The sequence below is a fragment of the Oncorhynchus tshawytscha genome, linkage group LG17 (assembly GCF_018296145.1).
Source record: "Oncorhynchus tshawytscha isolate Ot180627B linkage group LG17, Otsh_v2.0, whole genome shotgun sequence".
Lineage (NCBI taxonomy): Eukaryota > Metazoa > Chordata > Actinopteri > Salmoniformes > Salmonidae > Oncorhynchus > Oncorhynchus tshawytscha.
This window is the reverse complement of record NC_056445.1, coordinates 2,651,887-2,773,782: the sequence shown is the minus strand read 5'-3', so window position 1 is coordinate 2,773,782 and position 121,896 is coordinate 2,651,887. Positions and strand designations below refer to the sequence as shown.

Sequence of the window (121,896 nt, the reverse complement as noted above, 5' to 3'; positions counted from 1 at the left end):
ATTAGTTATGCCTGGGTTCTTAACATGCCTGGGTTCTTAACATGCCTGGGTTCTTAACATGCCTGGGTTCTTAACATGCCTGGGTTGTTGACATGCCTGCCCCATCTGGGTTGTTGACATGCCTGGGTTCTTAACATGCCTGGATTGTTGACATGCCTGGGTTCTTAACATGCCTGCCCCATCTGGGTTGTTGATATGCCTGGGTTCTTAACATGCCTGGGTTCTTAACATGCCTGCCCATCAGGTGCCGGGGCACTGGAACAACAACTATGTTCCGGGCCAGACTAGGAGATTTCTCTGGACTCCACAAGTAAATTGCAGTCATTGGTTGGCCAGACTTCAGGTGGCCTGGGGATCAAATACAGCTGGTTGAATGGCAGTGGTAAGAACAGGAGAGCAGCCCCCTTTAACTGGGAGCAGCCCTCTTTAACTGGAGACTCTAAAACAGAGAGACAGGGAGAGTTCAGGACCAGACACACTGTAATCTTAGAAATCAAGGCTCTTTACTAAAACTTTACAACTTTTAGTGAGTGAGACGTATTATAGTTTTAGTAAGTGAGACACTACGTCATCCTAATGGGTGGTGCTGTGAGCCACTGACCGGTGTGTTCCTCAGCAGCAGGTGGCTTCTACAGGGGCTGGGTAGGGTGGTCTGGCTGGGAGCATCTTGTACAGGGGCTGTATAGGGTGGTCTTTCTGGGAGCCTCTTCTACAGGGGCTGGGTAGGGTGGTCTGGCTGGGAGCCTCTTCTACAGGGGCTGGGTAGGGTGGTCTTTCTGGGAGCCTCTTCTACAGTAGGTTAGTGTTTTACTGCCCCTAGACAGAGGGGGTCTACAGGTAGTGGGTTAGTGTGTGTTACTGCTCCTAGACAGAGGGGGTCTACAGGTAGTGGGTTAGTGTGTGTTACTGCTCCTAGACAGAGGGGATCTATAGGTAGTGGGTTAGTGTGTGTTACTGCTCCTAGACAGAGGGGGTCTACAAGTAGTGGGTTAGTGTGTTACTGCTCCTAGACAGAGGGGGTCTACAGGTAGTGGGTTAGTGTGTTACTGCTCCTAGACAGAGGAGGTCTACAGGTAGAGGGTAGTGTGTTACTGCTCCTAGACAGAGGGGGTCTACAGGTAGTGGGTTAGTGTGTGTTACTGCTCCTAGACAGAGGGGGTCTACAGGTAGAGGGTTAGTGTGTGTTACTGCTCCTAGACAAAGGGGGTCTACAGGTAGTGGGTTAGTGTGTGTTACTGCTCCTAGACAGATGGAGTCTACAGGTAGTGGGTTAGCGTCTGTTACTGCTCCTAGACGGATGGGGTCTACAGGTAGTGGGTTATTGTGTGTTACTGCTCCTAGACAGAGGGGGTCTACAGATAGTGGGTTAGTGTGTGCTACTGCTCCTAGACAGAGGGAGTCTACAGGTAGTGGGTTAGTGTGTGTTACTGCTCCTAGACAGAGGGGATCTACAGGTAGTGGGTTAGTATGTGTTACTGCTCCTAGACAGAGGTAAGATGTCATTGGTTACACACACACATAAAGTAAGATGTTATTGGTTACATACACACATAAAGTAAGATGTTATTGGTTACATACACACACATAAAGTAAAATGTTATTGGTTACATACACACAAAGTAAGATGTTATTGGTTACATACACACACATAAAGTAAAATGTTATTGGTTACATACACACAAAGTAAGATGTTATTGGTTACATACACACACATAAAGTAAGATGTTATTGGTTACATACACACACATAAAGTAAGATGTTATTGGTTACATACACACACATAAAGTAAGATGTTATTGGTTACATACACACACATAAAGTAAGATGTTATTGGTTACATACACACACATAAAGTAAGATGTTATTGGTTACATACACACACATAAAGTAAGATGTTATTGGTTACATACACACACAAAGTAAAATGTTATTTGTTACATACAAATAAAGTAAAATGTTATTGGTTACATACACGTGATTAGCAGATGTTATTGGTTACATACACACAAATAAAGTAAAATGTTATTGGTTACATACACACACATAAAGTAAGATGTTATTGGTTACATACACACAAATAAAGTAAAATGCTATTGGTTACATACACACAAATAAAGTAAAATGTTATTGGTTACATACACGTGATTAGCAGATGTTATTGGTTACATACACGTAGGAATGAATTAAGACTATATACATATGGAAGAGCGATGTCAGAGCGGAATGGACTAAGTGTACCGGTCTGAGTGTAGTGGGTGAGGAGTCAGGCGCAGGAAGCAGAGAGTTCAGGGGAGTGCTATTTTAATGCACTGAGACAAACGCTGAACATAAGCCAACCCTCACAAAAACACAGGGCGTACTGAACAAACAAATGCCCCAAACAGGGGGACTTAAACCGTCCAGGGAAAACCCACAAAATGGGAAAACACAAAACCCAATAGACGTGCACATAAGTACACCAAACAGACGATCACAATAATGAATCCCGCACAAGGAACCCTGCGGGCCGGCTGACTAATAAAGCCTACTACCTAACTCAAAACAGGTGCACACATAAGGAGGGGGAGGAAATAATCAGTAGCAGCTAGTAGGCCGGCGATGACGACCGCCGAGCACCACCCGAACGGGAAGGGGAGTGTCCTTCGGTCGGAGTCGTGACAGTACCCCCCCCTTGACGCGTGGCTCCCGCAGCGCCGACACCGGCCTCGAGGTCGACCCGGAGGACGAGGCGCAGGGCGATCCGGATGGAGGCGATGGAAATCCCTCAACATTGACGGATCCAAAATGTCCCTGGTGGGTACCCAGCACCTCTCCTCCGGACCGTACCCCTCCCAGTCCACGAGGTACTGCAGGCCCCTCACCCGGCGTCTCGAGTCCAGAATGGCCCGTATCGTATACGCCGGGGACCCCTCGATGTCCAGAGGGGGAGGAGGGACCTCCAGCACCTCACCGTCCTGTAGGGGACCAGCTACCACCGGCATGAGAAGAGAGACACATGAAACGAGGGGTTAATACGATAATAGGAAGGGAGTTGTAATCGATAACACACCTCGTTTATTCTCCTCAGGACTTTGAACGGCCCTACACACTGCGGCCCAAGCTTTCGGCAGGGCACGCGGAGGGGCAGGTTTCGGGTCGAGAGCCAGACCCTGTCCCCTGGTACAAACACGGGGGCCTCACTGCGGTGGCGGTCAGCACTCCTTTTCTGCCATCCACTAGCCTGTTGAAGGGATTCCTGGACGGCCCTCCAGGTTTCTTTGGAGCGCTGCACCCATTCCTCCACCGCAGGAGCCTCGGTCTGGCTCGGATGCCACGGTGCCAGGACCGGCTGGTACCCCAACACACACTGAAAGGGGGACACATTAGTAGAGGAGTGGCGTAATGAGTTCTGGGCCATTTCCGCCCAGGGGATGTATCTCGCCCACTCCGGTCAGGTCGGTCAGGAAATCTACGGATAGATGTGACCATGGCCGTTGTGGAACGGGGAGGGGTTGTAACTTCCCTCTAGGAAGGTGCCTCGGAGCCTTACTCTGGGCGCATACCGAACAGGAGGAGACATAAACCTTAACGTCCCTAGCCAAGGTAGGCCACCAATACCTTCCCCGAAGGCTCCCTACTGTCCTCCTCACCCCAGGGTGACCCGAGGAGGGTAGGACGTGAGCCCACCGAATCAGTTGGTCCCGAACACCAAGCGGCACGTAACCCCGCCCGCCGGACACTGAGGAGGCGCTGGTTCAGCCCGTAACGCCCGCTCGATGTCCGAGTCCACCTCCCATACCACCGGTGCCATCAGCTTTGAGGCCGGAAGGATGGGAGTAGGTTCGGTGGACCTATCCTCCGTGTCGTAAAAGCGGGACAGTGCGTCCGCCTTCACGTTCTGGGAGGCCGGTCTATATGATAAAGTGAACCGGAATCGAGTAAAAAACATGGCCCACCTTGCCTGCCGCGGGTTCAGTCTCCTAGCTGCCCGAATATACTCCAGATTCTGGTGGTCGGTCCAGATGAGAAAGGGGTGCTTAGCCCCCTCAAGCCAGTGTCTCCACACCTTCAGAGCCCTGACCACCGCTAACAACTCCCGGTCCCCCACATCATAGTTACGCTCCGCTGGGCTGAGCTTACTGGAGAAGAAAGCACAGGGGCGGAGTTTTGGTGGCGTACCCGAGCGCTGTGATAGCACGGCACCCACCCCAGCCTCGGACGCGTCCACCTCCACTATGAATGCTAGAGAGGGGTCCGGATGCGCCAACACGGGTGCATCCGTGAACAGCGCCTTCAACCTGTTGAAAGCTCTGTCCGCCTCCGCTGACAACTGCAACCGCACCGGGCCCCCCTTTAGCAGTGAGGTAATTGGAGCCGCTACCTGGCCAAAACCCCGGATAAACCTCCGGTAGTAGTTGGAAGAACCCCAAAACCGCTGCACCTCTTTTACCGTGGTTGGAGTCGGCCAATTACGCACGGCCTTACTGCGGTCACCCTCCATCTCCACCCCCGAGGTGGAAATGCGATAACCCAGGTTTGGAGAACACACACTTCTCAGCCTTGACGTATAGGTCATGCTCCAGCAGTCTACCAAGCACCTTGCGTACCAGAGACACATGCGCGGCGTGAGTGGCTGAGTAGATCAGAATGTCATCGATATAGACAACCACTCCCTGCCCGTGCAGGTCCCTGAGAATATCGTCTACAAAGGATTGAAAAATGGCTGGAGCATTTTTTAACCCATACGGCATGACGCAGTACTCATAGTGGCCCGATGTGGTATTAAATGTGGTTTTCCACTCGTCTCCCTTCCGAATACGCACCAGGCTATACGCGCTCCTGAGATCCAATTTTGTGAAGAACTGCGCTCCCTGAAAGGATTCCACTGCCGTAGCAATGAGAGGTAGTGGGTAGCTGAACCCCACTGTGATGGCATTTAGACCTCTATAATCAATACAAGGACGCAAACCTCCCTCCTTTTTCTTCACAAAAAGAAACTCGAGGAGACGGGTGAAATGGAGGACCGAATGTACCCCTGTCCCAGAGACTCCGTGATATATGTCTCCATAGCCAACGTCTCCTCTTGGGACAATGGGTACACGTGACTCTTGGGAAGCGCAGCGTTTACCTGGAGATCTATCGCACAATCCCTTCCCGGTCGATGTGGTGGTAATTTAGTCGCCTTCTTTTTACTAAAAGCGATTGCCAAATCGGCATACTCGGGGGGAATGCACACTGTGGGACCCTGGTCTGGACTTTCCACCGAGGTGGCACCGACGGAAACTCCCAGACACCTTCCAGAACACTCCTCTGACCACCCCTGGAGAACCCCTGTCTCCACAAATTTTTAGGATTGTGCCGGGCCAGCCAGGGAATCCCCAACACCACTGGAAACGCAGGCGAATCAATAATATAGAGACTGATACGCTCCCTATGATTCCCCTGCGTTACCATGTCCAGTGGGATTGTGGTCTCCCTGACCACCCCTGACCCTAATGACCGGCTATCTAGGGAGTGCACGGGAAAGGGAGAATCTATCGGCACAAGCGGAACACCTAATTTAATAGCAAGTCCGCGATCCATAAAGTTCCCAGCTGCGCCTGAATCGACTAGCGCCCTATGCTGGGAAGAGGGGAAAAATTTAAGAAAAAAACTCAAGACAAACATGTGACCAACAGGGGGTTCTGGGTGAGTTTGGTGCTGACTCACCTGGGGTGATCGAGAAATGTTCCGCCTGCCATCTCGACTCCCAGACGGACCCCCTCAGCACCGATCGGCCGTGTGTCCTCTCCGACCACAGTTGGTGCAGAGGGAGCCTCCTCCTCCGGTACCCCTCGGCAAAGCCCCTCCCAACTCCATCGGAACAGGAGTGGAGGTGCTGGGTGGTGGAACACACAGGACCCTCTCCGAACGCCCGCGGGCCGCCAGCAGATTGTCCAGTCGGATGGACATGTCAATTAGCTCATCCAAGGAAAGAGCGGTGTCCCGACACGCTAGCTCCCTGCGGACGTCCTCCCGGAGACTACACCTGTAGTGGTCGATAAGGGCCCTGTCGTTCCACCCGGATCCTGCTGCCAAGGTACGGAACTCCAACGCGTAATCCTGGGCGCTCCTTTTCTCCTGCCGGAGATGGAATAGTCGTTCTCCCGCCGCTCGGCCATCTGGAGAATGGTCAAACACGGCGCGGAAACGGTGAGAAAACTCGGGGTAGTGCTCCTTCGCTGAGTCTGGGCCATTCCTGCATTTGCCCACTCCAGAGCACGACCCGTGAGGCAGGAAATGAGGACATTCACCCTCTCCGCTCCCGAGGGAGTAGGTCTGACGGTGGCCAGGTACAGTTCTAGCTGGAGTAAGAACCCCTGGCACCCTGCTGCCGTTCCATCATAGACCCTTGGGAGCATAAGACGGAGGGTGCTGGAGTCGGGAGATGGGGAGTCCTGAGGAGGAGGGGCCGAAGGTGGAGAGAGGAGACCGCTTCTCTCCCATCGGTCCATTCTCTCCATCACCAGATCCATCTCCGTTCCGATCCGATGGAGAACGGTGGTGTGATGTAGAACCCTCTCTTCCATCGATGGGAGGGGAGTGGCTGTTGCTCCTGCTGACTCCATTCCAGTGGTGCGGGATTCTGTAACGGTCTGAGTGTAGTGGGTGAGGAGTCAGGCGCAGGAAGCAGAGAGTTCAGGGGAGTGGTATTTTAATGCACTGATACAAACGCTGAACATAAGCCAACCCTCACAAAAACACAGGGCGTACTGAACAAACAAATGCCCCAAACAGGGGGACTTAAACCGTCCAGGGAAAACCCACAAAATGGGAAAACACAAAACCCAATAGACGTGCACATAAGTACACCAAACAGACGATCACAATAATTAATCCCGCACAAGGAACCCTGTGGGCCGGCTGACTAATAAAGCCTACTACCTAACTCAAAACAGGTGCACACAATCAACACATAAGGAGGGGGAGGAAATAATCAGTAGCAGCTAGTAGGCCGGCGATGACGACCGCCGAGCGCCACCCGAACGGGAAGGGGAGTGTCCTTCGGTCGGAGTCGTGACACTAAGATACAGTAGAGTAGTATAGAATACTATATATATACACATGAGATGAGTAATACATAGACTAAGATACAGTAGAATAGTATAGAAAACAGTATATACACATGAGATGAGTAATACCAGATATGTAAACATTATTAGGTGACTAAGATACAGTAGAATAGTATAGAATTTAGTATATACATATGAGATGAGTAATGCTAGATATGTAAACATTAAGTGACTAAGATACAGTAGAATAGTATATAATACAGAATATACACATATGAGATGAGTAATACATAGACTAAGATACAGTAGAATAGTATAGAATACAGTATATACATATGAGATGAGTAATGCCAGATATGTAAACATTATTAAGTGACTAAGATACAGTAGAATAGTATAGAATACAGTATATACATATGAGATGAGTAATGCTAGATATGTAAACATTATTACAGTGACTAGTGTTCCATTCCTTAAAGTGACCAGTGATTTGTAGTCTATGACTATAGGCAGCAGCCTCTAGTATTTTAGTGATGGCTGTTTAGCAGTCTGATGGGTCCCAGCTTTGATGTACCTGTACTGTTGCACCTTCTTCACCACACTGTCTGTGTGGTCCATTTCAGTTTGTCAGTGATGTGTACGCCAAGGAACTTGAAACTTTCCACCTTCTCCACTGTGGTCCCGTCGATGTGGATAGGGGGGTGCACCCTCTGCTGTTTCCTGAAGTCCACGATCATCTCCTTTATTTTGTTAACGTTGAGTGAGAGGTTGTTTTCCAGACACCATACTCCGAGTGGCCTCACCTCCTCCCTGTACGCTGTCTCGTCATCGTTGGTAATCAAGCCTACTACTACTATCAAGCCAACTACGGTTGTGTCGTCTGCAATCTTGATGATTGAGTTGGAGGCTTGCATGGCCACGCAGTCATGGGTGAACAGGGAGTACAGGAGGGGGCTGGGCGCACAACCTTGTGGGGCCCCAGTGTTGAGGATCAGCGGAGTGAAGGTGATGTTTCCTACCTTCACCACCTGGGGGCGACCCGTATGGGAGTCCAGGACCCAGTTGTACAGGGTGGGGTTCAGACCCAGGGCCTCGAGCTTAATGATGAGCTTGGAGATTACTATGGTGTTGAATGCTGAGCTATAGTCAATAAACAGCATTCTTACATAGGTATTCCTCTTCTCCAGATGGGACAGGGCAGTGTGCAGCGTGATGGCGATTGCATTGTCTGTGGATCTATTGGGGCGGGAAAATTGGAGTGGGTCTAGGGTATCAGGTAAGGTAGAGGTGATATGATCCTTGACTAGTCTCTCAAAGCACTTAATGATGACAGAGGTGAGTGCTACAGGGCGATAGTCATTAAATTCAGTTACCTTTGACTTCTTGGGTACAGGAAGACTGGTGGACATCTTGAAGCATGTGGGGACAGCAGACTGGGATAGGGAGACACACACACACAGAAATCAGAACCATGGACAGCCACATCATATTTAGCTTATGCTGATTGGACTAAATAGTTGTTGTTATCTTTTTGGTGTCAATGTATTAGACTAAGCATTGGTGAGTTTATGATGTTGAAGTTGAAATGGTGCTGGAATAGTGGAGGCAGCTCCTGTTTTCTTTGCGTCTTTCGGTAACTCTCCGGTTCTAAATCAATGGTTGTTTAGTGGTCTGAAAATGTCAGAAGCATTAACTTGCTTGACCATGCTGTAGGTCATGTAACTGTTTGTTACATATTAATGCCTATGATTTTGGAACGAGATGTTCGAAGAGCATGTAGTGTATATATCACGGTCACAAGGCATAGGGTTATAGAGCAAACGAGGCAATTATCACAACACATAGGTTGATGTAATATGGCTTTTTGGGGGGGGGGCTTGGCTTCCCCAGTGATTTTACCCACGCATCCCTACTGTTCTATAGTAACTGATCCGTCGTCAGTATTGTGAAATATATATGTTTTATATAGAACGATTTTAATATAGAACATTTATCTGAGAGCAGCGCTGGATTTCTTTCGATCATTTTCAGTATCGACACATGCTCCAAAGACGCACTTAGCAAAGGCTCTCTCTCCGTGGTGTTTTGGGAAACGAACGTTACATCCTCGGCTGTTGTTGGAAGGGTGTGTTTAAAACACTCGTAAGCATGTTCCGTGCTATCGGGCAAGGGCCCTGGTCTGTAATGATGAGAGGGATGCCAACCTAAACTAAGCATTGACACCAAACACATTGCATATGATCTAACAACAGACAGACGAATGGCCGTTACTTGTAGGCTAAGACGTGTTTCCTTATAGTCTACGTGATACAAATCTGTCCGTATTTTCCTACATCTTCCAGAGTTCAAATGAAATGTCTTGTTCATTTCATTCCCAGTCCTCTAGAGGGAGTTTCATTGGAATGTCGATAGGAGGGGCTATTGTCCCACATCGGCGGACAGATGTTACAATGAGCAGGGTGTCGGTGTCCGCCGATGTGGAGCGCAATCCGAGGCTCATGACAGGGGCAAATGAACCCAATTACGTTATTTTGTGATGTGAGACTGCAACGGACAAAAATAATACCACGTTTTTACGTGTTTTATTTGGACACATCTGTCCGCATTTGGCGTCGTGCAGGGTCCGTCTCACGAAGTGGAGCGAAGAGTTGACAACAGCCGGGAAAACAGGCTAGAGGAGACACTGGAATATCCAGCGCCAGGGAGGGAGAACGCGGAAACCCGGCTGGATGTACCCGGATTTACCCTCCCCAGCGGTTCGCCATGGGGGAGACCAAAATTATCTATCATCTGGACGACCAGGAAACTCCCTACCTGGTCAAGTTGCCCATCGCTGCCGACAGGGTTACTCTTGCCGACTTCAAAAATGCCCTCAATAAACCCAACTATACATTTTTCTTTAAATCTATGGACGATGATTTCGGGTAAGACCATTGTGCAAAGTAACTTACTTTGCTGCTCTTCCATATAAATATGGGGTGTAGAAGTGGTGTATTTATTTTTCCTGTTATTGATACTGTTGGATAGACACTGAGATTTTACATTCCCGTACGCATTCTCTGCGCCCCGCCTCTCCTGTCAATGTCACTTGATAGCCTAGGACTTTTAGAGCGCCTTTACGCATTGCTAAAATAGAGTAAATAGCTTTCCCATCAGTGTTTTGAATAGACTACAAATATGTAATCCGATCTGATCAAATGGGATAGATTGTAGTTTATTTCATATATCAAGAGCGTCCATTTTGGAAATGGAGGACTCCGGTTATTGGCATCACTGAGGATACTGGGTGGGGGGTGCGGTTGGAAGTCAGATGTTTTTATGAGGGACGGAGTTGTTCCAAACGCTTGCTTTTCTGTTAATGCCACATAAGAAGTGTTGATGGTTTCCAAGTCTCCCCTCCCACCCCCTAAAAAACACACTATGCTTTGGGGAGGCTAGAGGGAAAAACAGCTTTTAATGGTGAGTTACTAAAGCGCACGGCTTTGCGTCTTCTCAGAAGAGCGGCCGTCCGTTGTGATCATTTTTGAGCGTAAAAAGGATTTGACGAAATAACGAAACTTTGTGCTTGGAATTGTCCTAAATTCGATAGTTTCCATCATGCGCACAAGACAGTAGTCCTCGGTGGTCACTAGTTACCACAGCCACAAAGTCATAAACTCCGCCTATTCTACAATTTTCTTCAAATGTGATTGTAAACCTAACCTTAACCACAGTGCTAACCTTATGCCTAAGCCTAACCTTAATACTAAAAAGCAGATTTTTGTTTTCATTGAGTTTTAAGAATTTTGACCTTGACTGTGCTATCTAGTGGACATCCTAGTTCTCTCCATACTCGTGATTTACTGAGGGTATTGTCTGTGTCTGAGCTGGTAAATTTACTGTTCCGTGCTCTGTAGAGACTGATTTAACAGTTGTCAAAACAAAATGCTTGGAAGAGGATGAACTTGATAATGTCCATTCCCAATGCCTTAGTTATTCTTGAAAATGGAGGCTCCATTCTTGAAAATGGAGACTGGAAAGGGACCATGGAGAAGGTTTCTCTTTTGTGATCAATAGAAAATTAGGTTAATCTCCTTGCTCTCATAAATTCAACCGTCATTACTGTGTGTGTGTGTGTGTGTGTGTGTGTGTGAGAGAGAGAGCTTAGCTTGAATGTGTTGGAGAAAGATAACATACATTTTGTGATCTGTGCTTATGGGTATCTAGAAAGCTGGACTTGGAAATATTGTGGACAGGGATTGGGATTACCCTATTCATGGTTGATACCAAACATACACACAGGCTAGACAAAGTGTGGTCAGCAAGTGGTATGGTTTCATCCTCCTTCTGCCCAGCAGTGTACACTGCATTCGGAAAGTGTTCAGACCCCTTGACTTTTTCCACATTTTGTTACGTTACAGCCTTAATGGATGAAATAAAATGGATGAAATAAAATGGATGAAATAAAATCAAAATCCTCATCAATCTACACACAATACCCCATAATGACAAAGCAAAAACAGGTTTTTAGACTTTTTGGAAATGTATTAAAAATGTAAAACGGATACCTTTCTTACATACGTTTTCCGACCCTTTGCTCTGAGGCTCAAAATTGAGCTCAGGTGCATCCTGTTTCCATTGATCATCATTCAGATGTTTCTACAGCTTGATTGTAGTCCTCTTGTGGTAAATTCATTTGATTGGACATGATTTAGAAAGGCACACACTTGTCTATATAATTTCCCACAGTTGACAGTGCATGTCAGAGCAAAAACCAAGCCATGAGGTCGAAGGAATTGTCCTTAGAGCTCTGAGAACGGATTGTGTCGAGGCACAGATCTGGGGAAGGGTAAACGTTTCTGCAGCATTGAAGGTCCCCAAGAACACAGTGGCCTCCATCATTCTTAAATGGAAGAAGTTTGGAACCACCAAGACTCTTCCTAGAGCTGGCCATCTGGCCAAACTGAGCAACAGGGGTAGAAGGGCCTTGGTCAGGGAGGTGACCGAGAACCCAGTGGTCACTCTGACAGAGCTCCAGAGTGGAGATGGGAGAACCTTCCAGAAGGACAACCATCTCTGCAGCACTCCACCAATCAGGCCTTTATGGTAGAGTGGCCAGACGGAAGCCATTCCTCAGTAAAAGGCACATGACAGCCCGCTTGGAGTTTGCCAAAAGGCACCTAAAGTACTCAGACCATGAGAAACAAGATTGAACTCTTTGACCTGAAATGCCAAGCGTCACGTCTGAAGGAAACCTGGCACCATCCCTACGATGAAGCATGGTGGTGGCAGCATCATGCTGTAGGGATGTTTTTCAGCGGCAGGGACTGGGAGACTAGTCAGGATCGAGGGAAAGATGAATGGAGCAAAGTACAGAGAGATCCTTGATGAAAACCTGCTCCCGAGCGCTCAGGACCTCAGACAGGGGCAAAGGTTCACCTTCAACAGGACAATGACCCAAAGCACACAGCCAAGACAACGCAGGAGTGGCTTCGGGACAAGTCTTTGAATGTCCTTCAGGGGCCCAGCCAGAGCCCGGACTTGAACCTGATCAAACATTTCTGGAGAGACCTGAAAATAGCTGTGCAGCGACACTACCCGTCCAACCTGACAGAGCTTGAGAGGATCTGCAGAGAAGAATGGGAGAAACTCCCCAAATACATGTGTGCCAAGCTTGTAACATCATACCCAAGTAGACTCAAGGCTGTAATCACTGGCAAAGGTGCTTCAGCAAAGAACTGAGTAAAGGGTCTGAATACTTATTTAAGTGTTATATTTCAGTTTTTTTTTTTTTTTTTTTTTTCAATAAATTTGCTTTGTCATTATGGGGTATTGTGTGTAGATTGATGAGGGGTAAAAAAACAATTGAATCAATTTTAGAATAAGGATGTAACATAACAAAATGTGTAAAAAGTCAAAGGGGTCTGAATACTTTCCAAATGCACTGTACATGTATATCAATGTAACACCATGGAGGAATACAATAATAATGAAGTGGCTCAGAAATCAAAATAATGCACTTGAATTATTACTCAGATAACCTTTTTACAGAACGGCATTAAAGAATTGCAGTTCCACATGTGGGAACATTGCTACTGCAACATGTTAACACCACCTTTTCACATGTGAGGGGAATAACACTATTTCACCCCCACATGTGAACATACAATTCCACATTTGAAAGTTAGATTTTCACATGTGAACTTGTGATTTCACATGTCAAACTACAATTCACGTGTGAGGTGAAAACAACATGTTATTCTCCTCACATGAGAAAAGGTGGTGTCAATTCTATTTAATACATGTGAAAATATGGTTTCACGTGAAATTAAAGCTCAACGTGTGAAAACAGCCATTTCACATTTGAAACAACACATTTCAAGTTTGGTGCTGCTTCTGATGCAGACCTGTAGCTGATCAGTCAGAATGATTTGATGTGCTATTCCTCCCTTCCTTGCAGTAATCACTGACCTTACGGGCATGGGCGGATTGGTGGAGGCTATGGAGTGATATCCTTGCGCTCACCTATCCAATCGTGTTAGAATAGCGATGACTTTAAGGAAGGACTGAAGGATGCATTGGAGGATGGTATGTTAAATAAATACAAAAATGTATGTAAACAAAAGCCTGGTGTGGACCACTAGAACCTCACCCTACCGCTCTAGACCCCCAACCGGGTACATCTGTTTCTATAGTAGTGGATACTGTGTGTGTGTGTGTGTAGTGGAGCAGAGTGCTCGCTCTGTCTCTTAGGAAGCTGACCTACTTTCCTCCCTTCTTCCTGTTTTATTTTCCTGTCTTCCCCTCTTCTCTGTCGACTTGAGACTATTTGCATATTAGATGTGTGCGCATGTACTGGGGAATAGATTCGCTGTCTTTGTCTCTGTGTTTGTGTCTGGCCTCCTGTGGTTTTTTAATCGGTCTCTCTGTCCTATTTGTGTTGTTTATGGCTGGGAAGAAAAAAGGATGCCGACTCTGAACCTCAGAGATTATTACCCTCCCTCCCCCCTTTCACCTCTGTCCCTTCCCTCCTGCTCTCTTTTCCATCCCTCCTGTCCCTCTTTTTCATCCTCCCTCTTTTTCATAGCTCTTCCCTCCTCCCTCCCTCCATCCGTGTGTGTCCAGAGCAGCATCCGTCTTATTTGTCCGTAGTAAATCTGATCAGGGAGTGCTTCACTGCTTTTCCACATCAGTGGAGTAGTCTGCACCTGCAGGCCTGGATAGATTAACCAGTCCAACAACCCATATTATGCTGTCCTGTGAGGCTCAGTTGGTAAAACATGGCGCTTGCAAAGCCAGGATCGTATTTTCGATTCCTGCTGGGGCCACCCAATACAAAATAGGATGCATGAGCTACTGTATGTGTCCTTGGAACAAGGATTAATGAGCTACTGTAGGTGTCTTTGGAACAAGGATGCATGAGCTACTGTAGGTGTCTTTGGAACAATGATGAATGAGCTATTGTAGGTATCTTTGGAACAAGCATGCATGAGCTACTGTAGGTGTCTTTGGAACAAGGATGAATGAGCTACTGTAGGTGTCTTTGGAACGAGGATGAATGAGCTACTGTAGGTGTCTTTGGAACAAGAATGCATGAGCTACTGTAGGTGTCTTTGGAACAAGGATGCAAGATCTACTGTAGGTGTCCTTGGAACAAGGATGCATGAGCTACTGTATTTGTCTTTGGAACAAGGATGCATGTACTACTGTAGGTGTCTTTGGAACAAGGATGCATGTACTACTGTATGTGTCTTTGGAACAAGGATGCATGAGTTACTGTAGGTGTCTTTGGAACAAGGATGAATGATCTACTTACTGTAGGTGTCTTTGGAACAAGGATGAATGAGCTACTGTAGGTGTCTTTGGAACAAGGATGCATGAGCTACTGTAGGTGTCCTTGGAACAAGGATGCATGAGCTACTGTAGGTGTCCTTGGAACAAGGATGCATGAGCTACTGTAGGTGTCTTTGGAACAAGGATGAATGAGCTACTGTAGGTGTCTTTGGAACAAGGATGCATGAGCTACTGTAGGTGTCTTTGGAACAAGGATGCATGAGCTACTGTAGGTGTCTTTGGAACAAGGATGAATGAGCTACTGTAGGTGTCTTTGGAACAAGGATGAATGAGCTACTGTAGGTGTCTTTGGAACAAGGATGCATGAGCTACTGTAGGTGTCTTTGGAACAAGGATGCATGAGCTACTGTAGGTGTCTTTGGAACAAGGATGCATGAGCTACTGTAGTTGTCTTTGGAACAAGGATGCATGAGCTACAGTAGATGTCTTTGGAACAAGGATGCATGTAGTACTGTAGGTGTCTTTGGAACAAGGATGCATGAGCTTAAACAGTGGATGCAGAAAGGCATCACATCATTCAGTACAATTATAAGGAATGGGAACCTAGATAACTTCCAGGACCCAAGTAAAAAAACATGGCTTAGATAAACAAGATTTTTACAGATATCTACAAGTTTGACACTATTTCATAAGGGAGATAAAAGTGACTAACCCTCGAGCACCTCTAATATTAATCCAAGTATTCACTAACGCATACAACTTGGGGAGTAACAAAAAAACTATTTCAAATCTCTACTTGGGTTTTCAACCCTCAAAGAAACATTCTACAAACTGTATTAAAAAGAAATGGGAGGAGGAACTTAACATTGAAATAACTGATGAAACATGGTTGAACATATTAGAGACTCAACAAAGCTCCACCAACTCAGGGTCATGGAGAGAATTCTGTTGGAAGAATGTTATACGTTTCTTCATATCACCTAGACTGAAATCAAAACAGACTGGCTCACAACACCCTTGTTGGAGAGAATGCGGTCTATTGAGGGAGGACCACTCAAATATCTTTTGGACTTGCCCCGCAATCGAAACTTACTGGGGTTTTAGGCTGGGTTTCTGTACAGCACTTTGAGATATCAGCTGATGTAAGAAGGGCTGTATAAATACATTTGATTTGATGCTTAGAAGAGTAAGAGAAGTAGAGGGAGGGATGGATTGAGATGCAGAAAGAGAGAGTGAGAGAGATTATTATTGTTTTTAATGTGCTTAATAAAATCAGCCGCAGGGCTTGGGACTGCCACACTATGCATCCTAAATGGCACCGTATTCCTTTCATAGTGCACTACATTTGACCAGAGCCCTCAAAAGTAGTGAACTATGTAGGGAATAGGGTGCCATTTAGGACTCAACCCCTGAGTTTCCGAATTACACACATACACACACACACACACACACACACACACACACACACACACACACACACACACACACACACACAGCGACAGGGAACAGGAGACTCCTCCTCTTCTCTCTGGCTCTTCGTCCGCCAGGACAAATGGTAAAGTCATTATTCAAAGCATCTTTGTGTCTGAATGCATCGCCAGGTGTGTGTGTATGATAGAGGAGAGTTCCTGACAGATTACTAGTGTGTCTTTGTGTGTGCGTGACTTCTCTTACTCATGAAAAGAAAATACAGATGTGCTATCTTCATGTGAACAGGTTCTCACAGCAGGAAAGTAATCCTGCAGCAACAACCAATGTGAATTTGATTACAGTTATTACGCGGATAATAATTAATGGACATTTGTCTAGGGGCTAATACATTTTTCATTAGGGAAAATCAAGTCTGACATTTTTAAGTGGAAATTACAAACTACCAGAATCCTTTTTAAACCTTGAATACAGTAGAAGTTAGCATTTCATGCTGCGCAGGAAAATTTGCTGCGGCACAACAGTCATCAAATTAAAAATCTGTCCAGTATCTTTACACACATCCAAACTTGGCTCAGGAGCAGGACAAAACTAGGTCAGGTATACATAAGGTAAATGTCTACTCACTGCTCATGATTGTCTGCTCGTGTTTGTACTCAAGGGTAAATGTTTGTGTAAAGGAAGACATTTTAAGTGATGTTTTAAACCAGTCATATTTCTTTCTATGCTTATTTTTTATTTTCCATATGTTATGCTCTTCACCTCTAACAACGCTCTAAACGTCTGTCTGTCTGTCTGTCTGTCTGTCTGTCTGTCTCGCTCTCTGTTTCTGTCTGTCTCGCTCTCTGTTTCTGTCTGTCTGTCTGTCTGTCTGTCTGTCTGTCTGTCTGTCTGTCTGTCTGTCTGTCTGTCTGTCTGTCTGTCTGTCTGTCTGTCTGTCCCCTTCCTCTTGGTGGTTTCTATGGCAACATGGTTCACTTGAGGTCAGCACTTTTTCAGGGAGCAGCTGGGGAGGGGCTAGTGGCGTGAGCAACTTTTTGTGTTAATGTTTGAGAGAGACGCACTGAGAAAAATGTGTGATATTGTAGAGCCTGTAGTGTATTGTTTTCATCTGGCTGTTGTCATTTCATGTATTTATTTGCCCCAAACAACCACTTTAAACAAAAAATATTTGCCCCACACATCCACTCTTTACTTTATGCCTTTGTTATTTTATTATTATACAGGCACATTTGTTGGTATTAAAGGTCCAATGCAGATGTTTTTATCTCAATATCAAATCATTTCTCTGTAACAGTTAAGTACCTTACTGTGAAATATTTGTTTTCAATTAAAATGCAAAAAAATTAACAAAAATAGCTTCTTAGCAAAGAGCAATTTCTCAAGCAAGAATTTTGCTAGGAGGGGAAAACTAGTTGAGAGGGGAAAACTATCTGTTATTGACAGAGAGATTTGGAACTCTCTTTCTTATTGGTCTAACATCTGGTGTGTCACCAGGCAGGCCAAAACTCCATCCCATCAAAAGAGGCTGAAATTTCAGTCTTTTCGAAAAGCTCTTACACTAAAAGGGCATTATCATTTTCGCACTACTATTCCAACCTCATAGTGTGGAAATATTGACTGAGGATAAAACATGACAGACTGACCAGGTGAAAGTTATGATCTCATATTGATGTCACTTGTTAAATCCACTTCAGTCAGTGTAGATGAAGGGGAGGAGGCAGATTAAAGAATAATTTTTAAGACTTGAAAGAATTCAGAAATGGATTGTGCAGGTGTGCCATTCAGAGATAAAGCAAAGAAGTTCGACACATATAACAACACAGAGTTACACATGGAATAAACACACATACAGTCAATAATACAGTAGGAAAAGTCTATATACAGTGTGTGAAAATGAGGTAAGATAAGGGAGGTAAGGCAATAAATAGGCCATAGTGGCAAAGTAATTACAATATAGCAATTAAAAACTGCTGATAGATGTGCAGAAGATGAATGTGCAAGTAGAGATACTGGGGTGCAAAGGAGCAAGATAAATAAATAGATACAGTATGGGGATGAGGTAGATAGCCCATCTGTAAACAGCCCATCTATGTACAGGTGCAGTGATCTGTGAGCTGCTCTGACAGTTGGTGCTTAAAGTTAGTGAGGGAGATATGAGTCTCCAGCTTCAGTGATTTTTGCAGTTCATTCCAGTCATTGGCAGCAGAGAACTGGAAGGAAAGGCAGCCAAAAGAGGAATTGGCTTTGGCGGTGACCAGTGAAATATACCTGCTGGAGCGCGTGCTATGGGTGGGTGCTGCTATGGTGACCAGTGAGCTGAGATAAGGTGGGGCTTTACCTAGCAGATACTTGTACATGACCTGGAGCCAGTGGGTTTGACGACGAGTATGAAGCGAGGGCCAGCCAACGAGAGCGTACAGGTCGGAGTGGTGGATAGTATATGGGGCTTTGGTGACGAAACGGATGGCATCCAATTTGTTGAGTAGAGTTTTGGAGGCTATTTTGTAAATGCCATCGCCGAAATCGAGGATCGGTAAGATACCCTCGTAAAACTGACTATGTTTGGCAGCATGAGTGAAGGATGCTTTGTTGCGAAAGAGGAAGCCGATTCTAGATTTAATTTTGGATTGGAGATGCTTAATGTGAGTCTGGAAGGAGAGTTTTACAGTCTAGCCAGACACCTAGGTATTTGTAGTTGTCCACATGTCAGAACCGTCCAGAGTAGTGATGCTGGATGGGCGGGCAGTGATCGGATGAAGAGCATACACTTAGTTTTACTAGCATTTCAGAGCAGTTGGAGGCCACGGAAGGAGAGTTGTATATGGCATTGAAGCTTGTCTGGAGGTTTCTTAGCACAGTGTCCAAAGAAGGACCAGAAGTATACAGAATGGTGTCGTCTGCGTAGAGGTGGATCAGAGAATCAGCAGCAGCAAGAGCGCCATCATTGATACAGAGAAGAGAGTCGGCCCGAGGCTTGAACCCTGTGGCACCCACCTAGGAGACTGCCAGAGGTCCGGACAACAGGCCCTCCGATTTGACACACTGAACTCTGTCTGAGAAGTAGTTGGTGAACCAGGCGAGACAGTCTTTTGAGAAACCAAGGTTGTTGAGTTTGCCGATAAGAATTGATTGTGATTGACAGAGTCAAAAGCCTTGGCCAGGTCAATGAATAGAGCTGCACAGTAATGTCTCTTGTCTCTTGTCGATGGCGGTTATGATATCGTTTAGGACCTTGAGCGTGGCTGAGGTGCACCCATGACCAACTCTGTCTAAATTGTTGACGTCCCTTTTTTCAATACCTTTTTGAATTGTAATTACTTGCTACTATGGCCTATTGCTTTATTGCTTTACCTCCTCACTCCATTTTCACACACTGTATGTTTGTTTACTCCATGTGTAACTCTGTGTTGTTGTTTGTGTCGCACTGCTTTGCTTTATTTTGGCCAGGTCGCAGATGTAAATGAGAACTTGTTCTCAACTAGCCTACCTGGCTAAATAAAGGTAAAATAAAAAAAAATGTATGTATATAAATGTATGTACAATTTAAAAATAAAAAAAACATCTCATTTACCTCACCTTGCGAGGGCAACTGCACTAGTTAGTTTTTTAAATGTTTTTATTTTTATTTTTTAGTTATCAATTAATATTCCTCTCATATAATTTAAATTCATTATTTCACACATTGTGCCTGTTTCATCGGAACGTTGAAAAAACATTTAAGTTTTCTGTGAGTTAGCAGAATTTTCCATCAACATCCCACCAAACATACATAGAACATGTGTACAAAGAAAAATTCATTACACATCACCTCTACTCTTCTCCTCTTACTGTTGCCGAGCCAATCAAGGCCCTGATTGGTGAACCTCTGATACATTCATAGCTCTTTGTCTGTTGGAAAGGTTAGGGATACTCACACACACTTTTTTTAACATTGAGTGCATTCGGAAAATATTCAGACCCCTTGACTTTTTCCAAAAATGTTTACGTTACAGCCATTCTAAAATGGATTAAATAATTCCAGGTTAAGCTGGTTGAGAGAATGCCAAGTGTGTGCAAAGCTGTTATCAAGGCAAAGGGTGGCTATTTGAAGAAATATATTTTGATTTGTTTAACACTTTTTTGCTTACTACATGATTCCATATGTGTTAATAGTTTTGATGTCTTCACTATTATTATACAATGTAGAAAATAGTAAAAATAAAGAAAAACCCTTGAATGAGAAGGTGTTCTAAAACTTTTGACAGGTAGTGTATTTTTTCATCACTCAACCCAATACCCCGTAATGACACAGCAAGAACAGTTTCTTTGCAAATAACTAATTAAATATCACATTTACATAAGTATTCAGACCCTATACTCAGTACTTTGTTGAAGCACATTTAGGGAGAGATTACAGCCTCGAATCTTCTTGGGTATGACACTACAAGCTTGGCAAACCTGTATTTGGGGAGTTTCTCCCATTCTGCTCTGCCGAACCACTCAAGCTCTGTCAGGTTGGGTGAGGAGTGTCGCTGCACAGCTATTTTCAGGTCTCTCCAGAGATGTTCATTCGGATTCAAGTTCGGGCTCTGGCTGGGCTACTCAAGGACATTCAGAGACATGTCCTGAAACCACATTCAAGTTCGGGCTCTGGCTGGGCTACTCAAGGACATTCAGAGACATGTCCTGAAACCACTCCTGCGTTGTCTTGGCTGTGTGCTTAGGGTTGTTGTCCTGTTGGATGGTGAACCTTTGCCCCAGTCTGAGGTCCTTAGCACTCTGGAGCAAGGATCTCTCTGTACTTTGCTCTGTTAATCTTTCCCTTGATCCTGACTAGTCTCCCAATCTCTGCCGCTGAAAACTCTCCACACAGCATAATGCTGCCACCACCATGCTTCACTATAGGGATGATGCCAGGTTTCCTCCAGACGTGACGCTTGGCATTCAGGCCAAAGAGTTCAATCTTGGTTTCATCAGACCAGAGAATCTTGTTTCTCATGGTCTGAGAGTCCTTTAGGTGCCTTTTTAGCAAACTCCAAGCGGGCTGTCATGTGCCTTTTACTGAGGAGTGGCTCCCGTCTGGCCACTCTACCATAAAGGCCTGATTCGTGGAGTATTGCAGAGATGGTTGTCCTTCTGGAAGATTCTTCCATCTCCACAGAGGAACTCTGGAGCTCTGTCAGAGTGACCATCGGGTTCTTGGTCACCTCCCTGACCAAGGCCCTTCTCCCCTGATTGCTCGGTTTGGCCGGGCGGCCAGCTCTAGGAACGGTCTTGGTGGTTCCAAACTTCTTCCATTTAAGAATGATGGAGGCCACTGTGTTCTTGGGGACCTTCAATGCTGTATAAATGTTTTGTACCTTTCCCCAGAGCTGTGCCTTGACACATTCCTGTCTTGGAGCTATATGGACAATTCCTTCGACCTCATGGCTTGGTTTTTGCTCTGACATGCACTTTCAGCTGTGGGACATCATATACAGTTGAAGTCGGTAGTTTACATAAACATTAGCCAAATACATTTAAACTTTTCTTTTTACAATTCCTGACATTTAATCCTAGTAAAAATGTGCTGTCTTAGGTCAGTTAGGATCACCACTTTATTTTAACAATGTGAAATGTCAGAATAATACTAGAGTGATTTTTTCCCCAGCTTTTATTTCTTTCATCATATTCCCAGTGGGTCAGAAGTTTACATACACTCAATTAGTATTTGGTAGCATTGCCTTTTAATTGTTTTGGGTATCCTTCCACAAGCTTCCCACAATAAGTTGGGTGAATTTTGGCCCATTCCTCCTGACAGAGCTGGTGTAACTGAGTCAGGTTTGTAGGCCTCCTTGCTCACACACGCTTTTTCAGTTCTGCCCCCAAATTTTCTATAGGATTGAGGTCAGGGCTTTGTGATGGCCATTCCAATACCTTGACTTTGTTGTCCTTAAGCCATTTTGTCACAACTTTGGAAGTATGCTTGGGGTCATTGTCCATTTGGAAGCCCCATATGCGACCAAGCTTTAACTTCCTGACTGATGTCTTGAGATGTTTCAATATATCCACATAATTTTCCTACCACCTGATGCCATCTATTTTGTGTAGTGCACCAGTCCCTCCTGCAGCAAAGCACCCCCACAACATGATGCTGCCACCCTGTGCTTCACCGTTGGGGATGGTATTCTTCTGCTTGCAGGCCTCCCCCTTTTTTCTCAAAACATAACAATGAAAATTACAGGCCTCTCTCATCTTTTTAAGTGGGAGAACTTGCACAATTGGTGGCTGACTAAATACTTTTTTGCCCCACTGTATATGGGAGATACAATCTTCCCAGCTCTGCAGATTCTGCTGTGAGGAGGCAGAGTCATTAGATCATTTATTTTTCTTTAACCATTTATGTTCTTTAATACAGGGCCGACTTACAAGTTCCTTACTTTTTTTCCCTTCTACTTGCCTCTTCCATTTTTGTGGTAATGCTGCAATTAATTGGTTGTATTTTTGGGTAGAGCAGACATTTCTATATGTCTGTGTTAGCTCCATGTGTGACATAACTCCACCAGTCCTATTTATGATATCATTCACAAAAATGATACCTTTTTTAAAAATGTCTTCAAAAAATAGTTTTTTTTTATCAATAAGTATATTTGAATTTAACCACAATATTTGTTGTATTATTTGTTATGTCTTTCCAGGTGGATTAAACTGAAATTGCAACCAACTTTCTAAGGCTTGTTTAAAACATTTGTTCCTTTTCAAACAATCGAAATTGGGCCGGTGTAATCTGAATAAAGGGAAAAAGGCCCTTCTTGAACATAAGATGAGACATTCCTACCAATTTACTAGAGAAGCAGTTTACTAGAGAACCAGAACTATAGTTTGATAACAAGGAATTTGTGGAGGGGTTGAAATGTTTTAATGACTTTAAAACCTGCTGGGGCTAGGGGGCAGCATTTTCACTTTTGGATGAAAGGCGTGCCCAGAATAAACTGCCTCCTACTCTTTCCCAGATGGGAATATATGCATATTATTATTACTGGTGGATAGAAAACACTCTGAAGTTTCTAAAACTGTTTGAATTATGTCTGTGAGTATAACAGAACTCATATGGCAGACAAAAACCTGAGAAGAAATCCAAACAGGAAGTGTGAACTCAATTTTGAAAACAGTGCCATCTGATGTCCATCTTAGATATGGATGAGCATGCACTTCCTAGGGCTTCCACAAGATGTCACCGTCTTTAGATTCTGGTTGTATGATTCTACTATAAAGGAGGGGCTCAAATAGCTCTTTGAGTCGGTGGTCTCATTGCGCGCGGTCACGAGAGAGTGTTCTTGCATTCAAATGCCTTTCTTCAGACAATGAAATTCTCCGTTTCGGTGGTCTCAATGCGCACGATCACGAGAGAGTGTTCTTGCATTCCAATGCCTTTCTTCAGACAATGAAATTCTCCGGTTGGAACCTTATTGCTGATTAATGTTTAAAACATCCTAAATATGGATTGCATACATCATTTGACTTGTTTCTACGACCTGTAACGGAACTTTTTAAGTTTTTGTCTGGAGGAATTGCTTGTGCTTTTTGAGGATTGAATGCTGGACTGAACAAGCTAACAACAAGTGGCTAAATTATGGGTTTTTTGGAACTTTATGGAACAAATCAGTCATTTATTGTCGAACTGGGATTCTTGGAACTGCTGTCTGATGAAGATATTCAAAGGTAAGTGAATATTTAGTGTTTTTTGTAGCTTCTGTTGACGCCAAAATGGCGGCTATTTCTTTGGGTTCTGAGCGCCATCCTCAGATTATTATTTTTCCAAAAAGTTTTTTTGAAATCTGACACAGCGGTTGCATAGAGGATACGTTTATCTTTAATTCTGTGAAAGACACTTGCATCTTTTAACAATGTTTATTGTGAGTATTTCTGCAAAATCACCGGATGTTTTGGAATCAAAACATTACTGCACTTAACACGCCAATGTAAACTGAGATTTTTAAAATATATATAGATATATGCACATTATCGAACAAAACACACAATCCATGTATAACATGATGTCCTATGAGTGTCATCTGATGGCGATAATCAAAGGTTAGTGATTCATTTTATCTATATTTATGCTTTTGTGACTATGAAATCGCTGTGTGTGTTTTTGAATTTGGTGGTCATCTAACAAATATATGTGGTGTTTTCGCTGTGAAACATTTTAAAAATTGGACATGATGGGTAGATTAACAAGATGTTTATCTTTCATTTGCTGTATTGGACTTGTTAATGTGTGAAAGTTAAATATTTCGAAATAATATTTTTTTCAGCTGAATGGGGGTTGGGGAACTCCTTGTACCCCCTAGCCCCAACAGGTTCTTAATGAGTTTTAATGACTCCAAGAGTATGTAAACTTCTGACTTCAACTATAGATAGGTGTGTGCCTTTCCAAATCATGTCCAATCAATGGATTTTTCCACAGGTGGACTCCAATCAAGTTGTAGAAACATCTCAAGGATGATCAATGGAAACAGGATGCACATGAGCTCAATTGAGAGGCTCATAGCAAAGGGTCTGAATACTGATGTAAATAAGGTATTTGCCATAAAATCTAAAAACATGTTTCTGCTTTGTCATTATGGAGCACTGTGTGTAGATTGATGAGGAGTTTTTAAATTTAATCCATTTTAGAAAAGTCTGTTACGTAACAAAATGTGGAAAAGGGGAAGGGGTCTGAATACTTCCTGTGCATATGTATGTATGTATATAATATATACCCCTTGCCTTGATGACAGCTTTGCACACTCTTGGCATTTTCTCAACCAGCTTCATGAGGTATTCATCTGGATTGCATTTCAATTAACAGGTGTGCCTTGTTAAAAGTACATTTTTGGAATTTCTTTCCTTAATGCATTTGGGCATATCAGTTGTGTTGTGACAAGGTGGGGTGGGGGGGAACAGCAGTCCATCATTACCTTACGACATGAAGGTCAGTCAATACGGAACATTTCAAGAACTTTGAAAGTTTCTTTATGTGCAGTCGCAAATACCATCAAGCGTTATGATGAAACTGTCTGTCATGAGGACCGCCACAGGAAAGGAAGACCCAGAGTTACCTCTGCTGCAGAGGATAAGTTCATTAGAGTTACCAGCCTCAGAAATTGCAGCCCAAATAAATGATTCACAGAGTTCAAGTAAAATATACATCTCAACATCAACTGTTCAGAGGAGACTGCGTGAATCAGGCCTTCATGGTCGAATTGCTGCTAAGAAATCACTACTAAAGGACACCAATAAGAAGAAGAGACTTGCTTGGGCCAAGAAACACGAGCAATGGATATTGAGATTTTTGGTTACAACTGCCGTGTCTCTGCATGTGTGGTTCCCACCATGAAGCACGGAGGAGGAGATGTGATGGTGTTGGGGTGCTTTGCTGGTGACACTGTCTGATTTTATTTCGAATTCAAGGCACACTTAACCAGCATGGCTTCCACAGCATTCTGCAGCGATACGCCATCCCATCTGGTTTGCGCTTAGTGGGACTATCATTTGTTTTTCAACAGGCTGTGTAAGGGCTATTTGACCAAGAATGAGAGTGATGGAGTGCTGCATCAGATGACCTGGCCTCCACAATCACCTGACCTCAACCCAATTGAGATGGTTTGGGATGAGTTGGACCGCAGAGTGAAGGAAAAGCAGCCAACAAGTGCTCAGTATATGTGGGAACTCCTTCAAGACTGTTGGAAAAACATTCCAGTTGAAGCTGGTTGAGAGAATGCCAAGTGTGTGCAAAGCTGTCATCAAGGCGAAGGGTGGCTACTTTGAAGAGTCTAAAATATATTTAGATTTGTTTTATACTTTTTTTGCTTACTACATGATTGAAATATGTGTTATTTCATAGTTTGATGTATTCACTATTATTCTATATAGTAAATATATAGAAAAACCCTTGAATGAGTAGGTGTCTCCAAAATTTTGACTGGTACCTCTCTCTCTCTCTATATATATATATATATATATCTCCTATCTCTCTGTCGCAGGTCTATGATTTTTACATTCTCTCTCTCTTTCTGTAGGACAGTGTGGTGGACTGTCAGCTCTCAGACCTTTGTGAGGAGGACACTGTAGAAGCTGTCCCCACGGTGACAAGGACAGGCAGAGACTGGACAACATGCTGATCCTGAAGAAAGGGCTGAGGGACAATCACACCCTCACAGGACACACCCTCACAGGACACACCCTCACTGCCCAAGTGAGCACAATACAATAAGCCAGGGTAACAGAACACACACACAGGAAAGGACAGAAAGTTGAACATTGACTGGCAGAGAATCAACATTTGGTTAGCCTTGACTAAGATCTGTTTATCCTATTGTATGAATGTTGTCATGCCATGTTACCATCGAAGTTGGCTATACATAGGAGTTGGCTAAATGGCACCACACTAACATTTGGCTGAACAGAAAGAATGAAACTTCAATGTACTGGAGGACTACTTTAGAATATGTTTGTGTTGTTACAGGATAGATAGAAAGGAGAATAGGATGTGGTTTGTTTGAGTAGCACCTGAATGTGAGGGCAAGCGGTTATGCATAGCAGAGGACCAAAATTGTTTTAGGTTGAGGCACTCCAGGTAGTTTGAATCCGGTTACTATTAGAGATGTCTACACTGATGCCCCATCTAAGAAATAGGGTACCATTTGGAACGCATCCCTAGCATTGAAAGATGATCAACTATTGTTCCTCCTGTTCAGGCTGAACCTGGCATTGGCCTACACTGAGCTGACAGAGGAGTGTAGGGCAGCCCCCGAAGGTACTCATCAATATCATGCCAGAATTCCATCTTTGTTGCCTTAGGAATACATCTCTCTACTACAGGAGCTGGGTCGTGGCAGAGGTCTGGCTGTCAAACAGACTGAGAACTTGAGGAAGGCATCCCATGAGCAGATGGCTCAGTATGTCCAGACACATGATGCAAATATTAAAGATTATGCTCCATATTGATGTTGAATAAAATAGATTGACCACTGTGCTCACACTGGTTTAGGGAAGTTATAGAAATGCTTGTTTCCATGCCAACTGATGCCTGTCCCCCTCCCCCACCCTCCAGGTCTAAGATGCTGCCCAGCGTCGCTCCTCGGTCAGATCAATGTTGATTGCAATATCCCTGAGATGAATGTTGTATATACTGTAACGTTATGGCTATGATGGAGATAACTTGTACCTTTTTTTTTACAGGTGTGAATGAAACAATGTATTCCCCTAACCTTATTCTTTCAATAAAGTTAATATTTTATTAATATTATAGTACTTGTTTGTCTTTGTATGTAAGTGTAAATGTAAGACTAATTGCTATTTGTAATTATTTTTGGTGCAGATTTTTGTTTAATATACTATCCAGATAAAGTGTCTGATCAAGGAACATTACATAGAAAATGCGATCGGTCACTAAAACAGCTGTAACGTGTTCACAGTAAAAGGTGATTCTATTCTGATTGCAGATGTTCAATCATTACAAAACAAGGAAGACTCTATCTTCAATATAAAGTTGTGTAAATGGCAGTTGGTTGGGGGGGGAAAAGTATTGATTTTCATATAAGATACATATTTTCACAGGTGTTATTTCTTTGACTGATTACAATGTTACTGATGGGGATGTCATATCATTTGAAAGGGCTGTTTCTCAGCTTTCAAATTATGTATCATGTTTTCATGTATGGTTTTACACCAACAAATTATGCACGCAGAGCTCATTAATGCACGCAGAGCTCATGAATGCACGCAGGGCTCATGATCCAGCAAGAAATGGATCATTTCGCTCAGGCTGTAAAGGGTTAGTTTGTGTTGTTTGCAGGTCATGGAGTCCCCCTCTGTCACATTGGCCGCTGTCTCCAAACTTTCCCCTTTAGTTGAGTCGTTATCCACTTTAGAAGTAAGCAGTGCAAGATATTCATTTACCGGATATAATTGCGAGTCGAGGGCAGAGGTAATTTTCTGATAGTAGCGGCCAACTCTTTCTGTTGTCAGGTGTTGATAGCTGCCATGTTTCCCACAGGTGAACTGTGAATGGATAGATTATGCTACCTGCTGGAGTGAAACAGAGCTACTGTTGCTCCTTGTAATACAGTGAACGTCCCACACCTTAATGTGGTGTTATATGTTGACAATTATTTGAAAATATGTCAGTTAACTCATAGTTATGTTGCATGCCACCAGAACCGGAAGTTCTGTTTTCAATACCTTTCAATATGACACCTTGCGAGGATAATGTCACTGAAAAAGTCTCAGTGCCATTATCCTCGCAAGTTCAGGTATTGACTACAGGTGTCAATAATTTTGACTCCTTCCTTTTTGATAGGAAAAATATTTGTATTACTTGTTAAACAAAGTCTCTTTCTCTGAGCAATAATAGAATTGACCAATATAGCTCAGTATTTGAATAGTTCATTTTATACATTCCTTTTTGCTCATCTTTATCAAATGTGTCAATAATTTCGGGAACCCACTGTATAGTTTATTAAGTAAACCCATCTAGTATTGGGTCGAACCCCCCTTTGACTCCAGAACAGTCTGAATTCTCTGGGCATTCTTCAAGGTGTCGGAAACATTCCACAGCCCGTTCCATTTCATCCCTAAGATGCTCTATTGGGTTGAGGTCTGGGGACTGCGTAGGCCACTCAAGAAAACTGAACTCGTTGTCATGTACCAGGCAATTGTTTTCCACTCCTCAATTGTCCAGTGCTGGTGATCGGGTGCCACTGGAGCCGCTTATTCTTGTTTTTAGCTGATAGGAACCCGGTGTGGTCGTCTGCTGCAACAGCCCGTCTGTAACAAGGACTGACGAGTTGTGTGTTCCGAAATGCTGCTCTACACACCATTGTTGTACTGCACTGTTATTTGTCTGTCTGTGGCCTTCCTGGCAGCTTGCACGATTCTTGCCATTCTCCTTCGACCTCGAGCATCAATGAGCTGTTGTTGCCCATACACTGTCGCTGACTGAATGCTTTTTGTTTGCCGCAGCTTTCTCGGTAAACCATAGACACAGTCGTGCATAAAAATCTCAGCAGGCCGGCCATTTCTGAGATATTGGATCCGGCACGCCTGGCACCGGCGATCATGCCACGCTCAAAGTTGCTTAGGTCACTCGTTTTGCCCATTTGTAACGTTCAATTGAACAGTAACTGAATTCCTCAACGCCTGTCTGCCTGCTTTATATATCAAGCCACGGCCACGTGACTCACTCTCTGTAGGAGTGAACCATTTTTGTGAACAAGGTTGTGTAATAAACTGTGTGTAATAAACTGTGTGTGTGTGTGTGTGTGTGTGTGTGTGTATATACTGCTCAAAAAAATAAAGGAAACACTAAAATAACATATCCTAGATCTGAATGAATGAAATATTCTTATTAAATACCTTTTTCTTTACATAGTTGAATGTGCTGACAACAAAATCACACAAAAATGATCAATGGAAATCAAATTTATCAACCCATGGAGGTCCGGATTTGGAGTCACACTCAAAATTAAAGTGGAAAACCACACTACAGGCTGATCCAACTTTGATGTAATGTCCTTAAAACAAGTCAAAATGAGGCTCAGTAGTGTGTGTGGCCTCCACGTGCCTGTATGACCTCCCTACAACGCCTGGGCATGCTCCTGATGAGGTGGCGGATGGTCTCCTGAGGGATCTCTTCCCAAACCTGGACTAAAGCATCCGCCAACTCCTGGACAGTCTGTGGTGCAATGTGGCGTTGGTGGATGGAGCGAGACATGGTGTCCCAGATGTGCTCAATTGGATTCAGGTCTGGGGAACGGACGGGCCAGTCCATAGCATCAATGCCTTCCTCTTGCAGGAACTGCTGACACACTCCAGCCACATGAGGTCTAGCATTGTCTTGCATTAGGAGGATCCCAGGGCCAACCACACCAGCATATGGTCTCACAAGGGGTCTGAGGATCTCATCTCGGTACCCAATGGCAGTCAGGCTGCCTCTGGCGAGCACATGGAGGGCTGTGCGGCCCCCAAAGAAATGCCACCCCACACCATGACTGACCCACCGCCAAACCGGTCATGCTGGAGGATGTTGCAGGCAGCAGAACGTTCTCCACGGCATCTCTAGACTGTCACGTCTGTCACATGTGCTCAGTGTGAACCTGCTTTCATCTGTGAAGAGCACAGGGCGCCAGTGGCGAATTTGCCAATCTTGGTGTTCTCTGACAAATGCCAAACGTCCTGCACGGTATTGGGCTGTAAGCACAACCCCCACCTGTGGACGTCGGACCCTCATACCACCCTCATGGAGTCTGCTTCTGACCGTTTGAGCAGACACATGCACATTTGTGGCCTGCTGGAGGTAATTTTGCAGGGCTCTGGCAATGCTCCTCCTTGCACAAAGGCGGACATAGCGGTCCTGCTGCTGGGTTGTTGCCCTCCTACGGCCTCCTCCACGTCTCCTGATGTACTGGCCTGTCTCCTGGTAGCGCCTCCATGCTCTGGACACTACGCTGACAGACACAGCAAATCTTCTTGCCACAGCTCGCATTGATGTTCCATCCTGGATGAGCTGCACTACCTGAGCCACTTGTGTGGGTTGTAGACTCCGTCTCATGCTACCACTAGAGTGAAAGCACCGCCAGCATTCAAAAGTGACAAAAACATCAGCCAGGAAGCATAGGAACTGAGAAGTGGTCCGTAGTCACCACATGCAGAACCACTCCTTTATTGGGGGTGTCTTGCTTATTGCCTATCATTTCCACCTGTTGTCTATTCCATTTGCACAACAGCATGTGAAATTTATTGTCAATCAGTGTTGCTTCCTAAGTGGACAGTTTGATTTCACAGAAGTGTGATTGACTTGGAGTTACATTGTGTTGTTTAAGTGTTCCCTTTATTTTTTTGAGCAGTATATATATATATATATATATGTATACACACACACACACACACACACACACACACACACACACACACACACACACACACACTCAGTGGCCAGTTTATTAGGTATACATTCCTTTTTGCTCATCTTTATCAAATGTGTCAATAATTTCGGAACCCACTGTATAGTTTATATATATATATATATATATATATATATATATATATATATATATATATATATATATATATATATATATATAGGTTGCCTTTAATGTTGTGATGTGGATGTTTGACTCCCTCCTTTCTCCCCTCAGGGTGGTGAAGGAGGAGATCTCAGACGACAATGCCAAACTTCCCTGTTTCAACGGCCGGGTCGTGTCATGGGTGAGCAACAGTTCTTCATGTTTATCACCGTCATCACCTATGCCCTCTCTCAATTCCACCGCAGTTCTGTGTTTCTCTCTCACTCATTTCAACCACAGCCCGGTTCTTCGTTCTCTCTCCATCGGTCTCTCGGTCTCTCTTGCTCCCTCTATCTCTCCGTATGTCTGCATGAACCCTCTGTATGCAGGCATCCCTCATCAGGAGGTCTGGAAGAGAGAGGCCTGTGTATGTTAACACTCCTAACACTTTTGAAATGCATCACACCGTGGTGTTACTCTATGTAAAGGTTACATGACGGTATAACTCACAATTATTATCAGAATTCAGCTGTAAAACACTACTTGATAGGATGCATGTGTGGAATTATGGAATGAGATGAGCAATGTGTGTGTGTATATGTGTGTGTATATGTGTGTGTGTGACTATTTACTAGCTAGGCAACGGCTAACACACTTGTTTAATTGGGTTTTGGTGGGATCTGTTTTGGCTTCAGATGGTTCGCTCATTTGGGAGCTGTGTGTCTGTGTGTCTGTCCTGCTGTGTGTTTGCAACTGTGTGTGATGATGCTTTTGTGTGTGCATTTGAGAGCTGTGTGTGTAGTTGGTTGGTTTTTGTCATTCATTTGTGTACTCTCGGTTGTAGAAACCTAGAAACCAAAGTCCATCGCTGTCTGAGATGGAATGACTCAGCCAAGACCAGCTACAGAGCATTCAGAAAGTATTCAGACCTCTTGACTTTTTCCACATTTTGTTACGTTACAGCCTTCTTCTAAAATGGATTAAATACATTTTTCCCTCTTCAGCAATCAATCTGTACACAATACCCCATAATGACAAATCAAAAACAGGTTTTTCGAAATGTTTGCAAATGTATTAAAAATTAAAAAACAGATACCTTCTTTACAGGCTGGAAACTAACTTATGCTCTGCAGCAGAAGAACATTTGAGTCTTCCTTTCCTGTGGCGGTCCTCATGAGAGCCAGTTTCATCATAGTGCTTAATGGTTTTTGCGACTGCACTTTAAGAAACTTTTAAAGTTCTTGACATTTTCCGTATTGACTGACCTTCATGTCTTATTAATGTACTGTCATTTCTCTTTACTTATTTGAGCTGTTCTTGCCATAATATGGACTTGGTCTTTTACCAAATAGGCAATCTCCTGTATACCACCCCTACCTTGTCACAACACAACTGTTTGGCTCAAAGGCATTAAGGAAAGAAATTCCACAAATTAACTTTTAACAAGGTACACCTGTTAATTGAAATGCATTCCAGATGACTACCTCATGAAGCTGGTTGAGAGAATGCAAAGACTGTGCAAAGCAGTCATCAAGACAAAGGGTGTCTACTTTGAAGATTTCAGCAAATTCTAAAAAGCTGTTTTTGCTTTGTCATTATGGGGTAGTGTGTAGATTGATGGGAGAGAAAAAACAATTTAATCAATTTTAGAATAAGGCTGTAAAGTACCAACATGTGGAAAAAGTCAAGTGGTCTGAATACTTTCTGAATTCACTGTAGCCTAGGCAGGCTGGGCTGAAACTCAAGGAACATGATTAAGGGAACACTTACGTAGAAAGAACGTGACAAGCTAAATTCTTTATAAACCGCTAGAATGTATATACTCATCTCACATTCATAAGCACATACACATACAGTGCATTGGGGAAGTATTCAGACCGATTGACCGGCATTGTTTTTTTAACATTACAGCCTTATTCTAAAATGGATTAAATATTTGTCTCTCAAATCTACACACAATACCCCATTATGACAATGCGAAAAGTTTTTTGCAAATGTATTAAAAACAGAAGTACCTTATTTGCATAAGTATTCGGACCCTTTGCTATGAGACATTTGCTATAACATTGCATGTCAGAGCATAAACCAAGCCATTGAGGTCGAAGGAATTTTCCATAGAGCTCCAAGACAGGATTGTGTCAAAGCACAAAACAATTCTGCAGCATTGAAGGTCCCCAAGAACACAGTGGCCTCCATCATTCTTAAATGGAAGAGTGGAACCACCAAGACTCTTCCTAGAGCTGGCCGCCCGGCCAAACCTGAGCAATCGGTGGAGACGGGCCAGATGGCAACTCTGACAGAGCTCCAGAGTTCCTCTGTGGAGATGGGAGAACTTTCCAGAAGGACAACCATCTCTGCAGCACTCCACCAATCAGGCCTTTATGGTAGCGTGGCCAGACGGAAGACACTCCTCAGTAAAAGGCACATGACAGCTCGCTTGGAGGTTGCCAAAAGGCACCTAAAGACTATCAGTCTTTGAGAAACAAGATTCTCTGGTCTGATGAAACCAAGATTGAACTCTTTGACCTGAATGCCAAGCGTCATGTCTGGAGGAAACCTGGCACCATCCCTACGATGAAGCATGGTGGTGGCAGCATCATGCTGTGTAGATGTTTTTCAGTTGCAGGGATTGGGAGACTAGTCAGGATCGAGGGAAAGATGAACGGAGTATAATACAGAAAGATCCTTGATGAAAACCTGCTCCAGAGTGCTCAGGACCTCAGACTGGGACAAAGGTTCACCTTGCAACAGGACAACAACCCTAAGCACACAGCCAATGTGTGAGATGGTCGACGAGCAGCTGTCCACATACTTGTGGCCATGTAGTGTATTTGGCCTGGTCTACTGACTCCTTCCCTCTTTTCTGCACTCTGCCTTTCCCCTGCCTGAAAAATGCAAAACTGACGCAGGATCAGCGTCTAAGAGGGGCTGGACACTGAGGTGAGGCTGAATCAGGCTACATTTTTGATCGAGCTCTGGTCATGACCATCACTGAGCTGGCTAGACTCCCTGTTCAGGATTGAACACAGTATTTTGAGTGTGTGGTTGGATGGACCTCATTAGCTTCCCTTGTTGCAGATGCCACTCCCCTCGCTCTACTTCCCCTCCTCCCTTCCCTTCTCCTCTCTTTTCCCTTCTCCTCTTTTCTATATAAGGCAAGCTGAGGAAGCCGTGAAGCAATATGCATTTCCCAAACTTTAGAACACTGGTCTGTACTCTAGGTCAGTGTTTCCCAACCCTGGTTCTTGAGTACCCCAACAGTACACATTTTCATTGTAGTCCTTGACAAATCAACCTCATTCAGCTCATTGAGGGCTTGATGATTAGTTGACAAGTTGAATCAGGTGTGCTTGTCCAGGGTTACACCAAAAATGTGTACTGTTGGGTGTACTCGAGGACCAGGGTTGGGAAACACTGCTCTAGATAAAGAAAACGATTACACAGTGGTATCGGGAGAGATTTAAGGTTTTGCCTATCACAAAAAGTGGCACTAGGATGAAAGGAAAAAATGTATACATCTGTACTAAAGTGTGGCAGCCAATGCTGGACCATCTGCCAAGAGATTTAGTTGGCCTGTTAGCTAGGCAGAGAGGCTGTAGCTTGGGGCTTGAATGGGCAACCTTAAGGGGATACAGTACTGGTAATGCCGATATGTAAGCTTATTGCATGGTGAAATGTGAGGTGTGTATCTGAACAGAAACTACAGTACCTTCAGAAAATATTCACACCACTTGACTTTTTCCACGTTTTCTTGCTTTACAAAGTGGGATTAAAATGGATGAAATTGTCATTTTTTTGTCAGCGATCTACACAAAATACCCTAATGTCAAAGTCATGGGAGTGGGACAAGGCGGCAGGGTAGCCTAGTGGTTAGAGCGTTGGACTAATAACCGGAAGGTTGCAAGTTCAAACCCCTGAGCTGACAAGGTACAAATCTGTGTGTGCCAACAACTCCAAAAAGTTTTATGAGATTGGAGAACACAGTGGGAGGGATCTTAGACTATTCCTCCATACATAATATTTCCATATCCTTGATATACTTCAACTGCGATAATGGACTGCCCACCTTCAATTCCAACCTGAGGTTTTCAATTATGTTAAGTCCTAAGACTGAGATGGCCATTGAAAAATATTGATGAACCATTTCTTTGTGGATTTTAATATGTGCTTGGGGTTATTGTCTTGCTGAAAGATCCACTTGCGGCCAAGTACATTTTTTAAAACCTGTTAATTGAAATGCATTTCAGGTGACTACCTCATGAAGCTGGTTGAGAGAATGTCAAGAGTGTGCAAATCTGTCATCAAGGCAAAGGGTGGCTACTTTGAAGAATCCAAAATCTAAAATATATTTTTGATTTAACACTTTTTTGGTTACTACAATACATGATTCCATATGTGTTATTTCATAGTTTTGATGTCTTCACTATTATTCTGCAATGAAGAAAATAGTAAAAATGAATGAGTAGGTGTGTCCAAACGTTTGACTGGTAGTGTATATATAACAAATAAAATAATAATTAGCCCCGCACATAGTATAAAGCTGCTCCCCCGGTGCTTTCGTCCTGCACTATGTTGGTGGATGCTTAGGAGGCAGACCAGAACACTTCTCCCTACTTCCCCAGCTGATTAGATTAGCTAACTGGAATCACAGGATGCTCCACAACGCTCCTGAAATATCCTGGGCCTTACTGATTTAATCTGAGAAAAGGGGGGGGTGGCATTCCAAATAAACAAGGGCATGTGTGTGTGTGTGTGTGTTTGTCAATGGAGGACTGTATGTGTGTCTGTCTTGTGTCCACCTAGTCAATAAGCACATTTACAATTCCGACAGACTGTCACGCATACACACTTATACTCAAAATCATGACTGACTTTGTTACTCACTATCTGTATGTGTCTCACTGTGCCTGTGTCTCGAAGGATTCCCCGGTTCCTCTTATAGAGCACTACTTTTCAATAAAGCCCTAGACAGAGAATAAAGTTAGTAGTATAATGACAAACATAGGACTCTGGTATAAAGTAGTGCAATATAAGAGGGAATAGGGTTTTACTTGAGGTTTGTCTAAGCCCCCTTCGCCTCTCTCTCTCGCCATCATTATCTCACTCACTCATTCACGTTCTCTCTCTCAATTCAATATACTTTTTGGGACATGGAAAGTTAAAGCACTTACAGTGCCAAAGTAAGCACAAGCAATAATAATACTTTCTCTGTCATTCTCTCTCTCTCTCCCCCAGTTGGTGTCAGCAGATGGTTCTCATGGGGGTTCCGATGGGGGTTCTGTGTGTGCAGATAGCCAGGCAGAGCTGCCACCCCCTTTGGAGAGGACCGGTGGCATCGGAGACTCAAGACCCCCCTCTTTTCAGTCAGTATCTGCAAAGTGTGTGTCTGTGTATGTATGTGTGTGTGTGACTCTAGTTGACCATCTAACCTAACCAAGTGGCCTTGACTTAGCTATGGTGAGGTGTAGAGCTAAATACTGTGTGTGTGTGTTTCTGTGTCTCTGTGTGTGATTTTTGTATTTTATTGAAATCATATCTATTATCTGTCTGTCTGTGTCTCTCTCTGCCCTGGGAACTCGGGGTCAATATTAAATCAGCCAGCTGGGAAGGTCTTAATCAGACACCCACAACATACACACACACACACACAAAGAGAGAACGCCCGTTTCCCTCTGCTGGTCAGAACTGGTTAATGCCATTTTGCCCACTGCAGCGCTCAAATGTACACACCCATATGCTCATCCTCATGCATAATACACACATATGCGCGTGTGTGTCCGTGTATGCATGTACAAACACACACGTATGCATTCATGTACATAACCACACATACATGGTGTGCACATGCATGCAGCAGTTACAGACAGACAGGCGCTCACGTTCTCTTTGCAGCTAGCTCCTCTCTGGTGAGGCCGACACTAAAACATACAGACATTCTGATAGCAGCACTTGACACTTAAACGGCATGGGTCTGCAACAAAGACTTGCCTTTGTGTGTCTGTCAGACCGTTGTGATATATAATATAATCCCTTCTCTTTGAATTCATTTATTTTCTTTCTCTTTCATCTCTTTTACGCCTCCTTTGACTTTTTATTTAACCTGCCCGTCAGTGCGAACGCTGCCGGCATTCAGGACAACGAGACAGAGACTGAGTCAGTCGTGTTGCTAGAGAGAGAGAGGGAGCGGGAGAGAGACCGGGGCAGGGAGAGGGAGAGGCCGCGAAGGAAAGAGAAAGACACTCATGACCATGGTAAGTCTTAGTGTCTGTCCATCTGCCTTCATGTCACAGCCTATCCCACTTATATGTCCAATTTGGTGTGGCAAAGGTTTGATGGTATTAAATTGTTCTCCACAAGCCCCTGATCAAATTGATATATGATAACCGGTTTCTATGTTTTTAACACCTTTTATATATCTTGTTGTATGGGAGTCGATGCAATAGAATGTTCGCTGCCTGAAAAAAGAATGTTGAGAAAAGTTGGGAAGTTCACATGCTCATTGAAAATGACTGACTCAAACAACAAAAGAACATTCTATTGGGTGAATCTCATCTTAAAAACCATGCAAATTGGTATCACATCTAATGATTTAACTAGGCTGACTCATCAGTGAAACAACAATGTTACAAGTAGCAGAACCACATACAGCTGAAGTCAGAAGTTTACATAAACTGATTTTAAATGTAAAGGTGATTCACAATTCCTGACATTTAATCCTCGTAAAAATTCCCTGTCTTAGGTCAGTTAGGATCACCACTTTATTTAGAGAATGTGAAATGTCAGAATAATAGTAGAGTGATTTATTTCAGCTTTTATTTCTTTCATCACATTCCCAGTGGGCCAGAAGTTTACATACCCTCAATTAGTATTTGGTAGCATTGTCTTTAAATTGTTTAACTTGGGTCAAACGTTATGGGTAGCCTTCCAAAAGCTTCCCACAATAAGTTGGGTGAATTTTGGCCTATTCCTCCTGACAGAGCTGGTGTAACTGAGTCAGGGTTGTAGGCCTCCTTGCTCGCACAGGCTTCTTCAGATCTTCCCACAAATTTTCTGTCGAATTGAGGTCAGGGCTTGTCCACAACTTTGGAAGTATGCTTGGCGTCATTGTCCATTTGGAAGACTCATTTGCGACCAAGCTTTAACTTCCAGACTGATGTCTTGAGATGTTTCTTCAATATATCCACATCATTTTCCTGCCTCATGATGCCATCTATTTTGTGAAGTGCACCAGTCCCTCCTGCAGCAAAGCACCCCCACAACATGATGCTGCCACCCCTGTGCTTCACAGTTGGGATGGTGTTCTTCGGCTTGCAGGCCTCCCCCTTTTTCCTCCAAACATAACGGTCATTATGGCCATTCTATTTTTGTTTCATCAGACCAGGAGGCATTTCTCCAAAAAGTACGATCTTTGTCCCCATGTGCAGTTGCAAACCGTAGTCTGGCTTTTTTATGGTGGTTTTGGAGCAGTGGCTTCTTCCTTGCTGAGTGGCCTTTCAGGTTATGTCGATATAGGACTTGTTTTACTGTGGATATAGATACTTTTGTACCTGTTTCCTCCAGCATCTTCACATGGTTCTTTGCTGTTGTTCTGGGATTGATTTTCACTTTTTGCACCAAAGTACATTAATCTCTAGGAGACAGAACGCGTCTCCTTCCTGAGCGGTATGGCAGCAGCGTGGTCCCACAGTGTTTATACCTGCGCACTATTGTTTGTACAGATGAACGTGGTATCTTCAGGCATTTGGAAATTACTCCCAAAGATGGACCAGACTACACTGTTTTTTCTGAGGTCTTGGCTGATTTCTTTTGATTTTCCCATGATGTCAAGCAAAGAGGCACTGAGTTGGAAGGTAGGCCTTCAAATACATCCACAGGTGCACCTTCAATTGACTCAAATTATGTCAATCAGAAGCTTCTAAAGCCATGACATCATTTTCTGGATTTTCCAAGCTGTTTAAAGGCACAGTCAACTTAGTGTATGTTATAAGTATTATAAGTGAAATTATCTGTCTGTAAACAATTGTTGGAAAAATTACTTGTGTCATGCACAAAGTAGATGTCCTAACCAACTTAGGTGTCCTAACCAACTAAACTATAGTTTGTTAACAAGAAATTTGTGGAGTGGTTGATATACAAGTTTTAATGACTCCAACCTAAGTGTATGTAAACTTCCGACTTCAACTGTATTTGTTTTTGGGATATTGGTCGTACTGGGAAATAATAGAGGAGGGCAAGTCCCACTTAATTAGAATTCAGGACCTTCCTTCTGGGATAAAGCAAAAACTGCCTAATCTTTTTATGGGAAAATATTTATTGACGGTTTGTTTCCAAGTCAATAATTATCTGGGCAAAACCTGTAATTTTCACGAGTTATCTCCTATTTGGAATAACAATTTTATTTTATCTGGCTCTATGTTCTTTACATCCGCTCATTGGTCTATTTTTAAGGATATTTTCAACCTGCAAGGGCTTCGTTCCTTTCAAGATCTGAAAGAGTCGTATTTTCTCCCTGGTTCTTCCCGTTTCTTGTTTTTTTTAAACTCTCAGACCGTAGAAAACCTACAGGGTACCATAAGACACCAAAAGCATGCTCCCACTCTTTGTTTAAATAATGTAATAAATCTACCTGTTATGGAGGTCAGGGAGAATGACCTACAAATCAATCAAATGTATTTATAAAGCCCTTCTTACATCAGCTGAAGTCACAAAGTGCTGTACAGAAACCCAGCCTAAAACCCCAAACAGCAAGCAATGCAGGTGTAGAATTACGGTGGCTAGGAAAAACTCCCTAGAAAGGCCAGAACCTAGGAATAAACCAAGAGAGGAACCAGGCTATGAGGGGTGGTGTCACGACTTCCACGTTCGGCGTTCGACGTCACCGGCCTTCTAGCCATCGCCGCTCCATTTTTCATTGTTCCATTTGTTTTGTCTTGTTCCCTACACACCTGGTTTAAATTCCTTAATTACACTGCTGTATATTCCTCTGTCCCCCCCCATGTCTTTGTGTGGAATTGTTTTGTGTTACGTGTTTTATGTGTTGCGCCAGGCTGGGTTTCCATGATCCGTGTTTATTTCACGAAGTATGTTTATTTGGTAAACTCCAGCTTTTGTGACTGTTTTCTCGCTTTGCACTTTTGCCATTTTTGCTGGAGGTTTTGAATCAGTATCATCCGTCTGCTGTTTGCTCCTGTCTAAATAAAGTGTGCGCCTGTTCACAACTCTCTGCTCTCCTGCACCTGACTTCTCCTCCAGTAGCGCTCACCCGTGACAGGTGGCCAGTCCTCTTCCTGCTGTGCCGGGTGGAGATTATAACAGAACATGGCCAAGATGTTCAAATGTTCATAGATGACCAGCAGGGTCAAATATGAATAATCACACTGGTTGTCGAGGGTGCAACAGCTCAGCACCTCAGGAGGAAATGTCAGTATCTCTACCGCTCCGGCTGTCTCTAGAGAGTTGAAGAAAAGAACAGGTCTGGAACAGGTAGCATGTCCGGTGAACAGGTCAGGGTTCCATAGCCACAGGCAGAACAGTTGAAACTGGAGCAGCAGCACGGCCAGGTGGACTGGGGACAGCAAGGAGTCATCATGAGAGGTAGTCCTGAGGCATGGTCCTAGGGCTCAGGTCCTCCGAGAGAGAGAAAGAAAGAGAGAAAGAGAGAATTAGAGAGAGCATACTTAAATTCACACAGGACACCGGATAGGACAGGAGAAGTACTCCAGATATAACAAACTGACCCCAGCCCCCCGACACATAAACTACTGCAGCATAAATACTGGAGGCTGAGACAGGAGGGGTCGGGAGACAGTCTGGCCCCGTCCGACGATACCCCCGGACAGGGCCAAACAGGCAGGAAATAACCCCACCCACTTTGCCAAAGCACAGCCCCCACACCACTAGAGGGATATCTTCAATCACCAATTTAGCATCCTGAGACAAGGCTGAGTATAGCCCACAAAGATCTCCGGCACGGCACAACCCAAGGGGGGGCGCCAACCCGGACAGGAAGATCACGTCAGTGACTCAACCCACTCAAGTAACGCACCCCTCCTAGGGATGGCATGGAAGAACACCAGTAAGCCAGTGACTCAACCCCATTTTATTGAAATTATGCAATTAGTGATTAGAAAAAATCCAATCTTTTAGCAATTGAGCTATTGCTGATGCCCTCGACAACCCTCACCTCAGCAGCCACTAACCAATACAATTCAGTAGGCCCTATACCAATGTTAAACAACTCTGTTCCTGGAGTACCACAGGTACTGCTGGATTTTGTTCCAACTAGGCACTACACCTGACCAGCTTAGCTAATTGACAGAGAGGAAGAGGAAGAGGCCCAACTCGATAGAAAATCTGTCTCCCTCCAGCATTTGGTGTTTCTTTCAAGGAATTTTTGTGTGGAGGTCAAAATGAATGGCTTATTTGCTATGTGAGGTTTATTTGATCAAATGGAAGTTTTGTAATGCTTAAGTTGATACGAGTGCCCTGATATAAGTAGGACACATGACATCCCAGCAACTTTGAGAAAAAAAAACATTTCATATCGGAGTTGTCTCGAGATGGCTAGGCATATTCATGGCATGAGGCGAGTAGCAAAGCATCTCTCTCCATTGAATACAGGTGGTTGACGTCAACAACCCTCATCAAATATTTTAAAAAGCATTACAATAATGAGATGCAGGGGTGCAACTTTTGTTTAAAAGTGTGTGGTGGGGGGAGGGGCATTTAGTTTTAATCCAGTCAGATAAACACTTCAAACAGCCTACTCGACCGCTCGGAGGCATCCCCGCATGGTCCTAAAGCAAACCGTTGCCTCGTTTTGCATCATATTCCGATGATAAAACTGCAGGAACAAAAAAATGCAAATTCAGACATGTCCTCCCTGTCCCCAGTGAAAGTTGCGTCCCTGATGAGATGTATCCACCAATCCAAAGAAAGGATAAGCGGGAGCTAGACAGACCGCCATGCCGCTTTGTGGACAACGACTCCCATTGTTACAGTGGAGAGACATGAATCTTGTCAGTATATCCATAATGTTTGTAATTGATCAGTTCAGTGATTGCCTAAATTCAACACAACTGGTCTTCCAGGTCGGTTATATCAAAAACATGAAGTGCCAGCGGCACTCCAGGGTCAGGCTTCCCTACCCCTGCCCTATACTACATTATAAACTGGTTGGTTCGAGCCCTGAATGCTGATTGTCTGACAGCCGTGGTATATCAGACTGTATACCACGGGTATGACAAGACATTTATTTTTACTGCTCTATTTAAGTTGGTAATCAATTTCTAATAGCAATAATGCACCTTGGGGGTTTGTGGTATATTGCCAAGTTTCCAGGCATTGCGTTGTGCATAAGAACAGCCCTTAGCTATGGTATATTGGCTATATACCACACCACTTCGGGCCTTATTGCTTAAATATACCATTTCTTCCATAAATAGTGTAACTAGACACAATCTATAATGGTTGTAAACCGAAGGCTTTAATACTTCACCAGCTATGTAAGTTGATGCCCTCATCATAAGGCTGTTTGTTAGAATGTTATGTTGGAATCTAGTGTATATGACAGGATTCAATATTGTATATCATTAAAATCACTTCAAAAGGAGTGAAAGATCCCTTTAGGAATATTATAGATACAGTTTTAATTGTTTTGAAAATAAAATATAGAAATAAGAGATCCAAATACTGATCATAAACAGTTATATGAATAGCGTTTTTGGCATATTTTGGGGGAAAATTATGATCGGAATTTTACAAAGATTATATACAGTATTTTGCAAACCTGGCTGAATTGGTTGCATTATCTCCATAACTATAATATTTTTGGTATTATCATTAGGGAGTATTCCACCTATTGTGAGTTGTGGAAATGTCAGACCAATCCAATTAAAACCAATAGAGCCTGTTGATGGCCATATTGGAAAATGTGTACCCAATGAATAAATAACCAATAGCTAGGCATCATTGTTTAGACATTTCCCAGCTTCATGTAAAGTTTGGTGCACTCATTATGAAGGCATTTTGCAAAAATGTGTTACCTGTACCTCTTTGCTGGGATTTTATATAGGGTGCAATGTACTGGGCAGGTTTTACATCACATTTCTTGATGTTAACACAATTTATAGAATCATATATAATTTTTTTAAATAGACATCAGTGAATGCTTCTAAAACATTTTCTAAGTGTTTTAATGTCAAATATTTGAAATGGCTGCAAAATTCTACAATTCAGACTGCTTTTTTGGCATATTTTTACTACTATTCTGGTAATATTTTGCTAGAAGGTTACATACTTGGGCCGATTTTGTGTTACCCTCATTGTAACAAATATTTGAAGCCATTTTCTGTCTTATTACAGCAATTACTTATTCAGTTATGGTCATGCAAAATCAATACAGTTCCTCCCCATTGAAGTTAATGGGGGCCATCTTGAAAATAGGCTGCTGGGATGACTATATGGCAAAAGAAACTTGCCCAGTGAGTGCCTTGTTCTGTGTGAAATTTGGTGTCGTTAACATGTAGGGTACCATGTGACAAGAGTGCATCCCAATACTGCCTATTTTGTCTCGATGTACCCCAAAATGCATACATGTATTACCTTTGAACCACCAAGGTGGGTCCATAGAGATGTCATTAAGAATTCAATTAATTCATACCTTACTTTGTGTTGTATTATGAAGTTAATGATATATAAATTGACTAACTGCAGAGGAGTCATAACATATAATGCAGCCATTATTGGAGGAATAGGAGGAAGTTGCCCATGGATGCTGATCCAGTCATTTTTTGCATTCTCCCTTAAAGGACGTAGGGGAAGTAACCTGATCCTAGATCTGTGCCTAATGGCAGGGTTTGAATAATGGGTGCCCATGTGTGTTCATTTGATGCCGAAGGTCCAGTCCACTATTTTTAGTGCACCCAAACCCAAAGAGTCAATGGGTGGACCTCAAAATCACCTTGATTCCCTTGCATCCTCTCTCCTCGCCTACTTATCAAAATGTCAGGGGGGTCTTCTCCTCCAATGCCCTGTATGATTCTCTTTGACACTGAGAAGGAGTCGAAGAGAGAGGATGTTAGGAATAAAAAATATGTACACTACAGTGGGAAAGTATTCAGACCCCTTGACCTTTTCCACCTTCTGTTACGTTACAGCTAAAATGAATTCAATTGTTTTTTTCCCTCATCAATTAACACACAATACCTCATAATGACAAAGCAAAAACAGGTTTTTAGAAATGTTTGCAAATGCATTCAAATAAAACACTGAAATATCACATTTACATAAGTATTCAGACCCTTTACTCAGTACTTTGTTGAAGCACCTTTGGCAGCGATTACAGCCTTGAGTCTTCTTGGGTATGATGCTACAAGCTTGGCACACCTGTCGTTGTCCTGTTGGATGGTGAACCTTCACGCCAGGTCTTGAGCGTTCTAGAGCAGGTTTTCATGAAGGATCTCACTGTACTTTGCTCCGTTCATCTTTCCCTCGATTCTGACAAGTCTCCCAGTCCCTGCCGCTGACAAACATCCCCACAGCATGATGCTGCCACCACCATGCTTCACCGTAGGGATGGTGCCAGGTTTCTTCCAGACGTGATGCTTGGCATTCAGACCAAAGAGTTCAATCTTAGTTTCATCACACCAGATAATCTTGTTTCTCATGGTCTGTGTGTCCTTTAGGTGCCTTTTGGCAAACTCAATTTGGGCTCTCATGTGCATTTTACTGAGGAGTGGCTTCCATCTGGCCACTACCATAAAGGCCTGATTGGTGGAGTGCTGCAGAGATGGTTGTCCTTTTTGAAGGTTCTCCCATCTCCACAGAGGAACCCTGGAGCTCTGTCAGAGTGACCATCGGGTTCTTGGTCACCTCCCTGACCAAGGCCCTTCTTCCCTGATTGCTCAGTTTGGCCGGGCGGCCAGCTCTAAGAAGAGTCTTGGTGGTTCCAAACCTCTTCCATTTAAGAATGATGGAGGCTGCTGTGTTCTTGGGGACCTTCAATGCTCCAGAAATGTTTTGGTACCCTTCCCCAGATCTGTGCATCAACACAATCCTGTCTCTGAGCTCTATGGACAATTCCTTCGACCTTGTGGCTTGGTTTTTGCTCTGACATGCATTGTTAACTGTGGGACCTTATATAGACAGGTGTGTACCTTTCCAAATCATGTCCGAACAATTGAATTTTCTCCAGGTGGACTCCAATCAAGTTGTTGAAACATCTCAAGGATGATCAATGGAAACAGGATGCACCGCAGCTCAATTTTGAGTCTCATAGCAAAGGGTCTGAATAATTATGTAAATAAGGAATTTCTAAAAACCTGTTTTCGCTTTGTCATTATGGGGTATTGTGTGTCGATTGATGAGAAAAAATGTTTTTTTTAAAAATCCATTTTAGAATAAGGCTATAACGTAAGAAAATGTGGAAAAAGTCAAGAGGTCTGAATACTTTCTGAATGCACTGTATATTCTGAACCTAGCTGGGCCAAGCGAAGCCAAGCTATACTGAGGTTGCCTGGTTACACCGTAGTTGAACCGCGCTGAAAAGCACAGTGGGAAAATAAAATATCGGAACCAGCACAGTTCGGTTGGCACATAGTATGAAAAGGTAATTATGTAGTATTCATAATGATTAGTATTCATAATCTTATTAGAGCATACCATAGCAAAACATTTTACTTACAAAAAACGGGTGTTTTGAAAATGAAAATTTGCATTCAGGTATTCCCTTCCCATGTCTCTGTTCTTCTGATTTGTTTCTACTGAACACTATTCGGTTGACTTTTCCTCTCTTCCGCTTGCCTGGCGTCCTCCTCAGGTGGCAGGTTGAATGGTCACACGCGTCCAGAGCGGGAGACGCGGCGACTGGAGCTGGCGGGGTACGAGAGCTCATCCACGCTGATGAGTTCTGAGCTGGAGACAACAAGCTTTTTCAACTCTGAAGACGATGATGCATCTAGTCGGTGAGCACCACACACACACACACACACACACACAAACAAACGCACACAAACGGATCAACAGAAAAATGGCTTTTAATTATCTCAGTGAGGGGACTAAATATCCCAAAACAACTACAGCCAGTATGATAAATGGAAAAATCGGGTTAAGTTGTAATTTGAGTGGAACATCCCTTAAATACGAAGAGATCACCTCATTCATTGCTGCCAGTGTTGGTTGTAATAGGCCTTGACGGGTTAGGACCAATTACACTCACACTCACGTACACTGTATATACAAGTATGTGGACACCCCTTCAAATGAGTGGATTTGTCTATTTCAGCCACACCCATTGCTGACAGGTATAAAATTGAGCACACAGCCATGTGATCTCCATAGACAAACATTGGCAGTAGAATGGCCTTACTGAAGAGCTCAGTGACTTTCAACGTGGCACCGTCATAGGATGCCACCTTTCCAACAAGTCAGCTTGTCAAATTTCTGCCTTGCTAGAGCTGCCCCGGTCAAATGTAGGTGCTGTTATTGTGAAATGGAAACGTCTAGGAGCAAAAACGGTTCAGCCGTGAATTGGTAGGCCACACAATGTCACAGAACAGGACCAGCGAGTGCTGAAGCGCGTGGCGTGTAAATAAATCGTCTGTCCTCGGTTGCAACACTCACTACCGAATTCCAAACTGCCTCTGAAAGCAACATCAGCACAATAACTGTTTATCGGGAGCTTCATGAAATGGTTTTCATTGGGAGCTTCATGAAATGGGTTCATTGGGATCACCATGTGCAATGCCAAGCATCGACTGGAGTGGTGTAAAGCTCGCCGCCTTTGGAGCAGTAGAAACACGTTCTCTGGAGTGATGAGTCACGCTTCACCATCTGGCAGTCCGACGGATGAATCTGGGTTTGGCGGATACCAGGAGAACACTACCTGCCTCAATGCATATTGCCAACTGTAAAGTTTGGTAGAGGAGAAATAATGGTTTGGGCTAGGCCCCTTAGTTCCAGTGAAGGGAAATATTAACACTACAGCCTAAACTGACATTCTAGACGATTATGTGCTTTCAACTTTGTGGTCACAATTTGTGGAAAGCCCTTTCGTGTTTCAGCATGACAATGGCCCTGTGCATAAAGCGAGGTCCGTACAGAAATGGTTTGTCGAGATCGGTGTGGAAGAACTTGACTCGCCTGCACAGAACCCTGACCTCAACCCCACCTAACAACTTTGGGATGAAATGCGAACACCGACTGCGAGCCAGGCCTAATCGCCCAACATCAGTGCCTGACCTCACTAAAGCTCTTGTGGCTGAATGGAAGAAAGTCCCCGCAACAATGTTCCAACTTCTAGTGGAAAGCCTTCTTAGAAGAGTGGAGGCTGTTTATAGCAGCAAAGGGGGGACCAACTCCATATTAATGGCCATGATTTTTGGAATGAGATGTTTGATGAGCATGTGGCCGAATACTTTGATCAAGTAGTGTACATTTACCCAAGACACTAAAAAGGTGTCCTATCACATGAAAACATTACATAATCCATTTGATGTATACACTCTACGTGATCGCTATCTACTCTTATTCAAGTGCCCACAAATCATATGCTCTAGAAAAGCCATACAAAAGACTGTTGCTTTTCCCTTTGAGCTCAATGGCCACGTCTAAGATTGGCTCAAATGGATGGAGTCACATGTGGCCAATCAACCACTGGCAGATGAGTGTGCATTGTGTGTCATGACACCACAGTGAGTTGTATCGCCGCTGAGATGTCATCACCCGCAGGTTCAGTGGCTCCACGGAGCAGAGCACTTCGTCGAGGCTCATGAGACGACATCGGCGGCGGCGGCGGAAACCCAAAGCGCCACGGATGGAGAGGGTAAGACACACACAGATGCCAGTTTGCTTTGTGTTCAGTGGTCCTTGTACATGTCCTCACCTCTATCTCTTTCAGTCATTCCTCTACTCCTCCCCCTCTTTCTGTCCAGTCGTCCTCTTTCAGCAGCGTCACAGATTCCACCATGTCACTGAACATCATCACTGTCACTTTAAATATGGGTGAGTAGTACTGTTCATCTATATCTGTGTAATGTATATAACTTTACGTCTATATGATATTTTATATATCATTGGTGATTTATGGATTGACTTCAAGATTCAGAGACCACCCACTGGGCACAGAAGTCAGTTCAACGTCTAATTTGGATTTACATTTGGTTGAGTTGTCAACTAACGTTGATTCAACCAGTAGATCGGAACTTCTCTGAGACGCTTTGTGTATACGAGCCCAGAGGCCAAAGACTCCCTTTTCAAAGAGGGATTCATATGTATCCTTCACTCTGGCTATTGGTTTACATCAGAGGCCAAAGACTCCATTTTCAAAGAGGGATTCATATGTATCCTTCACTCTGGCTATTGGTTTACATCAGAGGCCAAAAACTCCCCTTTCAGAGGGATTCATATGTATCCTTCACTCTGGCTATTGGTTTACATCTGTAGGGAAGGTATCCTTTGTTTTGTTCAACACTCTTTCTTTCTCTTGTCATTACTCTTCCTTCCTCCTCCTCCCTCCCTTCATGCAGAGAAGTATAACTTCCTGGGCATCAGTATTGTGGGTCAGAGTAACGAGAAAGGAGATGGAGGAATCTACATCGGCTCTATCATGAAGGGAGGGGCGGTGGCCGCCGATGGACGCATCGAGCCTGGAGACATGCTGTTGCAGGTGTTTGTTGAGCGTTTGTGTTTAACAGTGGTGGAAAAAGTACCCAATTGTCATACTTGAGTAAAAGTAAAGATACCTTAATAGAAAATGACTTACTTAAAATTGAAAGTGATCCAGTAAAATACTACTTGAGTAAAAGTCTAAAAGTATTTGATTTAAATATACAAGTGTCAAAAGTTAATGTAATTGCTGAAATTATATTTAAATAACATATGGAATCATGTAGTTACCAAAAAAGTCTTAAACAAATCCAAATATATTTTATATTTGATATTCTTCAAATTGCCACCCTTTGTCTTGTTGACAGCTTTGCACACTCTAGGCATTCTCTCAACCAGCTTCACCTGGAATGATTTTCCAACAGTCTTGAAGGAGTTCCTACATAAGCTGAACATTTGTTGGCTACTTTTCCTTCACTCTGCGGTCCGACTCATCCCAAACCATCTCAATTTGCTTGAGCTCGGGGGATTGTGGAGCCAGGTCATCTGATGCAGCACGCCATCACTCATTGTCTTGTTGAAAAACAAATGATAGTCCCAATAAGCCCAAACCAGATGGGATGGCGTATTTCTGCAGAATGCTGTGGTAGCCATGCTGGTTAAGTGTGCCTTGAATTCTAAATAAATCAGACGGTGTCACTAGCAAAGCACCATCACACCTCCTCCTCCATGCTTTATGGTGGGAAATACACATCATCCAAAGGAAGATCATCCATTCACCCACACCGCATCTCAGAAAGACACGGCGGTTGGAACAAAAATTCTCCAATTTGGACTACAGACCAAAGGAAACATTTCCACCGGTCTAATGTCTATTGCTCGTGTTTCTTGGCCCAAGCAAGTCTCTTATTCTTTTTTTGTTGTCTTTTTTTTAAACATTTTTTACTTTTACCCCCTTTTCTCCCCAATTTTGTGGTATCCAATTGGTAGTTACAGTCTTGTCTCATTGCTGCAACTCCCGTATGGACTCAGGAGAGGCGAAGGTCGAGAGCCGTGCGTCCTCCGAAAACACAACCCAACCAAGCTGCACTGCATCTTGACATGATGGCCACTTAATCCGGAAGCCAGCATCACAAATGTGTCGGAGGAAACACCGTGCACCTGGTGACCGTTTCAGCGTGCATCTGCGCCCAGCCAGCCACAGGAGTCACAAGTGCACGATGGGACAAGGACATCACTGTCAGCCAAACCCTCTCCTAACCCAGATGACGCTGGGCCAATTGTGCACCGCTCCATGGGTCTCCCGGTTGCGGCTGGCTGCGATAGAGCCTGGACTCAAACCCAGCATCTCTAGTGCCACAGCTAGCACTGCGCCACTCAGTAGCCCCCAAGTCTCTTCTTCTAATTGGTGTCCTTTAGTAGTGGTTTCTTTGCAGCAATTTGATCATGAAGGCCTGATTCACACAGTCTCCTCTGAACAGTTGATGTTGAGATGTGTCTGTTACTTGAACTCTGTGAAGCATTTATTTGGGCTGGAATTTCTGAGGCACACTCCAGAACTCAGACATAATTTACAAATTAAGTGAGTCTGCCAGATCAGTGGCAGTAGGGATTTTGAGGGATGTTCTCTTGATAAGTGTGTGAATTGTACCATTTTCCTGTCCTGCTAAGAATTCAAAATATTTTGGGTACTTTTGGGTGTCAGGGAAAATGTATGGAGTAAAAAGTAAAATGTTCTAAAAATATAAATAGTGAAGTACAGAAACCCCCCAAAATGACTTAAGTCGTGCTTTAAAGTATTTATAAGTGTCAAGAAAGTGACAATAGGAGGAATGGTTTTGGGGTCTTTAATTGGACTTGGTTGGTAGGATTTCCTGGTTTCTTTCTCTTCCTTTTCTACATCACCCCGTCTCTCATCCCCTCTTCTCCAGGTGAACGACATTAACTTTGAAAACATGAGCAATGATGATGCAGTAAGAGTACTGAGGGAGATTGTGCATAAACCAGGGTAAGGAGCAGTCTCACACACACTGATACCTACACACTGATACGTGCTGAGGATCACACAGTGATGATGCAGTCAGAGTACTGAGGGAGATTGTGAATAAACCAGGATAAGGAGCAGTCTCTCACACACTGAAACCTACACACTGATACCTACACACTGATAGGTGCTGAGGATCACACAGTGATGATGCAGTCAGAGTACTGAGGGAGATTGTGCATAAACCAGGATAAGGAGCAGTCTCACACACACTGAAACCTACACACTGATACCTACACACTGATATGTGCTGAGGATCACACAGTGATGATGCAGTAAGAGTACTGAGGGAGATTGTGCATAAACCAGGGTAAGGAGCAGTCTCTCACACAAACTGATACGTGCTGAGGATCACACAGTGATGATGCAGTCAGAGTACTGAGGGAGATTGTGAATAAACCAGGGTAAGGAGCAGTCTCACACACACTGAAACCTACACACTGATACATACTGAGTATCACACATTGCTGCTGGTTTGTGTGTGTGTAAACTGTGTGTACACTGAGTGTTTGCCGTGTGTAATTGTTGACAGCCCTATTACTCTGACTGTGGCTAAGTGCTGGGATCCTAACCCTCGAGGATGCTTCACACTGCCGAGAAGTGAGTACTCACACACAGCATCATGTAATTAGAAGTAATGACTTTGTAAAAACTTCCTCAGATGGATATATTTTCCTCTTGGGAGGATCAAATGTCACCTCTAAGATTTGACATTTCATTTGCTTTTATGGGGGGAAAATCGATGTAAATGTGTTTTACCATGTTCCACAGAGACAAAACAACTCTTTCTCTGTGTAGGTGAGCCGATCCGTCCCATAGACCCTGCTGCCTGGGTGTCCCACACCGCAGCAATGACGGGGGCGTACCCAGTGTATGGTATGAGCCCTTCTTTGACCACCATCACCTCCACCAGCTCCTCCATCACAAGCTCCATCCCTGAGACTGAGCGTAAGTCACCCCTCCCTTTCCCTCTCCACCATCCCCAGCGGGCAAGAGTTGGCATGGGACAACCCAATGACAAAAGTTTGTGGTCGAAATCTGGTGGTGACGACATCAAGACATCTGGTAGAAAATAACATTTGGATTGTTTTCTGGTCGAAGCAACGTCCCAGATTACAACCAGGCAAACACGTATTTTTCTGGTCTCTAAAAAGACGCGTAGAAAAATGTGTCCTATTTTAGTCCGTATAACCAGACCCTGATGACAGAAAAGTCAATCCTGCCATCTTGTCAATACATTTTCCCTAATGGGTTGCTGCACGACTGCCACTTCTGCTTACTTCATTTCCTGCTTGCTGCTGAATGAATGAATGAATGAATGAATGGCTCCCTTGGTGTTTCCCAGTGGGCAAGACTGGGTGAAATTATTATTACAACTGGTTGAAATAATGTTGTTAGGATGTCATTTCAACCAGTTTTTTACAGTTTTGCCTGCTGGGTTGTTTCACTGCTGCAGCTATCTGACTGTTGCCCTTTCCTTCTTTCCCTCCCAGGGCTCGATGACTTTCATTTATCCATTCACAGCGACATGGCAACAATCGCCAAAGCGATGGCCAATCCAGAGTCTGGCCTGGAGGTGCGAGACAGGATGTGGCTCAAGATCACAATCCACTCCGCCTTCATAGGTATTCTTTCTCTCTTTACTCTGCTCTCTTCACTCTCTCTTCTGTCTGTATTGTCTCGCTTTCATAGGGACTATTGTTAAGGTCTCTCTCACTCTCTCCATCTGTCTGTCTCTGTCCCAGGCTCGGACGTGGTGGACTGGCTCTACCATCACATGGAGGGCTTCACTGACCGCCGTGAGGCCAGGAAGTACGCCAGCAACCTGCTGAAGGCCGGCTACATCCGGCACACCGTCAACAAGATCACCTTCTCTGAGCAGTGCTACTACATCTTCGGAGACCTCTGTGGCAGTGAGTCTTATTTTCTCTTCCACAAGATAGCTTTCTTTATGACTCTTCACCTCTCCATCTTCGGAGACCTCTGTGGCAATGAGTCTTATTATCACTTTGTCTTCCACAAGACAGCTTTCTTTATGACTCTTCACCTCTCCATCTTCGGAGACCTCTGTGGCAGTGGGTCTTATTTTCTCTTCCACAAGATAGCTTTCTTTATGACTCTTCACCTCTCTATCTTCGGAGACCTCTGTGGCAATGAGTCTTATTATCACTTTGTCTTCCACAAGATAGCTTTCTTTATGACTCTTCACCTCTCCATCTCCTCTTTCTCTCTTCCACAAGATCTTCTTTAACACATTTGTCTTATTATCCTTTGTCTTCCACAAGATAGCTTTCTTTATGACTCTTCACCTCTCCTTTTCTCTTTCTTCTTTAACACATTTGTCCCTTTCCACTCCTTCCCCTTCTCCTCCACTCTCTCCCTTCCCCTCCTCCCATTTTCTCTCCTCTCCTCCCCTCTCTCTCAGATATGGCTAACCTCTCACTGGGAGACCACGATTGGTCGAGTGGGGCGTCCGACCAAGACACCCTTGCTCCCCTGCCCCACCCTGGGGCTGCCCCCTGGCCCCTGGCCTTCCCTTACCAGTACCCCATCCCACAGCCCTACAACCCACACCCTCTGCACGAGCCTCCCCAAAGCCAACCTGGAAGGGGGGGGAGTGCAGGCAGCCAGCACAGCGAAGGTGAGATGCTCCGCTACACATACACGCAAACTAACAGAGAGACACACACAGAAAGGCAAACCAAATGACTGGACTGACTTTTTCCACATTTTGTTACATTACAGCCTTATTCTAAAATGGATTCATTGTTTTTCCTCATAAATCTACACACAATAAGGACCCCATAAGTACAAAGAAAAAGGAGGTTTCTCAAATTATTTGCAAATGTATAATAAAAAAATAGAGAAACGGAAACATCACATTTACATAAGTTTTCAGACCCTTTACTCTGTACATTGTAGAAGCACCTTTGGCAGTGATCACAGCCTCGAGTCCTTTTAGATTTGACGCTACAAGCTTGGCACACCTGTATTTGGGAGTTTCCCCCATTTTTCTCTGCAAATCCTCTCAAGCTCTGTCAGGTTGGATGGTCAGCTTGCTGCACAGCTATTTTCAGGTCTCTCCAGAGATGTTCGATCGGGTTCAAGTCTATGCTCTGGCTGGGCCACTCAAGGATATTCAGAGACTTGTCCGGAAGCCACTGGTGCGTTTTCTTGGCTGTGTACTTAGGGTCGTTGTCTTACTAGAAGGTTCACTTTCACCCCAGTCTGAGGTCCTAAGCAGGTTTTCATCAAGGATCTCTCTGTACTTTGCTCAGTTTGCCCAGTCCCTTCCGCTGAAAAATATTCCCACAGCATGATGCTGCCACCACCATGCTTCACCGTAAGGATGGTGCCAGGTTTCCTGGTCTGAGAGTCTTTAGGTGCCTTTTGGCAAACTTCAAGCGGTTTCATGACTCTCTCTCCTTGGTGGGGATCAAAGGTGCCAGATCACCAGGCAGTGGCTGACAGATAGTCAGACCCCCCTCTCTCCCACAAGTTAGGAGAGAGGCAGTTGTTGGGCCGGTTTTATGACTTAACAGCCAGTCATAAATAGTTTGCAGAAACTCTTCAGTATGGGCAGACTGAAACCTCTTTGTTACAGATCTACTTTTTTTATGATGATGTGTATATAGTGGTCGGGAACCTGAACCTGAATAGTAAACCTTGAGACCACTACGGGACCAGCCAATGTACAGCACGGGCTGAACATGACAAATGGTTTAAACTCTACAGACCAGAAAACGTGGGATGTTAGTCCATACATTATTTGTATGAACATAACAAGATTCAGCAACTGAGACATAAACTGAACAAGTTCCACTGACATGTGACTAACAGGAATGGAATGTTTCCCTGAACAAAGGGGGAGGGGGCTGAAAATCAACAGTCAGTATCTGGTGTGGCCACCAGCTGCATTAAGTACTGCAGTGTACCAGATTTGCCAGTTCTTGCTGTGAGATGTTACCCCACTCTTCCACCAAGACACCTGCCATTTCCCGGACATTTCTAAGGGGAATGGCCCTAGCCCTCACCCTCCGATCCAACAGGTCCCAGACGTGCTCAATGGGATTGAGATCCGTGCTCTTCACTGGCCATGGCAGAACACTGACATTCCTGTCTTACAGGAAACCACGCACAGAACGAGCAGTATGGCTGGTGGCATTATCAAATCAAATTTTATTTGTCACATACACATGGTTAGCAGATGTTAATGCGAGTGTAGCGAAATGCTTGTGCTTCTAGTTCCGACAATGCAGTAATAACGAGCAAGTAATCTAACTAACAATTCCAAAAAAACTACTGTCTTATACACAGTGTAAGGGGATAAAGAATATGTACATAAGGATATATGAATGAGTGATGGTACAGAGCAGCATAGGCAAGATACAGTAGATGATATCGAGTACAGTATATACATATGAGATAAGTATGTAAACCAAGTGGCATAGTTAAAGTGGCTAGTGATACATGTATTACATAAGGATGCAGTCGATGATATAGAGTACAGTATCAACGTATGCATATGAGATGAACAATGTAGGGTAAGTAACATTATATAAGGTAGCATTGTTTAAAGTGGCTAGTGATATATTTACATCATTTCCCATCAATTCCCATCATTAAAGTGGCTGGAGTAGAGTCAGTGTCATTGACAGTGTGTTGGCAGTAGCCACTCAATGTTAGTGGTGGCTGTTTAACAGTCTGATGGCCTTGAGATAGAAGCTGTTTTTCAGTCTCTCGGTCCCAGCTTTGATGCACCTGTACTGACCTCGCCTTCTGGATGACAGCGGGGTGAACAGGCAGTGGCTCGGGTGGTTGATGTCCTTGATGATCTTTATGGCCTTCCTGTAGCATCGGGTGGTGTAGGTGTCCTGGAGGGCAGGTAGTTTGCCCCCGGTGATGCGTTGTGCAGACCTCACTACCCTCTGGAGAGCCTTACGGTTGAGGGCGGTGCAGTTGCCATACCAGGCGGTGATACAGCCCGCCAGGATGCTCTCGATTGTGCATCTATAGAAGTTTGTGAGTGCTTTTGGTGACAAGCCGAATTTCTTCAGCCTCCTGAGGTTGAAGAGGCGCTGCTGCGCCTTCCTCACGATGCTGTCTGTGTGAGTGGACCAATTCAGTTTGTCTGTGATGTGTATGCCGAGGAACTTAAAACTTGCTACCCTCTCCACTACTGTTCCATCGATGTGGATGGGGGTGTTCCCTCTGCTGTTTCCTGAAGTCCACAATCATCTCCTTAGTTTTGTTGACGTTGAGTGTGAGGTTATTTTCCTGACACCACACTCCGAGGGCCCTCACCTCCTCCCTGTAGGCCGTCTCGTCGTTGTTGGTAATCAAGCCTACCACTGTTGTGTCGTCCGCAAACTTGATGATTGAGTTGGAGGCGTGCATGGCCACGCAGTCGTGGGTGAACAGGGAGTACAGGAGAGGGCTCAGAACGCACCCTTGTGGGGCCCCAGTGTTGAGGATCAGCGGGGAGGAGATGTTGTTGCCTACCCTCACCACCTGGGGGCGGCCCGTCAGGAAGTCCAGTACCCAGTTGCACAGGGCGGGGTCGAGACCCAGGGTCTCGAGCTTGATGACGAGCTTGGAGGGTACTATGGTGTTGAATGCCGAGCTGTAGTCGATGAACAGCATTCTCACATAGGTATTCCTCCCGTCCAGATGGGTTAGGGCAGTGTGCAGTGTGGTTGAGATTGCATCGTCTGTGGACCTATTTGGGCGGTAAGCAAATTGGAGTGGGTCAAGGGTGTCAGGTAGGGTGGAGGTGATATGGTCCTTGACTAGTCTCTCAAAGCACTTCATGATGACGGATGTGAGTGCTACAGGGCGGTAGTCGTTTAGCTCAGTTACCTTAGCTTTCTTGGGAACAGGAACAATGGTGGCCCTCTTGAAGCATGTGGGAACAGCAGACTGGTATAGGGATTGATTGAATATGTCCGTAAACACACCGGCCAGCTGGTCTGCGCATGCTCTGAGGCGCGGCTGGGGATGCCGTCTGGGCCTGCAGCCTTGCGAGGGTTAACACGTTTAAATGTCTTACTCACTTCGGCTGCAGTGAAGGAGAGACCGCATGTTTCCGTTGCAGGCTGTGTCAGTGGCACTGTATTGTCCTCAAAGCGGGCAAAAAGTTATTTAGTCTGCCTGAGAGCAAGACATCCTGGTCCGTGACTGGGCTGGGTTTCTTCCTGTAGTCCGTGATTGACTGTAGACCCTGCCACATGCCTCTTGTGTCTGAGCCGTTGAATTGAGATTCTACTTTGTCTCTGTACTGGCGCTTAGCTTGTTTGATAGCCTTGCGGAGGGAATAGCTGCACTGTTTGTATTCAGTCATGTTACCAGACACCTTGCCCTGATTAAAAGCAGTGGTTCGTGCCTTCAGTTTCACACGAATGCTGCCATCAATCCACGGTTTCTGGTTAGGGAATGTTTTAATCGTTGCTATGGGAACGACATCTTCAACGCACGTTCTAATGAACTCGCACACCGTATCAGCATATTCGTCAATGTTGTTGTCTGACGCAATACGAAACATCTCCCAGTCCACGTGATGGAAGCAGTCTTGGAGTGTGGAGTCAGCTTGGTCGGACCAGCGTTGGACAGACCTCAGCGTGGGAGCTTCTTGTTTTAGTTTCTGTCTGTAGGCAGGGATCAACAAAATGGAGTCGTGGTCAGCTTTTCCGAAAGGGGGGCGGGGCAGGGCCTTATATGCATCGCGGAAGTTAGAGTAACAATGATCCAGGGTCTTTCCACCCCTGGTTGCGCAATCGATCTGCTGATAAAATTTAGGGAGTCTTGTTTTCAGATTAGCCTTGTTAAAATCCCCAGCTACAATGAATGCAGCCTCCGGATAAATCGTTTCCAGTTTGCAGAGAGTTAAATAAAGTTCGTTCAGAGCCATCGATGTGTCTGCTTGGGGGATATATACGGCTGTGATTATAATCGAAGAGAATTCTCTTGGTAGATAATGCGGTCTACATTTGATTGTGAGGAATTCTAAATCGGGTGAACAGAAGGATTTGAGTTCCTGTATGTTTCTTTCATCACACCATGTCACGTTGGCCATAAGGCATACGCCCCCGCCCCTCTTCTTACCAGAAAGATGTTTGTTTCTGTCGGCGCGATGCGTGGAGAAACCCGCTGGCTGCACCGCTTCGGATTGCGTCTCTCCAGTTAGCCATGTTTCCGTGAAGCAGAGAACGTTACAGTCTCTGATGTCCCTCTGGAATGCTACCCTTGCTCGGATTTCATCAACCTTGTTGTCAAGAGACTGGACATTGGCAAGAAGAATGCTAGGGAGTGGTGCACGATGTGCCCGTCTCCGGAGTCTGACCAGAAGACCGCTTCGTTTCCCTCTTTTTCTGAGTCGTTTTTTTTTTTTGGTCGCTGCATGTGATCCACTCGGTTACACTGGTTGTAAGGCAGAACACAGGATCCGCATCGCGAAAAACATATTCTTGGTCGTACTGATGGTGAGTTGACGCTGATCTTATATTCAGTAGTTCTTCTCGGCTGTATGTAATGAAACCTAAGATGACCTGGGGTACTAGTGTAAGAAATAACACGTAAAAAAACAAAAAACTGCATAGTTTCCTAGGAACGCGAAGCGAGGCGGCCATCTCTGTTGGCGCCGGAAGTAGAGGGCTGCGCCGGAAGTAGAGGGCTACTATCATGCTGGGAGTTCATGTCAGGATGAGCCTGCAGGAAGGGTACCACACGAGGGAAGAGGATGCCTTCCCCGTAACGCACAGAGTTGAGATTGCCTGCAATGACGACAAGCTCAGTCCGATGATGCTGACACACCGCCCCAGACCATGACGGACCCTCCACCTCCAAATCGATCCCGCTCCAGAGTACAGGCCTCAGTGTAACACTCATTCCTTGGAGTCAGACCCATTGTAATTTATTACATAAATGCCTTGTATCATAGGATGCTGTACTTACTATAAAGTCAGACCCCTGTTAATGAATTACATATATGTCAATATCTTAAATATATGTAAATGTCAATTACTGCTTCACATACAAGCCAGTGAATTATATGCATTACAGCTGGATGAGTCACCAGACAGGGCGGGCCTGGCACAGCTCCTGGTAAATGTCCGTTAGGTTTAGCATCTCGGTCCGTTAGTGTAGCATCTCGGTGGATGCTACACTGCAGCATCCACCGAGAGGCTCTTGCTGCCAAGGGAATGCCTGACAGCTTAAAAGACGTTTTGGACACTACAGTGAAAATGGTTAACTTTGTTAAAACCTCTTAGTGATCCCTTCACGCGCCAATCCCTTTAGCGGGATCGATTTGACAACATCCAGTGAAATTGCAGAGCACCAAATTCAAACAACAAGAATATTAATATTCAACATTCACGAAAATATCTGTGTAATACAACAAAATAAAGCTTAACTTCTTGTTAATCCAGCCGCTGTGTTAGATTTCAAAAAGGCTTTATGGCAAAAGCAGACCATGCGATTATCTGAGGACAGCGCCCCACATTGAAACACATGAAAATCATTTTTCAACCAGGCAGGTGCGACACAATAGTCAGAAATAACGATATAATAAATGCCTTACCTTTGAAGATCTTCTTCTTTTTGCAATCCCAAATGTCTCGTTGACACAATGAATGGTCGTTTTGTTCGATAAATTCCTTCTTTATATCCCCAAAATGTCCATTTATTTGGCGCGTTTGATTCAGAAATACACTGGTTCCAACTCGCCCAACATGACTACAAATGATCTAATAAGTTACCTGTAAACTTGGTCCAAACATTTCAAACAACGTTCCTAATCCAACCTCAGGTATCCTAAAATGTAAATAATCAATACAATTTAAGACGGGATAATCTGTTTCCAATTCCTGTTCACGCGAACCAAAATAGTAGGGACCTTCAGAGTGACACATGGAATGAATAGCACTACTTCTTCATTTCTCAAAAGAAAAACATTGACCAATTTCTAAAGATTGTTGACATCTAGTGGAAGCCATAGGAACTGCAACCAGGTTCCTCATAAATAGGGCTTCCCATAGAAAACAATTGGGAAATCCTATGACCTCAAATTTCATTTTCCCTGGCTGGTTTGTCCTCGGGGTTTCGCCTGCCAAATCAGTTCTGTTATACTCACAGACATTATCTTCACAGTTTTAGAAACTTGTGTGTTGTCAATCCAAATATACCAATTATATCCCATATCCTAGCTTCTGGGCCTAAGTAACAGGCAGTTTACTTTGGGCGTGCTTTTCATCCGGACATCAAAATACTGCTACCTAGCCTTAAGAAGTACAGAAGCCACTGCTAGATATTTGGATAGGGCTGTGCTCAGAGTATCTTTGCCTTGGCAAATCGCGCTGTTAAGACACTGATGCACTTTGCATCCACATACCTATGTGTGAGAGTGGATTCTCGGCCCTCACTAGCATGAAAACTAAATACAGGCACAGACTGTGTGTGGGAAATTATTTAAGACAGACTCTCTCCAATATAACCCAACATTACAGAGTTATGTGCATCCTATTAAGCACACCCTTCTCATAACCTGTGGTGAGTTATTCATAATTTTCGATGAACAAATAAGATTTTATATATAAGATGGTTAAATAAAGAGCAAAATTATTCATTATTATTATTATTATTATTATTATTTGTGCCCTGGTCCTATAAGAGCTCTTTGTCACTTCCCACGAGCTGGGTTGTGACAAAAAAATCACACTCATTCTTATGTTTAATAACTGTATCGTATAGTGTGTGTGTGTGGCAGGTTTACACTGATGGCAAACTGTGTGTGTGGCTGACCCTGGTGAATGTTTGGGTACGGGACTATAAAAAGTTTGGGAACCACGGCTCTATGACAACCATTGGTACATCTGATGTATCTGTCTAAAAAAACACTCCACTACCAGAGAAGCTCTACAAAGGACATTGTGACCTCTAGTGGATAAATCAGAGTCTACATCCCTCGACAACTTCACCATAGGACCCATCTAGTTAAACAGAGATAGACAGCTACGCATAAATATATATTGCATTTCGAAATCCGAATGAGCGGTGGTTAGGGTGCTAAAGTATTCATATTTCCGTGAGCGTAGCTTCCAAATGTAACAACGATTGTTGACTCTCTTTTATAACCAAACGGCCATGCTTTTGTTGGTCCACTAAGGACCTGTTTTCATTGTATTACGTTAGTAATCAATAACCGATACCGTGTGTGTGTTTATGTATTCTCTGTTATTATTGAGTTAGTTAGTAAATAAATCATTTGTGTATTGCTGATTCATCGAGAAGGTTAGAGTTCTTGCAGATATCAAGGACTATGCTACGTTCAAAATGAGACTGATATGAGGTAATAATGATGAATAAGTGACTGTTATTGATGTAAGAGATATCTGTATATCTTTAGAGTTTAAGTCGGGAGATAGTAACTCATTAAACAACTTTTCCCGTGGTGCCCCAAACTCATAAGGAATAAATTGTTACATGATTAATTTAATCAGATAACAATTAAACATAGTTAGTTGATAAAATAAATAACAGTCATCCGATTAATCACTTTCGCTGAGGAGTTGCTCCCGGCTGGCCACTCGACCATAAAGTACTGCAGAGATGGTTGTCCTTCTGGAAGGTTCTCCCATCTCCACAGAGGAACTCTGGAGCTCTGTCAGAGTGACCATTGGTTTTTTGGTCACCTCCCATACCAAGGCCCTTCGCCCCTGACTGCTCAGTTTGGCCAGGCGGCCAGCTGTAGGAAGAGTCTTGGTGGCTCCAAACTTCTTCCATTTAAGAATGATGGAGACCACTGAGTTCTTAGGGACCTTCAATGCTGCAGAGATTTGTTGGTACCCTTCCCCAGATCTGTGCCTCGACACAATCCTGTCTTGGAGCTCTACGGACAATTCCTTCGACCTCATGGCTTGTTTTTTTTCCAACTGTGGGACCTTATATAGACAGGTTTATGCCTTTCCAAATCATGTCCAATCAATTGAATTTACCACAGGTGGACTCCAAGTTGTAGAAACATCTCAAGGATGATCAATGGAAAGCACATGCATCTGAGCTCAATATCGAGTCTCATAGCAAAGGGTCTGAATACTTGTGTAAATAAGGTATCTGTTTTTTTAAATTGGCAAACACGTTAAATTTTCTAAAAAACGTTTTTCGCTTTGTCATTATGGGGTACTGTGTGTACATTGATGAAGAAAAAGTTACCAGGTCTGAATACTTTCTGAATGCAGGGTACACACCTTAATACTCTGTGTAGACTATACACCTTTAACTCTCAACCTTTCTCTCTCTCCTTTGCAGAGAGTCGTAGCAGCGGGTCCAACTGCAGTGGCAGTAAGAAGGAAGAGGCTGCTGGGGGGGCAGGCGCTGGTGCTGGTGGTGGCGAGTCCAAGTCCACAGGCCACACAGGGAGTGGCAGCGAATCAGAGCTGAGGAAGGAAAATGCCCCCAGTGATCGCTCAGTGGCGGTGCCCCCTAACGAGCACAGCATGCACAGCCTGATCAGCTTGGCCCACAGTGTCCAGAGCACCCATTCCCACAGCGGTAGCCTGGTGTACAGACCCCCCGGCCTGCCAGCCCAGCCGCCGCCCTCCCTCCCCATCACGGCCCCCCCTGGGTCGCCCCCGGGCCGAGACCTAGCCTCCGTGCCCCCTGAACTCACCGCCTCACGACAATCATTCTGCATGGCCATGGGCAACCCCAGTGAGTTTTTCGTTGATGTCATGTGATGTGTTATCCAGAGGGCGGATCCTCACTGCAGGTGTTCTGGACGTCCTGGTACGGAGAGGAAGGAGGTGGTGGAGTATGAGGAAATGAGGTAGAGGCTAAGAGAAAGACCGGTGGTGCTGAGAGGGATATGGTTGTAACTGCATAGCTCTCCTTCTGTCTGTCTGTCGCCAGTGTTGTGGCGCCTGTACTTTCTTCAGTGAAGAAAATCGGTGTGGATGCAGCTCTCTCTCCTCTTGATCCCCATTAAATAGACAATTTTGTTCATATGTTCTTTTCCACATCAGTTGTGTGTGTGCCTGTGTGTGTATATGAGTGAGTGAATATGTTGTTGGAATTGAATGTTTTCTTTTTGTCATTTTCTCCCTTTTCCTCTACATGTGTCCCATTCAACTGTGTTCAAATCTCTGTGGACCCTCCATTGCAAACCCTCTTTAAAAATCAACACAGTCCATACTAGATGGGAGAAGGCTCAGAAAGAGAGAGAGCGATAGAGAGAGACTGTGGACCATAGAGATTCTATTAAATTACTATTCTGAAAAAAATGGTCCTAATTTTATACTGTGGACAGGGTTGTGTTCATTAGGGCATGCAACGGTTAAAAAACATTTAGCAACAGAAAACAAAAATTTGCCTTTCTTATTGGAGAAATAGGTTCAGGTAGTCCCTCCCTGTTTGTCTATTTTCTTCCATTTGGTGCCTAATGAACATGTCCCAGGTCCCATGAATGTGTTAAGGATGTTGGTGTTACTCTTTCTGAGTGTTCTCTGAGCTGACTCAAATTAACGTCCGAAATAAAACATAGAAAATGAAACTGTCTCAGGTATTTTTGTATCTTTCTATGTTGAGTTTCTCCACAAAAGTTATGTAGACAGGGAGAGAGATGGAGAAGGTTAGAGAGCATAGATGAAAAGGTATTAAGAGGGTGTAAATTACTTCTCATTGCTTTACACTCAGTAGCAGTCATGGTAATTGTGATCATAATCTCAGATAACGCTCTAACCAATCAGTGCAATTAATACTGGAAGATGAAGAGTATACGAGCTGAACCTTGCACCAATATATTACACGACACCAGGGTTGGTGTCAATTCCTTTTCAATTCTGAAAGTAAACTGAAATCAAAGCTCCTCTGAGGAAAAAATGGGAATGGGAATTTCAATTTACTTCCTGACTTGACCCCATCACCCCAACCCTGCATGACACAGGGGCATTTTGTGACATCCAGCATTTTAGTAAAGGAAATTTGAGAAGCATGTTGCCCCAATCTCTTTCCATCTCTTTCTCCATATCTCTCTTGGTACATTGCGATATGTTATTGTCTTTTTCATCATCAACATCCATTTCGAGCCCTATTCTTACATGCTGACTAGACCAGGCACGCGCGTGCGTGCACCATCGTACGCATGTTGATTTTGTCCCCCCACACCAGATGTGATCAGGACACGCAGGTTGAAATATCAAAACAAACTCTGACCCAACTATATTAATTTGGGGACAGGTCGAAATACTTGAAACGTTGATGGCCATTTAGCTAGCTAGCCTTCTGTTGCTAGCTAATTTGTCCTGAGATATAAACATTGGGTTATTTTAACTGAAATATACAATGTCCTTTTTCCTGGATCTTTGTAGAATTTTGACCCATTTTGAGTCACAAAATCGTGTGTTCTCAAGTAATCCACAGATGAAAGGGGAATCCTAGTTAGTTTCTAGTAATTATTATTATTATTATTATTATTATTATTATTATTATTATTTTATCTTGATCACTCCTCCTTCAGTTTTCTTCTGTGGACTTTATATGGCGAAACTTTAAGGTGCATACCACCACCAACTGGACTGGAGTGTGGATCTCAGTTCATCTTTCAATCACCCACGTGGGTATATGCAACTAAAAACCAATGAGGAGATGGGAGAGACGGGACTAGCAGCACGTTACGCTTCAAAAATAGAACTAATGCCTTGTGTCAAAATATAACACCTAGGTCACACCAACACTGTCTTTGCATTTTGGTACACCAGAAGTACATTATGCGTTTGCCTTGCAGCATTGCATTGCCCAGGCAGTCGCAGTGCATTCTGTGTGGTGCATATGTTGGATTTATATAACATATCCATCAAACTATGCATAGACAGCTTGACAGAAATGGTAGCAGAAGATGAATGTTTAACTTTTGTTGCATACATAACCAGGATAGTAACACTTGCTTATGGAAATTGGATAATTTAAGGGGAATTTTATTCATTTTGGGAGAAATTCAATGGCACCAACCTTTTAAAAAACAATATTCCTATCCTGAATTTGGATGTAATTACCTATCCATGCATTTGGCACTGAATAAAGCCAATTTATCATCTGATCATATCCTGTGATAACTTTATTTTGTATCAGCAAAAAAAAAAAGTTTTATCACTTATTGTCACGTTCTGACCATAGTTCTGTTGTGTTTTCCTTGTTTTAGTGTTGGTCAGGACGTGAGCTGGGTGGGCATTCTATGTTGTGTGTCTAGTTTGTCTGTTTCAATCAGAGGCAGGTGTTAGTCATGGTCTCTGATTGGGAACCATATTTAGGTAGCTTGTTTTGTGTTGGGGTTTGTGGGTGATTGTTTCTGTGTCTGTGGTTTTCACCACACGGTACTGTTTCGGTTTTTGTAATTCACGTCATCATTTATTGTTTTTGTTCTAGTGTTCATTTTGTCTTCATTAAATACATTATGGATACTTACCACGCTGCATCTTGATCCGATCCTTGCTACACCTCCTCTTCAGACGAAGAGGAGGAAAACCCTTACACTTATACAGTGTCATGTTACGCTCGTCGTTTGAATGAGGAGACCAAGGTGCAGCGTGGTAAGCGTACATCTTTCTTTATTAGATGAACACCAAAAAAATAAATGAACGTAACGTTCTGCAGGCTACACAGTAACTATACAAAATCAAGATCCCACAAACTAAGGTGGGAAAGAGGCTGCCTAAGTAAGATCCCCAATAAGAGACAACGATAGACAGCTGCCTCTGATTGGGAACCATACCAGGCCAAACAAAGAAATAGGAAAACTAGATTGCCCACCCGAGTCACACCCTGACCTAACCAAAATGTCCTAATAATTGCTCCCACAGTTGATTTCTTCAAACCAAGCTGCTTACCTATTGCAGATTCAGTCTTCCCAGCCTGGTGCAGGTCTACAATTTTGTTTCTGGTGTCCTTTGACAGCTCTTTGGTCTTGGCCATAGTGGAGTTTGGAGTGTGACTGTTTGAGGTTGTGGACAGGTGTCTTTTATACTGATAACAAGTTCAAACAGGTGCCATTAATACAGGTAACGAGTGGAGGACAGAGGAGTCTCTTAAAGAAGTTACAAGTCTGTGAGAGCCAGAAATCTTGCTTGTTTGTAGGTGACCAAATACTTACTGTCCACCATAATTTGCAAATAAATTCATTAAAAATCCTACAATGTGATTTTCTGGATTTTTTTTCTAATTTTGTCTGTCATAGTTGAAGTGTACCTATTATGAAATTAGCCCTACTAATCAGGTCCTCCAGCTCTCCATGTCATGCTTAGCCCTACCAATCAGGTGCTCCAACTGTCCATGTCATGCTTAGCCCTACCAATCAGGTGCTTCCGCTGTCCATGTCATGCTTAGCCCTACCAAACAGGTGCTCCAGCTGTCCATGTCATGCTTAGCCATACCAATCAGGTGCTCCAGCTGTCCATGTCATGCTGAGCCCTACCAATCAGGTGCTCCAGCTGTCCATGTCATGCTTAGCCCTACCAATCAGGTGCTCCAGCTGTCCATGTCATGCTTAGCTCCAGCTGTCCACGTCATGCTTAGCCCTACCAATCAGGTGCTCCAGCTGTCCATGTCATGCTTAGCCCTACCAATCAGGTGCTCCAACTGTCCATGTCATGCTTAGCCCTACCAATCAGGTGCTCCAGCTGTCCATGTCATGCTTAGCTCCAGCTGTCCATGTCATGCTTAGCCCTACCAATCAGGTGCTCCAGCTGTCCATGTCATGCTTAGCCCTACCAAGCAGGTGCTCCAGCTGTCCATGTCATGCTTAGCCCTACCAAGCAGGTGCTCCAGCTGTCCATGTCATGCTTAGCCCTACCAAGCAGGTGCTCCAGCTGTCCATGTCATGCTTAGCCCTACCAATCAGGTGCTCCAGCTGTCCATGTCATGCTTAACCCTACCAATCAGGTGCTCCAGCTGTCCATGTCATGCTTAGCCCTACCAAACAGGTGCTCCAGCTGTCCATGTCATGCTTAGCCCTACCAATCAGGTGCTCCAGCTGTCCATGTCATGCTTAGCCCTACCAATCAGGTGCTCCAGCTGTCCATGTCATGCTTAGCCCTACCAATCAGGTGCTTCAGCTGTCCATGTCATGCTTAGCCCTAACAAACAGGTGCTCCAGCTGTCCATGTCATGCTTAGCCCTACCAATCAGGTGCTCCAGCTGTCCATTTCATGCTTAGCCCTACCAAGCAGGTGCTCCAGCTGTCCATTTCATGCTTAGCCCTACCAATCAGGTGCTCCAGCTGTCCATGTCATGCTTAGCCCTACCAAGCAGGTGCTCCAGCTGTCCATGTCATGCTTAGCCCTACCAAGCAGGTGCTCCAGCTGTCCATGTCATGCTTAGCCCTACCAATCAGGTGCTCCAGCTGTCCATGTCATGCTTAGCCCTACCAATCAGGTGCTCCAGCTCTCCATGTCAGGCTTAGCCCTACCAATCAGGTGCTCCAGCTGTCCATGTCATGCTTAGCCCTACCAATCAGGTGCTCCAGCTGTACATGTCATGCTTAGCTCCAGCTGTCCACGTCATGCTTAGCCCTACCAATCAGGTGCTCCAGCTGTCCATGTCATGCTTAGCCCTACCAATCAGGTGCTTCCGCTGTCCATGTCATGCTTAGCCCTACCAATCAGGTGCTCCAGCTCTCCATTTCATGCTTAGCCCTACCAATCAGGTGCTCCAGCTGTCCATGTCATGCTTAGCCCTACCAAGCAGGTGCTCCAGCTGTCCATGTCATGCTTAGCCCTACCAAGCAGGTGCTCCAGCTGTCCATGTCATGCTTAGCCCTACCAAGCAGGTGCTCCAGCTGTCCATGTCATGCTTAGCCCTACCAATCAGGTGCTCCAGCTGTCCATGTCATGCTTAGCCCTACCAATCAGGTGCTCCAGCTCTCCATGTCAGGATTAGCCCTACCAATCAGGTGCTCCAGCTGTCCATGTCATGCTTAGCCCTACCAATCAGGTGCTCCAGCTGTACATGTCATGCTTAGCTCCAGCTGTCCACGTCATGCTTAGCCCTACCAATCAGGTGCTCCAGCTGTCCATGTCATGCTTAGCCCTACCAATCAGGTGCTTCCACTGTCCATGTCATGCTTAGCCCTACCAAACAGGTGCTCCAGCTGTCCATGTCATGCTTAGCCCTACCAAGCAGGTGTTCCAGCTGTCCATGTCATGCTTAGCCCTACCAAGCAGGTGCTCCAGCTGTCCATGTCATGCTTAGCCCTACCAAGCAGGTGCTCCAGCTGTCCATGTCATGCTTAGCCCTACCAAGCAGGTGCTCCAGCTGTCCATGTCATGCTTAGCCCTACCAAGCAGGTGCTCCAGCTGTCCATGTCATGCTTAGCCCTACCAAACAGGTGCTCCAGCTGTCCATGTCATGCTTAGCCCTACCAATCAGGTGCTCCAGCTCTCCATTTCATGCTTAGCCCTACCAATCAGGTGCTCCAGCTGTCCATGTCATGCTTAGCCCTACCAAGCAGGTGCTCCAGCTGTCCATGTCATGCTTAGCCCTACCAAGCAGGTGCTCCAGCTGTCCATGTCATGCTTAGCCCTACCAAGCAGGTGCTCCAGCTGTCCATGTCATGCTTAGCCCTACCAAGCAGGTGCTCCAGCTGTCCATGTCATGCTTAGCCCTACCAATCAGGTGCTCCAGCTGTCCATGTCATGCTTAGCCCTACCAATCAGGTGCTCCAGCTGTCCATGTCATGCTTAGCCCTACCAAACAGGTGCTCCAGCTGTCCATGTCATGCTTAGCCCTACCAATCAGGTGCTCCAGCTGTCCATGTCATGCTTAGCCCTACCAATCAGGTGCTCCAGCTGTCCATGTCATGCTTAGCCCTACCAATCAGGTGCTCCAGCTGTCCATGTCATGCTTAGCCCTACCAAGCAGGTGCTCCAGCTGTCCATGTCATGCTTAGCCCTACCAATCAGGTGCTCCAGCTGTCCATGTCATGCTTAGCCCTACCAAGCAGGTGCTCCAGCTGTCCATGTCATGCTTAGCCCTACCAATCAGGTGCTCCAGCTGTCCATGTCATGCTTAGCCCTACCAATCAGGTGCTCTAGCTGTCCATGTCATGCTTAGCCCTACCAATCAGGTGCTCCAGCTGTCCATGTCATGCTTAGCCCTACCAATCAGGTGCTCCAGCTGTCCATGTCATGCATTAGCCCTACCAATCAGGTGCTCCAGCTGTCCATGTCATGCTTAGCCCTACCAATCAGGTGCTCCAGCTGTCCATGTCATGCTTAGCCCTACCAATCAGGTGCTCCAGCTGTCCATGTCATGCTTAGCTCCAGCAGGTGCTCCAGCTGTCCATGTCATGCTTAGCCCTACCAATCAGGTGCTCCAGCTGTCCATGTCATGCTTAGCCCTACCAATCAGGTGCTCCAGCTGTCCATGTCATGCTTAGCCCTACCAATCAGGTGCTCCAGCTGTCCATGTCATGCTTAGCCCTACCAATCAGGTGCTCCAGCTGTCCATGTCATGCTTAGCCCTACCAATCAGGTGCTCCAGCTGTCCATGTCATGCTTAGCCCTACCAATCAGGTGCTCCAGCTGTCCATGTCATGCTTAGCCCTACCAAGCAGGTGCTCCAGCTGTCCATGTCATGCTTAGCCCTACCAATCAGGTGCTCCAGCTGTCCATGTCATGCTTAGCCCTACCAATCAGGTGCTCCAGCTGTCCATGTCATGCTTAGCCCTACCAATCAGGTGCTCCAGCTGTCCATGTCATGCTTAGCCCTACCAATCAGGTGCTCCAGCTGTCCATGTCATGCTTAGCCCTACCAAACAGGTGCTCCAGCTGTCCATGTCATGCTTAGCCCTACCAATCAGGTGCTCCAGCTGTCCATGTCATGCTTAGCCCTACCAATCAGGTGCTCCAGCTGTCCATGTCATGCTTAGCCCTACCAATCAGGTGCTCCAGCTGTCCATGTCATGCTTAGCCCTACCAAACAGGTGCTCCAGCTGTCCATGTCATGCTTAGCCCTACCAATCTGGTGCTCCAGCTGTCCATTTCATGCTTAGCCCTACCAATCAGGTGCTCCAGCTGTCCATGTCATGCTTAGCCCTACCAATCAGGTGCTCCAGCTGTCCATGTCATGCTTAGCCCTACCAATCAGGTGCTCCAGCTGTCCATGTCATGCTTAGCCCTAACAAACAGGTGCTCCAGCTGTCCATGTCATGCTTAGCCCTACCAATCAGGTGCTCCAGCTGTCCATGTCATGCTTAGCCCTACCAATCAGGTGCTTCCAGCTGTCCATGTCATGCTTAGCCCTACCAATCAGGTGCTCCAGCTGTCCATGTCATGCTTAACCCTACCAATCAGGTGCTCCAGCTGTCCATTTCATGCTTAGCCCTACCAATCAGGTGCTCCAGCTGTCCATGTCATGCTTAGCCCTACCAAGCAGGTGCTCCAGCTGTCCATTTCATGCTTAGCCCTACCAATCAGGTGCTCCAGCTGTCCATGTCATGCTTAGCCCTACCAAGCAGGTGCTCCAGCTGTCCATGTCATGCTTAGCCCTACCAAGCAGGTGCTCCAGCTGTCCATGTCATGCTTAGCCCTACCAATCAGGTGCTCCAGCTGTCCATGTCATGCTTAGCCCTACCAATCAGGTGCTCCAGCTGTCCATGTCATGCTTAGCCCTACCAATCAGGTGCTCCAGCTCTCCATGTCAGGCTTAGCCCTACCAATCAGGTGCTCCAGCTGTCCATGTCATGCTTAGCCCTACCAATCAGGTGCTCCAGCTGTACATGTCATGCTTAGCTCCAGCTGTCCACGTCATGCTTAGCCCTACCAATCAGGTGCTCCAGCTGTCCATGTCATGCTTAGCCCTACCAATCAGGTGCTTCCAGCTGTCCATGTCATGCTTAGCCCTACCAATCAGGTGCTCCAGCTCCATTTCATGCTTAGCCCTACCAATCAGGTGCTCCAGCTGTCCATGTCATGCTTAGCCCTACCAAGCAGGTGCTCCAGCTGTCCATGTCATGCTTAGCCCTACCAAGCAGGTGCTCCAGCTGTCCATGTCATGCTTAGCCCTACCAAGCAGGTGCTCCAGCTGTCCATGTCATGCTTAGCCCTACCAATCAGGTGCTCCAGCTGTCCATGTCATGCTTAGCCCTACCAATCAGGTGCTCCAGCTCTCCATGTCAGGATTAGCCCTACCAATCAGGTGCTCCAGCTGTCCATGTCATGCTTAGCCCTACCAATCAGGTGCTCCAGCTGTCCATGTCATGCTTAGCTCCAGCTGTCCACGTCATGCTTAGCCCTACCAATCAGGTGCTCCAGCTGTCCATGTCATGCTTAGCCCTACCAATCAGGTGCTTCCAGCTGTCCATGTCATGCTTAGCCCTACCAAACAGGTGCTCCAGCTGTCCATGTCATGCTTAGCCCTACCAAGCAGGTGTTCCAGCTGTCCATGTCATGCTTAGCCCTACCAAGCAGGTGCTCCAGCTGTCCATGTCATGCTTAGCCCTACCAATCAGGTGCTCCAGCTGTCCATGTCATGCTTAGCCCTACCAAGCAGGTGCTCCAGCTGTCCATGTCATGCTTAGCCCTACCAAGCAGGTGCTCCAGCTGTCCATGTCATGCTTAGCCCTACCAATCAGGTGCTCCAGCTGTCCATGTCATGCTTAGCCCTACCAATCAGGTGCTCCAGCTGTCCATGTCATGCTTAGCCCTACCAATCAGGTGCTCCAGCTGTCCATGTCATGCTTAGCCCTACCAATCAGGTGCTCCAGCTGTCCATGTCATGCTTAGCCCTACCAATCAGGTGCTCCAGCTGTCCATGTCATGCTTAGCCCTACCAATCAGGTGCTCCAGCTGTCCATGTCATGCTTAGCCCTACCAATCAGGTGCTCCAGCTGTCCATGTCATGCTTAGCCCTACCAATCAGGTGCTCCAGCTGTCCATGTCATGCTTAGCCCTACCAATCAGGTGCTCCAGCTGTCCATGTCATGCTTAGCCCTACCAATCAGGTGCTCCAGCTGTCCATGTCATGCTTAGCCCTACCAATCAGGTGCTCCAGCTGTCCATGTCATGCTTAGCCCTACCAATCAGGTGCTCCAGCTGTCCATGTCATGCTTAGCCCTACCAATCAGGTGCTCCAGCTGTCCATGTCATGCTTAGCCCTACCAATCAGGTGCTTCCAGCTGTCCATGTCATGCTTAGCCCTACCAATCAGGTGCTCCAGCTGTCCATGTCATGCTTAGCCCTACCAATCAGGTGCTCCAGCTGTCCATGTCATGCTTAGCCCTACCAATCAGGTGCTCCAGCTGTCCATGTCATGCTACCAATCAGGTGCTCCAGCTGTCCATGTCATGCTTAGCCCTACCAATCAGGTGCTCCAGCTGTCCATGTCATGCTTAGCCCTACCAATCAGGTGCTCCAGCTGTCCATGTCATGCTTAGCCCTACCAATCAGGTGCTCCAGCTGTCCATTTCATGCTTAGCCCTACCAATCAGGTGCTCCAGCTGTCCATGTCATGCTTAGCCCTACCAATCAGGTGCTCCAGCTGTCCATGTCATGCTTAGCCCTACCAATCAGGTGCTCCAGCTGTCCATGTCATGCTTAGCCCTAACAAACAGGTGCTCCAGCTGTCCATGTCATGCTTAGCCCTACCAATCAGGTGCTCCAGCTGTCCATGTCATGCTTAGCCCTACCAATCAGGTGCTCCAGCTGTCCATGTCATGCTTAGCCCTACCAATCAGGTGCTCCAGCTGTCCATGTCATGCTTAACCCTACCAATCAGGTGCTCCAGCTGTCCATTTCATGCTTAGCCCTACCAATCAGGTGCTCCAGCTGTCCATGTCATGCTTAGCCCTACCAATCAGGTGCTCCAGCTCTCCATTTCATGCTTAGCCCTACCAATCAGGTGCTCCAGCTGTCCATGTCATGCTTAGCCCTACCAATCAGGTGCTCCAGCTGTCCATGTCATGCTTAGCCCTACCAAGCAGGTGCTCCAGCTGTCCATGTCATGCTTAGCCCTACCAAGCAGGTGCTCCAGCTGTCCATGTCATGCTTAGCCCTACCAATCAGGTGCTCCAGCTGTCCATGTCATGCTTAGCCCTACCAATCAGGTGCTCCAGCTCTCCATGTCAGGCTTAGCCCTACCAATCAGGTGCTCCAGCTGTCCATGTCATGCTTAGCCCTACCAATCAGGTGCTCCAGCTGTCCATGTCATGCTTAGCTCCAGCTGTCCACGTCATGCTTAGCCCACCAATCAGGTGCTCCAGCTGTCCATGTCATGCTTAGCCCTACCAATCAGGTGCTTCCGCTGTCCATGTCATGCTTAGCCCTACCAATCAGGTGCTCCAGCTCTCCATTTCATGCTTAGCCCTACCAATCAGGTGCTCCAGCTGTCCATGTCATGCTTAGCCCTACCAAGCAGGTGCTCCAGCTGTCCATGTCATGCTTAGCCCTACCAAGGTGCTCCAGGTGCTCCAGCTGTCCATGTCATGCTTAGCCCTACCAAGCAGGTGCTCCAGCTGTCCATGTCATGCTTAGCCCTACCAATCAGGTGCTCCAGCTGTCCATGTCATGCTTAGCCCTACCAATCAGGTGCTCCAGCTCTCCATGTCAGGATTAGCCCTACCAATCAGGTGCTCCAGCTGTCCATGTCATGCTTAGCCCTACCAATCAGGTGCTCCAGCTGTCCATGTCATGCTTAGCTCCAGCTGTCCACGTCATGCTTAGCCCTACCAATCAGGTGCTCCAGCTGTCCATGTCATGCTTAGCCCTACCAATCAGGTGCTTCCATGCTGTCCATGTCATGCTTAGCCCTACCAAACAGGTGCTCCAGCTGTCCATGTCATGCTTAGCCCTACCAAGCAGGTGTTCCAGCTGTCCATGTCATGCTTAGCCCTACCAAGCAGGTGCTCCAGCTGTCCATGTCATGCTTAGCCCTACCAAGCAGGTGCTCCAGCTGTCCATGTCATGCTTAGCCCTACCAAGCAGGTGCTCCAGCTGTCCAGCTGTCCATGTCAGCTGTCCATGTCATGCTTAGCCCTACCAAGCAGGTGCTCCAGCTGTCCATGTCATGCTTAGCCCTACCAATCAGGTGCTCCAGCTGTCCATGTCATGCTTAGCCCTACCAATCAGGTGCTCCAGCTGTCCATGTCATGCTTAGCCCTACCAATCAGGTGCTCCAGCTGTCCATGTCATGCTTAGCCCTACCAATCAGGTGCTCCAGCTGTCCATGTCATGCTTAGCCCTACCCAGGTGCTCCAGCTGTCCATGTCATGCTTAGCCCTACCAATCAGGTGCTCCAGCTGTCCATGTCATGCTTAGCCCTACCAATCAGGTGCTCCAGCTGTCCATGTCATGCTTAGCCCTACCAAACAGGTGCTCCAGCTGTCCATGTCATGCTTAGCCCTACCAATCAGGTGCTCCAGCTGTCCATGTCATGCTTAGCCCTACCAAGCAGGTGCTCCAGCTGTCCATGTCATGCTTAGCCCTACCAAGCAGGTGCTCCAGCTGTCCATGTCATGCTTAGCCCTACCAAGCAGGTGCTCCAGCTGTCCATGTCATGCTTAGCCCTACCAATCAGGTGCTCCAGCTGTCCATGTCATGCTTAGCCCTACCAATCAGGTGCTCCAGCTGTCCATGTCATGCTTAGCCCTACCAATCAGGTGCTCCAGCTGTCCATGTCATGCTTAGCCCTACCAATCAGGTGCTCCAGCTGTCCATGTCATGCTTAGCCCTACCAAACAGGTGCTCCAGCTGTCCATGTCATGCTTAGCCCTACCAATCAGGTGCTCCAGCTGTCCATGTCATGCTTAGCCCTACCAATCAGGTGCTCCAGCTGTCCATGTCATGCTTAGCCCTACCAATCAGGTGCTCCAGCTGTCCATGTCATGCTTAGCCCTACCAATCAGGTGCTCCAGCTGTCCATGTCATGCTTAGCCCTACCAATCAGGTGCTCCAGCTGTCCATGTCATGCTTAGCCCTACCAATCAGGTGCTCCAGCTGTCCATGTCATGCTTAGCCCTACCAATCAGGTGCTCCAGCTGTCCATGTCATGCTTAGCCCTACCAATCAGGTGCTTCCAGCTGTCCATGTCATGCTTAGCCCTACCAAACAGGTGCTCCAGCTGTCCATGTCATGCTTAGCCCTACCAATCAGGTGCTCCAGCTGTCCATGTCATGCTTAGCCCTACCAATCAGGTGCTCCAGCTGTCCATGTCATGCTTAGCCCTACCAATCAGGTGCTCCAGCTGTCCATGTCATGCTTAGCCCTACCAATCAGGTGCTCCAGCTGTCCATTTCATGCTTAGCCCTACCAATCAGGTGCTCCAGCTGTCCATGTCATGCTTAGCCCTACCAAGCAGGTGCTCCAGCTCTCCATTTCATGCTTAGCCCTACCAATCAGGTGCTCCAGCTGTCCATGTCATGCTTAGCCCTACCAAGCAGGTGCTCCAGCTGTCCATGTCATGCTTAGCCCTACCAAGCAGGTGCTCCAGCTGTCCATGTCATGCTTAGCCCTACCAAGCAGGTGCTCCAGCTGTCCATGTCATGCTTAGCCCTACCAATCAGGTGCTCCAGCTGTCCATGTCATGCTTAGCCCTACCAATCAGGTGCTCCAGCTCTCCATGTCAGGCTTAGCCCTACCAATCAGGTGCTCCAGCTGTCCATGTCATGCTTAGCCCTACCAATCAGGTGCTCCAGATGTACATGTCATAGCCCTACCAAGCAGGTGCCAGCTGTCCATGTCATGCTTAGCCCTACCAATCAGGTGCTCCAGCTGTCCATGTCATGCTTAGCCCTACCAATCAGGTGCTTCCGCTGTCCATGTCATGCTTAGCCCTACCAATCAGGTGCTCCAGCTCTCCATTTCATGCTTAGCCCTACCAATCAGGTGCTCCAGCTGTCCATGTCATGCTTAGCCCTACCAAGCAGGTGCTCCAGCTGTCCATGTCATGCTTAGCCCTACCAATCAGGTGCTCCAGCTGTCCATGTCATGCTTAGCCCTACCAATCAGGTGCTCCAGCTGTCCATGTCATGCTTAGCCCTACCAATCAGGTGCTCCAGCTGTCCATTTCATGCTTAGCCCTACCAATCAGGTGCTCCAGCTGTCCATGTCATGCTTAGCCCTACCAAGCAGGTGCTCCAGCTGTCCATGTCATGCTTAGCCCTACCAAGCAGGTGCTCCAGCTGTCCATGTCATGCTTAGCCCTACCAAGCAGGTGCTCCAGCTGTCCATGTCATGCTTAGCCCTACCAATCAGGTGCTCCAGCTGTCCATGTCATGCTTAGCCCTACCAATCAGGTGCTCCAGCTCTCCATGTCAGGCTTAGCCCTACCAATCAGGTGCTCCAGCTGTCCATGTCATGCTTAGCCCTACCAATCAGGTGCTCCAGATGTACATGTCATGCTTAGCTCCAGCTGTCCACGTCATGCTTAGCCCTACCAATCAGGTGCTCCAGCTGTCCATGTCATGCTTAGCCCTACCAATCAGGTGCTTCCGCTGTCCATGTCATGCTTAGCCCTACCAAGCAGGTGCTCCAGCTGTCCATGTCATGCTTAGCCCTACCAAGCAGGTGCTCCAGCTGTCCATGTCATGCTTAGCCCTACCAATCAGGTGCTCCAGCTGTCCATGTCATGCTTAGCCCTACCAATCAGGTGCTCCAGCTGTCCATGTCATGCTTAGCCCTACCAATCAGGTGCTCCAGCTGTCCATGTCATGCTTAGCCCTACCAATCAGGTTGCTCCAGCTGTCCATGTCATGCTTAGCTCCAGCTGTCCATGTCATGCTTAGCCCTACCAATCAGGTGCTCCAGCTGTCCATGTCATGCTTAGCCCTACCAATCAGGTGCTCCAGCTGTCCATGTCATGCTTAGCCCTACCAATCAGGTGCTCCAGCTGTCCATGTCATGCTTAGCCCTACCAAGCAGGTGCTCCAGCTGTCCATGTCATGCTTAGCCCTACCAAGCAGGTGCTCCAGCTGTCCATGTCATGCTTAGCCCTACCAAGCAGGTGCTCCAGCTGTCCATGTCATGCTTAGCCCTACCAAGCAGGTGCTCCAGCTGTCCATGTCATGCTTAGCCCTACCAATCAGGTGCTCCAGCTGTCCATGTCATGCTTAGCCCTACCAATCAGGTGCTCCAGCTGTCCATGTCATGCTTAGCCCTACCAATCAGGTGCTCCAGCTGTCCATGTCATGCTTAGCCCTACCAATCAGGTGCTCCAGCTGTCCATGTCATGCTTAGCCCTACCAATCAGGTGCTCCAGCTGTCCATGTCATGCTTAGCCCTACCAATCAGGTGCTCCAGCTGTCCATGTCATGCTTAGCCCTACCAATCAGGTGCTCCAGCTGTCCATGTCATGCTTAGCCCTACCAATCAGGTGCTTCCAGCTGTCCATGTCATGCTTAGCCCTACCAAACAGGTGCTCCAGCTGTCCATGTCATGCTTAGCCCTACCAATCAGGTGCTCCAGCTGTCCATGTCATGCTTAGCCCTACCAATCAGGTGCTCCAGCTGTCCATGTCATGCTTAGCCCTACCAATCAGGTGCTCCAGCTGTCCATGTCATGCTTAGCCCTACCAATCAGGTGCTCCAGCTCTCCATGTCATGCTTAGCCCTACCAATCAGGTGCTCCAGCTGTCCATGTCATGCTTAGCCCTACCAATCAGGTGCTCCAGATGTACATGTCATGCTAGCTCCAGCTGTCCATGTCATGCTTAGCCCTACCAATCAGGTGCTCCAGCTGTCCATGTCATGCTTAGCCCTACCAATCAGGTGCTCCAGCTGTCCATGTCATGCTTAGCCCTACCAATCAGGTGCTCCAGCTCTCCATTTCATGCTTAGCCCTACCAATCAGGTGCTCCAGCTGTCCATGTCATGCTTAGCCCTACCAAGCAGGTGCTCCAGCTGTCCATGTCATGCTTAGCCCTACCAAGCAGGTGCTCCAGCTGTCCATGTCATGCTTAGCCCTACCAAGCAGGTGCTCCAGCTGTCCATGTCATGCTTAGCCCTACCAATCAGGTGCTCCAGCTGTCCATGTCATGCTTAGCCCTACCAATCAGGTGCTCCAGCTGTCCATGTCATGATTAGCCCTACCAATCAGGTGCTCCAGCTGTCCATGTCATGCTTAGCCCTACCAATCAGGTGCTCCAGCTGTCCATGTCATGCTTAGCCCTACCAATCAGGTGCTCCAGCTGTCCATGTCATGCTTAGCCCTACCAATCAGGTGCTCCAGCTGTCCATGTCATGCTTAGCCCTACCAATCAGGTGCTCCAGCTGTCCATGTCATGCTTAGCCCTACCAAGCAGGTGCTCCAGCTGTCCATGTCATGCTTAGCCCTACCAAGCAGGTGCTCCAGCTGTCCATGTCATGCTTAGCCCTACCAATCAGGTGCTCCAGCTGTCCATGTCATGCTTAGCCCTACCAAGCAGGTGCTCCAGCTGTCCATGTCATGCTTAGCCCTACCAATCAGGTGCTCCAGCTGTCCATGTCATGCTTAGCCCTACCAATCAGGTGCTCCAGCTGTCCATGTCATGCTTAGCCCTACCAATCAGGTGCTCCAGCTGTCCATGTCATGCTTAGCCCTACCAATCAGGTGCTCCAGCTGTCCATGTCATGCTTAGCCCTACCAATCAGGTGCTCCAGCTGTCCATGTCATGCTTAGCCCTACCAATCAGGTGCTCCAGCTGTCCATGTCATGCTTAGCCCTACCAATCAGGTGCTTCCAGCTGTCCATGTCATGCTTAGCCCTACCAATCAGGTGCTCCAGCTGTCCATGTCATGCTTAGCCCTACCAATCAGGTGCTCCAGCTGTCCATGTCATGCTTAGCCCTACCAATCAGGTGCTCCAGCTGTCCATGTCATGTGCTCCAGCTGTCCATGTCATGCTTAGCCCTACCAATCAGGTGCTCCAGCTGTCCATGTCATGCTTAGCCCTACCAATCAGGTGCTCCAGCTGTCCATGTCATGCTTAGCCCTACCAAACAGGTGCTCCAGCTGTCCATGTCATGCTTAGCCCTACCAATCAGGTGCTCCAGCTGTCCATGTCATGCTTAGCCCTACCAATCAGGTGCTCCAGCTGTCCATGTCATGCTTAGCCCTACCAATCAGGTGCTCCAGCTGTCCATGTCATGCTTAGCCCTACCAAGCAGGTGCTCCAGCTGTCCATGTCATGCTTAGCCCTACCAAGCAGGTGCTCCAGCTGTCCATGTCATGCTTAGCCCTACCAAGCAGGTGCTCCAGCTGTCCATGTCATGCTTAGCCCTACCAATCAGGTGCTCCAGCTGTCCATGTCATGCTTAGCCCTACCAATCAGGTGCTCCAGCTCTCCATGTCAGGCTTAGCCCTACCAATCAGGTGCTCCAGCTGTCCATGTCATGCTTAGCCCTACCAATCAGGTGCTCCAGATGTCCATGTCATGCTTCTCCATGTCCACGTCATGCTTAGCCCTACCAATCAGGTGCTCCAGCTGTCCATGTCATGCTTAGCCCTACCAATCAGGTGCTTCCAGCTGTCCATGTCATGCTTAGCCCTACCAATCAGGTGCTCCAGCTGTCCATGTCATGCTTAGCCCTACCAATCAGGTGCTCCAGCTGTCCATGTCATGCTTAGCCCTACCAATCAGGTGCTCCAGCTGTCCATGTCATGCTTAGCCCTACCAATCAGGTGCTCCAGCTGTCCATGTCATGCTTAGCCCTACCAATCAGGTGCTCCAGCTGTCCATGTCATGCTTAGCCCTACCAATCAGGTGCTCCAGCTGTCCATGTCATGATTAGCCCTACCAATCAGGTGCTCCAGCTGTCCATGTCATGCTTAGCCCTACCAATCAGGTGCTCCAGCTGTCCATGTCATGCTTAGCTCCAGCTGTCCAGCTGTCCATGTCATGCTTAGCCCTACCAATCAGGTGCTCCAGCTGTCCATGTCATGCTTAGCCCTACCAATCAGGTGCTCCAGCTGTCCATGTCATGCTTAGCCCTACCAATCAGGTGCTCCAGCTGTCCATGTCATGCTTAGCCCTACCAAGCAGGTGTTCCAGCTGTCCATGTCATGCTTAGCCCTACCAAGCAGGTGCTCCAGCTGTCCATGTCATGCTTAGCCCTACCAAGCAGGTGCTCCAGCTGTCCATGTCATGCTTAGCCCAACCAAGCAGGTGCTCCAGCTGTCCATGTCATGCTTAGCCCTACCAAGCAGGTGCTCCAGCTGTCCATGTCATGCTTAGCCCTACCAAACAGGTGCTCCAGCTGTCCATGTCATGCTTAACCCTACCAATCAGGTGCTCCAGCTCTCCATTTCATGCTTAGCCCTACCAATCAGGTGCTCCAGCTGTCCATGTCATGCTTAGCCCTACCAAGCAGGTGCTCCAGCTGTCCATGTCATGCTTAGCCCTACCAAGCAGGTGCTCCAGCTGTCCATGTCATGCTTAGCCCTACCAAGCAGGTGCTCCAGCTGTCCATGTCATGCTTAGCCCTACCAATCAGGTGCTCCAGCTGTCCATGTCATGCTTAGCCCTACCAATCAGGTGCTCCAGCTGTCCATGTCAGGATTAGCCCTACCAATCAGGTGCTCCAGCTGTCCATGTCATGCTTAGCCCTACCAATCAGGTGCTCCAGCTGTACATGTCATGCTTAGCTCCAGCTGTCCACATCATGCTTAGCCCTACCAATCAGGTGCTCCAGCTGTCCATGTCATGCTTAGCCCTACCAATCAGGTGCTTCCAGCTGTCCATGTCATGCTTAGCCCTACCAAGCAGGTGTTCCAGCTGTCCATGTCATGCTTAGCCCTACCAAGCAGGTGCTCCAGCTGTCCATGTCATGCTTAGCCCTACCAAGCAGGTGCTCCAGCTGTCCATGTCATGCTTAGCCCTACCAAGCAGGTGTTCCAGCTGTCCATGTCATGCTTAGCCCTACCAAGCAGGTGCTCCAGCTGTCCATGTCATGCTTAGCCCTACCAAGCAGGTGCTCCAGCTGTCCATGTCATGCTTAGCCCAAACCAAGCAGGTGCTCCAGCTGTCCATGTCATGCTTAGCCCTACCAAGCAGGTGCTCCAGCTGTCCATGTCATGCTTAGCCCTACCAAACAGGTGCTCCAGCTGTCCATGTCATGCTTAACCCTACCAATCAGGTGCTCCAGCTCTCCATGTCATGCTTAGCCCTACCAATCAGGTGCTCCAGCTGTCCATGTCATGCTTAGCCCTACCAAGCAGGTGCTCCAGCTGTCCATGTCATGCTTAGCCCTACCAAGCAGGTGCTCCAGCTGTCCATGTCATGCTTAGCCCTACCAATCAGGTGCTCCAGCTGTCCATGTCATGCTTAGCCCTACCAATCAGGTGCTCCCGCTGTCCATGTCATGCTTAGCCCTACCAAACAGGTGCTCCAGCTGTCCATGTCATGCTTAGCCCTACCAATCAGGTGCTCCAGCTGTCCATGTCATGCTTAGCCCTACCAATCAGGTGCTCCAGCTCTCCATGTCATGCTTAGCCCTACCAATCAGGTGCTCCAGCTGTCCATGTCATGCTTAGCCCTACCAAGCAGGTGCTCCAGCTGTCCATGTCATGCTTAACCCTACCAAGCAGGTGCTCCAGCTGTCCATGTCATGCTTAGCCCTACCAAGCAGGTGCTCCAGCTGTCCATGTCATGCTTAGCCCTACCAATCAGGTGCTCCAGCTGTCCATGTCATGCTTAGCCCACCAAGCTGGTGCTCCAGCTGTCCATGTCATGCTTAGCCCTTCCAAGCAGGTGCTCCAGCTGTCCATGTCATGCTTAGCCCTACCAAGCAGGTGCTCCGCTGTCCATGTCATCCTTAGCCCTACCAAGCAGGTGCTCCAGCTGTCCATGTCATGCTTAGCCCTACCAATCAGGTGCTCCAGCTGTCCATGTCATGCTTAGCCCCACCAAGCTGGTGCTCCAGCTGTCCATGTCATGCTTAGCCCTTCCAAGCAGGTGCTCCAGCTGTCCATGTCATGCTTAGCCCTACCAAGCAGGTGCTCCAGCTGTCCATGTCATGCTTAGCCCTACCAATCAGGTGCTCCAGCTGTCCATGTCATGCTTAGCCCTACCAATCAGGTGCTCCAGCTGTCCATGTCATGCTTAGCCCTACCAATCAGGTGCTCCAGCTGTCCATGTCATGCTTAGCCCTACCAATCAGGTCCTCCAGCTCTCCATGTCATGCTTAGCCCTACCAATCAGGTGCTCCAGCTGTCCATGTCATGCTTAGCCCTACCAATCAGGTGCTCCAGCTGTCCATGTCATGCTTAGCCCTACCAATCAGGTGCTCCAGCTGTCCATGTCATGCTTAGCCCTACCAATCAGGTGCTCCAGCTGTCCATTTCATGCTTAGCCCTACCAATCAGGTGCTCAGCTAGCTGACCATGTCATGCTTAGCCCTACCAATCAGGTGCTCCAGCTGTCCATGTCATGCTTAGCCCTACCAATCAGGTGCTTCCAGCTGTCCATGTCATGCTTAGCCCTACCAATCAGGTGCTCCAGCTGTCCATGTCATGCTTAACCCTACCAATCAGGTGCTCCAGCTGTCCATTTCATGCTTAGCCCTACCAATCAGGTGCTCCAGCTGTCCATGTCATGCTTAGCCCTACCAAGCAGGTGCTCCAGCTGTCCATGTCATGCTTAGCCCTACCAATCAGGTGCTCCAGCTGTCCATGTCATGCTTAGCCCTACCAATCAGGTGCTCCAGCTGTCCATGTCATGCTTAGCCCTACCAATCAGGTGCTCCAGCTGTCCATGTCATGCTTAGCCCTACCAATCAGGTGCTCCAGCTGTCCATGTCATGCTTAGCCCTACCAATCAGGTGCTCCAGCTGTCCATGTCATGCTTAGCCCTACCAATCAGGTGCTCCAGCTGTCCATGTCATGCTTAGCCCTACCAATCAGGTCCTCCAGCTGTCCATGTCATGCTTAGCCCTACCAATCAGGTGCTCCAGCTGTCCATGTCATGCTTAGCCCTACCAATCAGGTGCTCCAGCTGTCCATGTCATGCTTAGCCCTACCAATCAGGTGCTCCAGCTGTCCATGTCATGCTTAGCCCTACCAATCAGGTGCTCCAGCTGTCCATGTCATGCTTAGCCCTACCAATCAGGTGCTCCAGCTGTCCATGTCATGCTTAACCCTACCAATCAGGTGCTCCAGCTGTCCATTTCATGCTTAGCCCTACCAATCAGGTGCTCCAGCTGTCCATGTCATGCTTAGCCCTACCAATCAGGTGCTCCAGCTGTCCATGTCATGCTTAGCCCTACCAATCAGGTGCTCCAGCTGTCCATGTCATGCTTAGCCCTACCAATCAGGTGCTCCAGCTGTCCATGTCATGCTTAGCCCTACCAATCAGGTGCTCCAGCTGTCCATGTCATGCTTAGCCCTACCAATCAGGTGCTCCAGCTCTCCATTTCATGCTTAGCCCTACCAATCAGGTGCTCCAGCTGTCCATGTCATGCTTAGCCCTACCAAGCAGGTGCTCCAGCTGTCCATGTCATGCTTAGCCCTACCAAGCAGGTGCTCCAGCTGTCCATGTCATGCTTAGCCCTACCAAGCAGGTGCTCCAGCTGTCCATGTCATGCTTAGCCCTACCAATCAGGTGCTCCAGCTGTCCATGTCATGCTTAGCCCTACCAATCAGGTGCTCCAGCTGTCCATGTCATGATTAGCCCTACCAATCAGGTGCTCCAGCTGTCCATGTCATGCTTAGCCCTACCAATCAGGTGCTCCAGCTGTCCATGTCATGCTTAGCCCTACCAATCAGGTGCTCCAGCTGTCCATGTCATGCTTAGCCCTACCAATCAGGTGCTCCAGCTGTCCATGTCATGCTTAGCCCTACCAATCAGGTGCTCCAGCTGTCCATGTCATGCTTAGCCCTACCAATCAGGTGCTCCAGCTGTCCATGTCATGCTTAGCCCTACCAAGCAGGTGCTCCAGCTGTCCATGTCATGCTTAGCCCTACCAATCAGGTGCTCCAGCTGTCCATGTCATGCTTAGCCCTACCAAGCAGGTGCTCCAGCTGTCCATGTCATGCTTAGCCCTACCAATCAGGTGCTCCAGCTGTCCATGTCATGCTTAGCCCTACCAATCAGGTGCTCCAGCTGTCCATGTCATGCTTAGCCCTACCAATCAGGTGCTCCAGCTGTCCATGTCATGCTTAGCCCTACCAATCAGGTGCTCCAGCTGTCCATGTCATGCTTAGCCCTACCAAGCAGGTGCTCCAGCTGTCCATGTCATGCTTAGCCCTACCAAGCAGGTGCTCCAGCTGTCCATGTCATGCTTAGCCCTACCAAGCAGGTGCTCCAGCTGTCCATGTCATGCTTAGCCCTACCAAACAGGTGCTCCAGCTGTCCATGTCATGCTTAGCCCTACCAAGCAGGTGCTCCAGCTGTCCATGTCATGCTTAGCCCTACCAAGCAGGTGCTCCAGCTGTCCATGTCATGCTTAGCCCTACCAATCAGGTGCTCCAGCTGTCCATGTCATGCTTAACCCTACCAATCAGGTGCTCCAGCTGTCCATGTCATGCTTAGCCCTACCAATCAGGTGCTCCAGCTGTCCATGTCATGCTTAGCCCTACCAATCAGGTGCTCCAGCTGTCCATGTCATGCTTCGCCCTACCAATCAGGTGCTCCAGCTGTCCATGTCATGCTTAGCTCCAGCTGTCCATGTCATGCTTAGCCCTACCAATCAGGTGCTCCAGCTGTCCATGTCATGCTTAGCCCTACCAATCAGGTGCTCCAGCTGTCCATGTCATGCTTAGCCCTACCAATCAGGTGCTCCAGCTGTCCATGTCATGCTTAGCCCTACCAATCAGGTGCTCCAGCTGTCCATGTCATGCTTAGCCCTACCAAGCAGGTGCTCCAGCTGTCCATGTCATGCTTAGCCCTACCAAGCAGGTGCTCCAGCTGTCCATGTCATGCTTAGCCCTACCAAGCAGGTGCTCCAGCTGTCCATGTCATGCTTAGCCCTACCAATCAGGTGCTCCAGCTGTCCATGTCATGCTTAGCCCTACCAATCAGGTGCTCCAGCTGTCCATGTCATGCTTAGCCCTACCAATCAGGTGCTCCAGCTGTCCATGTCATGCTTAGCCCTACCAATCAGGTGCTCCAGCTGTCCATGTCATGCTTAGCCCTACCAATCAGGTGCTCCAGCTGTCCATGTCATGCTTAGCCCTACCAATCAGGTGCTCCAGCTGTCCATGTCATGCTTAGCCCTACCAATCAGGTGCTCCAGCTGTCCATGTCATGCTTAGCCCTACCAATCAGGTGCTCCAGCTGTCCATGTCATGCTTAGCCCTACCAAACAGGTGCTCCAGCTGTCCATGTCATGCTTAGCCCTACCAATCAGGTGCTCCAGCTGTCCATGTCATGCTTAGCCCTACCAATCAGGTGCTCCAGCTGTCCATGTCATGCTTAGCCCTACCAATCAGGTGCTCCAGCTGTCCATGTCATGCTTAGCCCTACCAATCAGGTGCTTCAGCTGTCCATGTCATGCTTAGCCCTACCAATCAGGTGCTCCAGCTGTCCATGTCATGCTTAGCCCTACCAATCAGGTGCTCCAGCTGTCCATGTCATGCTTAGCCCTACCAATCAGGTGCTCCAGCTGTCCATGTCATGCTTAGCCCTACCAATCAGGTGCTCCAGCTGTCCATGTCATGCTTAGCCCTACCAATCAGGTGCTCCAGCTGTCCATGTCATGCTTAGCCCTACCAATCAGGTGCTCCAGCTGTCCATGTCATGCTTAGCCCTACCAATCAGGTGCTCCAGCTGTCCATGTCATGCTTAGCCCTACCAATCAGGTGCTCCAGCTGTCCATGTCATGCTTAGCCCTACCAAGCAGGTGCTCCAGCTGTCCATGTCATGCTTAGCCCTACCAAGCAGGTGCTCCAGCTGTCCATGTCATGCTTAGCCCTACCAAGCAGGTGCTCCAGCTGTCCATGTCATGCTTAGCCCTACCAATCAGGTGCTCCAGCTGTCCATGTCATGCTTAGCCCTACCAATCAGGTGCTCCAGCTGTCCATGTCATGCTTAGCCCTACCAATCAGGTGCTCCAGCTGTCCATGTCATGCTTAGCCCTACCAATCAGGTGCTCCAGCTGTCCATGTCATGCTCAGGTGCTCCAGCTGTCCATGTCCTTAGCCCTACCAATCAGGTGCTCCAGCTGTCCATGTCATGCTTAGCCCTACCAATCAGGTGCTCCAGCTGTCCATGTCATGCTTAGCCCTACCAATCAGGTGCTCCAGCTCTCCATGTCATGCTTAGCCCTACCAATCAGGTGCTCCAGCTGTCCATGTCATGCTTAGCCCTACCAAGCAGGTGCTCCAGCTGTCCATGTCATGCTTAGCCCTACCAATCAGGTGCTCCAGCTGTCCATGTCATGCTTAGCCCTACCAATCAGGTGCTCCAGCTGTCCATGTCATGCTTAGCCCTACCAATCAGGTGCTCCAGCTGTCCATGTCATGCTTAGCCCTACCAATCAGGTGCTCCAGCTGTCCATGTCATGCTTAGCCCTACCAATCAGGTGCTCCAGCTGTCCATGTCATGCTTAGCCCTACCAATCAGGTGCTCCAGCTGTCCATGTCATGCTTAGCCCTACCAAGCAGGTGCTCCAGCTGTCCATGTCATGCTTAGCCCTACCAATCAGGTGCTCCAGCTGTCCATGTCATGCTTAGCCCTACCAATCAGGTGCTCCAGCTGTCCATGTCATGCTTAGCCCTACCAATCAGGTGCTCCAGCTGTCCATGTCATGCTTAGCCCCCAATCAGGTGCTCCAATGTCCATGGTGCTCCAGCTGTCCATGTCATGCTTAGCCCTACCAATCAGGTGCTCCAGCTGTCCATGTCATGCTTAGCCCTACCAATCAGGTGCTTCCAGCTGTCCATGTCATGCTTAGCCCTACCAAGCAGGTGCTCCAGCTGTCCATGTCATGCTTAGCCCTACCAAGCAGGTGCTCCAGCTGTCCATGTCATGCTTAGCCCTACCAATCAGGTGCTCCAGCTGTCCATGTCATGCTTAGCCCTACCAATCAGGTGCTCCAGCTGTCCATGTCATGCTTAGCCCTACCAATCAGGTGCTCCAGCTGTCCATGTCATGCTTAGCCCTACCAATCAGGTGCTCCAGCTGTCCATGTCATGCTTAGCTCCAGCTGTCCATGTCATGCTTAGCCCTACCAATCAGGTGCTCCAGCTGTCCATGTCATGCTTAGCCCTACCAATCAGGTGCTCCAGCTGTCCATGTCATGCTTAGCCCTACCAAACAGGTGCTCCAGCTGTCCATGTCATGCTTAGCCCTACCAATCAGGTGCTCCAGCTGTCCATGTCATGCTTAGCCCTACCAATCAGGTGCTCCAGCTGTCCATGTCATGCTTAGCCCTACCAAGCAGGTGCTCCAGCTGTCCATGTCATGCTTAGCCCTACCAAGCAGGTGCTCCAGCTGTCCATGTCATGCTTAGCCCTACCAATCAGGTGCTCCAGCTGTCCATGTCATGCTTAGCCCTACCAATCAGGTGCTCCAGCTGTCCATGTCATGCTTAGCCCTACCAATCAGGTGCTCCAGCTGTCCATGTCATGCTTAGCCCTACCAATCAGGTGCTCCAGCTGTCCATGTCATGCTTAGCCCTACCAATCAGGTGCTCCAGCTGTCCATGTCATGCTTAGCCCTACCAATCAGGTGCTCCAGCTGTCCATGTCATGCTTAGCCCTACCAATCAGGTGCTCCAGCTGTCCATGTCATGCTTAGCCCTACCAATCAGGTGCTCCAGCTGTCCATGTCATGCTTAGCCCTACCAATCAGGTGCTCCAGCTGTCCATGTCATGCTTAGCCCTACCAATCAGGTGCTCCAGCTGTCCATGTCATGCTTAGCCCTACCAATCAGGTGCTCAGCTGTCCATGTCATGCTTAGCCCTACCAATCAGGTGCTCCAGCTGTCCATGTCATGCTTAGCCCTACCAATCAGGTGTGCTCCAGCTGTCCATGTCATGCTTAGCCCTACCAATCAGGTGCTCCAGCTGTCCATGTCATGCTTAGCCCTACCAATCAGGTGCTCCAGCTGTCCATGTCATGCTTAGCTCAGCTGTCCATGTCATGCTTAGCCCTACCAATCAGGTGCTCCAGCTGTCCATGTCATGCTTAGCCCTACCAATCAGGTGCTCCAGCTGTCCATGTCATGCTTAGCCCTACCAATCAGGTGCTCCAGCTGTCCATGTCATGCTTAGCCCTACCAATCAGGTGCTCCAGCTGTCCATGTCATGCTTAGCCCTACCAAGCAGGTGCTCCAGCTGTCCATGTCATGCTTAGCCCTACCAAGCAGGTGCTCCAGCTGTCCATGTCATGCTTAGCCCTACCAAGCAGGTGCTCCAGCTGTCCATGTCATGCTTAGCCCTACCAATCAGGTGCTCCAGCTGTCCATGTCATGCTTAGCCCTACCAATCAGGTGCTCCAGCTGTCCATGTCATGCTTAGCCCTACCAATCAGGTGCTCCAGCTGTCCATGTCATGCTTAGCCCTACCAATCAGGTGCTCCAGCTGTCCATGTCATGCTTAGCCCTACCAATCAGGTGCTCCAGCTGTCCATGTCATGCTTAGCCCTACCAATCAGGTGCTCCAGCTGTCCATGTCATGCTTAGCCCTACCAATCAGGTGCTCCAGCTGTCCATGTCATGCTTAGCCCTACCAAGCAGGTGCTCCAGCTGTCCATGTCATGCTTAGCCCTACCAAGCTGTCCATGTCAGGTGCTCCAGCTGTCCATGTCATGCTTAGCCCTACCAATCAGGTGCTCCAGCTGTCCATGTCATGCTTAGCCCTACCAATCAGGTGCTCCAGCTGTCCATGTCATGCTTAGCCCTACCAATCAGGTGCTCCAGCTGTCCATGTCATGCTTAGCCCTACCAATCAGGTGCTCCAGCTGTCCATGTCATGCTTAGCCCTACCAATCAGGTGCTCCAGCTGTCCATGTCATGCTTAGCCCTACCAATCAGGTGCTCCAGCTGTCCATGTCATGCTTAGCCCTACCAATCAGGTGCTCCAGCTGTCCATGTCATGCTTAGCCCTACCAATCAGGTGCTCCAGCTGTCCATGTCATGCTTAGCCCTACCAATCAGGTGCTCCAGCTGTCCATGTCATGCTTAGCCCTACCAATCAGGTGCTCCAGCTGTCCATGTCATGCTTAGCCCTACCAATCAGGTGCTCCAGCTGTCCATGTCATGCTTAGCTCCAAGCAGGTGTCCAGCTGTCCATGCTTAGCCCTACCAATCAGGTGCTCCAGCTGTCCATGTCATGCTTAGCCCTACCAATCAGGTGCTCCAGCTGTCCATGTCATGCTTAGCCCTACCAATCAGGTGCTCCAGCTGTCCATGTCATGCTTAGCCCTACCAATCAGGTGCTCCAGCTGTCCATGTCATGCTTAGCCCTACCAATCAGGTGCTCCAGCTGTCCATGTCATGCTTAGCCCTACCAATCAGGTGCTCCAGCTGTCCATGTCATGCTTAGCCCTACCAAGCAGGTGCTCCAGCTGTCCATGTCATGCTTAGCCCTACCAAGCAGGTGCTCCAGCTGTCCATGTCATGCTTAGCCCTACCAATCAGGTGCTCCAGCTGTCCATGTCATGCTTAGCCCTACCAATCAGGTGCTCCAGCTGTCCATGTCATGCTTAGCCCTACCAATCAGGTGCTCCAGCTGTCCATGTCATGCTTAGCCCTACCAATCAGGTGCTCCAGCTGTCCATGTCATGCTTAGCCCTACCAATCAGGTGCTCCAGCTGTCCATGTCATGCTCCAGCTGTCCCGTCATGCTTAGCCCTACCAATCAGGTGCTCCAGCTGTCCATGTCATGCTTAGCCCTACCAATCAGGTGCTCCAGCTGTCCATGTCATGCTTAGCCCTACCAATCAGGTGCTCCAGCTGTCCATGTCATGCTTAGCCCTACCAATCAGGTGCTCCAGCTGTCCATGTCATGCTTAGCCCTACCAAGCAGGTGCTCCAGCTGTCCATGTCATGCTTAGCCCTACCAAGCAGGTGCTCCAGCTGTCCATGTCATGCTTAGCCCTACCAATCAGGTGCTCCAGCTGTCCATGTCATGCTTAGCCCTACCAATCAGGTGCTCCAGCTGTCCATGTCATGCTTAGCCCTACCAATCAGGTGCTCCAGCTGTCCATGTCATGCTTAGCCCTACCAATCAGGTGCTCCAGCTGTCCATGTCATGCCCTACCAAGCAGGTCCAGCTGTCCACGTCATGCTTAGCCCTACCAATCAGGTGCTCCAGCTGTCCATGTCATGCTTAGCCCTACCAATCAGGGTTCCAGCTGTCCATGTCATGCTTAGCCCTACCAAACAGGTGCTCCAGCTGTCCATGTCATGCTTAGCCCTACCAATCAGGTGTTCCAGCTGTCCATGTCATGCTTAGCCCTACCAAGCAGGTGCTCCAGCTGTCCATGTCATGCTTAGCCCTACCAAGCAGGTGCTCCAGCTGTCCATGTCATGCTTAGCCCTACCAATCAGGTGCTCCAGCTGTCCATGTCATAGTCAGGTGCTCCAGCTGTCCATGTCATGCTTAGCCCTACCAAACAGGTGCTCCAGCTGTCCATGTCATGCTTAGCCCTACCAATCAGGTGCTCCAGCTGTCCATGTCATGCTTAGCCCTACCAATCAGGTGCTCCAGCTGTCCATGTCATGCTTAGCCCTACCAATCAGGTGCTCCAGCTGTCCATGTCATGCTTAGCCCTACCAATCAGGTGCTCCAGCTGTCCATGTCATGCTTAGCCCTACCAAGCAGGTGCTCCAGCTGTCCATGTCATGCTTAGCCCTACCAATCAGGTGCTCCAGCTGTCCATGTCATGCTTAGCCCTACCAATCAGGTGCTCCAGCCCTCCATGTCAGCTGTCCATGTCATTAGCCCTACCAATCAGGTGCTCCAGCTGTCCATGTCATGCTTAGCCCTACCAATCAGGTGCTCCAGCTGTCCATGTCATGCTTAGCTCCAGCTGTCCAGCTGTCATGCTTAGCCCTACCAATCAGGTGCTCCAGCTGTCCATGTCATGCTTAGCCCTACCAATCAGGTGCTCCAGCTGTCCATGTCATGCTTAGCCCTACCAAGCAGGTGCTCCAGCTGTCCATGTCATGCTTAGCCCTACCAAGCAGGTGCTCCAGCTGTCCATGTCATGCTTAGCCCTACCAAGCAGGTGCTCCAGCTGTCCATGTCATGCTTAGCCCTACCAATCAGGTGCTCCAGCTGTCCATGTCATGCTTAGCCCTACCAAGCAGGTGCTCCAGCTGTCCATGTCATGCTTAGCCCTTCCAAGCAGGTGCTCCAGCTGTCCATGTCATGCTTAGCCCTACCAAGCAGGTGCTCCAGCTGTCCATGTCATGCTTAGCCCTACCAAGCAGGTGCTCCAGCTGTCCATGTCATGCTTAGCCCTACCAAACAGGTGCTCCAGCTGTCCATGTCATGCTTAGCCCTACCAATCAGGTGCTCCAGCTGTCCATGTCATGCTTAGCCCTACCAAGCAGGTGCTCCAGCTGTCCATGTCATGCTTAGCCCTACCAAGCAGGTGCTCCAGCTGTCCATGTCATGCTTAGCCCTACCAAGCAGGTGCTCCAGCTGTCCATGTCATGCTTAGCCCTACCAATCAGGTGCTCCAGCTGTCCATGTCATGCTTAGCCCTACCAATCAGGTGCTCCAGCTGTCCATGTCATGCTTAGCCCTACCAATCAGGTGCTCCAGCTGTCCATGTCATGCTTAGCCCTACCAATCAGGTGCTCCAGCTGTCCATGTCATGCTTAGCCCTACCAATCAGGTGCTCCAGCTGTCCATGTCATGCTTAGCCCTACCAATCAGGTGCTCCAGCTGTCCATGTCATGCTTAGCCCTACCAAGCAGGTGCTCCAGCTGTCCATGTCATGCTTAGCCCTACCAAGCAGGTGCTCCAGCTGTCCATGTCATGCTTAGCCCTACCAATCAGGTGCTCCAGCTGTCCATGTCATGCTTAGCCCTACCAAAGGTGCTCCAGCTGTCCATGTCATGCTTCCAGCTGTCCAGCTGTCCATGTCATGCTTAGCCCTACCAAGCAGGTGCTCCAGCTGTCCATGTCATGCTTGTCCATGCCCTACCAATCAGGTGCTCCAGCTGTCCATGTCATGCTTAGCCCTACCAATCAGGTGCTCCAGCTGTCCATGTCATGCTTAGCCCTACCAATCAGGTGCTCCAGCTGTCCATGTCATGCTTAGCCCTACCAAGCAGGTGCTCCAGCTGTCCATGTCATGCTTAGCCCTACCAATCAGGTGCTCCAGCTGTCCATGTCATGCTTAGCCCTACCAATCAGGTGCTCCAGCTGTCCATGTCATGCTTAGCCCTACCAATCAGGTGCTCCAGCTGTCCATGTCATGCTTAGCCCTACCAATCAGGTGCTCCAGCTGTCCATGTCATGCTTAGCCCTACCAATCAGGTGCTCCAGCTGTCCATGTCATGCTTAGCCCTACCAATCAGGTGCTCCAGCTGTCCATGTCATGCTTAGCCCTACCAATCAGGTGCTCCAGCTGTCCATGTCATGCTTAGCCCTACCAATCAGGTGCTCCAGCTGTCCATGTCATGCTTAGCCCTACCAATCAGGTGCTCCAGCTGTCCATGTCATGCTTAGCCCTACCAATCAGGTGCTCAGCTGTCCATGTCATGCTTAGCCCTACCAATCAGGTGCTCCAGCTGTCCATGTCATGCTTAGCCCTACCAATCAGGTGCTCCAGCTGTCCATGTCATGCTTAGCCCTACCAATCAGGTGCTCCAGCTGTCCATGTCATGCTTAGCCCTACCAATCAGGTGCTCCAGCTGTCCATGTCATGCTTAGCCCTACCAATCAGGTGCTCCAGCTGTCCATGTCATGCTTAGCCCTACCAATCAGGTGCTCCAGCTGTCCATGTCATGCTTAGCCCTACCAATCAGGTGCTCCAGCTGTCCATGTCATGCTTAGCCCTACCAATCAGGTGCTCCAGCTGTCCATGTCATGCTTAGCCCTACCAATCAGGTGCTCCAGCTGTCCATGTCATGCTTAGCCCTACCAATCAGGTGCTCCAGCTGTCCATGTCATGCTTAGCCCTACCAATCAGGTGCTCCAGCTGTCCATGTCATGCTTAGCCCTACCAATCAGGTGCTCCAGCTGTCCATGTCATGCTTAGCCCTACCAATCAGGTCCTCCAGCTGTCCATGTCATGCTTAGCCCTACCAATCAGGTGCTCCAGCTGTCCATGTCATGCTTAGCCCTACCAATCAGGTGCTCCAGCTGTCCATGTCATGCTTAGCCCTACCAATCAGGTGCTCCAGCTGTCCATGTCATGCTTAGCCCTACCAATCAGGTGCTCCAGCTGTCCATGTCATGCTTAGCCCTACCAATCAGGTGCTCCAGCTGTCCATGTCATGCTTAGCCCTACCAATCAGGTGCTCCAGCTGTCCATGTCATGCTTAGCCCTACCAATCAGGTGCTCCAGCTGTCCATGTCATGCTTAGCCCTACCAATCAGGTGCTCCAGCTGTCCATGTCATGCTTAGCCCTACCAATCAGGTGCTCCAGCTGTCCATGTCATGCTTAGCCCTACCAATCAGGTGCTCCAGCTGTCCATGTCATGCTTAGCCCTACCAATCAGGTGCTCCAGCTGTCCATGTCATGCTTAGCCCTACCAATCAGGTGCTCCAGCTGTCCATGTCATGCTTAGCCCTACCAATCAGGTGCTCCAGCTGTCCATGTCATGCTTAGCCCTACCAATCAGGTGCTCCAGCTGTCCATGTCATGCTTAGCCCTACCAATCAGGTGCTCCAGCTGTCCATGTCATGCTTAGCCCTACCAATCAGGTGCTCCAGCTGTCCATGTCATGCTTAGCCCTACCAATCAGGTGCTCCAGCTGTCCATGTCATGCTTAGCCCTACCAATCAGGTGCTCCAGCTGTCCATGTCATGGATTAGCCCTACCAATCAGGTGCTCCAGCTGTCCATGTCATGCTTAGCCCTACCAATCAGGTGCTCCAGCTGTCCATGTCATGCTTAGCCCTACCAATCAGGTGCTCCAGCTGTCCATGTCATGCTTAGCCCTACCAATCAGGTGCTCCAGCTGTCCATGTCATGCTTAGCCCTACCAATCAGGTGCTCCAGCTGTCCATGTCATGCTTAGCCCTACCAATCAGGTGCTCCAGCTGTCCATGTCATGCTTAGCCCTACCAATCAGGTGCTCCAGCTGTCCATGTCATGCTTAGCCCTACCAATCAGGTGCTCCAGCTGTCCATGTCATGCTTAGCCCTACCAAGCAGGTGCTCCAGCTGTCCATGTCATGCTTAGCCCTACCAATCAGGTGCTCCAGCTGTCCATGTCATGCTTAGCCCTACCAATCAGGTGCTCCAGCTGTCCATGTCATGCTTAGCCCTACCAATCAGGTGCTCCAGCTGTCCATGTCATGCTTAGCCCTACCAAACAGGTGCTCCAGCTGTCCATGTCATGCTTAGCCCTACCAATCAGGTGTTCCAGCTGTCCATGTCATGCTTAGCCCTACCAATCAGGTGCTCCAGCTGTCCATGTCATGCTTAGCCCTACCAAGCAGGTGCTCCAGCTGTCCATGTCATGCTTAGCCCTACCAAGCAGGTGCTCCAGCTGTCCATGTCATGCTTAGCCCTACCAATCAGGTGCTCCAGCTGTCCATGTCATGCTTAGCCCTACCAATCAGGTGCTCCAGCTGTCCATGTCATGCTTAGCCCTACCAATCAGGTGCTCCAGCTGTCCATGTCATGCTTAGCCCTACCAATCAGGTGCTCCAGCTGTCCATGTCATGCTTAGCCCTACCAAGCAGGTGCTCCAGCTGTCCATGTCATGCTTAGCCCTACCAATCAGGTGCTCCAGCTGTCCATGTCATGCTTAGCCCTACCAATCAGGTGCTCCAGCTGTCCATGTCATGCTTAGCCCTACCAATCAGGTGCTCCAGCTGTCCATGTCATGCTTAGCCCTACCAATCAGGTGCTCCAGCTGTCCATGTCATGCTTAGCCCTACCAATCAGGTGCTCCAGCTGTCCATGTCATGCTTAGCCCTACCAATCAGGTGCTCCAGCTGTCCATGTCATGCTTAGCTCCAGCTGTCCACATCATGCTTAGCCCTACCAATCAGGTGCTCCAGCTGTCCATGTCATGCTTAGCCCTACCAATCAGGTGCTCCAGCTGTCCATGTCATGCTTAGCCCTACCAATCAGGTGCTCCAGCTGTCCATGTCATGCTTAGCCCTACCAAGCAGGTGCTCCAGCTGTCCATGTCATGCTTAGCCCTACCAAGCAGGTGCTCCAGCTGTCCATGTCATGCTTAGCCCTACCAAGCAGGTGCTCCAGCTGTCCATGTCATGCTTAGCCCTACCAAGCAGGTGCTCCAGCTGTCCATGTCATGCTTAGCCCTACCAATCAGGTGCTCCAGCTGTCCATGTCATGCTTAGCCCTACCAATCAGGTGCTCCAGCTGTCCATGTCATGCTTAGCCCTACCAAGCAGGTGCTCCAGCTGTCCATGTCATGCTTAGCCCTACCAATCAGGTGCTCCAGCTGTCCATGTCATGCTTAGCCCTACCAATCAGGTGCTCCAGCTGTCCATGTCATGCTTAGCCCTACCAATCAGGTGCTCCAGCTGTCCATGTCATGCTTAGCCCTACCAATCAGGTGCTCCAGCTGTCCATGTCATGCTTAGCCCTACCAATCAGGTGCTCCAGCTGTCCATGTCATGCTTAGCCCTACCAATCAGGTGCTCCAGCTGTCCATGTCATGCTTAGCCCTACCAATCAGGTGCTCCAGCTGTCCATGTCATGCTTAGCCCTACCAATCAGGTGCTCCAGCTGTCCATGTCATGCTTAGCCCTACCAATCAGGTGCTCCAGCTGTCCATGTCATGCTTAGCCCTACCAATCAGGTGCTCCAGCTGTCCATGTCATGCTTAGCCCTACCAATCAGGTGCTCCAGCTGTCCATGTCATGCTTAGCCCTACCAATCAGGTGCTCCAGCTGTCCATGTCATACCAAGCAGGTGCCCTACCAATCAGGTGCTCCAGCTGTCCATGTCATGCTTAGCCCTACCAATCAGGTGCTCCAGCTGTCCATGTCATGCTTAGCCCTACCAATCAGGTGCTCCAGCTGTCCATGTCAGGTGCTCCAGCTGTCCAGCCCTACCAAGCAGGTGCTCCAGCTGTCCATGTCATGCTTAGCCCTACCAATCAGGTGCTCCAGCTGTCCATGTCATGCTTAGCCCTACCAATCAGGTGCTCCAGCTGTCCATGCTTAGTCAGGTGCTCCAGCTGTCCATGTCCTTAGCCCTACCAATCAGGTGCTCCAGCTGTCCATGTCATGCTTAGCCCTACCAATCAGGTGCTCCAGCTGTCCATGTCATGCTTAGCCCTACCAATCAGGTGCTCCAGCTGTCCATGTCATGCTTAGCCCTACCAATCAGGTGCTCCAGCTGTCCATGTCATGCTTAGCCCTACCAATCAGGTGCTCCAGCTGTCCATGTCATGCTTAGCCCTACCAATCAGGTGCTCCAGCTGTCCATGTCATGCTTAGCCCTACCAATCAGGTGCTCCAGCTGTCCATGTCATGCTTAGCCCTACCAATCAGGTGCTCCAGCTGTCCATGTCATGCTTAGCCCTACCAATCAGGTGCTCCAGCTGTCCATGTCATGCTTAGCCCTACCAATCAGGTGCTCCAGCTGTCCATGTCATGCTTAGCCCTACCAATCAGGTGCTCCAGCTGTCCATGTCATGCTTAGCCCTACCAATCAGGTGCTCCAGCTGTCCATGTCATGCTTAGCCCTACCAATCAGGTGCTCCAGCTGTCCATGTCATGCTTAGCCCTACCAATCAGGTGCTCCAGCTGTCCATGTCATGCTTAGCCCTACCAATCAGGTGCTCCAGCTGTCCATGTCATGCTTAGCCCTACCAATCAGGTGCTCCAGCTGTCCATGTCATAGCCCTACCAATCAGGTGCTCCAGCTGTCCATGTCCTTAGCCCTACCAATCAGGTGCTCCAGCTGTCCATGTCATGCTTAGCCCTACCAATCAGGTGCTCCAGCTGTCCATGTCATGTCTTAGCCCTACCAATCAGGTGCTCCAGCTGTCCATGTCATGCTTAGCCCTACCAATCAGGTGCTCCAGCTGTCCATGTCATGCTTAGCCCTACCAATCAGGTGCTCCAGCTGTCCATGTCATGCTTAGCCCTACCAATCAGGTGCTCCAGCTGTCCATGTCATGCTTAGCCCTACCAATCAGGTGCTCCAGCTGTCCATGTCATGCTTAGCCCTACCAATCAGGTGCTCCAGCTGTCCATGTCATGCTTAGCCCTACCAGCTGTCCATGTCAGGTGCTCCAGCTGTCCATGTCATGCTTAGCCCTACCAATCAGGTGCTCCAGCTGTCCATGTCATGCTTAGCCCTACCAATCAGGTGCTCCAGCTGTCCAATCAGGTGCTCCAGCTGTCCATGTCATGCTTAGCCCTACCAATCAGGTGCTCCAGCTGTCCATGTCATGCTTAGCCCTACCAATCAGGTGCTCCAGCTGTCCATGTCATGCTTAGCCCTACCAATCAGGTGCTCCAGCTGTCCATGTCATGTAGCCCTACCAATCAGGTGCTCCAGCTGTCCATGTCATGCTTAGCCCTACCAATCAGGTGCTCCAGCTGTCCATGTCATGCTTAGCCCTACCAATCAGGTGCTCCAGCTGTCCATGTCATGCTTAGCCCTACCAATCAGGTGCTCCAGCTGTCCATGTCATGCTTAGCCCTACCAATCAGGTGCTCCAGCTGTCCATGTCATGCTTAGCCCTACCAATCAGGTGCTCCAGCTGTCCATGTCATGCTTAGCCCTACCCAGGTGCTCCAGCTGTCCATGTCATGCTTAGCCCTACCAATCAGGTGCTCCAGCTGTCCATGTCATGCTTAGCCCTACCAATCAGGTGCTCCAGCTGTCCATGTCATGCTTAGCCCTACCAATCAGGTGCTCCAGCTGTCCATGTCATGCTTAGCCCTACCAGCAGGTGCTCCAGCTGTCCATGTCATGCTTAGCCCTACCAATCAGGTGCTCCAGCTGTCCATGTCATGCTTAGCCCTACCAATCAGGTGCTCCAGCTGTCCATGTCATGCAGGTGCTCCAGCTGTCCATGTCATGCTTAGCCCTACCAATCAGGTGCTCCAGCTGTCCATGTCATAGCCCTACCAATCAGGTGCTAGCCCTACCAAATCAGGTGCTCCAGCTGTCCATGTCATGCTTAGCCCTACCAATCAGGTGCTCCAGCTGTCCATGTCATGCTTAGCCCTACCAATCAGGTGCTCCAGCTGTCCATGTCATGCTTAGCCCTACCAATCAGGTGCTCCAGCTGTCCATGTCATGCTTAGCCCTACCAATCAGGTGCTCCAGCTGTCCATGTCATGCTTAGCCCTACCAATCAGGTGCTCCAGCTGTCCATGTCATAGCCCTACCAATCAGGTGCTCCAGCTGTCCATGTCATGCTTAGCCCTACCAATCAGGTGCTCCAGCTGTCCATGTCATGCTTAGCCCTACCAATCAGGTGCTCCAGCTGTCCATGTCATGCTTAGCCCTACCAATCAGGTGCTCCAGCTGTCCATGTCATGCTCCAGCTGTCCATGTCATGCTTAGCCCTACCAATCAGGTGCTCCAGCTGTCCATGTCATGCTTAGCCCTACCAATCAGGTGCTCCAGCTGTCCATGTCATGCTTAGCCCTACCAATCAGGTGCTCCAGCTGTCCATGTCATGCTTAGCCAGGTGCTCCAGCTGTCCATGTCAATCAGGTGCTCCAGCTGTCCATGTCATGCTTAGCCCTACCAATCAGGTGCTCCAGCTGTCCATGTCATGCTTAGCCCTACCAATCAGGTGCTCCAGCTGTCCATGTCTGTCCATGTCCATGTCATGCTTAGCCCTACCAATCAGGTGCTCCAGCTGTCCATGTCATGCTTAGCCCTACCAATCAGGTGCTCCAGCTGTCCATGTCATGCTTAGCCCTACCAATCCAGGTGCTCCAGCTGTCCATGTCATGCTTCAGGTGCTCCAGCTGTCCATGTCATGCTTAGCCCTACCAATCAGGTGCTCCAGCTGTCCATGTCATGCTTAGCCCTACCAATCAGGTGCTCCAGCTGTCCATGTCATGCTTAGCCCTACCAATCAGGTGCTCCAGCTGTCCATGTCATGCTTAGCCCTACCAATCAGGTGCTCCAGCTGTCCATGTCATGCTTAGCCCTACCAAGCAGGTGCTCCAGCTGTCCATGTCATGCTTAGCCCTACCAAGCAGGTGCTAGCTGTCCATGTCATGCTTAGCCCTACCAATCAGGTGCTCCAGCTGTCCATGTCATGCTTAGCCCTACCAATCAGGTGCTCCAGCTGTCCATGTCATGCTTAGCCCTACCAATCAGGTGCTCCAGCTGTCCATGTCATGCTTAGCCCTACCAATCAGGTGCTCCAGCTGTCCATGTCATGCTTAGCCCTACCAATCAGGTGCTCCAGCTGTCCATGTCATGCTTAGCCCTACCAATCAGGTGCTCCAGCTGTCCATGTCATGCTTAGCTACCAATCAGGTGCTCCAGCTGTCCATGTCATGCTTAGCCCTACCAATCAGGTGCTCCAGCTGTCCATGTCATGCTTAGCCCTACCAATCAGGGTGCTGTCCCAGCTGTCCATGTCATGCTTAGCTGTCCATGTCCTAGCCCAATCAGGTGCTCCAGCTGTCCATGTCATGCTTAGCCCTACCAATCAGGTGCTCCAGCTGTCCATGTCATGCTTAGCCTACCAATCAGGTGCTCCAGCTGTCCATGTCATGCTTAGCCCTACAATCAGGTGCTCCAGCTGTCCAGGTGCTACCAGGCTGTCCATGTCATGCTTAGCCCTACCAATCAGGTGCTCCAGCTGTCCATGTCATGCTTAGCCCTACCAATCAGGTGCTCCAGCTGTCCATGTCATGCTTAGCCCTACCAATCAGGTGCTCCAGCTGTCCATGTCATGCTTAGCCCTACCAATCAGGTGCTCCAGCTGTCCATGTCATGCTTAGCCCTACCAATCAGGTGCTCCAGCTGTCCATGTCATGCTTAGCCCTACCAATCAGGTGCTCCAGCTGTCCATGTCATGCTTAGCCCTACCAATCAGGTGCTCCAGCTGTCCATGTCATGCTTAGCCCTACCAATCAGGTGCTCCAGCTGTCCATGTCATGCTTAGCCCTACCAATCAGGTGCTCCAGCTGTCCATGTCATGCTTAGCCCTACCAATCAGGTGCTCCAGCTGTCCCATGTCATGCTGTCCATGTCATGCTTAGCCCTACCAATCAGGTGCTCCAGCTGTCCATGTCATCAGGTGCTCCAGCTGTCCATGTCATGCTTAGCCCTACCAATCAGGTGCTCCAGCTGTCCATGTCATGCTTAGCCCTACCAATCAGGTGCTCCAGCTGTCCATGTCATGCTTAGCCCTACCAATCAGGTGCTCCAGCTGTCCATGTCATGCTTAGCTCCAGCTGTCCATGTCATGCTTAGCCCTACCAATCAGGTGCTCCAGCTGTCCATGTCATGCTTAGCCCTACCAATCAGGTGCTCCAGCTGTCCATGTCATGCTTAGCCCTACCAATCAGGGTGCTCCCAGCTGTCCATGTCATGCTTAGCCCTACCAATCAGGTGCTCCAGCTGTCCATGTCATGCTTAGCCCTACCAATCAGGTGCTCCAGCTGTCCATGTCATGCTTAGCCCTACCAATCAGGTGCTCCAGCTGTCCATGTCATGCTTAGCCCTACCAAGCTCCAGCTGTCCAGGTGCTCCAGCTGTCCATGTCATGCTTAGCCCTACCCAAGCTGTCCAGGTGCTCCAATCAGGTGCTCCAGCTGTCCATGTCATGCTTAGCCCTACCAATCAGGTGCTCCAGCTGTCCATGTCATGCTTAGCCCTACCAAGCAGGTGCTCCAGCTGTCCATGTCATGCTTAGCCCTACAATCAGCAGGTGCTCCAGCTGTCCATGTCATGCTTAGCCCTACCAATCAGGTGCTCCAGCTGTCCATGTCATGCTTAGCCCTACCAATCAGGTGCTCCAGCTGTCCATGTCATGCTTAGCCCTACCAAGCAGGTGCTCCAGCTGTCCATGTCATGCTTAGCCCTACCAATCAGGTGCTCCAGCTGTCCATGTCATGCTTAGCCCTACCAAGCAGGTGCTCCAGCTGTCCATGTCATGCTTAGCCCTACCAATCAGGTGCTCCAGCTGTCCATGTCATGCTTAGCCCTACCAATCAGGTGCTCCAGCTGTCCATGTCATGCTTAGCCCTACCAATCAGGTGCTCCAGCTGTCCATGTCATGCTTAGCCCTACCAATCAGGTGCTCCAGCTGTCCATGTCATGCTTAGCCCTACCAATCAGGTGCTCCAGCTGTCCATGTCATGCTTAGCCCTACCAATCAGGTGCTCCAGCTGTCCATGTCATGCTTAGCCCTACCAATCAGGTGCTCCAGCTGTCCATGTCATGCTTAGCCCTACCAATCAGGTGCTCCAGCTGTCCATGTCATGCTTAGCTCCAGCTGTCCATGTCATGCTTAGCCCTACCAATCAGGTGCTCCAGCTGTCCATGTCATGCTTAGCCCTACCAATCAGGTGCTCCAGCTGTCCATGTCATGCTTAGCCCTGTCCAAACCAGGTGCTCCAGCTGTCCATGTCATGCTTAGCCCTACCAATCAGGTGCTCCAGCTGTCCATGTCATGCTTAGCCCTACCAATCAGGTGCTCCAGCTGTCCATGTCATGCTTAGCCCTACCAATCAGGTGCTCCAGCTGTCCATGTCATGCTTAGCCCTACCAATCAGGTGCTCCAGCTGTCCATGTCATGCTTAGCCCTACCAATCAGGTGCTCCAGCTGTCCATGTCATGCTTAGCCCTACCAATCAGGTGCTCCAGCTGTCCATGTCATGCTTAGCCCTACCAATCAGGTGCTCCAGCTGTCCATGTCATGCTTAGCCCTACCAATCAGGTGCTCCAGCTGTCCATGTCATGCTTAGCCCTACCAATCAGGTGCTCCAGCTGTCCATGTCATGCTTAGCCCTACCAAACAGGTGCTCCAGCTGTCCATGTCATGCTTAGCCCTACCAAGCAGGTGCTCCAGCTGTCCATGTCATGCTTAGCCCTACCAAGCAGGTGCTCCAGCTGTCCATGTCATGCTTAGCCCTACCAATCAGGTGCTCCAGCTGTCCATGTCATGCTTAGCCCTACCAATCAGGTGCTCCAGCTGTCCATGTCATGCTTAGCCCTACCAAGCAGGTGCTCCAGCTGTCCATGTCATGCTTAGCCCTACCAATCAGGTGCTCCAGCTGTCCATGTCATGCTTAGCCCTACCAATCAGGTGCTCCAGCTGTCCATGTCATAGCCCTACCTTAGCCCTACCAATCAGGTGCTCCAGCTGTCCATGTCATGCTTAGCCCTACCAATCAGGTGCTCCAGCTGTCCATGTCATGCTTAGCCCTACCAATCAGGTGCTCCAGCTGTCCATGTCATGCTTAGCCCTACCAATCAGGTGCTCCAGCTGTCCATGTCATGCTTCAGGTGCTCCAGCTGTCCATGTCATGCTTAGCCCTACCAATCAGGTGCTCCAGCTGTCCATGTCATGCTTAGCCCTACCAATCAGGTGCTCCAGCTGTCCATGTCATGCTTAGCCCTACCAAACAGGTGCTCCAGCTGTCCATGTCATGCTTAGCCCTACCAATCAGGTGCTCCAGCTGTCCATGTCATGCTTAGCCCTACCAAGCAGGTGCTCCAGCTGTCCATGTCATGCTTAGCCCTTCCAAGCAGGTGCTCCAGCTGTCCATGTCATGCTTAGCCCTACCAAGCAGGTGCTCCAGCTGTCCATGTCATGCTTAGCCCTACCAAGCAGGTGCTCCAGCTGTCCATGTCATGCTTAGCCCTACCAATCAGGTGCTCCAGCTGTCCATTTCATGCTTAGCCCTACCAATCAGGTGCTCCAGCTGTCCATGTCATGCTTAGCCCTACCAATCAGGTGCTCCAGCTGTCCATGTCATGCTTAGCCCTACCAATCAGGTGCTCCAGCTGTCCATGTCATGCTTAGCCCTACCAATCAGGTGCTCCAGCTGTCCATGTCATGCTTAGCCCTACCAATCAGGTGCTCCAGCTGTCCATGTCATGCTTAGCCCTACCAATCAGGTGCTCCAGCTGTCCATGTCATGCTTAGCCCTACCAATCAGGTGCTCCAGCTGTCCATGTCATGCTTAGCCCTACCAGGTGCTCCAGCTGTCCATGTCATGCTTAGCCCTACCAATCAGGTGCTCCAGCTGTCCATGTCATGCTTAGCCCTACCAATCAGGTGCTCCAGCTGTCCATGTCATGCTTAGCCCTACCAAACAGGTGCTCCAGCTGTCCATGTCATGCTTAGCCCTACCAATCAGGTGCTCCAGCTGTCCATGTCATGCTTAGCCCTACCAATCAGGTGCTCCAGCTGTCCATGTCATGCTTAGCCCTACCAATCAGGTGCTCCAGCTGTCCATGTCATGCTTAGCCCTACCAAGCAGGTGCTCCAGCTGTCCATGTCATGCTTAGCCCTACCAATCAGGTCCTCCAGCTCTCCATGTCATGCTTAGCCCTACCAATCAGGTGCTCCAGCTGTCCATGTCATGCTTAGCCCTACCAATCAGGTGCTCCAGCTGTCCATGTCATGCTTAGCCCTACCAATCAGGTGCTCCAGCTCTCCATGTCATGCTTAGCCCTACCAATCAGGTGCTCCAGCTGTCCATGTCATGCTTAGCCCTACCAATCAGGTGCTCCAGCTGTCCATGTCATGCTAGCTCCAGCTGTCCATGTCATGCTTAGCCCTACCAATCAGGTGCTCCAGCTGTCCATGTCATGCTTAGCCCTACCAATCAGGTGCTCCAGCTGTCCATGTCATGCTTAGCCCTACCAAACAGGTGCTCCAGCTGTCCATGTCATGCTTAGCCCTACCAATCAGGTGCTCCAGCTGTCCATGTCATGCTTAGCCCTACCAATCAGGTGCTCCAGCTGTCCATGTCATGCTTAGCCCTACCAATCAGGTGCTCCAGCTGTCCATGTCATGCTTAGCCCTACCAATCAGGTGCTCCAGCTGTCCATGTCATGCTTAGCCCTACCAAGCAGGTGCTCCAGCTGTCCATGTCATGCTTAGCCCTGCCAAGCAGGTGCTCCAGCTGTCCATGTCATGCTTAGCCCTACCAAGCAGGTGCTCCAGCTGTCCATGTCATGCTTAGCCCTACCAATCAGGTAGCCCTCCAGCTGTCCATGTCATGCTTAGCCCTACCAATCAGGTGCTCCAGCTGTCCATGTCATGCTTAGCCCTACCAATCAGGTGCTCCAGCTGTCCATGTCATGCCCTCAGGTGCTAGCTGTCCTACCAAGCAGGTGCTCCAGCTGTCCATGTCATGCTTAGCCCTACCAATCAGCTCCCTCCACCTATCAGGTGCTCCAGCTGTCCATGTCATGCTTAGCCCTACCAATCAGGTGCTCCAGCTGTCCATGTCATGCTTAGCCCTACCAATCAGGTGCTCCAGCTGTCCATGTCATGCTTAGCCCTACCAATCAGGTGCTCCAGCTGTCCATGTCATGCTTAGCCCTACCAATCAGGTGCTCCAGCTGTCCATGTCATGCTTAGCCCTACCAATCAGGTGCTCCAGCTGTCCATGTCATGCTTAGCCCTACCAATCAGGTGCTCCAGCTGTCCATGTCATGCTTAGCCCTACCAATCAGGTGCTCCAGCTGTCCATGTCATGCTTAGCCCTACCAAACAGGTGCTCCAGCTGTCCATGTCATGCTTAGCCCTACCAATCAGGTCCTCCAGCTCTCCATGTCATGCTTAGCCCTACCAATCAGGTGCTCCAGCTGTCCATGTCATGCTTAGCCCTACCAATCAGGTGCTCCAGCTGTCCATGTCATAGCTTAGCTCCAGCTGTCCATGTCATGCTTAGCCCTACCAAGCAGGTGCTCCAGCTGTCCATGTCATGCTTAGCACTACCAATCAGGTGCTCCAGCTGTCCATGTCATGCTTAGCCCTACCAATCAGGTGCTCCAGCTGTCCATGTCATGCTTAGCCCTACCAATCAGGTGCTCCAGCTGTCCATGTCATGCTTAGCCCTACCAATCAGGTGCTCCAGCTGTCCATTTCATGCTTAGCCCTACCAATCAGGTGCTCCAGCTGTCCATGTCATGCTTAGCCCTACCAATCAGGTGCTCCAGCTGTCCATTTCATGCTTAGCCCTACCAATCAGGTGCTCCAGCTGTCCATGTCATGCTTAGCCCTACCAATCAGGTGCTCCAGCTGTCCATGTCATGCTTAGCCCTACCAATCAGGCGCTCCAGCTGTCCATGTCATGCTTAGCTCCAGCTGTCCATGTCATGCTTAGCCCTACCAATCAGGTGCTCCAGCTGTCCATGTCATGCTTAGCCCTACCAATCAGGTGCTTCCGCTGTCCATGTCATGCTTAGCCCTACCAAACAGGTGCTCCAGCTGTCCATGTCATGCTTAGCCCACCAATCAGGTGCTCCAGCTGTCCATGTCATGCTTAGCCCTACCAAGCTGGTGCTCCAGCTGTCCATGTCATGCTTAGCCCTTCCAAGCAGGTGCTCCAGCTGTCCATGTCATGCTTAGCCCTACCAAGCAGGTGCTCCAGCTGTCCATGTCATGCTTAGCCCTACCAATCAGGTGCTCCAGCTGTCCATGTCATGCTTAGCCCTACCAATCAGGTGCTCCAGCTGTCCATTTCATGCTTAGCCCTACCAATCAGGTGCTCCAGCTGTCCATGTCATGCTTAGCCCTACCAATCAGGTGCTCCAGCTGTCCATGTCATGCTTAGCCCTACCAATCAGGTCCTCCAGCTGTCCATGTCATGCTTAGCCCTACCAATCAGGTGCTCCAGCTGTCCATGTCATGCTTAGCCCTACCAATCAGGTGCTCCAGCTGTCCATGTCATAGCTTAGCTCCAGCTGTCCATGTCATGCTTAGCCCTACCAAGCAGGTGCTCCAGCTGTCCATGTCATGCTTAGCCCTACCAATCAGGTGCTCCAGCTGTCCATGTCATGCTTAGCCCTACCAATCAGGTGCTCCAGCTGTCCATTTCATGCTTAGCCCTACCAATCAGGTGCTCCAGCTGTCCATGTCATGCTTAGCCCTACCAATCAGGTGCTCCAGCTGTCCATTTCATGCTTAGCCCTACCAATCAGGTGCTCCAGCTGTCCATGTCATGCTTAACCCTACCAATCAGGTGCTCCAGCTGTCCATTTCATGCTTAGCCCTACTAATCAGGTGCTCCAGCTGTCCATGTCATGCTTAGCCCTACCAATCAGGTGCTCCAGCTGTCCATGTCATGCTTCGCCCTACCAATCAGGTGCTCCAGCTGTCCATGTCATGCTTAGCTCCAGCTGTCCATGTCATGCTTAGCCCTACCAATCAGGTGCTCCAGCTGTCCATGTCATGCTTAGCCCTACCAATCAGGTGCTTCCAGCTGTCCATGTCATGCTTAGCCCTACCAAGCAGGTGCTCCAGCTGTCCATGTCATGCTTAGCCCTACCAATCAGGTGCTCCAGCTGTCCATGTCATGCTTAGCCCTACCAATCAGGTGCTCCAGCTGTCCATGTCATGCTTAGCCCTACCAATCAGGTGCTCCAGCTGTCCATGTCATGCTTAGCCCTACCAATCAGGTGCTCCAGCTGTCCATGTCATGCTTAGCCCTACCAATCAGGTGCTCCAGCTCTCCATGTCATGCTTAGCCCTACCAATCAGGTGCTCCAGCTGTCCATGTCATGCTTAGCCCTACCAATCAGGTGCTCCAGCTGTCCATGTCATGCTTAGCCCCACCAATCAAGCAGGTGCTCCAGCTGTCCATGTCATGCATTAGCCCTACCAATCTGGTGCTCCAGCTGTCCATGTCATGCTTAGCCCTACCAATCAGGTGCTCCAGCTGTCCATGTCATGCTTAGCCCTACCAATCAGGTGCTCCAGCTGTCCAATGTCATGCTTAGCCCTACCAAGCAGGTGCTCCAGCTGTCCATGTCATGCTTAGCCCTACCAAGCAGGTGCTCCAGCTGTCCATGTCATGCTTAGCCCTACCAATCAGGTGCTCCAGCTGTCCATGTCATGCTTAGCCCTACCAATCAGGTGCTCCAGCTGTCCATGTCATGCTTAGCCCTACCTATCAGGTGCTCCAGCTGTCCATGTCATGCTTAGCCCTACCAATCAGGTGCTCCAGCTGTCCATGTCATGCTTAGCCCTACCAATCAGGTGCTCCAGCTGTCCATGTCATGCTTAGCCCTACCAATCAGGTGCTCCAGCTCTCCATGTCATGCTTAGCCCTACCAATCAGGTGCTCCAGCTGTCCATGTCATGCTTAGCTCCAGCTGTCCATGTCATGCTTAGCCCTACCAATCAGGTGCTCCAGCTGTCCATGTCATGCTTAGCCCTACCAATCAGGTGTCCGCTGTCCATGGCATGCTTAGCCCTCCAAACAGGTGCTCCAGCTGTCCATGTCATGCTTAGCCCCACCAAGCAGGTGCTCCAGCTGTCCATGTCATGCTTAGCCCCACCAAGCAGGTGCTCCAGCTGTCCATGTCATGCTTAGCCCTACCAATCAGGTGCTCCAGCTGTCCATGTCATGCTTAGCCCTACCAATCTGGTGCTCCAGCTGTCCATGTCATGCTTAGCCCTACCAATCAGGTGCTCCAGCTGTCCATGTCATGCTTAGCCCTACCAATCAGGTGCTCCAGCTGTCCAATGTCATGCTTAGCCCTACCAATCAGGTGCTCCAGCTGTCCATGTCATGCTTAGCCCTACCAATCAGGTGCTCCAGCTGTCCATGTCATGCTTAGCCCTACCAATCAGGTGCTCCAGCTGTCCATGTCATGCTTAGCCCTACCAATCAGGTGCTCCAGCTGTCCATGTCATGCTTAACCCTACCAATCAGGTGCTCCAGCTCTCCATGTCATGCTTAGCCCTACCAATCAGGTGCTCCAGCTCTCCATGTCATGCTTAGCCCTACCAATCAGGTGCTCCAGCTCTCCATGTCATGCGTGCTCCTCATGTCTTGATAGAATAAACGTTTTTATTCTCATCATGCTCATCACATTTCCATGGCTTGACACAAGGTAATTGACCCCCAGAATCATAAAGATATATTTTTTAACCACTAACCTGTCCATAAAAGCTTGTGATAAGCTGGTCCATCATGTCAATTGATTAAGGCATCATTCTAAGTATGTCATATCATTTTCAAACATTCTGTCACTTTGATATTTTGCTAACATTATAAAAGTAATATGAACTATAGGATGGCCTGTCCTTAAATGTTTTTTAAAACATTTTATTCCAGGTCATCAATTAACGTTATGTTACTTTCGTCCCACCCGTCTCCTCTGTAACTTCTTCCAGACTAACACCCAAGCCTAGCTAGCATGATACTTGAAACCTACGCTTTCATTTACAGATGGGTTTAGAAAATTGAATATTTTTGGAACCTCAAACTAAACATAACTGTACAACCCTAAACACCCTTCACAGGGTCTGTTTATTTACTTGCTTCGCTCAAAACCACTTTTTGTTGATAACTCGGCAAAACATGGTCTGTCTGGGCTCTTTTTCTGCAAGGAGCTTGTCCTCTGAATTAGGGATGTGCTGACTTCACTATAGCTGTGTTTGAATACGCTAACTAACTGCACTAACCATACTATTTGTGATGTGAATTGAGGATATAGTATGCTTATTGGTCATAGTATGGATATAGTTAGTATGCCAAAAGTTCCCGGATGTCGTACTAAATCTGCCAAAATATGAAGTATACATGCAGTGGACTGTCACTTTCTTTGTATGGATGAGACCAAGGCGCAGCGTGAGATGAATACATCTTCTTATTTAATGAAACAAAGAACACTTAAACAAACTTACAAAACGAACGTGAAGCTATATATAAACAAGTGCAGACACAGGCAACTAACCATAGACAATAACCCATGAAATACCCTAGGAATATGGCTGCCTAAATATGGTTCCCAATCAGAGACAATGATAAACAGCTGCCTCTAATTGAGAACCAATCTAGGCAACCATAGACATACATAACACCTAGACTAGTGCACACCCATAGACATACAAAACCCCTAGACAGGAAGAAAGACACATACATCACCCATGTCACACCCTGACCTAACCAAAATAATAAAGAAAACAAAGAATAATAAGGTCAGGGCGTGACATGGACACTATTCCCATACTTTAGGGCATGTAATGCAATTCTTCAGAAAATGGGCGTGGCTTCACATCGTTTCCATATTTGAAGAAAATGGTGGAAAATATGCAGTCGAAGTACAATGAGAGCGGCTACAGATTCATTGCTTTAACTAACTATGACAGATGTTAATAAAATGTTGAGCAATGTAATAAAGTAATAACTTTTCAAATAAGTTACTGTACGCATTATATTGGCTGACAATTTGTTAGCTACGCTGTCCTTACGAACCGAATAGCATATCATTACAGCAGTATGTACCGGTATGTTGTTAGTTAGCTACCTAATGTTAGTTGGCTACCTCGTATCATAGGACGCTGTACTTACTATAACGTCAGACACCTTTGGTAATTACATATACATAAATGCCTCGTATCATAGGACGCTGTACTTACTATAAAGTCAGACACCTTCGGTAATTACATATACATAAATGCCTTGTATAATAGGACGCTGTACTTACTATAAAGTCAGACACCATTGGTCATTACATATACATAAACGCCTCGTATCATAGGACGCTGTACTTACTATAAAGTCAGACACCTTTTGTCATTGATAACACATACATAAAGGCTTTCTGATGTTAACACGAATGTACTAACACTTAAGGAATTATTACTAACAGCTGAACAAATAAATATTAAAGACAAGTTTAAATCATGTATTTCCTTTAATCCTTTAATGAATAAAAAACTTGAAGTTTTAAAAGTGAATAGAGAGCTGGCGGAAGAATGGTTCTTACCTCGCTGCCAGCTCGATGTACTGCATGTTGGTTACAACCTTAAAAGTAGCAAAGAAAGTTAGCAGGTCTGTTGGTAAATGCCTGTGTCACACCATCTGGATAAGGGCATTTCTGTACTCTGCCAGAAACTCTAAATGGGGAGATGTTACTCTTTCATTTACAAATCACATGATGTGGCTATGAGACGTGGATGTACAGTGCCTTCGGAAATTATTCAGACCCCTTGACTTTTTCCACATTTTTTTACGTTACAGCCTTATTAAAAAAATGTACTTAAAAAAACAAATTCCTCATAAATTTACACACAATAACCCATAACGAAAAAGCAAAAACAGTTTTTTAGAATTTTGGCTAATTTATAAATAAATAAAAATCTGAAATATAACATTTACATAAGTATTCAGACCCTTTACTCAGTACTTTGTTGAAGCATCTTTGGCAGCAATTACAGCATTGAGTCTTCTTGGGTATGATGCTACATGCTTGGCACAACTGTATTTGGGGAGTTTCTCCAATTCTTCTCTGCTGATCCTCTCAAGCTCTGTCAGGTTCTGTCTTGCCGCTCTACCATAAAGGCCTGATTCGTGGAGGGCTGCAGAGATGGTTGTCCTTCTGGAAGGTTCTCCTATCGCCACCGATGAACTCTGGAACTTTGTCAGAGTGACCATCGAGTTCTTGGTCACCTCCCTGAACAAGGCCCTTCTCCCCCAATTGCTCAGTTTGGCTGGGTGGACAGATCTAGGAAGAGTATTGGTGGTTCCAAACGTCTTCCATTTTAAAATGATACAGGTCACAAGGTTCTAGGGGATGTTCAATGCTGCAGAAATGTTTTGGTACCTTTCCCCAGATCGGTGTCTCGACCCAATCCTGTCTCGGAGCTCTACAGACATTTCCTCGATCTCATTTCACTGTGAGGTCTACTACACCTGTTGTATTCAGCATTTCACTGTAAGGTCTACTACACCTGTTGTATTCAGCATTTCATAGGAGGTCTACACCTGTTGTACTCAGCATTTCACTGTGAGGTCTACTACACCTGTTGTATTCAGCATTTCACTGTAAGGTCTACTACACCTGTTGTATTCAGCATTTCACTGTAAAGTCTACATCTGTTGTATTAAGCATTTCACTGTAAGGTCTACTACACCTGTTGTATTCAGCATTTCACTGTAAGGTCTACACCTGTTGTATTCAGCATTTCATGGGAGGTCTACACCTGTTGTATTCAGCATTTCACTGTAAGGTCTGCACCTGTTGCATTTCACTGTAGGGTCTACACCTGTTGTATTCGGTGCACGTGACAAATAAGATTTGATTTGATATACGGTTATACATGATTTGTAACACATTTAATTAGTATTTGTGAAGGATTTATTTATGAAACCTTACGTCATTTATAGCAGGACGCATTTTTAAATAGCACATTGAAACAAAGCCATATTGTCTAAATATGTATTATTTCACAAGATGAGATTTCACAAGATTACCAGCCTGCATACCACTGCTGGCTTGCTTCTGAAGCTAAGCAGAGTTGGTCCTGGTCAGTTCCTGGATGGGAGACTAGATGCTGCTGGAAGTGGTGTTGGAGGGCCAATAGGAGGCACTCTTTCCTCTGGTCTAAAAAAATATCCCAATGCCGCAGGGCAAAGATTGGGGACACTGCCCTGTGTAGGGTGCCTTCTTTCGGATGGGACGTTAAAATTCCCCAGGTCGTTGCTGCAAATGAGAATGTGTTCTCAGTCAACTTACCTGGTAAAATAACGGATAAATATTAAGATAGGATTGATTATTATAAATTATAATAATCAATCCTAATTTATTTGTATTGTTTCAGAGTCCAAACATCAGACTAATGCCTCAGTTGAACTTGATGTGCACATACAGATTGCAATCTGAGAAAAACAAAGCATGCGTGCATATGACAGTCTGTCTTAAGTGGTATTAACACAGATCTGTCTATCAGGCAGTGCCAGAGCAAATCAATAGACATTCACATTCACTGACACACTTCAGCTATCTTAGGCTATCACACATCAAGCGGTTTTGACATATGATAATGTTCTACATTTGGGTTGAGTTAAAACATTGTTACACAGAAAAAGTGTCAAATATTACATTTGAAGGTCGTAACCGTCCGAGGGGGCTACAACAGACTCTTCCGTCACGACATCCCCCTAAGTCCCTTCTGCTAGCCCCGGCCCGCTAGCTGTCTGAATCGTCGTGTCTCCAGCCCGCCTAGCTACTCACTGGTCCCTATGATCACTCCGCTACACATGCCTCTCCTTAATGTCAATATGCCTTGGCCATTGCGGTTTTGGTTAGTAATAATTGTCTTATTTCACTGTAGAGCCTCCAGCTCTGCGCAATATGCCTTAGCTAGCACTTTTGTTCCACCCCCCACACACGGTGAGCTCACCTCGTTTAAAGGGTGCCTCTAGAGACAAAACTTCTCTCATCATCACTCAATGCCTAGGCTTACCTCCACTGTATTCACATCCTGCCATACCCTTGTGTGACGGAGAAGTCCGTCACTGGCCGCCGGCAGCATCTCGTACACTAACACACACACGTTCATCGCGCCTCCCTGCTCCGTTATCAGCTAAGTTAACAATGTGGGTCGACACACAAGTTAACGTTCCTATCTTAGTACATACATTTCACACTTACCTCCCGTCAGTAACAGATTTTGGTATAAGGAATATACAGACAAGCATTCATGTTAAATTTAAGCAACGTTTACTACTTATCAATGTTATGGATGAGCACGTTGTTTGTTTGTTTCTGTTCCTCTCGCTCCATCTCTTATCCAGGGGCCTGTTGCACAAAAGTAGAATTAAGACATCCGGGATAAATGACTCAGCTGAGCTCAATGAAGCCAAAACATGTGCGTCCAGGCTTAATTGGTTGCACAAAGACCAAGCCAGGATGAGCAGACACGGATTCATTAAGCCAGGTGAAACCAATCCTGGATAGGTGCGCGCTCACTCAAATAGACCCCGCCACAGATCACAGATTAACTGATTTACCATGGCAACTAGAGCCGCGTACTTTTCCCCGTCGGAAGCACAAATCCTCATGGAGGCATACGAGGAGGTAAAAGATATAATTAAGAAGAAAGGCAACACCGCCACAGTGATAAAGCAAAGAGAAAAAGCGTGGCAAAGTATTGCAGACCGCCTGAATGCGTAAGTAGTGCACAATTACACACTCACCGCTCCGCTGAAACATCACAATTACAATTCAAATATTTAATTCATATCTCCAAAAATGCAGTTGTACTGTAATTATGAAACGGTTAAATTTTTTATTGAAATGCACTGCAGATATGAGTGAAATTGTGTAAAGTAACTCCATCACACTGTATAAAGCTATGATAAATTTTTTGATATTTTTACTGAAAACAAGACAAAAATACCAAGTAATTTTTGCAGTGTGTGTGGTCCATTGTGTGTGTGTGTGTGTGTGTGTGTGTGTGTGTGTGTGTGTGTGTGTGTGTGTGTGTGTGTGTGTGTGTGTGTGTGTGTAGATTAAACATGAACGGGCCAAAACGGACATGGCAGCAGGTCAAAATCAAATACAAGAACATTCTGCAGAATGGTATGGTCCCTGACTAATATTTAACAAAGCACAAGCATATATTGTACCCAGAAGGTGCCTGCTCACACATTGTCTGTACTGTTTTAGCAGTGAAAAAGAATACCTACAGACAAGGCACGGGTGGTGGGTCACCAAAGGCTGACCTTACCCCAGCAGAGGACATGGCCTTGGAGCTAAATAAAGGCAGGCCCGTCTTAGAGGGGATCCCTGGGGGAAAGAGACGAGCATAGGTTCCTCCCAAGATGCCACCCGCTTCATTCAAGGTATGTCCTTCCATCTCTACATGGGATACAACCACATTCATATTGAATCAATTTGGACTGTCTGACTTTGGTTTACCTATTGCCTTGCAGTGTCTGGCAGCACTGTGTTCCTGTTAGAGCCACCAGCACAAGCACCAGACGATGCTGATCCAGTGAGTACTCCATCAAAGGCATACTGTAGGCCTGGCATGTCTTGTCTACTAGCTTCAATATGAATCCGATTAAATGTGATAGGGTGAAGGCCCCAGTGCAGCAGCAACAGCACATGATGGAGACGATGATGAGGAGGAGACCATCTCTCTGGATTCCAGAAGGCATGAGGTATCATGTTAAGACTGTGAAAGTACTATTTACTCTACAATGGTGAGGAGTCCTCATCAAAATCAAAAAATCTAATTTCTTTTACAGGACCCAGATGCTATACAGTGGGAAAACCAGCCTGGCAACATAGTGCGTAATAATAAAAGGACACCACATCCTGCCAAATTCCAGCTGTGCTAATTGTATTGTGTTCACAGAGCTCACAAGCTATCAGAAAGTTGTATGGCAACCACCTCCGGCGCCAAATAGAACTGGCAGACATAGACATTCAGTACAAGAAGAAAAAGATGGAAAATCTTGCACTGGAGTTCGAAATAAAAAGAGGACAATTAGGAAACTGGACCTTGAAATAAAAAAACTTGAGAGGGAGGTGAGATATGCCTTCAATGTACACTGTATGCTAACTGTAACACAAATGTATTAATCATTATTTTTCTTTCCTCCCCCAGCTCCAAGAAGATGACACAGCTCAAAATAAAAATTAGGTATATTCTCGTAAAGTCAAGTGAGCCATGACATATGAGCTCTTATTGTGAGCACACAGGACGGTGGCATCTTTCTAAGGTTTTTTTTATTTTCCCAGCAATCAGTACAACCAAGTCATCGTTATAAGGCATCGCCCTCTTTTGCCCACCCCCAGCACCAGGTGTGGCCACTAGCCTATATGAAGGCCCAAAATTGTGTGTTCCTTTCTGCTCTGACAATGGCATGCCCATTCGTGCGAGATGTGGTGGATGAAGAAGCACTTGTGCTGAGGAGAGCCTTCAGGCGAGAAAGGGTCTTCAGGGACCGGTTGGACCCACTGGCCTTCCCTGATGACCATCTATATGAAAGATACAGGTTTTCTGCAGATGGCATCAGGTATCTATGCAGACTACTGGGTCCCAGGATTAAGCACCGCACTGCACGGAGCCATGCACTGAGTGTGGAGCAAATGGTTTGTGTGGCCTTGCGCTTTTTTGCTAGTGGAGCCTTCCTGTACTCAGTGGGGGATGCAGAACAGCTGAACAAGGCCACAATTTGCCGCACAATAAGGAGTGTGTGTCTGGCTATCAAAGCATTAGCAGATGTCTTCATCTCCTTCCCTGGCCACAGAAGACTCTGTGACATCAAAGAGGAGTTCTATAGGATTGCAGGTAAGAGGATCTACAAATTACAGGACAACTGTTAACACATAGTAGGATACTCATTACTTTGTGTGACAGGTTTCCCCAATGTCATTGGTGCAGTGGACTGCACACACATAAGGATAAAAGCCCCTCAGGTGCCCATGAGGCCGATTTTGTGAATAGGAAATCCTTTCACAGCATTAATGTTCAGGTGAACATAACTTTTTGATATTGTCCATTGACGAACACTCTGCATTGCCAGTGATGTGCATTGATTGGTGTAATATTCCTCATCTTATGATTTCAGATGGTCTGCAATGCTGACTGTGTGATCAGCAATGTTGTGGCAAAATGGCCTGGCTCAGTCCATGACTCCAGAATCTTTCGGGCCTCTGAAATCTATCAGTGCCTATCACAAGGTAAGCCACACAACCCCTATTTATAACCATCATGGCTGTGTCAAGAATATCACTGTGTTTATGAGGTAGTAATGATGAGATTTTGTGTTGACAGGTGAATTCTCTGGTGTGTTGCTGGGAGACAGGGGTATGGCTGCCAGCCTTTTCTCCTGACACCTTTCACAGACCCCCAGGAAGCACAGCAGGCCTACAACCATGCCCATGCCAGGACCAGGGCCAGAGTTGAAATGACCTTTGGCCTCCTGAAGGCACGCTTTCACTGCCTTCACAAATTAAGGGTCAGCCCTGTTAGGGCATGTGATATTACTGTGGCTTGTGCTGTCCTCCACAATGTGGCCTGCCTGAGGAAGGAGAGGGCCCCCAGAGTGCCACCAGCCATGGACTGGGACAATCCGGCAATCTTCCCTGATGACGACAGTGGTCGGCTGCTGAGGGACCAATATGTGTTGAATTATTTTAGTTAGTATGTGTGCTTTCAATTTTGGTTAAATATGTCCTGCGGTGGCAGAGGAATTTGGGTTTTTTTGGGTTCGTTTTTTGACGAATTTGGCCTCTTATGATGTTTGTGCGGTATACTGTGTGTAATACAAGGCTGCAGGGAGGCTACTGCATCCATTCATTTGTCTGTTCAGTTGATGTGTATGGATTTGTCCTGCATTTATTTTAGTGTGCAGACATGCAGGGTGTGTTATATACAGACCTTTGAATGTGTATGTATCATTTTGTATAATATGCTTGGATTCTGTGCTTTCCATCTTGTAGAGTCACTGTGACTTCAGTTTCGAAAGGAGCTGATGGTTTACCTGCTTTGTTTTGTCCTTATTCAATAAAGGAACATAATGTTACACATTGTGTTTTTATATTCATATGGAATTTATTTTTATATGATAGAGTACTAGGGCCACACTGAAGAAAAAGGATAAAGTCATAAATTTATGAGGCTGGTTCTTTCTGCAGAAAAGCTACATATTGTTTTTATAGTTTTGATACTTATGACAATGTGATACTTAATATTCTGGCACATCAGCATGTCTTTGTTTATGAAACCATACTGAAGTACAATTTCACGAAATGCCCCACATCTGTCATTTTAACAACTGTCCTCCTTTAAAACAACTGGTTACAATATTATGACTTGTGTTTTTTCCCCTCTGTGGCCCTAATATTCTATCATTTTATATATAGCCTTATAGTCTATGGGAAACTGTAAATTATCTAATGATAGCAACATCATCTAAAAATCATTTTTTATCCAAAATCATTGAAATTAATGATCACAAACGTTTAAATAATAACAGTGGGTCTAGTTATATGTGATAACAATGTATAGTGAGCAGTGAAATAACTATTGGTTTCCATTTGTGGTGACTGCTGACTGACATTAGGGATGAGATTAAATAGATCCTGGAATTTAGCCTGGTCTGGAGCAGGCTAGCTCCACAGAATAAATCTCCATGGTAATTTATACCATAACATATCCTCCTGCCCCCTATCCATCTTTAGTGCAACCGGATTACGGATCAATTGAGCCAGGATCACCAAGATATCCTGGCTTAATCCCTTATCCTAGTTTTGTGCAACAGGCCCCAGGTATGCTGGGATAAGCACCCGAGCTAAGGCAATCGGGCTGACTTTGTAGTGCCTGTCCCGAAAGGCTCGTTAATATAAATGGGCATATTGAAAGACACCATGTCAGTAGTGATGTGATTTTGTAAATGTTATATTGGTATATTGTGTCATGAAAAATGTGTTTCAATGTATAAACTTTAGTATGTTTAGCTGAATGGAAAATGGAAGACATTTAATAGGTAATTGCTTAAATAATTAGTGCTGATTATGTTATGATGGGAGTGGCTTCCCCTACAAAAGGAGCCTCTCTTTCAGTTTAAATGGGAGCCATTTTGGGATTGAGCTGGTGATGGGGGCAGCAATGTTTTTAAGATGTCCCCATAATGGATACTTTGGATGGCAGTACTGTTGTTTTTCTTCCGGATTCACTCTGTAAATAAACACCCTTGCACAGAAGTACTTCTGCGGCTCCACCATCTTTTTATTTGATAGAGGTTAGGTTTTTCAGTTTAGCTTTCTGGCCCACTCTACGTGACATATGGTGGCAGTGGTGGGATGCTGTGACTGTTCACCATGGACACATTGGATCAGTGTCTGGTGACCGCAATCAATATCATTAACAGGTGCATTACATTCTGTGATCAACAACAGGGAACTGCCGGTGTCAATCATTGCTGTAAGACTTTTACCATTCACTTTTACAGGTACCAAGACTGACCCTTCCCCACTCTGTCTATTCTGAACACCATCCCCCTCTCTGGGTACATAACAGTAACCTGAGCGTTTGGATTTATGTAGTGGACACACTGAAGCTTTGTGCCCTTGCTGCCTGCAGTAAAAACAGGCCAGACCCCTCTCATCAGAGCGAACTGCATGTTCCCGAACTGCACCACCTGCTCCTCGTCCGAGTTGCTGTAGATCACCACATCGTCCAAGTAAGCAGCACAGCAATCGTCAGTCTTTGAGGACCTTGCTGAAGGCCAAACGGCATAACCTTGTTTGTCCAGGGGCACCTGCCAGTGCCCTTTGCAGAGATCCAATGTAGTGATGTAATGATCTCTACCTATTCTCCCCAGTAAGTCGTCAATGCGGGGCATGGGGTAGGCATCATACTGGGAGATGGCATTCACCTTACGGAAGTCCATGCAGACCTGCAAAGCGCCATCCATCTTTGGGACAATGACAATCGGGCTGCTCCATTCACTTGACGATGGCTCGACAACATCCATCTCAATCATGGTGTGGACCTCTTCCTTGAGGGCTACCAGTCTTTCAGGCACACTGTAAGGATGCTGGCGGACAGGGTTCTGGCCAGGCTTCAAACGGATGAAATGTTCCAGGACTCTGGTTCTTCCTGGTCTCTGACTGAAGAGGGCCGGATACTTGCCAAATAGCTGCTTCAGCTCATCTTGCTTGTTTTCTTCTAGGTGAGCCAGTATGACCTCTGCTCGTCCTTTCCATGCCTCTGTGACCCCATCTGACTCATCCTCTTCTTCTACTCTGTGGACTAGAAAGGACTTTCCCTTTGAAAGTTCCTCTTTCTCCTCCCAGGCCTTGAGGAGGTTCACATGCTCGGTTTGCTTCTTCTTACCCTTGTCTGAGTGCAGCACCTTGTAGGTCACCGGGCCCATCTTCCTTCCGATTAGGTACAGCACTTTCCACTGCGCAAGGAGCTTGCTGGTAGACGAGGGAAGGAGGAGCAGGACTTTCAGCCTCTCCCAAATGTCAATATGCACTGGCCATTGCTGTTTTGGTTAGTGATTGTCTTATTTCACTGTAGAGCCTCCAGCCCTGCTCAATATGCCTTAGCTAGCTCTTTTGTTCTATCTCCCACACATGTGGTGACCTCACCTGGTTTAAATGGTGTCCCTAGAGACCAGAAACCTGCTCCTTTTACTTTCTGTTCTGAACGCACTAGAGAACCAGTTCTTATAGCCTTTAGCCATACCCTTATCCTACTCCTCCTCTGTTCCTCTGGTGATGTAGAGGTTAATCCAGGCCCTGCAGCGCCTAGCTCCACTCCCACTTCCCAGGTGCTCTCATTTGTTGATTTCTGTAACCGTAAAAGCCTTGGTTTCATACATGTTAACATCAGCCTCCTCCCTAAGTTTGTTTTATTCTCTGCTTTAGCACACTCTGCCAACCCGGATGTCCTAACCGTGTCTGAATCCTGGCTTAGGAAGGCCACCAGAAATCATGAAATTTCCACCCCTAACTACATTTTCTGACAAGATAGAACTGCCAAAGGTGGGGGAGTTGCAATCTACTGCACAGAGAGCCTGCAGAGTTCTGTCTTACTATCCAGGTCTGTGCCCAAACAATTTGAGCTTAAACTTCTAAAAATCCACCTTTCCAGAAACAAGTCTCTCGCCGTTGCCGCTTCTTATAGACCATCTTCAGCCACCAGCTGTGCCCTTGACACCATATGTGAATTGATTGCCCCCCCCATCTATCTTCAGAGCTCATGCTGTTAGGTGACCTAAACTGGCACATGCTTAAAACCTCTTGATGCTACCCATCCCGGATCCGGGATCGTGACTACGGCTCAAGCTCATTAGCATAACGCAAAATGCGAAAAAATATTCTTAGACATATTTAACCTCCACACCTACACAAGTCCAATAGCTCAAATGAAAGATAAACACCTTGTTCATCTACCCAGCAAGTCAGATTTCTAAAATGTTTTACGGCGAAAACATAGCACACATTTATATTAGACCACCACCGAAACAAAAGGCAAGCGGCGGCCATTTTGTCCCAGAAAATATAAAATTTAAAAGTAGGATTAAAAAATAAATAATTCACTAACCTTTTGAAAATCTTCATCAGATGACAGTAATATTACATGTTACACAGTACATTTTTTTTTTTTTTTTCAATAATATGCCATTAATATCCATAAATCTCTGTTTACAATGACGACATTTCAAAAAATGCTACTCAAAATGTCCGGAGAAATTATGATAGCTCCGACAGATAACATCAGATAACAAGCAATAAACATGACTAAATATACATGTTCTACATATAGTTACAAAGATACACTTCTTCTTAATACAACCGCTGTGTTACATTTATTTTTAACGTTACAGAATTCGTTCACTAGTCTATGCTATGAGTCGGCGCTCAGATATTAGCAGTGTCTCCTCTACGTTTGGAGTCCACAGAAACCCAAAATAACCACATAAATATTCCCTTACCTTTGATGTTCTTCGATCAGAAGACGTAGAAGGAGTCATACTTACCCAATACATCGTTTGGTTTCAAGTTGTGCGTCTTTGTATTAGCATATGCTAACAGCTTCAGCTGAAATGCACCCAAAATAACTTCTGCTCCTTCTGGTCCCGCACTCTTGCGCATCAAATCTTCAAAATTACATATTATATGTTGACTAAACTGGTCAAACTAAGTGCAGAATCGAGCAAAATGATGTTTTTATCATGTAAAACAATGATCATCGCGAACAAACGAACCGGCTTCAACTGGTGTCTATTGGAAAAGAACGTTCCCCAAATCGGCCGCGCGCAATAGAGTGCATGTATGTGAGAGTGAACCGGGCATTTTCGCCCGCCAAAGGATGAGGGAGCACGAAATTCAAACAATGAACGTGCCAATTGAAAGCAGACATCGCGCTGAACTGAACAAATACATACTGTTCCCAGATCGGTAGCTGCCTGGGAAGGGTGGGGGCGATGACGTCAAAGTTGACCCAACTTTTCTCTTGACAAGAGAGAGTTTGGGAGAAAGGCTGCCCTGAGAGTTCTGCTTTACATACAGACATAATTTAAACGGTTTTAGAAACTTTAGAGTGTTTTCTATTCAATAATTATTATTATATGCATATATTAGCAATTTTGTAAAAAAATATTTTCAGTTTACTATGGGCACGCACTTCCTCCAACGGGGGCAGTATTGAGCCATAAGCTCAAGAGGTTAACACCCCAGTTGTCCTAAACTAGATGCCCTCAATCTCACACAAATTATCAATGAACCTACCAGGTACAACCCCAAATCCATAAACATGGGCACCCTCATAGATCATCCTGACCAACCTGCCCTCCAAATACACTTCTGCTGTCTTCAACCAGCAACTCAGCAATCACTGCCTCATTGCCTGCGTGCGTAATGGGTCCGTGGTCAAACGACCAACCCTCATCACTGTCAAACGCTCCCTAAAACACTTCAGCGAGCAGGCCTTTCTAATCAACCTGGCCCAGGTATCCTGGAAGGATATTGACCTCATTCCGTCAGTAGAGGATGCCTGGTTATTCTTAAAGTGCTATCCTCACAATCTTAAATAAGCATGCCCCATTCCAAAAATGTAGAACCAGGAAAAGATATCCCTTGGTTCACTCCAGACCTTGACCAGCACAAAAACATCCTGTGGCCTACTGCATTAGCATCGAATAGCCCCCGCGACATGCATCTTTTCAGGGAAGTTAGGAAGCAATATTCACAGGCAGGTAGGAAAGCAAAGGCTAACTTTTTCAAACAAATTTGTATCCTGTAGTACAAACTCCAAAATGTTCTGGGACACTGTAAAGAGGCTAGGAAACACTGTCACCACCGATAAATCCACGATGATTGAGAATTTCAAGAAGCATTTGTCTACGGCTGGCCATGCTTTCCACCTGGCTACTCCTACCCCGGCCAACAGCCCTGCACCCCCCACAGCAACCTGCCCAAGCCTCCCCATTTCTCCTTCACCCAAATCCAGAGAGCTGATGTTCTGAAAGAGTTGCAAAATCTGGACCCCTACAAATCAGCTGGGCTAGACAA

General features: G+C 47.2%; 1 protein-coding gene and 1 long non-coding RNA gene across 3 annotated transcripts; both read left to right on the top strand.

Annotated features, from left to right (window-relative positions):
* Positions 1–9,455: 9,455 nt before the first annotated feature.
* Positions 9,456–63,435, top strand: LOC112246927 (segment polarity protein dishevelled homolog DVL-3-like). 2 transcript variants are annotated; one of them, XM_042300014.1, is made up of 15 exons: positions 9,456–9,955; positions 31,376–31,445; positions 36,479–36,606; positions 37,355–37,494; positions 46,062–46,206; positions 47,972–48,065; positions 48,175–48,244; positions 48,769–48,908; positions 50,779–50,855; positions 51,424–51,491; positions 51,690–51,767; positions 52,385–52,516; positions 52,637–52,804; positions 53,317–53,532; positions 62,196–63,435. In XM_042300014.1, exons 1-15 carry the CDS (start codon positions 9,795–9,797, stop codon positions 62,621–62,623), a joined length of 2,115 nt encoding a protein of 704 aa, XP_042155948.1. In that variant the 5' UTR covers positions 9,456–9,794; the 3' UTR covers positions 62,624–63,435. The 2 variants fall into 2 exon arrangements, with proteins under 2 accessions (XP_042155948.1, XP_042155947.1); XM_042300013.1 differs by having other exon boundaries at positions 51,690–51,839.
* LOC112216698 lies at positions 24,723–27,486 on the top strand. The gene is made up of 2 exons (XR_002948386.2): positions 24,723–24,776; positions 26,258–27,486. It is a non-coding gene; the product is annotated as an uncharacterized LOC112216698 (long non-coding RNA).
* Positions 63,436–121,896: the final 58,461 nt, after the last annotated feature.

Coding starts and splice junctions, on each gene's coding strand:
- LOC112246927 (XM_042300013.1), top strand. CDS start 9,795: ATGGGGGAGACCAAAATTATCTATCATCTGGACGACCAGGAAACTCCC. Junction 48,066..48,174: donor AAGCGCCACGGATGGAGAGG/GTAAGACACACA, acceptor CTTTCTGTCCAG/TCGTCCTCTTTCAGCAGCGT. Junction 51,840..52,384: donor CTCCATCCCTGAGACTGAGC/GTAAGTCACCCC, acceptor TTTCCCTCCCAG/GGCTCGATGACTTTCATTTA.